Genomic DNA, 144,179 nt, shown 5'->3' on the forward strand with positions numbered 1-144,179 from the left:
ATATTTGTAGACACATGTTGATTTTGGTGATGAACATATAAATTGAAATGTTATAGAGTGTGTATAAATATAAAAAAGAATGATTTCTACATTAATATCATAGATGCATTCGTGTCTTTGTTTTTAATTTTTAGTCTCTTGTCTCTTGATATGTATATGAAAATACCAATCAAATCTTGTTTTATGACTCACACATTTGCCACTCCTGATGACGAACAGTCAAACTGTCCGAAATGTCATGCCTCTCTCTCTCTCTCTTTCTCAGCATTCATTACATGGTTCACCAGTCTTTTTCAGGACTCCTCTCATTTTCTCTTCCCCTCTCACACTACATTATCAAATGGTTCTTTATGGAAAGTAACCAAAAGAACGCTTCTCTCTCCCATTCTCTTTTCTTTTGAATCCCCTTTCAAGCCCAAATGCCCTTTTCAGGACTACCCAAAACTGCAAACTCGATTCTTATACACACCACCATGCAAAACCCAACCTTTAAAGATCATCAAACATCACCTTTGATTTGTCATTTACTTTTAATTGTATCCAGATGCAATAAATGACAACATCATAACTGAGACGTTAAAAACGGCAATAACTTATATTATGACCAATGTCTGAACAAATTTCCCAACCCACAATGAAAGATAATGAAACTGATTATCATACTCTCTGGCTGCTTGATATATCCCATCACACAAACACATGTGCTATCCTCATAAAATAAACAAACTATGTATATGATATACAAGGAAAGGTCACTATCGAGGCAAAAAAATATGTAAGTTAGGCAATAAAATGGCAGACGCCAAATTAAATGAAGCTTTTGTTCTAGATATGGAGGCTCACACATTCTATCAAACTGGATTGTACTTTAAATTAAACAACTAAATGAACTATGTGGATGCAAGTAGTAACTCTGTTCTAACTAGCTCTTTGTACATGATTCATAAATATATTCATATAATAATTAGATACGACAGAAGCAACACAAATCTATACAAGGTTCCTCTGTGACTGTAGGTGTTACATGAGGTTATGTCCATACCTAAACTATAAAAACACTAGAACACGAGACACTGTCTTAAAAATTCATTCTAACACATTTTGAATTAGCATCGTTCCTCATCTTGATAGTTAAACAAAACGCAAAGAAATAAACCAATATTTGTGATGACAGCTAGTCTGTGAGGATACATTTGTACAAAAACATATCACATGAATATCGTTAGCACCATTTTTGTCATTGTCTTACAAAAAATACACACTTCATATGCAGCAGGTATGAAACTTTGCATAGTTCACAATATTCATACATGTATTTGAACCTGTGGTTGGCAAGAAGACATGATCTACAAGACATAATACAATTTGTGTCAGTGATTTTTTTTATGTTTCCTTTACAGTTGATAATGCATGATTTCATTTGATTTGACAATACATACTAGTAACTATGGCAATACACAGGCAAGATTGAGCATCAAAATTCACTGGTCTTCTCTTGACTAAATGTTTTTTGCAATGCCCCACCCTTTTAAGTCTGAAATATTTTTATCATACAGGTCTTGTCATAGAGGTTAAAAATTCTTGCCACGGTTCGAGTAAGAGCTTATCAGAATAAATACACCCATTGGAACGTATCCTGCCCTCACGAGCAGTAAAAGATCTACAACTAACACACAATTTTATCTTCCATAATAGTCAGCCAATAATGCATGATATAAAAAAACAAGCAAGAAAAAGAAGGCACAGATATTTTATAAAAGGGATGGCAATCTTGTTATAACAATGTACATTAATTACATGTATAATTCACAAGCTAATAGCACACACTACAAACTCAGAGAAGATGATTTTATGAGAAAATAGAAGTGATGTTTCAAAACAATTAAAAACGAAGTTACTCCTATCTACAGATGGAATTGCTATATTCAAATGTGAGGGAAGAGTGAGAGTATATACATACCAATATGTAAGATTCATTCCAATGGTGAAATGCTACAAAAGTATGATGTTGAAAAGACTGACTGGGTGTACAATATTAAGTACCCTTTAAATAAAATGTTCAACATGGACTATCTATGGTATCAGTATGATGTATAGCACTAGAATAAAACCCCAAGTTCACTTTCAAAATAAAAAATGGCAGTATTTCCTTGTAAAAAACTTGACCCTTATTTTCCCAATTTAAGAGCAGAATTCAGTAATTTTATCTGAATCCAATGTCAATAACAGACAATCCTTTGTTAAGAATCTAAAATCTTATTCTAATCATTTGAACATACAGATTTATCAATTTAGTCCTGCCTAAATTAACAACAATAACTAAAAAGTACATGTAGCATCTCAATCTTGCATATGTGAGTATAAATCCAATTTTGTGACATTAAAAGAAATGAAAAAATTACATCCTATGTTGTGATGAATTCACAATGTACAGCTCTAAATGATGTCCATGAAGGTCTTATGCTATGACTCCTGATTAACGATGCAACGCTTTTCTTTCTTTCGGCGTGGGTAAGCTTGGATTAGACAAATGTTGCGGACATCTTCCTTGCAACACCTCAGTGTTAGGGTGGTAACTCTTTCTCCAGGTCTTGCCAACATTCAGAATGGTCATGTACACATCCTTATGCTTCCATCATCTTCCTCCACTCAAGAGGGGTCTGAAAGCATTGTATTTTACCTTTTTTTTAATACTAAATGGTGTTCCATTGACTGCAACCCTTCGTCTAAACCTAAAATATTTTGTTGCTGAACATTTTAACCAAGAACCCAATTGACTATCAATCAGACCGACTCTGCAGCTCTGCTTCCATCTATTACATCCATGTAACAGGGGTCCCAAAGCATTTACTTTCGCTTGTTTAGATTGAATGGTGTTCCTCTGCTGTCAACCCTCTGTCTAAACTTATATAAGTTGTTTCTGAATCTCTATTCCATGAACCTTGTTTAGTTTAACTGAATTGGTGAAGAATGGGGCTTAGTTTAGTTGACTTTTTGACACACTCTGCAGCGGCTGACCACCGACTGTAGCTGTCCTGATTTGATAGTGCGTTTCCTGGGAATGGCAAACTGGTCTTCCTCGTCGATGACTGTTAACCAGAAGCTGTATTCGTTTGAGAAGAAGTGACAGTTACCTCTGCCATTGCACTCGATGAAAGGCGTGGCACGGAAGTTCTCCAGGCAGGAGCCGACGGATTCAAGGCCTTGGCCACCGCCTTCAGAAGCTGCTGTGTACTGTTGACAGAGAAGAGAAATAAATGTTACATCATCACTGCCAGGAGACCTTGTTTACTGTACCTCTTCCAACTGCACGTTTCAAGCTCAAGGCTGCCAAAGCAGGGGGTTTATGTTTAGGGTTAGGGTAGGCCTAAGGTATAATGTCGAGCTCAGGTTTGAAATTAGGAATTCAGTTAGAGTAAGTAATTGACCACAGAGCAAATATTGCAGGAGGATGTGTTATAGAACATGGCGACTTCTTCAAAAAAGTACCAAAGACAGATACCTTCAGTTTTTAGAACTAACTATTAAAATTAAGATGTAAAATGAGTATTGATTAAACACTGCAATACAATACTATTTTCTTTCACTTTTTGATTTTGTTTACGTGTTAATTTGACCAGTAGAGTTTTACTAATATACGCATCAACTTGAGACCAAGCACCACGAGCATCCAAGCTGGGGGATAACGGTGCTACATCATGTACAGGTAGAGAGGACGTTGTTATTGTGGCTTACCATAGTGAAACTGTACCCTGTCCATAGACTCCTCCACCCTCCTGGACACTGTGGAATCTCCTGTGACTGGCTGTGAATCGCAAGGGATTGAGTGGGAGCCTCACACACAGTGCAACGACTGATGTAAGGGTCAATCTGTTGGTTCATCAGGGGCATCATGGGAAGGGGCTCGTTGGTGGTCAGCCAGTAGGAGCGGTCATTGCGGCTGGCGTAGTTGCAGACGTTGTTGAAGTTGCAGAAGAGGAAGGGCATGGTGCTGAAACGTTGCAAGCAAGAGCCAGCATCACCTGTAAAGATTTTGAATTTTTTAAAGTATATCAATATCATACAACAGTTATCATCATTGTATAATCGCACCTGTGCAACACAATCAAAAGGAACAACAAGTAGCATTTGCTCTGGATTGAAGGAAATTGGACTTACCAACTTATCCTAGAAGGAAATTTACACATACCGGTACACGTATATGGATATAACATTTCTCATCAAAGGATGAAAAGTGGTTACTCCATCATAGTTGCTTTATGCAGTGGTCAATCAGGTTTATTTTCTTGCCATATTCCTGTTTTCCTACACCACATTGGAAAACCACAGAAAAATGCAAAAAGCTACGTTACCCAGAGAGATTACTAATACAGGTAAATCAATGAATTTCTGCACTTCCCTAGATCTTGATCTTGATCATGGCCCCTGCTGATGGAGAAGAGAATACTGAATACAAGGACAAAACTTTCATCATGATTTATAATTCTACATGTTTTATCAAATTCTTGATGGCTATACATTGTACAAGACATATAAGATACCTACCTAGATCTTGATGGTGATCATGACCATTACCAATTGAGAAGAGAATACTGAATACAAGAACATCATCTACATCATAAGTCATAATTATACATGTTCTCTCAAACTCTTGATGGCGCTTGTACAAGACATATTAGATACGTACCTAGATCTTGATGGTGAGCATGGCCATTGCCCATGGAGAAGAGAACACTGAATCCACGCCACAGTTCCACGGTGCCTGCGGGACAGGAGGGTACATTCCTGGACTGGCTGTGACGGGTGATGAAGTGCCCTCGGTTGGGCCGGATACCGGTGTTTCCTCCCATTCCCTTAGGACCAGGTGATCCAGGTCGTCCTGTTAAAAAGACCATTAGGGACATCATTAAGAGGACAAGGCAATGGTTAGATTTAATCAGTTGAAGATATGAAGATAGTACACAAATACTGAATTGTTTGAGGAGCAATAGGTTTAACTATTTTGCAAAGCTGATCTTCTACACCATTTACCCTATTAAGTCCTGGAACATAGCTCATTATTGATATCAGTAATATGAAAAAAAATTATTTCTACCATGACAAGGAGCAGAAGCGTTTCATACTTACTCAATAGTCATATCGATTATTGCATGCCTGCCCTATGAATATACTGACTCTAAGTTGAGGGGAAATGGTACTACCGGTATTTCCCTAAAACGATCTAAAACGATATGTGTTAAACTATGTTTTTTTTTGTAACTTGCATATTCATTACTTTGCCTTGATTGAAAACTTTGGATACATGTACATCATAAGTTCATATATCATCATTATTATATTATAAAAAGTAATCAGAGTACGGCTGTTTATACATGAACCCTTGGGTATACAGATTTGAAACAGAAACAATATCTACAGAAAAATGTCGTCTTTAACTAGAGGTTGGAACTATAAGGACAGATTAAATACCTCCATATCCAGACTCTCCACTGTCTCCCGGGAAACCTGGCATTCCTGGCTCTCCATTGCGCCCTGGTAGACCAGATGGACCAAAGTCTCCAAATAGACCATCTCTTCCTTTGGGTCCTGCACAAGAAAGAAAACAGCCCAAATACATACAATATTATTTCAAAATCCATTCAAATTGAAGTTCTAACATATCAATGGGTACATAAGAGTCACACCGTTTTTTGTTTAAATGGAAGCGAAACATTTTTTCAAATGCATGCAATATTATTATCCAAAATAAAATACACATTGTGGAAACAGTTTTCTACATGAATATACCAAGTACTACGATATCAAGAACAATCACATATGATATGTGATAGCTGCCAACAAGTAAGTACATTAAATGCATACAAGCATTAACATTGTCCAAATCTGACATACCATATAATCAGGAATCAGATTGCTCATATAGTAACCCATTACTTATTAGCAAAAAGACAGAGATTATGTTTGAAATGAGAGAGAGGTATATATTAAAAGAATTATGGTAAAAAGTCAGATATTCCCAAAACATGCAATGCCCACTGGTATTGATCTGTGTAAGTTTATTTACCTGGAGGTCCCAGCGGTCCATCGATGCCTGGTAAACCAATCCTTCCTGGGAACCCAGCAAATCCTTGTTCTCCTTGTTCTCCCTTCAGTCCTTTCTGGGCAAGACCAGGATCTCCTCCATCTCCTTTCACTCCATTGAATCCAGGCTGACCTGTAATGTTAATAATAATAATAGTGATAATAGTGGTGTAAGGATTAAGTTATAAGAAGCCAAATTTAGTTTTTTGTTTTGAGGATACCGTAGATGGACTGGGATCGTTGTACAAACGTAGGTAGGCTTGTCACACGGATTCAAGGAAGGAAAACTTTGTTTTACCTACTAAACTACTACTACTATTGCTACTTTGTACATTCCGGTGTATGGAATTGATTGCAGTTCAGTTGAGTGTTAATAAACAAAGAACCATGAAATTACCGCATTGTCTCAAGGACCATATGTAGATATCTCTACAAGTGGGCTCTTGTTTGGTGCTCATGTCTGTAGCGGACTTGACACTCACAGTGCTCCCCAATTATTACCCTGGATCTTAGCATGGCGGCCATCATGATGCTCCAGCATTTCAAAGAATTAATCCTTACCAGGTACCCACTTTAATATCTAGGCGCGATAGCTCAGTTGGTAGAGCAGTGGTCTCGTATTCCGCAAATCCGGGTTCGAAACCAAGGCGATGCGCTTGTGCCCTTTGGTAAAGCACTAATCCTCATTACCAGGTCTCTCGGAGAGGACCTAAAGCCGTTGGTCCTCTGGTTGCTTACTAACAAGCATTTACCGTAAGCTTTCTTAGCAGTCAGGTAAAATAACGACCACTACTACTGGGTCAAGTGTGGCAAATGTAGATTAATGTCTTGCCAAAGGACATTAGAGCCTCGGCGGGACTCAAACCACTAACCATGTGATCCATAATGAAATAGAGTTTAATTGAGTTGAGCAGAATTTGAATTGAATTGAATAACCATGAAATGAAGTTTAATTTCTTTCACACAATTGAATTTAGACTGATCGACCTGTCAATTTTAATAAAATAAAATAAAATTGAAATCAACAGATTTTGATCATTCCTCAAAATGGTAATAGCTGGCTGCTATTTAATATTGAGTGACAAAATCCTTTCTTTGAAAATAGTGAAAGCCAATCATTGTTACACAAAGAGACAAAATATTGCTTAGGTGCATTACTGTGCGATCAATTTCCTACACTAACCAAATTCATAAAATAAAACTTGGACAAAATGTACCTAACCTTAAACCAAAATTGAAACCTGAACCATAACCCTAACCCTATAAAGTATATGTAAGTGTATTTGATTTAGTCGACCAAAATGTTAGAGCGCCATCTTCGGCGACAGACTTTTATAGACAGAGTTTCAAAGTCAAACAATGATCAATGAAGAACAATGAGAAATCGATGATTAATTGCAACATATTCTTAGCTTTCTTTGCAGACAAGTTAATTGACTAAAAGGAGGCAAGAAGGTCGGTACTTTAACTTGCAGTGTTTCAGTTGTGGGAAATATGTGTATAGTTATGATATTTATGCCATAACTTTGAGGCAGGTGCCCATGTATAAGAATTTATGTTGATGAATCTGTGTATAAGAACTTAAGTTGTATTAATTTAAAGAAGTGTGAAGACTATTCAGGAAACACAAAGAAATAGTAAGGTTAAGTAAATGGCAAGGTTTGGTATAATGCCTATGGGTCACGCCCAAATTTGTATTAAGAAACCTGTAATTATTACATGGATAAGGAACCTGTAATTATTATTGCATTTTAATTAATGCCCATTTTTTGTTGTTTGTTTTCTCACAGTTTTCACGGAGTGAAAAGAACAGAGTTAAAAGAAAGGAGTCAAAGAAATGAAGCTACGCTCCTACCAAAGAATAAAAGAACACTCCCGTAAAAACCTTGTTAACTTGTCGTTATTGATTGGCTGCAGTTACAGTGAAAACTTCTGGCTCTAAGATTGGTTACTGTTCACTGTCGACAAGATGCCAGAGGAAGAAGAGGCTAAGCGAACGAGACCCGACCCGAAGCCAACCGAACTTGGACTCCAGCACCAAAACGACCAACGTGAACTGGAGTTTCGTTATTCATTAAGAGGTTGGCGTCAAGCGGCCAATAAGTTGAGAGCTGCTTTAAGTGATGAAGAACTCGTATTGGTTATCAAGCAACAGAGAGATGAAGTCCAAGCTGCTATGGACAAGGCAACGGTAGTTCAGGATTCTCTCAGCAAGATTAAGGTGTCCTTAAAATTGCATGATGACAGCTTCGACAAGATTGAAGAGGTGGAGGAGCAGCATGCAGAGCTGATGAAACAAACCCACGAAAGAGTGAAGGTTCTACAAGGAGGCTCTGTAACCCAATCAACGTCATCCAGACACTCCTCTAAACCTTCTCCAAAACGACAGAATGATTGTGAAGAGTGGGTCAACGCCGAACCAAAAGATGACCCACCTACGATGGAGAAGATTAACCCAAGAGCTCAGGACATTGAAACGGGAAACTCGTTAGCAGCGAGTTTAGTGGACCAGATGAGGATAAGTCACCTGCCCCCTCCAGAGCCCACTCAGTTCGATGGAAGTCCCCTCCAATATCCAACTTGGAAAAGAAGTTACGACCTCCTAATAGAAAGAAGAGAGATAAACGCAGCAGATAAGTTCTATTATCTTCTGAAGTACATAAAGGGCCAACCCTTGCAACTGGTACAAGGATACGCATTGCTAGGTGATACCAACTCTTATGCTGCAGCGAAGATGGCCCTAGAAAGGAGGTACGGAGATCCCTTTGTCCTATCTAGCGCCTACAGGGATAAATTGGACTCTTGGCCCAGAATCAGCAACAGAGATGGCCAAGGTCTTCGAATGCTGTCTGACTTTGTGAAACAGTGCTGTACAGCAATGACAACCATCGGAAATCTGGCTCAATTGAATGATGAGAGGGAAAATAGGAAGATCTTGGCTAAACTCCCAGACCACCTGATTGTGAGTTGGGGTAGGAAAGTTGCTCATTGGAAGAAAACTCATGGAAATTTCCCATCATTTCATGAGTTCAGTGACTTCATTGAGGAGGAGGCCAATATCGCATGCGACCCAATTACCTCTTTGTATAGTGTAAAGGAGCTGAAGGTAGACAAGCAGCGGACGATTCCGGGCGCAACATCCATGTATGCCTCGACAGATCAACGCCCTCAGCATCCAAGAAAGGGAAAGAAGCAGGAGTATGTATGTGTGCTCTGTAAGGAAAACCACCAACTAGGAGTTTGTAAAAGGTTCCTTTCAATGACTTTGAAGGAGCGAAAGACCTACGTACGAGACAATGGACTGTGTTATGGTTGTCTCATAAGAGGACACACATCAAGAGAATGCAGAAGGAGAGACACATGCAGTGTCTGCAAACGGCGACATCCCACTTCTCTTCATGAAGACTGGAATCGGAGTAATCAAGTACAAGAGAGAGATGATGTGAGAATGGAGATCCAATCGTCTGATCATGAGAGTTCTAACGCAACAGAAGAACTCCGGTCATCGAGTTCTCACACAACAGTAAACCACATGACCTTGAAGAAACAGGCTGTAAAGTGTTCAGCAGTTGTTCCAGTCTGGATATCACAGAAGGGCAGATTTGATGAAAGGCTGATATATGCATTATTGGATACTCAGTCGGACACCACATTCTTGCTGGAATCTACCAAGGAAGCCATGAATCTACAAGGTTCAAAGGTGAATCTTCTTCTTTCAACTATGTCCAAGAAGGATGAGAGGATCCCTAGTGAGAAAATTCAAGGACTCACGGTTCGTGCTCACAACAGTATGAAGACGATTGATCTCCCTGCAGTCTATACACGAGACATCATGCCCGCAAATAGGGAGTATATTCCAGTGCCTGAAGTGGCTATGTCCTTTCCTCACCTGACTGAAATTGCAGAGGAACTGCTACCACTACAAGACTGTGAGGTAGGATTGCTGATCGGATATGATTGTGCACGTGCTCTAATTCCTCGCAGCATAATTCTTTCTCCTGATGATGATGATGGACCCTTTGGGATGAAGACAGATCTAGGTTGGTGTGTTATGGGTATATCAAGTCAGAAGGAGTTTGCTGTCAGCCCCGACGACAGAATAGGGTTCAGTCATCGATTGATCACCTGTGAGATACTCCCTGAGCTGACTGAAAGCAAAACTGCAACCAAGGAAAAGGTGATGTTCTCACACAACGTCACCATCAAGGAAGAGATAAGTCCTTCATCGGTGCTGAGGATAATGGAAGCAGACTTCTCGGACCTAAGAGACAACAGCGAACCTTCCTCACATAATGATGTTAGATTCATGAACATCATGAAGAATAATGTTCGCTTAACAGAAGACGGACATTACGAAACTCCACTTCCCTTCAAGGAAAAGGAACCAGATCTGCCAAACAACAGGTATATGGCAGACAAGAGACTACAACATCTCAAACGAAAGTTTGAAAGAGATTCAAACTACCACCGTAGATACACAGAGAAGATGGAAGCACTCTTAGATAAAGGGTATGCAGAGTTAGCACCAGAAATCAAGACAGCTGATAGTCCAGTCTGGTATATTCCCCACCACGGTGTTATACAGCCCAACAAACTTCGGGTCGTATACGACTGCAGTGCTCAGTACAAGGGGGAATCCCTTAACGATTATCTTCTCACTGGACCAGACCTGACAAATGCTCTCGTAGGCGTACTCTGCAGATTCAGGAGAGACGAGATTGCATTCAGTTGCGACATAAAGGAAATGTTTCACCAATTCAAGGTGAGAGAAGACCACCGTGACTACTTGAGATATTTGGGGTGGAAAGACGGAGATATTCTTCGAGAACCCATTGAGCTGCGTATGACTGTCCATTTGTTTGGCGCATCTTCCTCCCCAGGCTGCTCCAATTTTTGCTTGAAGCAGACAGCTACTGATCACGCAGACGAATTTGGAAATGATGTGAAGGACTTCATTCATCGGGATTTCTATGTGGACGATGGATTGAAATCCGTTCCTTCTACAAAGGACGCTATCGACCTAGTTTCGAGAACAAGACAACTGTGTAAGAAAAGTGGACTGCATCTACACAAGTTCATATCTAACAGCAGAGAAGTAATGGAATCTGTTCCGGAGCCTGATAGAGCGAAGGGAGTCTCCAAGACGGATCTTATGGGAGTTGATTCACCCATGGAAAAGGCTCTGGGAGTTCTATGGTGTGTTGAGTCCGACACACTTAAGTTCAGGCTCACTCTACATGACAAACCCCTGACGAGAAGAGGAGTCTTAACCACAGTTATGTCAATCTACGATCCATTGGGTCTGCTGGCGCCAGTTGTACTGCGAGGAAAACAGATCTTGCAAGAACTATGCAGGAAAGCAGTAGACTGGGATGATCAACTGCCTGATGAACAGAGAAGCAGCTGGGAGAAATGGAGAGCTGATTTGCATAATCTGGACTCAATCTCCATACAAAGATGCTACAAGCCTGCGCATTTCGGAGAAGTAAAGACAACGCAGCTTCATCATTTTTCTGATGCCAGTACTACTGGTTATGGCGAGTGCACATATCTAAGGCTGACTAATGATGAAGGAAAGGTGCATTGTACACTCCTGATGGGGAAGGCCAGAGTTGTACCTCTCAAACCAATCACTGTACCACGCCTGGAGCTGACAGCTGCAGTTGTTTCAGTTAGAGTCAGTGCATTTCTTCAGAGAGAGTTTGTACCCTCAGACACTGAAGAGTTCTATTGGACGGACAGCAATGTAGTAATGGGCTACGTTAGTAACGACTCTAAGCGCTTTCATGTCTTTGTTGCCAACCGTGTGCATCAGATTAGACAACACTCTTCCCCCTCACAATGGAGACATGTGGGTACACAGGATAACCCAGCTGATATTGCTTCTCGAGGAGCTACAGTCAACCAACTCCTGTCTTCCTTTTGGTTTACTGGCCCAAAGTTCCTGTGGGAAAGCAACGCAGAGAAGTTCATTCAAGGTGATAAGTTTGACATGAAGTTGGATGATCCAGAAGTGAAGAAAGCTCATGCAAACGTTGTACATGGTCACTCTAAGCCTTGTACCTTTGAGATCGATCGTTTGGACAGATTTTCCTCTTGGCACAGAGCTAAAAGGGCAGTAGCAAACTGCATGAGACTGAAGGCGCATTTGAGAAGGCGATGTCGAGAGCGAGGTCTGAGCAAGTCATCCACCACTGGAAAGACTTCATTCCATGGTGAGCTACAGAAGCTTACTACAAAGGAACTCAACAAAGCACAATGTGAAATCCTGAAGACCGTACAGAGAGATGCATTCAGTAATGAACTGACAGCTATACAGAACCAGTCTGGTAAAGGTAGTGAGATGAATGCAAACAAGAGACACAGGCGTAAGCAGCAAGGGTATAGTCGCTTTCATCGTCTTGACCCTTTCATCGACGCTGATGGGATACTGAGAGTAGGTGGACGCCTAAGTTGTGCTGAAGGTTCCTATGAAAGTAAGCATCCAGCTATTCTACCTCAGGACCACCATATTACAGAGTTGATAATACGACATTGTCACATTCAGACAGCTCACCAGGGACGAGGTATGACCATCAACCAACTGAGGTCCAGCGGCTTCTGGGTCTTATCTGGGAGCTCAACAGTCTCCAGACTCATAAGGAAGTGTGTCACATGTCGTAGGCTACGTGGCGAATCTCAATGGCAGAAGATGTCAAACCTGCCTAAGGACAGAGTTGAGCCTACACCACCCTTCACATACAGCTGTATGGACGTGTTTGGTCCATGGGTAATCAAAGAAGGCCGAAAGGAACTGAAAAGGTACGGCCTCCTCTTCAGTTGTATGGCTTCTAGGGCTGTGCACATTGAGACACTAAATTCGATGACAACCGACTCTTTCATCAACGCTCTTCGACGATTCCTATCCATTAGAGGTCCTGTGCGCCAGCTTCGTTCAGATAGAGGCACTAACTTCATCGGGGCTGAAGCTGAGCTTGGAGAAGGTATTAATACACACCAGGACAAGATTCAGGAATTTCTTCTGAGGAAAGACTGTGATTATATTCACTTCAAATTCAATGTCCCTTCGGCTAGTCACATGGGAGGTGTATGGGAAAGACAAATACGCAGTATACGTCGTGTGCTAGAAACATTGCTGTATGAAGCTGGACAGCAGCTTGATGACGAGTCCCTGCGCACCCTCATGAACGAAGCAGCAGCTATCGTAAATAGCAGACCTCTGACTGTCGACAATTTGAATGACCCTACACATCCTGAGCCCCTGACACCGAATCATCTTCTGACGATGAAAACCAACGTGCTGTTGCCGCCTCCAGGACACTTCCAACGAGAGGACTTGTACTCTAGGAAAAGATGGAGGAGAGTTCAGCATCTCGCGAACGAATTCTGGAAGCGTTGGAAGCGAGAGTTTCTCCAGAGTCTCCAATCACGTCAGAAATGGACTTGCCCACAGCGTGAAACCCGTATAGGTGATGTCGTAATAATGAAAGACGACAATCCAAGAAACCAATGGACGCTAGCCAGAGTAGTTGATGTTTACCCATCCTCGGACAATCATGTGCGTAAGGTTAAATTGGTGATGGGTGACCCCAAGATAAACAGTCGCGGGAAGCGAATCTTCCAACAACGTTATTTCGAACGACCAATACATAAGCTAATCTTGTTAGTCGCGCATGAAGACCAGGGGAAATTCCCTGACAAGGAGCCACAAGGCTAGGGGGTTGAACTTGGTTGACAAGGAGCCACAAGGCTAGGGGGTTGAACTTGGTTGACAAGGAGCCACAAGGCTAAGAGGTTGAACTTGGTTGACAAGGAGCCACAAGGCTAAGAGGTTGAATTTAATTAACCGAAAGTAATAATTGTTATGTCCAAAACGCCATGTCTAGAGATTGAGCCTGGCATTGGATAACAAGGAGCCAAGGGTCTGAATTAAGACTAATTTATGTTATCATTTGATATTGTTCATTGTGTCCGAAATTGAAACTAATTTGAATTTTCGCAGACATTGTGTTTGATAAATGTGATTTCAACCAAAATTCTAAAGTCTGAAAGGGAGAATACCTTCAATTTTCTAAATGCCGCTTTGTTTTATGTATATGTATACTGGTTTGATCATAATGCTAGAGTCTGGATGTAAGACTAAATTGAAATGTTTAAGGTTAAACATGCTTTATTTTCTGAAAAGGTCAACTTGGAATATAAAACTATTCCCTCGTTAGTAAAGGTATATCTGTGTCTGAGATGAAAACTACATCTAAGAGTCAAGTGAGACTATATTTACGATTATTCATTTCAGTGTAAACTTACTAGGGTCTGAAGTCAGACTTGTAACTTTGTGACATTACATTTGTTTGCAAAACGAATTGTAGACATAAGGTTGATGCTTATTAAATCATATCTATGTGTCTGATGCAAGACTAAGGAGTTAATGTTATTTAACAAAAATTATACATGCATAAAATAATTTTTAAGATTAAGGGCTAAGACTAATTTGAAACAAAATTTGAAGTCATGTATTACTATACATGGATGGTGTTTTGGTTACAGAGTCAAATTTTTGCATTAGTTTAGATTCTTGATCTCTGAACATCTGTTATAGAAGGATTAGAATTGAACATTATAAGTTGTAAAACCAGTTAAACTTATAGATTGAAGCTAGTGAGTACAGCTAGATGCATTACATTTACTTCTAGATGTGCTTTGTATACATACAAAGTTAGAAATGTTAGTTCTGTAGAACACGTAAGAATTATCGCAGGTATGTCAAATAGTTTATTATGGTAAATTAGTTGTACTAATTTAAAGGAGCCATGTAAGTGTATTTGATTTAGTCGACCAAAATGTTAGAGCGCCATCTTCGGCGACAGACTTTTATAGACAGAGTTTCAAAGTCAAACAATGATCAATGAAGAACAATGAGAAATCGATGATTAATTGCAACATATTCTTAGCTGCAGACAAGTTAATTGACTAAAAGGAGGCAAGAAGGTCGGTACTTTAACTTGCAGTGTTTCAGTTGTGGGAAATATGTGTATAGTTATGATATTTATGCCATAACTTTGAGGCAGGTGCCCATGTATAAGAATTTATGTTGATGAATCTGTGTATAAGAACTTAAGTTGTATTAATTTAAAGAAGTGTGAAGACTATTCAGGAAACACAAAGAAATAGTAAGGTTAAGTAAATGGCAAGGTTTGGTATAATGCCTATGGGTCACGCCCAAATTTGTATTAAGAAACCTGTAATTATTACATGGATAAGGAACCTGTAATTATTATTGCATTTTAATTAATGCCCATTTTTTGTTGTTTGTTTTCTCACAGTTTTCACGGAGTGAAAAGAACAGAGTTAAAAGAAAGGAGTCAAAGAAATGAAGCTACGCTCCTACCAAAGAATAAAAGAACACTCCCGTAAAAACCTTGTTAACTTGTCGTTATTGATTGGCTGCAGTTACAGTATATCTTTGACATAATACAGCCCAGAGCAATCATTGCCAGAGCAAATGTCCGAGGAACCTAGTACTTACCTGGAGGTCCTGGGGCACCCTTGAGTCCAAAGATTCCTGGCCTTCCCTTTGTTCCTTTTTCTCCAATTACTCCTATTACTCCAAAGTCTCCAACAAATCCCTTGTAACCTGGCAAGAGATATCAATCAAACATTCAAATTATCGGGTTAACTGGACCAAACATCAACAAAATTGTTACTTGTTATCTAAATATGTTATTTTGCCATTGAAAAAAAAAATGTCCATTTATGAATTTTGCTTTTCACTGATAAGTGTTTACAAATAATGAATTTAAAAATAATCTAATCACATAAGATTTTACAGCCATTGCTCAAATATTTGCGGCATAATATTGAATGATAATTAAGTTGGTAAGATACACTGATATCTTTCAAAGAAGACAAGCTTGAGGTGTAACAGATGGAGTGAGAGAGAATTAAAAGTCATGAGCTATGTAGATATGATTTAATTACAAACATTTACAAAATCGCAAGTTTGCTTTTTATCAAATCAGTCTTTACCTCTCAAGCCTGGTATTCCTGGAACTCCTTGCATTCCTTGTGGGCCTGGTCCAAGGTCTGGTGGTAAGGGACCTGGTTGTCCTTGCTCACCAAGATCTCCCTTCATTCCCTGTAGACCTTTAGGACCTTCAAATCCAGGCCTACCTAGATAACCTGTAGAGAGACAGACAGAGAGACAGACAAACAGAGAGACAAAGAAGTAGAGATAGGAAGAGAGAGAGAGAGAGTACAGGAGAGACAGAGACAGAGAGATGGAGAGAGAGGGAAACAGAGAGACAGATACACACAGACACAAACAGACAGAGAGAAAGATGGACAGAGATAGAAAGAGACAGAGAGAAAACGACAGACATAGAGAGACAGACAGTAATATATGGGAGAGAGAGAGAGAGAGAGAGAGATTAGTGATAATTCAACTCTTTGCCCACTTTGTTCAACTAAAGGAACAACACAGTGAAGTGTAATGACTACTAGCTTTCAAATGGGGGTGGGGCATAAGTTCTGAATATGCCTCGCTTCTGCGAAGCAGGCAAGACAAAAAATACAACGAAGGGAACCATTTTGATGCTATTTTCTTCCGCTGGAATTCAAACAAGATGATGTGTGGGCTAGACTCACCTCTTTCTCCTGGCCCTCCTGGTGTTCCTGGTGTTCCTGGTTCTCCTCTGCTTCCTATTGGAGCTGTTATTCCACGGTCTCCTTTAAGACCAGGGTAACCTTTCGCCCCGCGAGGACCTAGACCAAACAAATCAAATCAAATCAAATCAAATCAAATCAAATCAAGTCATATCAGATCACATCCAATCCAATCCAATCCAGCCAATCCGGTTAAATCCAATCCAATCCAATTTTGAAAATAAAATTGAGAACTTTGGATTATCAGCAATATACAATTTAGTACAAAATCGAAACAGGTTACGAATGAACAGTCAAAATTGAATGTCCAATCATCAGTGAGAAAAAAATTCAATCAAGCATGGCATATGATCTATTGCTATTCATTTTGTAATGGATGGATTTTTTCTCAAATATAATTTTAGTGTAAGGTTTACTAGCCACAAAAGGTCCAAATATACAACAAGAATATTTTACATATCCAGTCAAACCTGCCTATAGCAACCACCCAAGGTAAACACAAATAGTGGTCGTTGGCGGCCATTTTGATTTTTGAATACCGGTAATTGATTGAGGGCAGTGCACTCGCAATGCCTTTCGCAGACCCGCCAGTGCGCAAAAAAAGGGCTCAGTTGGGCGAAAAACGAGGCAGAGAGCCGATCAATAAATCCAACAATGCAAGTTTTGAGTAACATCATTACCTTGGGATCCTATCTCTCCCGCTCCGCCTGGTTCACCAGGGAATCCTGGGAAGCCTCCTCGTCCAGAGTTACCCTTCTGACCACGGATGCCGTTGTATCCTGGGAAGCCCTTCAATCCGGATTCACCTGAAAAAGACAAGCAGAAATTAAAAGGTTACATTCATCATTAATTACCATCATAATCATCGTCATCATTGTCATGACCATCATCATCATAAACTTAATCACCATCACCATCATCATCATCATCATCATCATCACCACCACCACCACCACCACCACCACCACCACCACCATCATCATCATCATCATTGTCATGACCATCATCATCATTAACATAATCACCATCATCATCATCATCATCATCATCATCATCATCATCATCATCATTGTCATGACCATCATCATCATCATCATAATTGTCTTCCCATACTGTGGTTTGTACCAGTCTGACCACGGATACAGTTGTCTCCAGGCAATCCAGAGCAAGTGGCCATTGTGCATACTTGTACACACTTCACCAAGATATTGCAATGGCACATGAAATATTGGTTTGTGACACTAAAACAATTTTGATACAATTTTGGAAAGGATACTAAATATCTACAAGGAATGCACATGCAATGTGTCTTAAAAGCAAATATTTTTGGATTGAGTAGGTTCGATCCCACCGCTGCCACCTAGTAAAGTTATGATAGGAAACACTCATAATGTAACAGGATATTTGATATATTTCAGAGACAAGTCAGTATATGCAATTATACATTTACTAAGTAAGTATATCTTCAGAGCCCACAAGCATATGCGGGTACATCACCTCATAGCATCTTCGTAATCATACACATGAAATATATCAAATTATTACCTGTATCAGACATCTGAGCAGTGGTTTCACAAACTCATATTACACTTGTTGTAATCCTAAAAGAGATAATCAGTAAATATGAGACCATATTACCCTCTCATGAAAAGCCAATGAACTTTACTTATTAAAAAAGCAGGAACTAAAGTCTCATATCCATCGCGCCGCATTTTGTCATTTTCATTGCGCATCCATTATGCGTACGAGAACCTGCGCACTTCGCGCGCACTCTATTGTGACGTATTAATCACACCAAAGGTACACACTGTTTGCAGTGTACCCAAAATCTTGTCAAGCACTAGACGCACAGTGCTAGCTTGTTTGACAAAGTTTTTTCAATTCTTTGAGATTGTTATGTATGTATTTGCTCTAGATGTCTGATTCGGCTAATAATAATAACAGAATTGACTGGCTTAACTTTCGGGAGATACCACATATATTTCCCTCGCAAGACCCATATTGTCCTCGTTTTTGACTCGAGGCAACATGAGTCTAGTTTGGGAAATATTATGTGGTATCTCCCTCAACGCCAGTCCATATATAATTACACACAGCCTACCTGTCTCTCCATTAGGACCTGGTCCTCCTTTGGGTCCATCTTCACCAATTGGTCCTCGGAATCCAACTAGACCTGAGACCAGAAACAATAATCAAAGATAAAACGATGAAATTCTTCATGATATTAACTTAGTCAGGAGAGGAAAGGTATGGAAATGCCCTTTACTTTAAATGTTCTGCGACTCCTTGATGGCCCAACAGTGTAGAGATGCAATTATCACAAACTCCTTTTTGGCCCATCTGACAATTGGATCCCCTGGTCCGTTCAAGCACAATTCGCAAAAAACAGATGACAATATGTTGATGGACACCTGACATTTGCACTAGTGACATTTATACCAGGGTTATTTCAAAACAAATACAAAAGGTTAGGTTTATCTTGCAATTGGGTTCAAGGTTAAATTTGGGATTTGGGTTAGGATCAGTCGAAGGTTTAATCCGGGGTTGTAATCCAGAATTTGGCAGATGGAAAATTGCAATTGTTGCTGGTGCGCATTGCATGTAAACAGTAAACATAAGCAGTAACATTCAGAGGCCAACTAAGTAATTTTAAACAATTATTGGCCTTTCATGGCCCACCTGAAATTTGACTAGGTACCCCTGGGCCCATCTCATAAAGGGTTGTGATTGTGTAAAATGTTACAATTGATATCCATCACCAGTTAAGTCGCAATGGATTTGTTTCCATCGCAAATCTTTACAAGATAGGTAGTCGCAATCTGGAATGAAGATGAAAATATTTTACCTGGTAGTCCTGGTTCTCCCTCAGGTCCTGGTGGACCCTCTATACCGGGTATTCCTCTACGACCGGGGAAACCATTTCCTCCTTGGGGACCTACATCTCCGACTATCCCTGCAATGAAAAAATGTAATTCATTCGGTGAAAATTTATTCCTAAACCATTTTATGTCACTGAGCTGTATAAGTTTTAATCCAAGTCCCTGCAACAACAACAAAAAGAAAAAGAAATACCAGTCATATTTTAAATCTTGTTTTTAAATTAATTTTTGTCAATGAGCTACATTATGTTAAGCCCAAGTACCTTTAATGATAATTAAAGAATAACAATCTTTTAGTGAAATTTGTTTCTCCACTAATTCATTTTAAAAAGCTGTAAAAGTCAAAAGTCCCAGCAATAATTTTATTGTATTTGTATACATGACTTATTGTAAAAGAAAGTGTAAGAATTATATTAAAGAAAAATGCCAGGTGATCACTTAATACTGTAACCACTTTGGTCAAGAACATTGTAACTGGTAAAGCACTTTATAAGAAACAGTTATTATCATGATCATTAATCTTTAAAGAATTCTGGCCTGAATAGGACAAGACTTCACAACCTTTGTGACCAACACACACACTTTCATCTGAAAGAATCTTCAGGAGTGAAGGAGGCAGATTATGAAGAAGAAGAAGAAGAGATGGATGAGAATGGCTTACCTCCTAGTCCTGTTGGTCCTGGATCTCCTGGGGCTCCTGCTTCACCTCTATTGACCTCTGTGGGGATTCTGATTTCAGGATCATCTCCCTTTTCTCCTCTGGCTCCACGCAGACCTGGGAAACCGTTTCGTCCTGGGTTGCCTGGATATCCTTTGATTCCAAGAGGTCCGGTCTCACCTGAGTAATTGAAGCATATCAATGTGGGTCAAGAACTATCCCAATTATTTATGGTACCAGGTGTTTACTGTAAAAAGTGGAATGGTACCGACTATCTACTGTCATTTATCTATCATGGTACCAGCTATTCCGTGAAAGAATTGGTAAGGGTACCAACTGTTGCTTCTGTATCCACAGATTACAGGAGGTCTAGACTCACATGAATGATTACTGATAATCAACAAGAGTCATGAAACCATCCAAGCTTCATGTATCTATGGTACTAGCTGTCTCCTGTGATATTCTCTTGGGGTACCATATCCACGGTGATTATCACTTATGGTACCAGCTATATGTTACCAGCTGTCTTTTGTTTTAATTGTCTTCAGTAACGGTAGACCCAAATTCACCTACCTGATGGACCATCTGGACCAGTTTCTCCTCGTCTGCCCGGCAGTCCAACTAGACCTGAGTTTCCCTGCAAAATGAAGCATCAATGAATGAGCTTGGAATTATGCTAACTCCATTTACACTACTTTGTTGATCAAAACCATTATGATCACACACATATGCATATTCATAGGTACTGTTATATACTATTCAAACATAAACAAGTATTTGGTCTCTGTAAAGGTATACCTGAAGTAAACTGCACATGTAGTGGAATTTATGAAAACCTAGTCTGTTCTCAATCTACTACATAATCCAGGGCAAACAAAATTTCAAGACAAAAAACATCAATCTAAATGGAGTGACCTATATAGACGGTGCCTCTACAGTTGTCTCTCCCTGCCTATTTACATTCACAAGGAAAGATCTTATGCTATATGTGCTGATATGGATGAAGCTAAAATAGTAACTACCAGGCACATCAGAAACATTTTATGTATTTCATTAATAATAGGCTTACAGGAAACCTTTCATGCATTACTAAGTCACTTGGAACAGACATTCAAAGATATAAAGGAGGACCGTAGAATGCAGTCCAGAAACAAAATGCTGTTCCACTTACTGGTATGCCTGGAGTTCCAAAGTCTCCTCTAGGTCCTGGTTCTCCCCCAGGTCCAGGGGGTCCTACGTCTCCTATACCACCCATCGGGCCCCTTTCACCATCTGCTCCGGCTAGACCTGGACCTCCAGGGAAACCATCTGCTCCCGGGATACCAGGTTCTCCAACTCGACCACTTGGACCTGGACATTATCAATGATTCTATCTTTAATCCTCAAGTATATTGTGTGCAAATGGATAATAGGGACTGGTATATTACAGAGAGATGGGACAATGTGCACTCATTCTATGTTGGCAAGCCTGAATCTAATCAGAGGGATAATGATGCATCAATAAATTGCTTGAAGATGAAAAAGTAATGTAACAAGTACATGGAAAAGGAAATGGTTCTACACAAATCCTGATTGCTATCATGATCATAACTACATGACAATTTACAATGTACGGAACATTTTGGTATTGAAAGTAGGTGCATTATTTATTAATTCATCTGGAATCATGGAAATCTTTTAAAGAAAAACGTCAGTTATGTCAGTTTTACAGCCAGAATAGATGAAGTGAGAGTTTTGATCTCCAGTAAAAATAGCTCGGCTAACTTTTGAATGATATTGATCATCATAAATTGAAGTTAATGAATGGTACAAATGTTCTACACTGGAGACTGAAGACTATCGCCACCTCAACGTCAGAACAACAATAACAACAACAACTATCTTCAGCACTGATAGGGTTTAAAGAAGCTTACCAGGGTTTCCAATGTTTCCCTCCGGTCCTGGATTTCCATCAAATCCTCGGCTGCCTTCCATTCCTTGAAATCCAGGATAACCTGCATCACCAGGGCCTCCAGAAAGTCCCCTTGGTCCTCGGTTTCCAAACATTCCTGGTATGATCAAGGTAAATATAAGGAATTATTCTTCCTACAGAGGATTTTTCAGGCACAATATAAGTGATTTATTCTTGAGACAATTCTAGAAACTTGACCCACTTGTCAAATATTTTGCCATGTCTTGTCTAATACATCCTTGTATTGGCCTCACAGCCAGCAAACCAGCAAAAGCACAAAGCAGTCTAGATGTATCTTGTCAATTTCCAAGCAGCTAATAATACGATCAAAATGCATATGAAGCTTTTTGGGGTTTGGGTTTTCTATTTTATTCTTAAGATTTGTAATATTCTGATGAGGCCATGAAAACATTTCTTGTGATTTTTTTTTCTTTGAAGCTACTCTTCCAAAATGTTCTCTGAATTTACAAATAGTTGACTGGTAAATCATTTGCAAATATAACTAACTTAATTTGTTGGTTTGACAAATTTTCAATAATAAATCATAGCAAATATTAGATAGCAATCTTAAGGGCACATCTTAATGCAGGTAATAACAACTGATAAAGGTATGGAAATGTAGCATTAACCGGAGGTTACAAATTAGAGATAATAATAATAATAATATTTAATTTTTATATAGCGCTTATGACAGTTGTAACAAATTGGACAAAACAGGTTCCTGGTCTTACCATTTTGTCCTGGTCTTCCTTGGAATCCTGGGAAACCACTTGGTCCTAGATCTCCTAAATCTCCTGGTACTCCCCTCACTCCAATGATACCTGGTGGTCCGGGTGGTCCGTTCACTCCACCTGGTCCTGGATCTCCAATTTCACCTACAAGTATGAATTAGAAAGATGGTATAATTGATCTTAAGTTCTGGTAGTAAAACCTGCATCATGTGGAAATATTTCCATAGGACACAGTTATCTTGAAACTTCAAGACAACAGGTAATGGATACATACAGTAGGATCTGGCAATAAGTAAGTAAATTAAAACATATTTCCATAACAACAACTCTATAGCACGCATGTCCTTCATGTGCTTCTTGCATTCTAATGTTACCAGTCATTTCAATGGCACAGGTTCATATCTTACTGCTGCCACCATGTCAGTACTGAAAGGGCCACCAGTCATATCAATGGCATGGGTTCATATCCCACCGCTGCTACCATGTCAGTAATGAAAGAGTCACCAGTCATTTCAATGGCATGGGTTCATATCCCACCACTGCCACCATGTCAGCACTGAAAACGTCACCAGTCATTTCAATGGCATGGGTTCATATAACACTGCTGCCATCATGTCAGTTATGAAAGAGTCACCAGTCATTTCAATGGCATGGGTTCATATCCCACTGCTGTTCCCATGTAAGTAATGAAAGAGTCACCAGTCTTTTCGATGGCATGGGTTCATATCCCACTGCTGCCATGATGTCAGTACTGAAAGGGTCACCAGTCTTTTCAATGGCATGGGTTCATATCTGGCTGCTGTCAGCATGTCAGTAATGAAAGAGTCACCAGTCTTTTCAATGGCATGGGTTCATATCCCACCGCTGCCATCATGTCAGTAATGAAAGAGTCACCAGTCATTTCAATGGCATTGGCTCATATCCCACTGCCATCATGTCAGTAATGAAAGGGTCACCAGTCTTTTCAATGGCATGGGTTCATATCTGGCTGCTGTCAGCATGTCAGTAATGAAAGAGTCACCAGTCATTTCAATGGCATGGGTTCATATCCCACTGCTGCCATCATGTCAGTTATGAAAGAGTCACCAGTCATTTCTATGGCATGGGTTCATATCCCACTGCTGCCATCATGTCAGTTATGAAAGAGTCACCAGTCATTTCTATGGCATGGGTTCATATCCCACTGCTGCCATCATGTCAGTTATGAAAGAGTCACCAGTCATTTCAAAGGCATGGGTTCATATCCCACCGCTGCCATCATGTCAGTAATGAAAGAGTCACCAGTCATTTCAATGGCATTGGCTCATATGTCACTGCTGGCATGTTAGTAATGATAGTCACCAGGCATTCCAGTGGCCTTGGTTAATATCCCACTGCTGCTATCGTGCCAAGTAATATTTCAAAGAATCCACATTAGAAATGTATCATTGATCGAAAAGTGGCCTTTCTCGGATGTCCAGCATAGAATATTTACTAGGAAAATGCAAGGTGGGAGAACAAATCAGCTGTTAGGACCCACAAGGGCATGAAATCTGTGTTGAAAGTATTTAAGTAAATGTGCTTGCGGCTCCACACAAACCTTTGCACCTGAAGTAAAAGAACTCCTGTCATCTTAAAGACTACTTACCACGAGGCCCTAGGGAGCCTGGAGAACCTCCCCTTCCTGGTCTGCCATTGTAACCATTGAATCCTTTCCTGCCGGGTACTCCTGGGACTCCTGGGTCTCCTGGTTCTCCACGAAGGCCAAACTCTCCTGTGAAACCTCGCTCACCCTTAGCACCTAATGATCCAGGCTGACCTGAAATAATGCAATTTAAACAGTAATGATATTAATTCATTCATTCATTCATTGTCTTTAATTGTAATCAATCCATAGCCCATTGCCTATAGACATTCAGTGGTCCCTGAATACAAAATATTGGAAAGACAATATCAAGTAGTCAAAGGATTAAATTTACTACTACTATTACTACTACTTCTACAACAACTAAAAAAACTTCTACCACTAGTACTCTAAAAAAAAATCTTATAATACTAGTTATATCATTTGGGGGATAATCCAATAACATGAATTAGATTCTTTCAGAAGGCGTATCTTAGTTACACATAACAATCATTTCGCTATTCGATACTTGCCAGACAAGAAGATGGAGAATGCATATAGATTGAAGTTTCACATCTGACATGAAAAATTCGTGCAAAAATGATTGGAAATTGCATGCAAAGTAAGTTCAACACTTCACAACAGAAACAAATGCTGTAAAAACCAGAAAGGTCCAGGGATCATAATTGATAGCATCTTTGTTAGGCTCTTCTTGATGTATGATTTGGAGGGCTCACAAGTTTCTTTCTCTCTCATAGGATTGATTAAGAGGTGTTTCAAAGTTAATTTGGGAAGTGTGACATTACCTTTGCGACCTGGTCTGCCATCAGGTCCCTGAGGACCAGGAAGACCAGGGGGCCCTTGGGTGTTCTCTCCTCTTAGACCAGGTCCACCTGGAAATCCGTCTGGTCCATAATCGCCTCGATCACCTCGCTGACCTTCAAAACCAGGGAAACCAGAGATACCTGCAAAAAGAATGAAAACATGACTGCAAACACACATCTACAGAAGACATGCATGCTACAAATGTAAAGGAATTGTTTTATTATGATGTGTTCAGCGCTACTTGTGTTTGGTAAAGGTCAAATGAACTCAATCACTATAACCCTCATGTCTCTTCTCACGGTATAACTGATTGGGATATACACTATCTGGTTAAAGAGGAAGCTAACAATTCAGAAGTGAAACAACATTTATTTGAGGAAAAGTTAACCGGAACTTGCTACATAGAAACGTTAATTATGTAACAATTGTTTTTGAATGTAACACAGTAAGACACCCTAAATTAACCTATTTGAGTACTCTTCCAATTTCTTGTCCCTGTTTATTGACCCAAAACATATACCTATCCTGAAACTCCGTAACCCAAACCCAAAACATAGCTCTTTGACAAAACAAAGCTTGGAGTAGATGTTGCCAGAGCAAATGTTGGATCAATGAAAACGTGCAGTACCTGGTGTTCCTCCGAGACCCTTCTCTCCCTTTATTCCGGCATCTCCAGGAGTCCCAGGAAGTCCTTGAGGACCAGAAGTTCCAGGAAACCCGTCTGGACCAGCTTCTCCAGGAGCACCCTTCAATCCATATAGCCCAACAGGTCCAGGTCCACCCTGTGGGCCATTCTCTCCGGTCCGGCCAAAACGCCCTTCCACACCTTTGTCTCCTCGTATACCAGGGAATCCTGAAAAGACACACACACACAAAACAAACAAAGAAATTAACAAACAAGAGTACATTGTAATATTAACGACAAAGATATCGTACTAGTACCAATAAAGCTTTTTTGTTTATTGTAAGTCTAAATCCAGAAACATGGACATGCAGATGGTTTGGAAGGACCAGATCAAGTTTGTAGGTTGAATTATGCCTTGACATATTAATCATACTTGTCGAAACCCTTGGTGTTCTCTATACGAAGTCCCGCAGGCTTGGTATAGACACTTAAGTCTTTAATGCACTGATGGGAATCCTTACTACACGGTAGTAGCTAAGAAAGATAAGCTGAAAGACCTTGATCTAACAGTCAATATTGAAATGTCCAAACAAATTTTTTGTTCCGCATTAACTCGTAACATGATGCCGAAAAACAGTGGATTTTTGTTATTGTGATGAGGTTAAGTGTTATACACTACACATTTCTGTATCTTATAACACAGCTAGTGCTCAGTGAGTACATGCAACTTCGTTTTTCGCACATAGTTGTCATTTGCATGTAAAAAAGAACTCAGTGGACTTTTTACATTAGTTTAATGCTGTGCCATATCTGAACAAGCCTTTATTCATGTATGCTTTTTTACTATTATTTTTAAATAGATTATACATGACATCATTTGAACAGCATCAAGCCAATCTGATTGGCCAATTTTGAACTATTCTTAGAGGGAATGCTGGTATGACCACTTGGCAACAATTATCTGTTGATGCTCAGTGTGACTTTTTTTCACAAAAGCACAATTTACACCCTAAAACATACTTTGAAATTTGATTACAGGCATAACCTGGTAATACGCAAACTACATGTACCTTTAGGTCCAAAGGTTGAACGTCCTGCAGGACCAGTGTCTCCTATACCTCCTGGAAAGCCGGCAAATCCAGGGTCTCCACGAGGACCAGGCTCTCCATCAAAGCCTGGCAGGCCAGGACGGCCAATTGGCCCACGTGGTCCTGGTTCTCCGTAAAGTCCTGGTTGGAATCCTTTAGGTTCATCTGGACGTATCGCTATTTACCAGAATGAAGAGGAAAATGAATGTGTAAAACAAAGGAAGTACAGTTTTTTTTTACAAATAAACCTACCGAATAAGAAACCCAAAGAAATCAGAAAAATCAGAGAAGTAAAAATGAGAAAGTTATATTTTTTTTGATGGGAAAAAGCCTCTGTGAGGTAATGGCGGTCAGCTTTCCAATTTGTTCAAACACGCAAAATGACTAAAATTCCAATTTTCCAACAATGTATTACTCAGGAGGGCAAGTATGGTCAAGATGTGCAACGTGTATCCACAGCACTGAAAGGTATCAACGGAATCATCAGGTATCCTTACCAGGTGGTCCTGCACGTCCCTTGGGTCCTTCTTCACCAGGTGGTCCAGGATCTCCTGGTCTACCCCTTTCACCATTTGGACCAAATGAACGACTACCTTCTTCTCCTTGGAACCCTTGTTGTCCTTGGGGTCCGTCACGGCCGTCTGGACCCCGTGGACCTTGATCTCCTGTTTCACCCTAGGTTACATAAGACAGGGTATACAAATCAAGTCAATAGACTAATGATTAAGAAAGTTAACATCCTACCCCGTACCTACTTAAACACCTGGGTTGAGAGCAGAAATGCAGATGAAATGTCTGATTTATCCTAGGTTACAGTTGTATGGTCGCGTTACAAGATCTTTCGTAAAACAAAAACAGAAGATCATGCAACCTTTCGTACATTTGCTGTAGGTTTTCACACAGACCATTAGTAGATGAGGTGTTTACTTCATGAACATTACCCCTGATATTTCGTGAATAAGGGGGCATATGTTTACAAAAGGTAGGTTAACACGACCACCCGACCTGACGCGATGATCCAATGCTTCGGGATACAGAAATGGGGTAAAACCAATAGACACATCCAGAAAATGTCATGATAGATAGTGACGTTGGTGAATAGGTTTTTACTTCTCATACCTGTAATGAAGTTTGAGTAAAAGAAAACCTAATCAAGTTCATTCATTTACCAGGTCCGTACCCTAACTATATAGTTTTACCTCTATGTAATAATAAGAGTTAGAATTCCACAATTATGATTTGACATTCTGAACCTGTCTTTCATGCATGCACTACATTTCACTTCACTGCCTTTATTAACAGCACCTAACCAATATTATCATCTAATCCACATCAACTCTCCTTGAACACTTTCATGCATATACTTCAATGATCCTTATTAACACACTTTTTCAAAATCATTCCTTATTCGACATTCCAACAACATTTTTAGACATTACCCTCTGGAGCCTACGACCAAGTAACTACAAGCTAACCGAAGTGATCTATACACTTTCTGTACTAATGGTTATTAAAAATACCTATGTATTATCATTATCACTATATTTTTTGCAATGAAGCTGAAATTATGTAACATGAAACGTGAAAATGAAAATAAATTGAACTGAAACTGAAAACCGAAGCTTACAGTCAGATTAATCCCCACGGGCACTTTAAGATTGACGGTTCCCATGACACCAGGTACTCCTGTAGCTCCTTTCGGTCCTGCATATCCTTTGGGACCCTGCTGACCTGATAGTAATAAAATTACAAAAAAGATACAAGTTTCATTGTGTGTTAACGTGCCCCTCCCCTTTGTTCCATAGATGCAGGCTATGTTTAGTGGAAAAAACTCTGTCCCTCGGATAGGACGTTAGATGGAGGCCCCGTGTAGCGGAGAGTCACCACCTTTGCATGTTAAGAACCCACTGCACTATTTGTATAAGAGTAGGGGGAAACCCTGGTGTAGGGGTTCACCTGCACACCCCTGTATATACATCTGCAAGAATCTTCAGTATTGAAGGAGGCAGATTATCTATACGAAGAAGAAGAAGATAACCTAATACACCACTTCAAGGATAGCACATGCATATTAAATGACCCCCAAACATTCACAGATCTTTTAAACATGGAGACGTGCCATTTTGTGCATTTTTACTAATCACTGCCAAAGTGATTGAGGTGTTTCATGAATTCCTTGTCTTTGTCCTTCTGAAAAGAATACTTCCACCTGTGTATCATGGAATGTACCTTTGGTGCAAAAATAAATAATAATTACCGTTACCTAACTTTCATGAACATGTATGTTCATCATGGATTTTTTTTACTTCTGCACAAACTTCATCTGGCCATACGCAGATAGCTAGTATCCCCAAACTGGCTCATTCAATTCCAATCAAATTTTTCAATGGACATTCGCTTTACTTACAATTTATATATAACTTAACAAACATATAAGGGTAATGGTATGATACTTTTCATTATGTTCAGTAGAGTATGTACGTGGAGTAACTGCATTTCCAAGGTGCAAATTGTCATCTGTCAGCTGTAAGAGCTATATATCGTCAATGGCACTTACGGCCATCTTGGAGGCAGCCAACTAAATGCATCTCTTTCATGTGTATTACTGTGTATCTATACAAATTTCCAAATTGCAGCGGGTCCAAAATACATGTGCATGACTAATTTGCAGCCTCCCAAATTCTCTTGAATAACCCCACTTCTAAAGAAACTGCACTGGTTGCCAATTCGCCAGAGAATTACATTTAAAATATTAATGATAGTCTACAAAGCTCTTAATGGTCAAACTCCTAGTACGTTACTGAATTGTTGCATATCAAGTCTTAAACTCATGGTCGTAACCTCCGTAGTACACAAGACACATTTATGTTGCAAATACCCCCATATAAAACCAAAGTAACCCTCGGGGACCAGTCATTTCTCTGTGCTGCCCCTAGATTATGGAATAGATTACCACTAGAAATAAGGAAAGCCCCATCACTAGATAATTTTAAATCAAAACTGAAAACTCACATGTTCATATAGTATGTATAGCACAGCATTTACGAGCTCTTGCAGCGCAGTAGAATATATCCACATAGTTATTGCGCTTTACAAATGAATATTATTATTATTATTATTATTATTATAAACATGTAGTAATAAAACTTCATCTATAAACATAGTTATATATACCTCTTCTGTATGGTCCTGGCTGTCCTGGTTCTCCATTCAAACCTGGACTACCATCGGGTCCGGGTTGACCAGGTGGACCCTGTATAACATGAAATCCAGAATGTCACATCAATTTCGATTTCACGGATAGATTATTGGAATGAAGTAAAAACATGCCATTGAAAACCTTCTAAACTCTATTTTTAAATAAGACACACATTTTACGAAAATGTTCCAGAAAATACAATGATTCCTATGAAAAAATATCAACAACAAAAATGGATGTTGTATGTGTAGAAATTGTTGTTCTTCCTACTCATGTATCTGGTGCAAGTTTTAGGGTTTTTAATAAAAAATGTATTATCTGTTAAATTCAATAGTGGCTAATGGTCCAGTGAAGGTATATAACTACCTTAACTACCGAATCAGGCACCTGTTACGCGTTAAGTTCAAACTACAGCTGCGTCCTTTCTCATTTTTGTAGAATCACCGAAAAACGGCGATCACGATCACCGATCGTAAACTCACAAAAAGGTGCGTTTACAATTTGTAAACGCGTTTAAATGGGGTCAACGCACTGACCTCTAGTGGGTCTACGCATGGACCATGGGCTACGTAGCATGCGCAGTGCAGGTTTGCGAATCCAGCTGCAAGGCCGATTAAGGCCACCCAGGGAGAATTGCCTGGAGGAGCCAGAGAAGTGAGCATAAACAGTACACCGTGGAACTGCGATTACGATGAGCGTTTACGATGAGCGTTACAAATCGCTCATTCTGCCTCCAAATTTAAGCTTAAACGCACCCAAATACAGCCCAATGATGTAGCAACTTACCTGGTTTCCATTGTTTCCATCCAAGCCAATGAATCCTACTTCTCCTGGGTTTCCTTTGGATCCCTCGACTCCTGGAGCGCCATCCTGTCCAGGGGAACCTGGATCCCCAGGGTAGCCTCGGTCTCCAGGGTAGCCTTTGATTCCTGGCGGACAGAAGGGGCAGATACCTCCAAGCTCACCTACAAAGAGAAAGCATAAAACCATAATGTAAACAATCAATAATAATAATAATAATAAAAAGAATTTCCGTTTCGGTTTAATAAAATTTGGAGTGGACTATTAGGCTATTATTATTATTATTATTATTATAATAATAATACTCAGATTTTATATAGCACTTATTAGAATCACTAAGCGCTTCCAAATTTGGAGATTATTACCCCGGCTTTAGCTGTGCTGCTATTGCGGCGCTCTAGCATTTCAAAGAATTAATCCTGCCAGGTACCCATTTACATCACCTGGGTTGAGTGTGGCAAATGTAGATCAATGTCTTGCCAAAGGACATTAGTGCCGCGGCGGGTCTTGAATAGTTATCATCATCATTAATAGATCATAGTTTTCTCTTTAGATATTTCCAGTAAGAAACACGGCTCCTTACAGGTGTTAAAAAGAATTGTCATGCTATTCAAGATGGGAAATGGGTTATATCGGAAAATCTTGATGTTCCAGAAAGCAATCGTTGTCTTAAATCCGGCTTACTATTTAGAGCTGCTTGGCACATGGGTGACTGTTCTAATCGGCACTTGTGGCAAACAAAAGGTTAAGAAAAAACAGCCGTTGCTAAATGCATGACTTTGCTCATTGAACAGCACCATCTTCATCCTGGCTTGCACTACCAGCACTCACTCTGCAGGTACCAATACAATATCTTGGGATATATGAAGACTGTGCCTTTTAATACATTGCCATTCGGTTGTGGTACTCTCCCACTCCTCTCTTCATGAGATTTACAATCTAGAAAACTTCAAATCATGCCTCAAAATTTGCCTATATTGCCAAATGTAAAAGAAATGGACTTCAATGAAGGTAATTGCACCTTTGAATGTAATTTGCAAACAGAAAAGTGGGACCATAAAATGCTGTGAATCATCATTATAATCATCATTATCATTATCTTCATAGCGCCTAGAGACTTCGGTGGTAAGCTCTTTATAAGTAACGTTTTTATTATTATTATTATTATTATTATTATTATTATAATCATCCAATAACAGCAAGCAGGATGCTTCTACTCACCCTTGCTTCCTGGACGTCCATCCCTTCCTGGAGCTCCTTGAATACCCCTCATTCCTTTCAATCCTGTATTACCTGTGTCTCCTGGAAATCCTTGGAAACTCTGATTACCAGACCTAGCTGGTCCAGCAGGTCCTGAAAGTAAGATGTCATCAAATAAATAAATTTTATACTGATTCATGCCAAAGTAATGATTACCGGTAATTTAATATCTATTATTATTTGGTCTTTTTTACCCAGTATAGCCATATAAGTTGTATTCACGATCTTTCTCCAAGCCCTGCCATTATTATAACTAAAGTTTTGCCAGGTACCAATTAAAACCACCTGGGTCCAGAGGAACAATGTGGGCAATACAACTTGTCCAAAGGTGTAAGCTGACGTGAGCAAGGATTGAACCTGGGACCTCTCGTTTAAGTCACTCACCAATATACCACTGTCCTCCCACTAATACAAATATAATAGACCTATTTACTAATGTATTAGAAAATGTGAGATGTGAGTTGGTCTAGCTGCACGTTCACTCTGTAGACTCTCTGTCTTCGCCTACAAACTGGCTTAGGAGACCCAGGTTCAAAGTCACGTCTTTGGATGGTGACGTTAAAGGTCCGTCCCCAGACGTAAATAATCAGATCTGATGAGGTTTTAATTTGCTTTTGTGCGATATTGAAAGGGCAAGTCCTTTTTTTTCTTTTTATTTGTATTCTACATTCCTTCAGCTTTCCATTTATATCAAGTTGTATTTTTCATCGGATAGGGTCTTTAATCAATCAATTTAGTAACTCTTCAACAACCGATACCATAGGGTTAGGGGTCTATTAAAAAAAAGGGATGTTATTCTGCAGAAAGAAGGTACCTACCGGCTCTTCCGGGAGGTCCACGTCCTCCTTTCTGACCCATGAAACCTTGACGTCCTCTTGATCCATCCATACCAGGGGGTCCTGGTCTAGACTCCCCCATGTTACCCTTCTCTCCTCGCTCTCCAAAGTTTCCATCGTTTCCCCGTTCACCAGTCTCTCCTTGGAAGCCAGGTATACCTGAGACACACAGAAAACATAAATATTAGTCACACTTAAATCCCATCTGTACTAGTTTGGCTAGGAGGGATTAGACCACCCAGGCAGGTCACTGACAGGTGGGTATCTCATCAATTCAGCTCTCAATTAACATAAGAAAAAGAGGATCATGGGGGACCAATGGTCACCGATTAGGCATTATTTTCTGTATAGAGGGAGCAAGTATATAGCTACCAGTAGTACAGTGGAACTTTAAGAAGAAATTTTACCCTAACATTTCTGTTTCCTGTTCATACTGTCTTCTTATAACATGATAAGTACCATCATTGGTATCTATGTACTCTGTCAATAATTTCAATATAAAATTTCCTTGATGTTGATACTGTATCTACCCAACGATATCCTGGGCTGAGTGGACACACATGTACCATTCAATCCCGAAACATTGAAGATGTCTTCAAAAAGATATTTTCAAAATTCATACAACTGTGCTGGATAACAGAGTTTGTGGTGCATAGGAACGATGCACTGTTAGTTTGCACATTATTGAACTTCATTAGATAAAAACATGAATAAGATGTATATTATGGATAGAGCACTTAAATCAGGTAAGATCTACAGAATCGAATCAACTCAAAACTACCCAGTGATCCTTGTTCTTGTTCTTCTATCCCCCTCATGGTGCTCTAGTAGAGCCTCGTGGCCCAAGACCTCACATGGGTACAGGACCCATGAGAGGTCCTCTTAGGGCCTACGGTAACAAAGCTGTCCTTGATTAAATCAGATCTAATCAAATCAAAATTACCTGGACGTCCTGATTCTCCCTTCTCTCCATCTCTTCCTTCTCCTTGTGATCCAGTTGGGCCTCGTGGCCCTGGACCTCCCATGGGTCCAGGGTAACCAGGCTGTCCTTGATCACCAAAAAGTCCAATAGCTCCTGAGAAGCCTCTAGGACCTGGGTTACCGGGTGGTCCTTCATCGCCAGGAGGGCCAACTCCTACCACCTACCAAGAAACAGTTCAAAAACTTGGTTGAAACTCTCTCTACATATATCATTATAAATGTGCTGCTTAAAGGGAAATTCAGACTTAAACCACCTAGCGAGGAATAGCTAAAAGAAACCAAAAATAAATTAAAAACTTTTCTTGATTCATTATCATACCTTCTTTTATTGAGAAATTCTAGATCTTTTCTCTCTTTTGCCCCAAAATTTGCTCATACATTATGATTATATATACAATCCTCATTTTCTGATTTTGACATTTCATACCCATGTCGGACTACCATACATTTCTTTTAAGTTTCATGCAAAAATTTAATATAGGTACATGCAAAGCCTAATGAAATATATCTGCTTGTGAAATCTGCTTGAGAAATTCTAGCATATTTATTTGGCACAACAGTTAAACTATAAAAAAAATTATTTTAGGTTATCCACATATGACATTGAAAACCACAGCAATTTTTTGTTTAATGATGTGGTAAGCACAATGCACTTCGCATTTCTGTTATCATATAAAATACATCTCATTGAGAGCACTGAGGACCTTTGTTCTTCATCCTCACTTGCCATTCATCTACACACCAATAGTTATATGTGAACGAGCCTTTTACCAGTGTGATTATTCGTCAAAACTTACGATTTCCTCGATGTCAGGGGCTGGTCCGGGATCTCCATCCATTCCATAGTCTCCAGAAGGTCCCTGTAAAGCAAAAACAACAACATATGATTCAGTCTTGACTTGTACGACCATGTAATCATGATCGTTGGGATAACGAAGACGCTGGCCTACATCATCATTATTATTGTTAGCGGCTATTTTTCCATCGCTTTGGACGTTTCATTTCCCCTATATGACCCTTCTCCAAACCTTTGTGAGGCCAGATGCTCTCTTGTCTTCTCTTAGCATCTCCTTCCAGGTTTTGCAAGGTCTACCAAGGGGTTTTAAGCCTGCAACCTTGACCTTCATTGCCCTCTGAGGCCAATGGCTGCCAATGGCTTTTTCCCTCCTCACCACATGCCCATACCACCTCAGTCTACACATTATCATCTCCAGTGAGATTTTAGTCAGCCCGAATGATCTTCATCTTTTTTTCTGTCTTGTAGGGAGGTCATGCACATCCATCTTATTATCCTCTTCCTCCTACAATTCTTCTATTATTCCAGCATTCTCCAAGCTTCTCAACAGTACTGACAGAATTCAAGGCGTTATTTCCTACATGGTGCCCATTTACTACCGATTGAGAATGGCAAATGTGGCAATGGTCCTGCTGCTGCATTGGAATCAAACCATTTGATCTCATGCCTGGTAACTCATCCACAATACTGAGACACTTTTGAAGTAAACATACGTAGCAATGTCACAAAAGAATAGAGTGTAGTCATGATCATTTTTTAAATTAACCAACTTCTTCAAAGAACGTGCCATTTGCTTGAATTCTAAGATTTCTGTATGCAGCATGAACAACGAGAGAATTACTAAGCCATCCTCACCATCATCACCATCATCATTACCACCACCACCACCATCATCATTACCACCACCATCACCATCTTCATCATCATCTTGATCATCACCATCATCATCATCATCATCATCATCATCATCATCACCATTATCATCATCATCATCATTATCACCATCATCATCATCATTATCATCCACATCATCATCACCATCATCATTACCATTGTCATCATCATCATCATCATCATCATTACCACCATCATCATCATCATCATCATTATAATCCACATCATCATCACCATCATTACCATTGTTATCATCATCATAATCATCATTATCTTTATCATAAAAGAGAAGATTTCTTACCTTGTAGCCATCATATCCTGGTCTTCCTTGAGGGCCATCTCTTCCTTTTTCTCCATTCATGCCTAGAAGGCCAGGAATACCAGGATTACCAGGAAAACCCTGCAAAGATAGGCAAAAATATGTATTGTTATCATCATTGTTATTATTGTCGCTACAGTTGTCATTGTCAATATCATCCTCATATCACTTTGAATTTTAACTGTGAATTTACATTTCTAATACATCATCACCGTTATCGTAAAAACCTCTTTCATCACCATTATCCTCAACATCAGTATCACAACCATCAAACTTATCAAAATCTGTGACATGTATTATCATCATCATCTTCAATAGCATCATCAGTATCATTATCATTATCATCATTATCACCATCATCACCACCACCATTATCATTATCTTTATCATTGTCATCATCACCATTATCATCATCACTATCATTATCTTTATTCTGATCATTATCACCATCATCATCACCAACATCATCATCATCATCATCATCATCATCATCATCATCATCATCATCATCATCATCATCATCATCATCATCATCATCCTCATCATAGGTGTTGTGGAAGCCCTGTAGATAAACTCACTCTTTCTCCACTGTAACCTGGCAATCCCTTTTCTCCATAGTCACCATATGATCCTAAATCACCCTGCAAATCAAATGAAAGAGAAATACATAATATCACAATGTTTGATCTGCAATTCTAGTCACCTTTATGTTTCTGAATGGCTCCATGTTAGATCCCAGTCATACACACATTGGGGAATTAGAGACACCCATGTATCCCAGAGAATAGCTTCAAGCTTCAAAGACTTATCCCTACAAGAATATATCTTGTACCCAAAGAAGGTGTTATTATAATATTATTTTCAGTTTTACCTGTTTGATGGTAAACCTAGGGAATTAAGGTGAAAATATTGGGGAATAGTTGTGTTTTCTTAAAGTATACAAATCATCACAATTAATCACCATCTTTATCATTTTGCTACGGGAGGTGATTGCATGGTGTTCTTCCAGTTTCAAAGACACTGGTCTCATCGGCTTTACTTACCACTTCTCCTGTAGCACCCTTCATTCCATCCATTCCTCTTGGTCCATATTCACCCTGTCAAGAAAAACAACAATCCAAATAATTGTACCACCACTGAATAAAGAGTAACGATGATGATACAGTCAAACCTGCTTTAGTGACCATCTGTCTACAAAGACCACATTTTTGGTTTCCCTTGAAAATAGTTTCTCATTGAAACATGTACTAAAGGAACCTGCCTACAAAGACCCCTTTTTGTGTTTCCCTTGAGCAGTCGCTATAGACAGGTTTGACTGTAGTAACATTCCATTCTTGTTCACTATATATTTAATTATGATATGTCATATGCAATTCTGCAGAACATTGGATAATCACTTCCTGCAATGTCATGGGTAGCAGATCCAACCTAAGAGCACAGCTAGATGTTCTCTTGTAGTTTTGGCTTCAATAAATCCATTCTTTTTTCTTTCTCAAACAGAGCCAGGTACAAACATTGTGAAACTTGTATCCATTGAAACAACAAGAATATCTAGGAAATTTGATACTGAAACAAAGTTTTATAACTCAAATGTGACTATGACAATGTCTTTTTAGCATGGGAGAGCCTCAATTAACATCCTAACAGAGAGACAGGGTGTTTTCCACTGTAACCTTGCAAGCTTCAATGCTACCTTACGATGCTGGCTTCAGTCATCTGCCTGAGCTGGATTGAAACTCACGATCTCTCCTGAGACCAGAAGAAACAATTCCAACTGAGCAAGCTCCCCTTCCAGTATATCTTGGACCAATTATTTGCCATAAACTTTTAAAAGTTGAAAAATGTGATACAAATAGGTAATGTACACTTTCAAGGGGCTCTACTTATTTCAATTAACCCAATAGCAACTAAACCGCTCCTCCTTTTACTCACTGAACCGCCAAAAACCGCCTGTCTGTTTCAGGGTCTTTAGGGTCTATACATGCGTAATCCTTACGATGTCCACAGTAGGATTTTGCATAGAAAAATAGCGCATGTTTCATATTGTTCAGAAAAATGTCAAAATGAGAGCAATATTGCAACATCTTCCAGTGAGTAATAGGCCATTTTAAAAAAACACTCTAGTTGCTAATGGGTTAACATGCCATTACTACGGTCTGTACCTTGTATCCTTTTGCTCCTTTTGCTCCATCTAGGGTGTTATCATCTGGAGTTTTGTCCACATATCTTGGACCAGCTGGGCCTGGGTCTCCTTGATCTCCCTGGGGAAATAGAATTAGAAAGAATGATTTTTCTTCTAAAGAACTCTTCTCTTTCTTTCTTTATTTCTCTCTCTCTCTCTCTCTCTCTCTCTGTCTTGCTCACTCACTCACTCTTTCAATCTCTTCATCTCAATCTCTCTTGCTTTCTCTTTCATTCTGTATATATATATATATATATATATATATATATATATATATATATATCTCTCTCTCTCCCTCCCTCCTCCTCCCTCCCCCTCTCTCCCCCTCTCTCTCTTTATCCACCTCTTTCTTTTGCTCCTTTCAATCAGTCAAGAGTGTTATCATCCTAGAGTTTGCCTAAGTATATACTTAATGTTGGATAGTTTCTGCGCTCTATAAATGTATTATGATTATTATTATTATTATTATTATCCACCACCAGTAGAACTTTAGTCTCCTTGTTAAAATTAACAAGATAGAATGAAGAATGGACTTTCTTTTGTCCAACCTCTCTCTCTCTCTATTAAAATGCATGTTATACCAACATTAATCATTAAACATTAATTCCGAAATGGAATTGCTTAAATAAAACATTCTTTCAACATTTCTGGTCCATTGTTTTATTAAATATTTTCCTTTCATTCATTTAGACTGAAAGTTGAAGTTTGTTGTTCCATCTTGATCCGTCAGAATGACAGTTAAATGTATGGATATTTGCAGACAAAGTTGTTTTACAGACAAACATAGGTAATCTCTAACCCTACCACACAGGGGGGTGTTTCACAAAGCCTTTTTTCAATGAAAAATGACAAAAAATCAGTGACAAATCTGCTGATAACCAATCAGAAGCAAGGATTTCAGTAGCTTATAACAAAAACTGTCATTTGTCACTGATGACAAATTTTGTGAAACACCCCCCAGATGTACAGCAGCCATGCAGACGTACCTTTTCTCCCCTAGGTAGAACAGTGGGTCGTTCAGCAGGTGTTCCTGATTCTCCTGGATCTCCACCCATACCCTAGAAATGATAACAAAATAATATATTGTTTGAATATGGGATGCTCTTCAAATGAAGGAGAGCTGCAAAATATATTTTCCTTAAGAATAGGTATAGATATTTGTTCTCCCTGAAATATTTAAAAAAATAGCTTGATTGGGAAGTTAAGTCTTGTGGGAGATATCCCTAGTCAAAATAAAATGGTCAAAAAATAGCTGAAAAAACCTCACAGAAAATATGTTGTTTACTATTTTCAAATCTGATTGTATTATTCCAAATCCCTAGCCTAAAAATATGTTTTTGTCTCTTTTCTATTTGTTTCCATAGTCAAATGAAAGAAAAATAGTCTTATCTAGGAAATACCATAAAAAATGGAGAAAATAGCAAAAAGGTATTTTAGCATATGAAAAACTACCATGGAGATCATAACCAATTCAGCAATGATTAAACTACTTTAATCCACTGATAAAGGGAAATGAGAGATTCCTTTATCCATTAATCCTATGGGAATGGGTGAACTCAGAAGTCTACAGGTTGTTCAGTCAAAATCCATTTTTGAAAGATCATTTATGATGATTAATGTACGTTGTTCAAAAATTTGGTGACAATGAAGTTGCAAAGAAAGTTTGAAAGTACTTACCTGTCGTCCTTTAGGTCCTCTATCTCCTTTGGATCCCCCGTTCCCTATGAAGCCATCAAAGCCCTGTGATCGATCAGAAGAGAGAACAAATTGGTGATTATTATTATTATCAATCCTATGAAAGGGAGACTTTGTTAAAGATAAAGACCACTTATGGTCATTCGATTGCATTGTGAAAGAAACGTTGAAGAATCGATCAGAAAAGGTTGATCATCTAGCATATAAGTATTGGTGTGTACTGCAAGGTTCTGGAATCATCAAAATGATAAGAAATTTGGCCCAGACTTCGTAAAGTTACAAGCACTGTACACAGAAAGATGTATATGGGACTATGCACATATCTGCACAAAGGTGCGTTTATCTCTCACAGGCCAATAGATAAACTAATTTACCAAATATATCAATTAGTAGGCGGTTTCCCGGCAAAATTTGTATCATCATGTATTAGTCAAAACATATTCTTTCACTTGATTGGTAATAAGAGCTTCCATTTAACTTTTTGAAATTGGAGCATTTCCAATACTGGTCTTTACCTTTAACACTCAATGGAGAAAAGAATACATATTATAGGTGAGTTTAATATGCCATAAACATAGATGATAATAAAGTAACATTTTTTCAGTGCTTAGTAATAATCTTTCTTTTATTGCCCCAACTAAATTATGATATGCTTAAATTTTTTGTATGCTTAGGGCTAGGCTTTATATTTTGTATCCTAAAATGCAAATAAGTTTCATTTTTTATGTCATATTTCAAATGTTATCAGGTGGGCTGTATAACGTACAGACCACCTTATAATTTCGTTAGAATTGCCTTTATTTATTTATTATTTATTATTTATTATTTATATATTTTTCTTATTTCTAACCACTTTTTTGTTGGCAAGATAACTTGGAAATGGCTCAATCAAATAATTTGAAATTTGGCACACATATGTATAGGCATATGTACAAAGCACAATAACGTTTTCAACATTGACCTTCACTGATGACGTCATCTAGGCGCCATTTTGTAAAATTTTACGAAAATCAACTCATGACCATATCTTCATAACCAAAGGTTATTTCATATTCATATTTATCATGATCAAGGTCAATATCCGTCCGGTCAATTGCAGGTCAAAAAACGCGCGCGTGCGCGTACCTCCGCGCGTCAATACGCGCGCAAAATATTAAAATGCTCAAAATCGTCTCAAAATCATTTTGCATACGTTTTAGGCCATTCTAAGCATTTTTTTAAAAATCGCGCACACGCGCATGCGCGCGCGTTTTCGCGCGTAAAACTATTAGACACCATAGAATCGCCATTTTTTTTCTTTCATAATATTCCACATATTCTTACAAACAAATTGATACCATGTTTGTCTCTTTATGACTATAAATAATTGAATAATCGACCGTTTAACATAAATTTCAATGCGCGCGAGCTCTTGTAATACATAGCATATATGGGCAAAAACATGCCTATGCAAAATCCATTATAGCTCTTTAGGATGCAAGGTGACCCCAATTTTTTTTTCATATTTTGAGCGAGTATGAATCAGAGATATGATTTCATGTCTCATTTGACCCTCAATTAACTCATGACGTCATCATAATGGCCTCCGAACTCAAAATTTCAATTTGCCTATTATGACGTCAGCATTTTTTTGGAAAATTGATTGTATCTTTCTAAAAATTGATTAATTTTCTTTAAAATTTTGATATGTTCTAGCTGAGACAATTCTCTACAAATCCAGTTGTCACAATTTTTCATTTTGCCAAAGGCATCATGGCGTATTTTTGCGATTAAAGGAGGCAAGCTAATTTTTTCACATTTTGCGTGTATTCTCTATGGGACATGACTTTTTCTCAAAACTTGATTCTACATTCCCGTCTTTCGCGAGCAATATCTACGTCGTTTTAGCTTCATTTACGCTGAACTCCGAATATGTTGTAGCTGAGACAAAAAGCTATTTCAAATGTACCCTTTATTTTGTCTCAATTTTTTGTTGGATCAGCCCACCTATACTTGTTCCAAACAAGTATTACAAATCTAGTTGTATATTCATTCTATACTAGCATTTTCATGTTTTGATTGAGTTGTGAAAATTAAATTATTTTAATTGATTGAATTGAATACTGGAATGGTCTCGAAGTGTCATAGTGGTGACAGTGCATGTAGACTAGGCATCATCTGACCCGACACAAGAGGGCTGCCTTCTGGGAGCTTTGTCAGCATGCATTCAGGCATTCAGGCATTCAGGACCACAGCAGAAGCGTACAGTACTCCTGACTTTCAGTCCCAGGGCCACTATCACTAACTAAATAATCCATCACTGCTTATCTCAACTGCCAGACCATCTACCTTTCCAACTTTCTCAAACAAAGCATTATCTTATCTGATGGTTCTGTCTGCTGTAGATAAGTAGATCACTCCCATTCCCATGTCTGCAATACTAAGAAGGGTTATGTAATGTCGGTTTTGCATACATCACATGTCTGGAAAACTTTCTGTATCAGTGTTTACGCAACTGCACCTCATTACGCTCTCTAACATGAACATTTTTTACAATTAAAGGGGAAGTCTACCACGAGCTGAACAATTACCATAAGCAATGGTCTAAATTTACTTTGTTTTTACTGAATACAATAAAATTTAAATTTCACATACATTTTTACACGGATATAAACAAACCAATGAGAGTTTGTGATATATACAACAAAGGACCAAAAAGTTACAAAGTTGTGAAGTCATCATAAATAAAAAGGGAGTGTTCACACTTACAGGTCGACCGTCTTGTCCGGGTACCCCATCTTCACCAACTTCACCTCTAGGTGATGGTGTGAACAGACCCGGGGTGCCAGGTCGTCCTTTGAAACCATCGGGACCCTGAAAATCAACGAAACAGAATTATTAATAGTTAATTTTCTTTTATAAAGTACCTTGCTCGGTACAAGGTAACTAACAGATCAAAGTGCTAGACCTACACATATCTTTGGTTTCTACATGTATTATGATTCTAGCTGCACTTGGAGGTACATGTACTCTCCCCTCCCTTGGAAACAGACATGAGCACTATTACATAACTAAATATGATGTGAATATCATAATCATCTTCTATTTATACAGAATTAAACAAACTTTGAGAAAGACATCAGATTCGGTGGCAGGGAAATAATGATTTACCTGTTCAACTGATAAAAGTGATTTGAGTGATGAAAACATTCCAACGGCTCTTCAAATAGCATAATAAAATAACTATAATTTTCATTTACTATATTAATGATCCCTTTAGAATTTGCCACCATATATCTAATCAAATTCTGAGATACATATGTACATGGCCATATTCAAAGGACGTTGCATATCCCATATGTTTATATTTGCAGATTGGTTTACAACCAAGGAAACATTGCATAAATATATGGAAGAGCTCCCCCTGTAGTTATGGCAAGGAGATGCTGCCCAATTGGCTTATAGTAATATGCCCGGGAAAAGTCATTCACAGATCTAAATCAAATCAAAGAAAATTAGGACAGCCACAAAGACAACAAATATTAAAAGAGTTGACAAATATCATATTTGATATATCTATCACTTCCTACCTCTGAAATATCTCTAAGACTTAATTAGGTCCAGACAGCTAGGACCTGGTCTACTTACTTTATCTCCTGGGGGTCCAATTAGTCCTGGACCTTGTGGACCTGGTACTCCCTAAATAAAGAGAAATGAAGGGAAAAAAGTAAAATACATGTATGTGAATAATTGAAATACAAGAGCAGAACAAGTGTGAGCTATAAAGCTTTGAAGTAACAATGCGAGGGGAAATGTGTAATAAATATGCGAACTAAAATGTGTACTTATAAACGAAGTTCAAATATACATATATATCCTATGAACTCCTATATTATTACAATTTGTCTCCCAAGAAACAGATACATGATTTCAATTTATTTGTTTACTTGAAGCAAAATTTCTCTGATAGTATAGTTGGCATACTTTTATAGGTACACAGACTTACATATGTATATAGTTTTTCATTAACGAGAGTGCACATTTGTATCATCTAGGGTACATATCATAATACATAACAAATGACTTCACTGTGTAAAAATATCGTACAATAAAATGGAACAGATTTGACGAATAACTTCAATCTATTGGTTTACATGTAGATCTACTAGGAGTATATCTCTACACTGGCTTCTGCCTAAATGTAATTGAGAAGCTAAACATCGAGTGTACAGATGTATGTAGAGGTACATATCACAGTATAGATAACAAATGCCTTCATTGATGTAGATTACAGGTGGAGCTATGTCATCAGGGATAGACTAACCATGCGCTGGGAAGATTGATTGTATTACCCCGGTGTGCATGCTTTGAAGTTAAAGGTAATGGAGACACCCCGTTTGAATTATGTCTACTTTTTTTCCTTAATTATTACAGCAGTAGGTCCATGATTACAGTGAAGGGTATGTTTTGGATTTAAAGGGAAGGGTATCGCCCCCTTTGAACTATATCAACCTTTTTTTTTTTTGGTGTTACAGCAAAGGGTATGCTTTGGATTTAAAGGGAAGGGTATCGCTCCCTTTGAACTATATCAACCTTTTTTTTTGTATTACAGTGAAGGGTATGCTTTGGATTTAAAGGGAAGGGTGTCGCCCCCTTTGAACTATATCAACCTTTTTTTTGTATTACAGTGAAGGGTATGCTTTGGATTAAAAGGGAAGGGTATCGCCCCCTTTGAACTATATCAACCTTCTTTTTTTTTGGTGTTACAGTAAAGGGTATGCTTTGGATTTAAAGGGAAGGGTGTCGCCCCCTTTGAACTATATCAACCTTTTTTTTGTGTGTTACAGTAAAGGGTATGCTTTGGATTTAAAGGTAAGGGTGTCGCTCCCTTTGAACTATATCAACTTTTTTTTTTGCATTACAGTGAAGGGTATGCTTCAATTAAAAAAAAGGGTGCCGCCCCCTTTGAACGATATCATCCTTTACTTTTTATTTTTTTAGTATTACAGTGAAGGGTATGCTTCGATTAAAAGTAATATTGCCGCCCCCTTTGAACAATATTAGCCTTTTTTGTGGTGTTACAGTAAAGGGTATGCTTTGGTTTCTAAGGGGTAATATTGATGCCCCTTTGAACTATAAAACCTTTTTTTTTGGGGGGGGGGGTATAACAGTGAAGGGTATGCTGTGGATTTAAAGGTAAGGGCGCCTTCCCTTTTGATTCTTAGTCTAGACCTAACAAAATTGAATTTTTTGCTTAGGGCTACTACATACAGACGGGAAAACATTCAATCTGGTTCTCCTTCCCAAAACAGTTAGAGTAGAGCCCTGTTTAACATAATGCAGTTTAAATAAGAATGATATGGCAGTTACAGCCTCTGTTTTTTAATCTATAAAAACGAAGGCTAAGGATGAAAGTACATTAGTCCCGTAACATTAATGACACAGCTACAGAACATGACTTGGGATAGACACAAGAGGTTACTGCCCTTGCTTTAAAAGTCATAGTACATAGCATGTATCCTTGTGGCATTACAAGGCCTGCAAAATATGCCCCTGACTGTATGTCTATATAAATACAGCGCGGTTGACTGGGGGAAGGGGCCCAATTAGATAGCATGCCTGGAGTATGAGGTCATCCTATCAACATGTAATTAATGAGTGTCATATGTTTTTTACGCTGTAAACTTTGTTGTTGCATTTGTGCAGTCAACTTCACATTGGTGTGAGGACCAAACGATTGTAGGAAGTTGGGGGAGGGGCATGGGGTGGTGGGGGTCCAGCCATTGGATGGGGGGGGGGGGGCAACTTGGATTGCATGCTTGTGGGATGTAAATTCACAGGGCCACTAAATAAGTAAAGGGTGCAAGAGGGGGTCATATTTTCTTCTTTTCACATTCACATCTCATGTCCCCTCCCCTCTCCTTTAATGTTTTTGTTTTTTGAGGGCACTTGACCCTCCCCCCCCCCCCCCCTCCCCCCTGCTTAACTATTGGTGTTTGGGTAGAAGGTGAAAATGAAATAACCTAATTAGCATAGACGTGCCATCACTGACTAGCACATGTGTATCATCTTGTTTTACGGGGAGGTGGGAATGAGACTAGGAAGTCTGGTTAAAAATGTGATAATTAGGAATTCACTCTTGCTTTAATTTTGAGCACATGCTAATAATGTGATTCACCTGTAACCATCTGTAGGATGTTTCATGCACTTCAATTTCCTTTGACATTTACGTTTTATCGATCAAACTTTATTGATCAATAAAGCTGTGAGAAAATATGAACTGTATCTGTCGGGATTGAGTCTTTTTTGTCAGGATCATCTCATGGGGAGGGGTTGCCATTTGTGGCTATTGTCATTTTGACATTTGCACTCAATTATCTTTTTTCACTTTAATTTTTAACTTTGTTATCATTTGTTTTAAAAAATTAAGAATGTTCCTACTTAATTTTTAATTTGAAAGTTGAAGAAAGAGAAATTACGTAATGGCTGACTAAAATCCTTTATCCTAATTTAAGAGCAATCATTAAAAAAAAACAAGGGAAACGCTCTCGGCTGTCTCGCCTGCATAACGCAATTCAATATGATAAACCAGAACGTCAATGACGTAGCGCTTATCCGCATCTCGCTACAACAAATATCGTAAATTTTTATGTGGTACACTTTTGAACTGGTCAAAAAATAAAAATTTGATGCCCTGGAAGGGACATAATTTCATTTCATTTGCATAAAGTACCATAAATAATCAATGGAGCAAAATCTCAAAATTTTGTGTAGAAGTTTAGTGTTCCAAATTTCCCTCTACCAGATAAGGCAAACCAAATCAAAATCGGTCAAGAAATGAGGGAGAAGAAGCAATTTTTGTAATGAATTTGCATAAATTACCATAATTAATCAATGGAGCAAAATCTTAAAATTCTGTGTAGAAGTTTAGTGTTCCAAATTTAGCTCTACCAGATAAGGCAAACCAAATCAAAATCGGTCAAGAAATGAGGGAGAAGAAGCAATTTTTGTTATTATTGGAATAAATTTGCATAAATTACCATAATTAACTAATGGAGAACAATTTCAAAATTCTGTGTAGATGTTTAGTGTACGAAAGTTAGCTCTACCAGATAAAGCAAACCCAATCAAAATCGGTCAAGAAATGAAGGAGAAGAAGCATTTTTTGGGATTTCGAATAAATTTTCATAAATTAGCATAGATAATGAATTTCACGATTCTGTGTAGAAGTTTTAAATCCCCCTCCTATCCCTATCATATGAAACAATCAGAATCAAAATCGGTTGAAAAATAACGAAGAAGAAGCATTTTGAAAATCTTGATGTTGCTGCCACAACAAAGTCTCAGTTTGTTGACCTTAAATGACCTTTGACCTTAACTTAGTGACCTGAAATTCCTGAAATTCTACTCACATGATTGGGGAGACTTAATAACCCTTTAGTCCAAGTTTTATTGACTAAGAACTTATACTTTCAAAATTATATCAAAAATTCAAAAACTTAACCTCAGGTTAAGTTTTCGATGATGATGCTACAACATAGTCCAAGTCTGTTCACCTGAAATGACCTTTGACCTTGACTTTGTGATCTGAAATTCTACTCACATGATTGGGGAAACTTGATTTAAAAATTATATCAAAAATTCAAAAACTTAACCTTAGGTTAAGTTTTTGATGTTGACGCCGTCGCCGTCACCGGAAATGCGGCGCCTATGTCTCGCTTTTTGCTACGCAGGCGAGACAAAAATAAAAGTAGACCTACATGTATGTTATGTAATGTAATGGGTGTTACAGTTGATTGGTGATTGAATGCCACCTCATGAAGATTTAAAGAGTGCAGGTGAAACATATAGAGCTTGCATGAAAGATACATATCAGCTATTGTTCTGCTAGCACCTGTTGAAAAGAAAATTGCAACCCTTTACTATCCCACCCCCCCTCTTTTTTGATAGTGTGGATAAGAGTTAATGAAGGTTTACAGGGCCAAACTTTTGACCTTTATGCAAAGTAATATATAAGCAGACATGTCTCATTTAGATGACCAACAAAGTCAAAGGGAAATAGAGAGGCACTTTCCTGATGAGTATTGCATAATCATTTGGGGGGGAATCACCAGAAAGGAAAGAGGAAAAGGAAATAGGATACGGTAATTAGGGCAAGTCGTTATATAACCCCAATTAATACCTTGTTACTCTTTCTCATCTTACTGACTTGATCTGGTTTAGAATTGAACTCTGAATCAGATAACAATTACTTGTATCTTTGCAACAACTTGTAAAGATCGAGGCCCTTTTTTTGAAAACCAACAGTAAAGAGCTTACACATTATATTAATTACATTAATCTTCCAAAAATACATTGTCATGAGGCCATATCATTTATCAACAAATTACCTTTTTTATGGTAGATCTTTTATCTACAAAGTAAAAGACATGAGTTAAAGCCCATTAGTATCCCATATCCCATCCTTTCCCTCCCATATCAAACTACATTTAAAAAAATGCCAACAATGAAATAAGATGGGCTACATGAACATCTCATTAGTTTTTATACAAAGTCATACAGGTTTCTACACATAGGGGCTGAAGCACCTAAACTGGCAAACATCCATTTCTGCTACTCCCTATTGAACTGAAACCGTATATATAGCTTCTGAACTTCAAACCAATGAAAATATGAGGTCTAGCGCCATCTATATGGACATGTGAGGCATTCCCATTCTATAATACTGAAAATATTGTGTAACTGGAAAAGAGTCTTCTATGTAATTGTCAGAGATCAAGATTATCAAGGACTGACATTAAACGGTATATTTGTAAAGCGCTTAGAGACATTTGTATTAAGCACTATATAAAAATTAAATAATATTATTATAATTATTATTATTATTATATACTGTTTTTAGATAGCGTAGCGCTTTGACGTAAATGATGTTTTAGTTGGATTCTATTTGGTCAAAAGGACAAGGACGACCCTTACCTGACTCCCGTTGCATCCTGGGATACCTGGAGTACCTTGAACACCGTGCGGGCCTGGCACACCAGTGTATCCTTTATGGCCTGAAAAACCTGGTATACCTGATCGACCCTGAAGTCAAGAAGAAAATAAAATGTTTGGTTCAGTTACTTCGGTTCTTTGTCAGACACTTATATGAAAGAAACAGGAACATCAAAAGATAAAACAATAATATATTTACAGAAAGAAAACTTTAACAATAAATTTATAATATTAGAAGATTAAGGAGAAAACAATATGAGTCATATCGAATTCTAACTTTCATCTGGGTAGTGTTTGATTCACGTATCTGTAAACAAATAATTTAAAGAAGGATGAGAAAGAAAGAGAGAGAGAGAGAGAGCACATGGAAGTACATGTAGAACATACATAATTTACTCAAATTGCCCCAAAATTGATAAGTTTTTACTTCTATGTTACCTCGATCACTGGATTCACAGAAAATCATTATACAGAATATCATTATACATATGGTATTTAAAACAAATTTGCAATTAAAAACTTTATTCTCTAGTCTTGTCTAAAAGGTGTGGAAGATCATACCTTCACACATATTCATGTCACAAAATCAAAAACATCACAAGGCTTTAGATTTGTGTCACTCCCATGCTAATTTTAAAGGAAATTATTTATGTAACTCTGTTTACAGGCTTAATAACTTGCGTAACAAATTACGATCTAGGGACTCTTTCAGTTAATTGAATTAACAAAAGAAGAACAATGGATTTCTGGAATCGTAAAGTATTTCACTTTCACTGTGCCTTTTGAATGTGAATACAGTTTAGTTTAGGACTGATAAAAATGATGTAGAATTAAAATAAAATAATCCTGAAATATAACTCAATAACTGCTATCTAATGAAGATGTAAGCATTTGTGTCTAAAATATTTGAAGCAATAAAGTTATTTCTTAGCTTCATCTTTCAATATTATTCATGAGCAAAAAAAATGAGAATGATTTCAGATGAAAGATATGAAATCAAAACCAATTTGTCCCCCTCCCCCTTCCCCCCTCCCCCCCCCCCAAAAAAAAAAATATATATATATATATATGATATCATATGATAGATTATAGCTTAATTTGTAGATCACGATATGATGCTAACATTTGTAATGATCTCCTTCTACATACTGCACGTGCACAGAGATTTATTCAGTCCAATATCAAAATCTAAGATAATAGGTACCAGGCCAGTCCCATTACGGAGCTGGGAGCTATGTTGTTTTGAGGCATTTAAATTCGGAAAAGAAAAACACAAAATATTTAGATCCAAAACAATCTCAGTGGAAAGAATTAACAGATTTCATGTCTTTCCTGTGTATGCTATGCTTGATATCATCTGCTCTAGAGTTAGAAGGGCATTAACTCATATAACATAATACAGAGTTAACACCCTTCTGGCTCTCAAAAGACGACATCCTCTTTGGTCTGAGTTGACTGTACTTACCAGATCTCCTTTGGGTCCCCTAGAACCTGATTCCCCAGGGAAGCCTCCATCTCCCTTTAGACCTGGAACTCCTTGTTCCCCGTCCGCACCTGGTGGGCCTGGTGTTCCCTTGTTCCCGACGAAGCCTGGTGGGCCCTGGATGAGAGAAAGATCAAAATAATCACGTTTAGTTAGCTTGTGGGAGAGGGATGATCTTTTTTTTTTAATGTACCATTCTCTGCTGAGAGCCAAAAGGACATCATCTTATAATGCCTTGCGCCCTCTATATAACAACCAAAGCCTAATCGGTGACCATTGGTCCCCCATGATCCTCTTTTTCTTATGTTAACTGAGAGCTGAGTTGATGAGATAACCACCTGTCCAGTGACCTTGCAGAGCACTCTAATCCCTCCTGTAAACTATGGCAGATAAGCTCTGAACAGACACAAAAAATGTTGATCCTGGGGGGGTGTTTCACAAAGACTAAGATCAACTTTAAGTTGGACTTAACTATAGCAGGCTATTCATGCCACTGGTTGCTCTCACAATGACGATCTTTAGATTATATTTTTTCGTTCGATAATGAATTATCAAAAAATGTAAACCTGTAGATTTGAGACCATCATGATTTGTACATTCCTTGAGAGACCAATGCCAATAAATGGTGAGAGCAAACAGTGGCATGAACAGCCTGCCATAGTTAAATTTAACTTTAAGTCAATTTTAATCTCTTTGTGAAACAATCCTCTGGTGCTGTATATGAAAGTTTAACCTTCCAAAAGAACAGCCAGGAGCAAAAACATGTCAAATTATGGTTAACCAATAATTGTCATTTTAAAGGAAAATGTATTCATGTGTTGTAAAATTTGATGACCTGGCAAGGGTAAGAAGGGGATATTAATTTCTTTTGAAAAATAGATTTGATAAGACAAGACTTATTGATTACAATAAATTGCAGCAATGAGCCTATAAACATTGATTATTGATGTTTATTGATGGAATCCTGAACTCCTTTACCAGTACTTTTGAAATCTAAACTCTTTAAAGAGTTTATTGATGATGACTGGAGATTATTATACTTCAGGGTATACTGAGTTCCTTCCTCATGATTTACTTTAATGGTTGACCAAAGAGATTACCAACACCACATATCTTTTAAAGGTACAATGTCCCGTTTGCAGGCCCAAAAAATGAAAAAGTTAAATTCAAACTGCATTTGCAAAATAATATTAATTTAGAACTTCCCTAAAAAAGGTGGGGCTTGAAAATGTCTTCAAGTGGGAAAACAACGACTATTAGTTGTCAAATCGACTTTAGGGCTATAGAGCCCAAAACTAATAGCCTTGATTTTCAGACAATTGTACCGAATGGTCATACGTTTTATGCTGCGCAAAGATACGATCAGTTTAATCTTGGCCATCACAAGAAGTGGGTTATTGATGTAGACAAATGCTCATGTACCCTTTACAACTCTTTTCATGTATGTTATTACCAAAGAAGAAAAAAGCCAGTCAGTCACTCAATAGTGTCTGACAGTGAGGTCTAAGCAAGTAAATGGCTTTCCTTGCATAATTTGAATATGAGGACACTGCTAACGTTTAAATTTCACAGAAAGGATATACATGACATATTCATAATTCCTGCAAAGTTCTACAGAATTTGAGGTTGGCTGCAAAAGGGACATAGTACCTTTAAGGAAGCAGGAAGTTTAACCAGATAACCACAATTATACAATGGTAAGCCCAATGTATACAATAAACCTGGCTATTATATCATATCCTGTTTAGCACTGTTATAAGATTCATGTGATAGAGAATTTGTATGAGTGCTATGGGACTAATGAGACTTGTGATAAGTTTCATGTAAACTATTGAACGTTGACAAAAATGCTCTCTATTTCGAAAGTTTGCTAACATCGTAAATATTTTAAGCCTTTCTCATACTAATCTGTTTTGAATCTATATAACACTAGTTCAGCCAATTCATTGAAGTTTTATAGGAAATTTGAACAATACAAAACATATTTTCTTATACACAAGTAAGTGTTATGCAAGGATTTTGATATATTGAAGAACATAAATGTAAGCACCATAAATGCTGAGAGTCTCAGACACATGTATTTTTAAAATCCTTTTTTATGACCCACATTAACAATACATCAAGAACAAGCAGAGTAAGCTGGATTGTTGTTCATGGGTTAGACTAATATTACCAAGGACCTTAAACTATTTATGCTGCTCTGGTCTATAATCACAACAAAAAATACATCTGAAGGTCTCAAACAAATTCTCAAAGTACCACATGCTCTAGACATATCTCTCTTGGAAGCCAGAAGGGCATTAACCCTGCGTTCAGCCTATCAGCATTCATCGTTTTACTATAGGATAAGTAATCAAAACTTTCCTGGTCTTATTGTCTATAAAGAAACGTTGTATAACAAAACGTCGTAAAGCGAAATTCCTGTTTGAGTATCACTCAAATTGAATGAAAACTTTAAAAAAAATCTGGTTCCCGCTCTTGTTTGAACATCGCTCTTGTTTGAACATCATGTTATACAAAAAATCATAAAACTAGGCAGGGCTTATCATAAACTTGCACTAATGATGGCAAGGACAATATATATATATATATATATTTTTTTTTTTTTTGGGGGGGGGGGGGGGCTTCTGTTGAGCTCGCTTGCATGAAAATAACATTCTTTACTTTGTTTTCATAGAACTCTATGCAACATTTTGGTGGTTCTTTTATGACTTTCAGGGGCTATTTCGTCCCCAGCCCTGTGTATTTTTTCTCCTGAATAATGGTCAACTGTCGTTTCAACTGTCCCTGTCAAAATTACCTTCTTTTCTAGTCTGAGCGTTCCTTTCGTTATACGATGTTTCCTTTTACGAGTACTGTATACATTTTCAAGAGTCTGAACAGTATAAATGAGTTAACACACTTCTGCTCCTAATAGACAAAAAAAGATGATACCATACATCTATCAATGGCTGCATTTAGCAAGCGATGGGAGAGGTAATGTAGTTTGAGTATTTGTATGTTTTGTCCCCTCTGGCTTTGTATCTCATCTCTCATCAATAGTTACAATTCAAACAGTTATCTCTCTCTCTCTCTCTCTTTCTACTTCTCTTTCTGGATATATTCTCTCTGGATATATTCTCTCTTCGTTACATTAATGAACATTATCTCTCTCCCTCTCTCGATCACTCTCAGTCATTCTCTCTCACTATGGAGACAGCAGTCAATAGGCCCTGTACAGTCCACAATCTGGCTAATTTGTATTTCATTTTTCTCTCCAATAACATAATTTGGGAATCTTGCAGCATCTACATGTAGGCCCATGGATAGATCATGTAATTAAGATACTCAGGCAGATTCTGGACTGGGTCCTTTACTGTAAGTGCTATAATTAGGCTACACCCAAGGCCCTGTGAAACTGTCAAACCTCAACCCCCGGAACATATAAAGAAGCCTTCACCGAAATCCTATCACTGACCACACCAAGGATAGAAAGGAGGGCGGTGAGATTGAACTAGACGAAAAACCAATACCAACATTTTGTTTTGCCCTTTTTTTTTTTTGATAACAGGAGTAGAAGGTTGTTGGATGACGGATCTGTACAATCGTTTTGGGTTTGAATCCTTCCTCTTGTGTCAATAGAGATGAACTAGACAGGTGAAATAACAGAATGGCTGTATCCTGTCGAAAATGGCATTAGGAAGAGCTGACATAGCTGAAAAATCACGGTGTCGTAGTTGCCGTTGGCAAATTAAACAACAAAAGCAACCAAAAGGGCTCATGAGACCTATCAGAATATTCATAAATAATCCTAAATAGCTATTGAACAAAAAAGTGCTCATTATGGATATTCCATACATGAATCAAACAACAGTTAAGTAATGTAAATTTAAAATGTTTTTGATATTTTTCTACATACCGACAAACCTAGAAATACTCATATTCCTTCATATCTGTATAATTTTGAATGGAGCAAAAAGGATTTCGAAATATCTGCATATTAATGCAGAAATAGCATTTAATAGGAAGAGCTTACTTCGATGAAAAATCATAGCACTCACTAAAATGTAAAAATTGCATAAAAATGTAAATAGAACAATATAAATTGTATTGTTCTTTTAAACCTTGTATACACCTATAAGAATAACCATGGCAATAACAAATAATCAACTGCCCCATGATTTCCCTCTTGAAAATGCACTATTTGGGTAGGCATTAACAATGTTGATAGCTTTTACATACTTTAAAAGTACAGGTAGGTTTAAAAAAGTTCAAGTAGGGTAACACAATTGTTTAACTTTATGAAACCTGAATAAACTTGATGATAGACGAAAGTATTTCTGATTTTTTTATTTTATTTGGGGAGGGGCGGGGGCATTTACTGAACTACACATCAAAACATTTGCTTCATCTACCACACAAAGTAAGCCCTACCCAAAGAAACATGGTAAATTAAAATGAAACACAAGCTATATCCCACAATAGACCCCTCCACCTACTCTAAAAGTATAACTGCCTTCTAGAAATCTATTTTGTCGGACAGTACTAACGTTATGTTGCTTTGTAGTTTCTATGATTTGTTTTCGTATTGAAATGAAAATAAATTTGTTACAATCTTGAAGAACAAAATATTAAGACAGGTGCGTGAAAATAAACGGACCTTGAACCTATAGGCCTAGGCCTACTCCAGATCTTAAAGGAAATCCTACTGATCATGGTCCAGTAGCTATATGAGGCATGCAATTTATCAATCTCCAATTCTACTTTTGAACTTTTAGTTGGGTATATTCAATAAATACACATTTTGAGTGTCCTACTGAAAAATCTTGTCAGTGTCTGTACAGTAAGCAAAACTTTAGAGTTTGCCTCAAAAATCAATTGAAGTTTGCACATTGTATTATGAATTTATGCATAAAATATAAAATACTAATACTTGAATGCGTTTTTTTCCTGTCTATTTTACAAATCAACATCAAGAAAGGGTCATTTTTATATTACTGATTCTCAACTAAAACACAATAATCCAAAGGTGGATGAGTGGGGGAAATGGATGGAGGGCTCTGTGCCCCTCCCCCTCACCCACACTTTTTTTTCCTGGCAATTAAAGGTAAAGACCAGTTCTGGTCATGCGAGTGCATTGTGAAAGAAACGTTGTGGAATCGATCAGAAAAGGTTGATCATCTAGCATCTAGCATCTTCAAGGTTCTGGAATCATCAAAATGATAAGAAATTTGGCCCATTCTTCATAAAGTTACAAGCACTATACACAGAAAGATGTATATGGGACTACCCTATATCTCTCACAGACCATGAGTGAAAAAAATTTACCAAATATATGAATTAGTAGGCGGTTTCCCGGCAAATTTTTTATCATCATGTATTAGTCAAAACATATTCTTTCACATGATTGGTAATGAGAGCTTCCATTTCATTTTTTGAAATTGGGGCGTTTCCAATACTGGTCTTTACCTTTTAGAGCCAATCTGCCATACCCAAAAGTGGTAATGGCTATATCAAACAAAAATGAAAACTTTATTTCAGTTCTATTTTGTAATTATCATTTTCTTTTCTTTTCTTCTTGTGCACCTCTACTGAAATCTAAAAATCTACCCCTGATATTGGACCTGACATCCACAGCAAAATAAATGGAATGAAATTCAGAGATGGCATAATTGGCAAGGTTATTGACCTATTGGCTTCCACTGCGCTTGTTATAATAATTAGTTACCAACCATAGAGTCTAGGCAGGTGGTCTTTAACCTCCCCCTACCCTATTTCCCATCCCTCCAGCGATTAGAAGGTTGTCCATAAAGTTTATGCAGGTATATACAAACATAACTGTTTGTGCCTGGTGTGTACCACAGGTTTTGTTTTGTTTAGCTCTGATTTATTTTTGTTATGACAATATCAATCATTTTCTCTGCCCCCCCCCCACCCCCCCCCCCTTACATGCATGTATTTTGACATTATCTACATTTCTAAATACCTTTTTCTTTTTACCACGGAAATTTACAGAAATGTTTTTGTGATGTTTCCTAATTGACCATAGAAGAGAGAGGGAGTCTGATAGCAAATCATAAAGATTTGAAATGAAATCGTGATTGATACTAATGGAATAGTATTCTGAATGACATAGTATTTCAAATGACCAAACCTTGATTTTCATTCTCTTCAAATTTGCACAGATATAAATTTCCAAAGTTTCTTTGACCCCGCTCTGCTTTTTTTCCTTCTAAATAGAAAGGCAATAGGATTATATGCTCAGAGATTTATGATTGCAATTGCTAAACCAGTCATAAAGAGTTGAGGTCACAGTGTTTTTTGTGGTGACAGGTGTACTATTTCAACTGGACAGCCCTACCCAGTGGCGGATCTAGTAGGGGAGGAGGGAAAGGGTACACCCCCACTTTTCCAGACCATAATTCTGAGACACGCCCATGGCTGAATAAGAGATATAAACTACATGTTAAAGGCTATACAAAGTTTTGGTATGGGGTCATGAATGTGGTTCAAATGAACATATTGGAAGCATTTGCGATCCTACAATATTCAGTGATCGCTGTCGCGGTTGAAATCGAGTCTAAAGTTATGAAATTGTAAATAATACACTCTTTATGTTGTATAGCTCCCTCTCAAGGTCAAGATATTAATTAAGCTATGAAACAATGTTTCTTGACTATAATCGACCTATTAGCTATTCCTGTTTGGATATTATATATTACAACTACATATTCTGAGATTTTCATGGTCGCAGCTACCATTGTACGGCCGTAGGCGCTATTTGAAATTTATCAAAATTTACTGGGAGCACCGGTAAATTTTTATATCCAATTATTTAAATATTTTAGGGGCTAAATTTTCTAGTGCTTATAATACATCCACAGGGGCATCCAAATATATCAAAATTGTAAAGAGTTACCATCCAAATAAATTTCAAAATTCCCCAAAACTTTGTATTACCTTTAATATCAAATGTGGAAAAAATGCACAATGATAAAAGGGCAAGGTTTCTATAGATTGCAAATCCAATAGCCATGTTCACATAACATATTCCATTGTTTCTAGAACATACTAAAAAGTTCTGTGACGGTTCACTTTTCCATTAAGTTTTGTCTGACTTAGCTGTGATGCAAGTAAAGGGCTTGCCCCATTTGAAAAATAATAATGATAATAATAACTTTCACTACCTAACATTCATAGTCTCTTGAAATTTAATATGAAAAAATGGTGTTAATATGAAAGAAATTGATGTTGCAGTTCTAAGCACAAAATTAAATTTCTTGGATCGTTGGTTTCCAACATCTATTACATTTTCCATTAAGAGACTGATAATTACTACTAGTTATGCTTATCTTTCTCATTACTGGTCAAATAGTACTGGTCCTCAACCCACTTTGTGACCTGTTAAAGATTATCTTTGGCATAACAGTACAATAGCTAATCATTTCAATTTTTCTCCATTCATGCAATTGGTATAGCCCTGGAAAAGCCATAGAAAGGTTATAGGAAGTTTGTATCTCATTGAAACTAAAGAGAAAAACCATTCAATGTATGAGTGGACATGCAAGTAATGCACTGGTATGTTGAGGGAGGGCAAATTCGACCCATCCCCCCCCCCCCCCCCCCCCAATTGGGGCTGATAATGTTTTTCTTTCCTTTTCTTTTTTTTCCTCTAAAATTTCTTTGCTAGCTTGTTGGAAACTTTTAGTAATATTGTGACCCCTTTTGGACAAAATCCTGGATCTGCCCCTGACATAGAATTTAGAAACAATGGTAATAAGGGGTCATCAACCTTATTAATATTACTTAAACAACTATGGATCCATAGTACTGTGATGTAAGCTCTAGGAGTACTTCTTAATGAAATCATTAAAAAGGAGTATATCTGCTATATCTCGTTTTGTGATTATTTTGCATATAATTATAAAGACATTTCAATTTCGAAGAAATGTGTGCCTTAGATCCTTACTCAGAAAGTCTTGCTTGTTATAAAACAGGAAATTTATTGTTAAACAATTTTTTTTCGTTATCAAAGTATGTTTTTAAAACAGCGATCTACATGTAAATATTTAAAAACTTCTTAGACAAAAACAAATAATGTGCATAAAGTCATTTTTCTTGATAAAGGAAGTTTTCCAAGCCTGGGTTTTACAAATTTCTCACCCATTCATCACACCATAAGCTAAATATTGAGAACCTGGTTAAAAAGACAGACATTCAGGAACATCTGATGTGTTTTGTAAAATATTATAAACTAGAGCTGTTGACATTTTGTGATACTTCATTTTATGTACATTCTTCCAAAACTCTCCAATCCCCCACTCAATTATCGTTTCATATTCATCTCAATGTTCTTTCGAAAGTTGTGATTACATATCAAAAACACGTCTGCCACTTTTTTCTAAAAAGCTCCTAATTGCAGGGCCTGCGTGACGGCCAGTGACTGCCATTCCGGGACATTTCCTAAAGTTGAGACATAACATCATGTTCATACTGATCAGTCTTTATGTAGCCAAACAATGACTCATACTTTCTAAGTCTGAAAAATGATGAAAATGTCTGGGAATGACAAACATGTGCTGTTTTCTCCACCCACACATCTCATTTACATGGTATTTTTTAAAGAAAAGGTCGAGTTCAATGAAAGTGAAATTTCATTTGAGAGCTTTTTAACTCTTTTTTTAAAAATATAATCACAAAAGAATACCATAGAAAGAATGTCCCCTGGAAAGGATGACTTTTCAAATTCCCTCTACCGGTTATTCAAAATATGAGAAGAAATATCTGAAGTGTCTAGACCACACTTTCATATCACTTGTTCGTGTAGACCCATATATATATATTTCTGTGTACAGTGACGTTACATGTGACTTTCAGCAAGACTGAATTATCACTTTCTGATTCTTCTGATTATTCCCAAACCTCACAGTACACACCAATACTTTTTCTACTACATACTGTATATCAACCGTTTCCAACCTTTTCCAGTCTCCCAAATGGTTTCATTTACAGTGCAATCACACGACCAGAACTGGTCTTTATCTTTAAATTATATGGGGCATTGGGTGTGCCACAGGAATGGGCCAGTGGGAGACCAAAACAAAGCGGGGTTGGTTTCATTGCGTGCTGTCAGTGTCATGCCACTCCCAACCTGCCCTGTGTGACAACTATCTATAGTCTTCATCGATAGATTCCTTGTGAAAGAGATACTCCTACTCCTACTTCTATTTTTACTCCATATTTACTGAATGGTATTTAGATTTGCTTATCATAAATAGAATGTTGCCCCTAAAGTTGGAATAACTTTTCTTACTTCTTTTCATGAAATGATTGTGACAATATGCCAATATGGCTTCTTCTTGATGGAGATAGTTTACATCTTCTGAAAACGTTATTGATCAAGTTCTATGATGTTTAGATTGATCAACAAATGTTATTAGAAGAGGTTACCTTTATCTATCAAGAGTAAACCATATTCTCACAATCATTTCCTGAAAAGAGGCAAGAAAAACAATGTGAACCTCATAGTTTAATATGGTTAATAGTCAAATGTACATGCAGATTGTATTGCTGCCACATTAACTAGAATAGAGGATAATTATCTGTATTTGTAGTAAGATAGTTTACACTTTTTCAGAACATTTAATGGGATGTACAACAGATAATAATTATTATTATGCTTTACTTGGGAAATGGCCTAATCCAAAATTGAACTTTTGAATTTAGTAATTAACCCTGGACCTTTAAATTGTAAAATGTGAATAAAGGGAGGGGCCCACTTGTGGATTTGGCAAACATTTCACGCATGCAAAATTTTCTGGTGTTGCAGTAAAGAAAGACAGTGAATGTACCTACATGTATACATAAAACATTCTGCAGATTGTTCATTAAACTAAAAATGACAAGAGGTCTAAAGAGTCTGATCCATATAGACTAGCACTGGCAGAGCTGTTTCTATTCTGGGCAAATGACTACAGAAAAAAGTACACTCACTGGTTTCAGACAAGTCAAGTTCGCAACAAAAATCTGTTTTCCTTTTCCAAACTCAGTTCCTCTTGTGCACTGATCTGATTTGGCTTTTCTTCATGTTTTGAAAGATCATAACTTGTCTTCACATAAACTACTTCATAACATTACATAGAGCCCCAAGTTGTGTCTTTTTTGTGAGAGAGTGGGTGTGTGTGGGGTGTTTTTCCTGTTGGTCTTTTTTTTTTTAAATCTCTGATCATTTTTATTTTGGGGTGACATTTTTATTTTGGCTCTGCAAAAGTGCATGGATGCATGTATTCAACAACTTGTGGACACTGAAACTTTGCACAGGAATAACCAGATTCTACTCACATTTGAAGACAAATCTAATCATGGGCAAACAGAATGCTTTCAAAACAAACAATATCTGAATCAGTGAATGGTCCCTCTTTAAACACATGCAACCTATATGTAGCCTACACATGTAATGCGGCATCAAAAACTTCTGAACAATAGAGTAATTCACATGGAACCGAACTTATTCTAGCAATCTAGCCCTACATATTTCACCTCTGACTCCGAGAGAGGGTCAGTCCGTGTCGGTATGCTGGTGAAATTCATGAAGGTCTGACTGTTCTAGTAACATGAATGAATTCATGACAGTTCTACCTGCCATTCTCCCTGTGGGGGTCTACTTTGATTAGACTTTGGGCCCTTTTATAGACAGCAAGAATTGGGATAAAGAAACATCTCGTATAGAATTACATAGACGATTATATAGCAAAAAGAGAGGAAAAAACAGAACACAAATAAATATACATCATGAATTGAGTTCACCCAGGGAGAAGCAGGATTGTGAGATCAAGAGGGTGTATTCTGTTTTAAGAGGACCTATAAAAATATGCTGTCCGTCATGTATTTTTAGTACTGCCCCAATGGAGAATGCACTTAGAAAAAAACGGAAATTAATGATATTTTTGTAAACGACAAACAGAAGAGTTATTTGCGACTACATCAGAATCTAAAGCCCAAACTGCCAACTTAAGATTCACATAGACTTTGTGATATCATATTTCAATCATTCATAACTTTCTTATTATTAGTCCGATTTATTTCAAACTTTCGCCATTCTGTTTTTGTTGTTATTCTGCTTTCCAACATGAACTTATTACTTGGGTCGTATAGCCCTTTATAAATTTAAATCAAGTTTCTTTCACAAGTCACAACCCTTGATAAGTTTAGACAGTACCTTTAACCCAAAGCTCATGAGAGCGGCAATCTACACAAGCTTGAAAATGATATCTCAGGGATTTCCTCAATTGGGGGTTCTCTGTCATCATTGTCCATTTGGTATCCAATCCACAGGGAGGCTATCATCTCTACTACCACAGAGAGTGGGCAGTATCGACAGCACCGGTGGGCAGGAGTCATTGTGGGGAGGCGGGAGTCTTGCTTCCGTCATGGACCTACTATAATCACAGTAGGTCCATGCATAATAAAGGCATAATAAATGCATAATAAAGGCATTTGTATTGCGCCATTTATCTAGAACTTCTATTGAGGCATACAAGGAAAACTATATACAAAATAAGAGTCTGAATATGTGCCATATTCTCGTAAACCTTGAACCTTATCGGTCAATGTGACTGTGAACGCTTGCTTTGGGATTGACATTATCGATACAATATGAAATGTAACATTTTAAGTAGCTGAATGTCCGATTTTGTTGAATTTATGAGTAAGAAATATTCAATACTAAATACCTGAGAATGTATGTACTGACATGTGGGTGCATGTGCATGGGTGTGCAGCACATTTGATAAATGTCCTATGATCTTGCATTCTAGGCCATATACAGTTTTCAGTAGTACCATTTTCTGACTCCTCGTATAGCTGATGGAGTCTTTTTCTCATGAATTATGAAATAGAATCAAATGATTGATTGTGTTTTCACCAAAGACAGAAGATGCTTTCTCTTTGCATCTAAAAAGAAATGGATCTTAAAAAGAGATAGATAACATGGATCACATTATTCCGTGTAAATGTCATATGTCATTTGTATTCAATGCATGTCTTTGGTTTACTCCTGGAGAAAGAGCAAGGTCTGGTCATGACTTATGGAGCCAGCTTAGGATAGACAAAAAAACAAGACACAAGGATGAAGTGATGTTGAAATGGCTTGTGGTTTACTCTACTCTCAATTTACTACCGATGTCAAAGGTCAATCTAAACAAGCTGATGCTCACCTCCCATGGGGTAAACATGAGACTGGGGGACCTCGCTGCACCCTCTTCTCTCTGCTGTCTCTTCAAAATAACATCAATGTCATGCAGGACTGAAACTGGACTATAAAAGCCTACAAAGACCTCAAGCCAGAAACGCTGAAAGACTTCCCATCTGTTGCAGGGTTTTCACCCTTTCAAAAACCACTGGCCAAGGAACTCCTTGCAAGTTGCAACTATACCAAATGAGTGAGATATGAAAGATACATATCAAGTATTCAATCATCAATAGTTTTATTAGTACAGTGTACATCAACTGTAAAATAATGATTTTCAAGAAAGAGAATATTTGATATGAAGGAGTTTTCCTCTCTCACACAAGGAATCGTAGCTTGGTACAGTGGCAGCCAATAGTGAATGTTTACCAGGGTCCCTCTTTTTTAACTAGCTATAAATCTCAATGAATTAGAAAAAGTAAATTACACCAATATTTGAAGATATTCATTATTTCTAGAATCATTTCAGGACAGTGGAAGTTAAGTTTGTAAAAGGTTAGATTAATCTAATGAATGCCTTCTGATTATCCCTGGGTCGATGACACCTATAAGTCTTGCCAAAAATATTATCATCTACCACAAAATTCAATAGGAAATTAAGACTCACTAATTAAAAATGAGAGATTGAATTACATAACAAAATGACGTTCTCCTAGTAACCTTATTCTGGCAAACTCAATAAAGGTGGCAATTTCTTTATTACACCATTTTATCTGCTGGAAAGCAGTTACAGAGGAAATAAATCAATTTGGTTTGAATTAGTATGCCATTAGCAAGGCTATGTACAAAACTACAGCAGAACATCTGGTACATGAATTTTGGTGATCCAATATTTCACTTCCATCTGATAATTTTTTGTTCAGTGCTGTCGGCTATTAACACTAATTTCCATAAACTCTTAAAGGTAAGACCAGTATCGGAAACGCCCCAATTTCAAAAAATGAAATGGAAGCTCTTATTACTAATCATGTGAAAGACTATGTTTTGAAGAATACATGATGATAACAATTTTGCCGGGAAACCGCCTACTAATTGATATATTTGGTAAATTAGTTTTAGTTTATCTATTGGCTTGTGAGAGATAAAAAACGCATGTGTCACGCACATGTGCGTAGTCCTATATACATCTTTCTGTGTACAGTGCTTGTAACTTTATGAAGACTGGGTCAAATTTCTTATCATTTTGATGATTCCAGAACCTTGCAGTACATCTATGCTAGATGATTAACCTTCTCTGACCGATTTCACAACGTTTCTTTCACGATGCAATCGCATGACCAATTGACCATAACTGGTCTTTATCTTTAACAAACCTTGCTGGTCATTTCGCTGTAATGTAAAATCCTGTAACCTAGAGATAAACAGGTAGGGAGATTTTCTTTTTTTTTTAAGTGATAAACTTAAAGGGATCCGGTAACTTTGTCTCAGATTCTGAAACAAAATTCTGGATTTAGCTCATGATGCAATGATAATTATAAACCTTTAGGTCAGTCAGGTACCCCATGACTTTTACAAGCCGATCGCCTGTCTGATTATCAAGATATTTATGATTGGAATTACAAATTTTGAAAACCGTTCGCCTGACGGTTTTCATAACACTACAATCTATTGGGGAAAACGAGTATGGTAAAACCGGTCACTCAAAGATTTTTACTTTTTTGAGGCACTTCTTGACCATTTTGAAGCGCAATTTTTTTAGGGCTTCAATATTACACCATATTAAAGACACTGATAACACGTAGGGCCGTGTATCTCAGATTTAACATTGTTAAACGATCCCTTTAAAAATTACAAGTACAAAATATTTTGACCTAAACCATCCAAGATGCCTATCTCTGATTCTTCCCCAAATTACTGCTATAATATTTTTAACAATAGTGACATCATCTGTTTAGTGACATCATCTGATTGGAGACAGAAGGGCATTAAATCATATACTTCAACACAGAATCAACACCCTTCTGGCTTTGAACAGAAGATATGGAGATTCTTGTATTAAAATTCAGGAGCAAAATAATAAAGTCAACTGTCTGGCTTGAGATGTTAGTGCCTGGCTGGGATTCAAACCCTCAACCCAACTATTTAGAGTCAAGTGAATGAACCACCACACCACGGCACCTCCTCAAAGACTAAGGTCCCTTTAAGGATAATATGTCAGACAATAGCTGACCATATGGCCCGGCAGGTGTGTGTTTACAAAATGGTTTAGAGATCATAAACGGACTTGGTTTCTGTTTTTGACAGAATGGGGTCTAGTTCACACAACCCGATACCAAACTCTCTGGTCCTGGGTCAAATAATCTGACATCTTTTGAATCAGATAGTGGCTGAATCATCAGAAAACTTCATCACCTACAATCAGAAAATAAAAGAAAATCTATTGCTAAAGCAAGTGTTAAAGCCTTGAGATAATACTGGAGTATGGCAATGTAAAATTTAACATTACCCACAGAATAGATATAAGAGAATCACCCCTCAAACAAAGCAAAGAAAACATATTTATCCCTCAAGAAATTAGAACTCTTCAAAGCACTATGTTATCTATCTACTAAATAGCGCTTAACATTGAGAAATAGGGGGAAGAGGGTAAAATATATATAACAATACATTACAGATTATGATATGACTTTCAGAAATTCAGAGGCTTGAAATCAATACCAAGGTCATTAGAAATAGGTAGGCTAGAAACTGGAGGGAGTTTGAAATAACTGGGAACTAACCTAGGTTTTTTTAAATTTTAATAGTACACTGTTAGGGATCCGAACCACTTTATTGTATATTGTCCTTGCAAATTGTTTAGTAAAGGTTGAATAAAGATTTGAATTAAATTGAAGAAAAAAAGTATGCATATGTAGACTAGAAACTGGAGGGGATTGTTGACAATAAGCCGTCAAGTGGAATTTTTAGGTATAACTTAGTGCTTTCTTTTGTCCAGTGTGACATAGCCTCTCCTCAAGTGGTGATTGGCCCCTCGGTACATATTATGAAACTGCAAGTTCAAATCCTGATCTGATTTGATTCCTATAGCAGACCGGACCAACAGAGTTCTATTTGTCTCTCTTCTGTACCAAATGGATTTTTTTTCTTCAAAACAACAATTTAACACCTGTTCTGTTTTTCTGATCATAATATGAAGAGATGACTGAGACGAATGATTTCTCTACCAGATGTGACGCTTACATGCGATTGGGTTGGTGGTCAATCTCTGCTTCTGCATAGGACCTATCAGATGATGGCAATAGTCTGATTTGGTGAGGAACTACTGTAGGCTACATTACAGACTGCTACAAAAAGAATGTGGCACTTGCAGACTAGACAACTAGCCTAATAATCATCTCTTGCCCAATTTTCGGGGGGGGGGGGGGGGGGTTGGGGAGGGACATTTTCTGTGCTACCAAAAGTACGTGATTGAAGATTTAAAATGTACCAGTGATTAGAGAGTGCTTTGCCACTCTCTCGTGGGCAGAGTGATATATTATCTTCCTTTGGATGGTCACTAGCGCAATAATTGGTTAGCTCTTTAGAATAGGGTTGACATAACTTGCAGCAATTCTATCTCAGCATTTACAAAGTCATATCTGCCTAAGATGTGACCTACTGCACGGGGTATACCAAAGGATTGCCTGTCTACTCTATAGAGCACAATATGTATCTGTTGAAAAGTGAATGGTGGCAGCGGTGGGATCGATTGTATCAACTTGTAATGAGGCGGTAGTTGCGAGATTGACAGCATCAAAACTTTGATGTGGTGGTAATGGTAGGATTGATTGTATCAAAATTGTAATATGGTGGCAGCGGCAGGATCAAGAAATCCATGGCAGAACTTCAAGGAGGTTTGCAGTACATGGCATCTCCTGTCAGTCCTGTGCAGGCATGACCTAGGTGCTCTGTAAGCAATACAAACTTCACATCTTCACAAGACAGCCAGTAAGTGTTCTACCTGCCTGTCCCTTAAATCTCAATGAGAAATATAATTAATTTGAATAAAAAGAAATATATGTACAAGGACCATAATCTTTTAAGATTGTACTCACAGTACTATAGTTACGCATGCCCTTACAATTAACACCTTTTAAGTTTGAACTTGAGGGATACCTTCACCCACCTGTTATATAAAGAGTACATTGACCGTTTCTCATATGTGATACATATTAATTCACATGTAGCTTATACTACGTTTCTTTGTACGTTTTGGAGGGTCCTTTCCTCTCAAATCAAAGAGAAGCCCTGCATATATAGCTAGGTTATATGAAAGGGACACGTTAGGGTTCATATGTCTTGGGTGCAACATTATCTGACCGAAACCATCAAACCCCCAAAATGTGCATATGGAAGAACAAGAAACACATCTCCTCCCAATTCACTAGTCTAAGGTAAGGAGTAGCAAGGAGTCCAGAGAGGGCACAGCTGGCCAGGGTCAGGGTCCAGCAGGGCCAGGTGACCACCTGATTACACTCCCACAGTGACCATAACCTATGGTACCAGCTGCAACCTCGTCGCCAGCCACCGCTGCTGCTGGTCCCAGCCGCTACTAGCCAGTCTGCTTCTTTTCCTCACCTCTCTCTTCCTGGCGAGACCGCACAACCGCAAAATCACAGTTCAGATGTGGGACAATTGAAAATACATGTGATGTAATGTTTTCCTTTTTGTTTGAAAACATTCTTTGACTCACGCAACCACAGCAATCTTTTATTTCATAACGTTGTCATTTCATCCACATTTTAACATAGGCCTATAAAATACTACGTGAAATGGTGAATGTACGGGTTTGTGAGTATTTCTTTCACTTTCAATGACTTAATAATCAGCATGGCTTTGTCCTTGTCCAAGTGTCTGCATCAATCAAAAAGCCGCAAATTGAGAAAGTATGCAGACCACTTCAAAAACAATCAACGCTCTAGAGAGTTGGCTTGAAGCCATCCCCATATGGGGGTAACGGTCAAAGTTGAAACTGACACCCTTTTACCACTCAACTGCCTCCACCCACCCAAATATCTTGAGTTAGAGTGGTATCTAAAAATTGGATGTCTGCCCAGTTCCTTGAATGAACTTGATCAGTGGACTTGAAGTCATGAATGAAAAGTAATCGATTTTGGCAACGGTCTTCGCTTCAGGGGCAGGTTTTCGCTATCCAGTACTGGCAGTAGTGAGCAACAAGCATTCCAGAGGTTTTGGAGCCAGAAAGACATTATCTCATATACTTAACACCTAAATGATGTTCTTCTGTCTCAGAACAAAGGATGTCATATTTGGGACAGATATTCATAACCCATACCCATCGTTTTTATGACACAGGCCAACATTTGAATCAAGTTAACCATAAACGTTGTTGTACGTTTATGAGTTAACCAAACATTTTCTCATCTTGTGCTGGTATTCATCCCCTTAATTCTCTTTCCACCTCTTTTTTGTCTCCCTTTCTCTCTCTGTTTACTTTATACCTCCTTATAACTCCTATTACTGCCTTTCTTAACCTGACAACAAATGTATGTTCATAAATGACCATTTCAATATTACTAAAATCAACAGATTTGAAAAAGCCTTTCCACTCCTAGTCCTAGCTCCCCCCCCCCCCCCCCAATAAAAAAGGGCATCAAGTTTATTCAAAGTTTTAAACCTCACTGACTTACCCTTCCTCCTTTTCTGCCTTTACAGTTGCATTTTCTGCATGTATCATCACACCGTCTCTGTAGAGATAAATAAAAGAATAACAAAGAATTCAAAGTTAGAACTTACTTAACAACAACACAAATCAATTATTGAATCTAAAGCACAAAGCTGTAAAATTCTATACTATAAGAAGGCTATACCTTTCTGATTATATGGTAAAGCAAAGTTCCTATTACAGAGGTGATACAGTTGATCTTGTAAAATGATAGAAATATGGCCCTGCAAATTAACAAGTACACTGAGTATATCTGATAGGAACAAAGTCATCTTAATTGAAGTTTCAAGCAAGTTTTATGGTTCATTACTTATGGGAGCAAAATTGAAGCTCATTTTCTTTCGACCTAAGCATCATCATGGACCTCTCAAGGAGATTCATTGTATTATAAAGGCATGTTCATACAGTGGTACTTATATGTTTGTACTATTAAATCTTAGGTCAATTTCTTTTTTTGAGATCAGAAGGAGAATGCAGGGGAGGGGTGCTTAATGTTCTTAACTGTTGGTGCTTGCCCGCTGATACTGTGATCGGGCAAATTGGAATTTATGGCTAGAGTGATTGCCTTCATCATTTAAAAAAGGGCCTGTTTGTCCATGGTTTGACCATAGACCTACCACATAGCCAAAGGCGAGAGGTGAACAAGGATATGTGAGGGGGTCTCCTTCCGCTATGGGCCTCCTTCCCCTGTGGGCCTCATTAGCACTTCTTACTTGTTAATTAATATGATATGCCTTTTTACTACAAAATCGTTATCTGGTTATCAAACAAATGGACAGAAAGACTGCCAGGAAATAGACAGCCAGAAAAACTATAGAGCATACCATCGACAGACTTTCAGACGGATAAACATATATAGGTAGTAAGATAGACTGACTAAAACAACTGACGAACAGAAATTCAGTGTTTTGTCACAGAAGCTCAGAATACCAACTCCAAACGGTTCATGGAGATAATACAGTCTCGTTGATGCAGCTTTCCCAATGTAAATTCAATTTTAGAGGAAATCTGGTGGAGGGGGAGGAGATGATGATGATGATATCGAAAGGTTACAGCACTATGCACTTAAAGATAAACTTTAGTACTGGTAATGCGATTGCATTGTGAAAGAAAAGGTGTGGAAAGGATCAGAAACAGTTGATCATGTAGCATGTAAGTATTGGTGTGCACTGCAAGGTTCTGGAGTCATCAAAATCATGATAAATTTGACCGAGTCTTGGTAAAGTAACAAGCACATACACAGAAAGCTATGTATGGGACAACACGCATGGTGTCGGGGTTGGTACTACCTTGATTCCTTGTCTTTCTATGCTCATTACTCAGCCAGTATACATTTTCTTCCAAAATTGTTTGGCACATGTCATTTATTTGTAATCTTGAACATTCAGTGTAAGTTTCGTTTGATTCTGTGAGAAATAATTTTCTTTTTTTTACCATTACTCAACCTTCTCTTTAATCTGCAGACGACTTTCAGGTTTCGAATTCACAGTCATTTATACTAACAGCTACTGTCAGGTCTATGGAATCAAATAAAGGATTCAAAACCATTGGACAGGATAGTGAATTTGTGAAATCCTTTATGGAATTTGTGCAAATCATCAAAGATGTCGTCCGCTTAGAGCCAGAAGGGAATTAACTCTGTGTAAAATGAGTTAACCCCCTTGTGGCTAAAAAAAGATGATAATTCTGAAGGTTCTGTCAGGCGCTACCCGATTATTACCCTGGCTTTAGCAAGTTATTACCAAAGAAAAAAAGAAGTCAGTCAGTCACTCAATAATGTCTGACAGTGAAGTCTAGAAAGTAAACAGGTTCCCTTGCATAATTTGAAAACTAGGACACTGCTACCATTCAAATTTCACAGATAGGACATATGTGGCATATTCATAATTCCTGCAAAGTTCTACAGAATTTGATTTTGGCTGCAAAAGGGATACACTACCTTTAAGATTTGAACAATGTTGTTCTTTGATAAACAAATGGGCATCACTGGATAATAAACACTTATACTCTTTTCACACTGGTTTTGCTTAACCCCGTACTTTGCTTAGCCCCGTACTATCCTTAACCCCGGACTATTTTTTTTGGCTTTTCACACACGCTGTTTTTAGTCCCGTAGTAGCGCCTATTCCGGAATAAGAAAATTCATGCTGTTCTCACTGCAATTCGTTAACCCCGGATATCGTGAATGTTATGACTGGACATACTTCGCATTTGGCCAGCTGCGATACCCTCCATTGCGTAGTACCGGACTATTTTTCGTTTCTGTTCTCATTCATTTGCTTGGGACCGCAATTGCGGTGTTAGCAGGAGTTAGCACCACAATTGCGAAGTTAGCCCTGCTATTTTGCAGGGTTAGTTAACCCCGTACTATAGGTGGGGTTAGCCAACTTTAGCCCACTTTGGTAAAAACCAGTCTGAACAGAAAGTGGAATAGGCTTAACCCCGTCTTATAGGTGGGGATAAGACCCCCCCCCCCCCCTTAACCCCACCTATAGTACGGGGTTAAGCAAAATATTGCCAGTGTGAAAACAGTATAGGTGGGGTTAGCCAACTTTAGCCCACTTTGGTAAAAGCCAGTCTGAACAGAAAATGGAATAGGCTTAACCCGTACTATATAGGTGGGGCTAAGACCTCCCCCCCCCCCCTTAACCCCACCTATAGTACGGGGTTAAGCAAAATATTGCCAGTGTGAAAACAGTATTGGACCATGGGTAAAGAAGGGTCAGATATTATTGACAAAGGGCCTTGAACTTAAGCAAAAAGTCTGATCATCATTTTTTGGTCATGGAATGACAAAGTGGACTCAAACTCCATGATAATCTATGAAAATATGGTCTCCTGTAGAAACCCATAAATATGGCATAACTAATATCCAAAAAGTTATATTGGAAACTTCCTGTTTTAGGCTTAGTTTTGAGCTTGAAACTCCCCAATTCCTCAAGTTTCTCTGCTCAATCTATTGCACACTTGTTATACATCAATCTATGGATCTTGAGGGGTTATATCAAGGGGTTATACGGACTGTCAAGCCAGGCTCAGACACTGGCTTGTGACAGGGGACACGCCCTAATGGAGCTCTTACTGAAGAATGTGACCCCTGACCTCTGCCATGTCAGATTCTATTACCTGGAGGACGAGAGGACAGAGTTCACCATGTGCGGATATGTGGAGATTAGATCAGGCAAAAAACAGGGAGTTAATACTTACTGCACTTTCGCTTGATTTCATGCGATGGGCTATGTTTGAAATGAGAAACTACAAGACTTTTTGCATTTGTGATGTTGCTATGTACAGTATGCTTGACATGAGAAACTGCAGTCCTACATATGTGGTAGCTATTTGAAAATGAGTTGGACATACAAATAAGGGGATATATGAACAATTTTGTATTGAAATAACGATTTTGACTGAAATCATGTTACATCGTTAGAGGTTTGTGTTTCCAGCTAAAGGGAACCCTCATATTTGGGATGATTACTTTAAATTCTGAAGAAAAATAAAAGTTTACTTTCCTTTGAAGTTTGATTGCCCTAACCTTTCATATTTGCAAATCATAACTTGGCTAGGATAAAGCACTATCACAAGGGGAGATCATGGCAGACTATCTTTTCTACAAGATCTCTGTGGTTTTACTGTCTTGCGGTTTGTGGGTGTCTCTCGCTAAATTTCTCTCTGCAGGGGAACTTTTGGTCTTGACATTCATTGTTTTACTAGGGAGGGAGCTATAGCTGGTGGCAGTGGTAATGAAATTGGAGAATATAGTCTCTTCTTTACGGGTCAGGAGCATGAAGCAGAGCGAAGCTACTTTTGAATTGAAATCCAACTGATGATTGAATGTATACAAGAATGTAACCTTATATACTAACCATGGAAACTTATGGATATTTGGGGCTCCTTATTATTTCAGGTCTACGGTTTTTACCTTGGCCCACTACTTTATAATCCCTTCCTTACTGACCAAATAGACCTACATATAGCCTAATATAGGGCTAGATAGAATTCCTGTGTGTGTGTTTTTTTAATAAAGTTTAATTTGATCTGATTGTTGCACAAAGAAAGCAAGGAGTGTAAGGAACAGTTTCCCAAAGTAGCAACTGTTTGGAACTGCCAACCCTCTTTACTTATGTTTATTCATGAGCTATAGCAAATAAGACAAACTGGCTACCAAAGCAGAGGTTCTCATGGATTAGATTTAAGCTGACCAATTAGTGAGTGGTCTGTTAGTCACTTGGTAATTAGCAGGACAGGTGGGAGTCAACTCATAAGTTCCATTCAACAATTACACCCTGTCTTAAAGGTGTCCTACCATGTCCTCTTTGAAAGTTGCAACAATTTGAAAACATGAAATCGTGATGGAATCTTGAAACCGGATCAAAATAATATACCGGGTATTGTTATCATTATGTGTGAAATTGTACTAAGAAGTTTTCATTTAAATTTCATTAAAAATTCTAAACCAGCCATAAAAAGAAAAGCTGAAGGATGTTCTTATTTTACTCCATAGAACTTAGAAGTCGTGTACATATTTTAGGCTTGAAAAAGTTGTATCACATCATAAAACATAACGTTTCCCTTTTAGTAATTAACAAGCAATATCACATTGAAATGAACTGAATTCATTGTTTTATCTGTCTGAATAGAGTAAATTTGCCATCCAATCGCAACAAAACGTTCAACAATAAGCTATGAAACTTTTACATGGATACCACAGTTAAATCCATGCAAGAGTTCAAGGCAGATGTAAGCTTTTTATTAGCTGTGCAGGAAACGCAAAAAAGGAAATTTATCTAGGGCTAGGCTATTCATGTGTCCTATTTACTTTCATGCTATGCTATGCTATGTGCAATCATCCATACTTTTTGCATGAGTAAATGGCATACCGTAAATAGAGGTAGATGAGGTTGCAGAAGTAAGGGAGAATTTTTTTTTGCACATCCATGGAAATTGAGAGGGGAAAAGGACGGTTTAGCTCCTCTAGGACTTTTTCAGCCTCCCCCCCCCCCCCTCCCCAGTCCCTAAACTCACAAAAAATCCTGGATCTGCATCTATTGTACAGGCAACTAAATCCTTAATCCTCCTAAATTAACATTTTGCACAGGTGGATAATTCTGTTTAATTAGGAATTAAACTTCTGACCTCTACATTTGACAGGGTACTGCCAACAAGGCCAAAATCCTGGGGTAGTGACACTTTGCTTTTCAGTTACTTTAAACAGAAAAGTTTTTGTTTTTGTAGACCATTCAAGCATTTCATTCTTGCTGTGTATTGTAATGGCAGCATTACATTGCACTTCCTTGATTTGTTCAATGTTCTGACTCACATTACACAAAATGAGATAGAGAAAAAGAATTTAAAAAAGGAAACTTGCATGTGGCTTTGTGGTAGAGGAAATGGTTGCCAATTAATAGAATCATTCCTAAACTTGAGGTAGAAAGTGGGTTTATTGATCTTTATTCTTTTATTATCATAAATGACACATGACAACATTAAACAAATAATCTTCTGCTTAGGTATTGTTCACATACAAGATTGCAACCCCTCCCCCTCCAAAGAAAAACTGCTGCAGCCATGAGCTAAATAAAACCATTTCAAGCCCCGACACCATGTGTGTTGTCCCATATAGAGCTTTCTGTGTACAGTGCTTATTACGTTACCAAGACTCGGCCAAATTTATTATGATTTTGATGACTCCAGAACCTTGCAGTGCACACCAATACTGTCATGCTACATGATCAACTGTTTCTGATCCATTCCACACATTTTCTTTCACAGTGCAATCGCATTACCAGTACTGGAGTTTATCTTTAATGTGTGTATCAAAGAATTTGTCATTAATTTGCCTGGCTAGCACCTTTTAATGGTAATCTGTCATTTCATTTTATGAGCTGAACCTGGAGCTTGGAATTAGAAGGGAAGTTGTGCTAATGACCGGACTGTTAACGAATGACTAAGAACAAAGGGTCTGATTCACAAGTAGCCACCTCCAGCCAAATACTGCTGGTACTTTAATCCTAATCTTCATTCATGTGTGCCAAGGACAGGACATGAACACTTTGGTGAATAACCTTCTGTTATCAGAAGGACAAGGGGCAGTAACACAGGATCAAATTGGATTTCCTGCACTCATTAAAAATCAACTACTACTTCTTCTTCCTCCTCTTCTTCTTCTTCAAAGTTCAAGTACTGCCTGTGTCTTCTTTTAAGTAATAGAAGTAATGAAGGTCCCACTCCAGTTCTCAAATATACAGGGCATAAAGGCAATTTCACCCCCACATTGCCTCCATAGTGGATTCCATTTTTATTTTTTATTTTCAAAACATGCCACAATCACATCAATAATAATGTGAAGAACATAACACAACCACCACCAACAGTAACAACAACAACAACATTTATAATAGTAATAACAACAATAATAATAATAATAATAATAATTGTTTATCATCATTATTATTATTATTATTATCATCATCATCATTGTCATCATAGTACCAAGGAGTTTATTATTAGACTAATAACTCCTCAAACATATGTACAATATCGATGATTGTGTGAATAGCTTATTTGAACAAAATTAGTTTAGAATTGATTTAACAAAAATAATTGAAGAGAGTTTTTAGGTTTGATGAAGGAGGTCTGGTTTAATGAAGGAAGTCTGCATTAATTCCAGATGTAACAAGTAGGCTGAGGTCTTTCAAAATAGTTTCAATCACAATTTCTTACATTCCTCCTGTAAAATCAATCAATTACAGGATGAAAACGGTTGGCAGAGATATTGCACACAATCCATAGAAAAGCCGTCCCCTTCGCGTGAATCAGCTGGTGTATGGGCGTTACCCAAGCACTCCCTACTGAATAATTCATATCCCTCCCTGGATATAGCTGCCATTTCTGTCCATCCTCTTGACAACGACCTAAATTAACATATTTAATTATTCATTTCCCACATGGAGGCGGGGCTTATAAGCGCCTGTAGTCTAAATTCAGACCACTTTCTGCGTTGTACATAATCTGCACATCTCTCCATCCAAATCGACACACACATGCATTTAGGCACATATTTTCAGGCATTTTTTTTTAAATAAAAAAATAGGATCTTACCTCTTGCGCTTTACTAGATTGAACAATAACTAGGAGAAATATCACCAACACCGACCTGTTGGCGAAAAGAAGTGGAAAAAAAAAGTTTGATGCTTCTCACTTTTCATTCAATTCAATTCAAATGAACATGATGACATTTTATTTTGGTCAATTCACTTGCCATTACCTCAAATTTTTGCAACATTTTTTTGTAATTGTGACTAATTTTTACACCTCCATCTTTTCTATTATTATGATGCCAACCTCCTGAAAGTATGACAGGAATATTCTAGTTTCCCCGTTTCATGTTTTCACCCACCTTCCAGGTCCAGCACTCTAACTATATTGATTTGGAGTCGGCGGAGCTGAGCTGGATCTGGATTGAAATTCTACTCATCTTCAATCATCAGGTTTATAAAGAAGTGGCATCATTATCATTCTGAACATATCTTTCATATCAAATAATAATCATCACTCAACAAATACATATTCTCTGGAATTACGTCGACGTCCACTTAGAGAAAGCAAAGCCGAATTGTTCATTTTTGAACCCCCAACTCGCAGGTCATAACAACAGCAACAAATCCTCCGAACGTTCATGCCAAAACTCACGATTCTGATGATACATATTTCCAACTAATTTTCATGCAAATAAAGAGATAATAATCAAAATCATACAAATCTATTCACGAAATGAAATGATGTACTTACCACCTCCATAGACTCCGTAATGACGAACTAAAATATAACATTTTCACAGGAATATTGCACCCGCTTCGGGCGTCTTCTGCGTCAAATTCGAACAAACTTCCCGGGCAAAGTCCCCGTGCGACAGACGCTCAGCCTCTCGACAACCAAGTCATTGATGACGATGAAAGTTTATAAAAACCGATGTCGGACTGCTTTTACAAAATATATTAGCTATACAAAGATTGTATAATCTATTTTGTGAGTCTATGTGGTATGGCCTGCACGGGCCTAACGAATATTAGCATTCAAACCGAGCGCTACTGGCCGGTTAGCGAGGCATCAGGGCTCTTCAATTGCTGAACAGAATCGCACAGAGAACTTCCTGAGCTACCATACGCCTCACACGTAAAATTTGGCAGGGCAGCGCTGGTGTAATGCAACTTCGCTGGATGTTGAATTCGCGTTTATAAGGTGGGCGTGGCCTAACGCCGATATCGCTGGACTTCTACGACTTGGGAGAATTGAAGCGGTGATCCGTCGTTACATATACCTGCCAAGCTCTCCAATTTATATGTCTGTCTCTTTCCCTGTTCATCTATTATCTGTCTGTAACGATGGCAATTTACATCTTAATAGATATTTAATTTTACCATTTTTTGTAAATAATGCTGTAAAATAAGAAACAAGGTGAGGTTGAAAGAAATGAAGAACTTTAGTACCGCAATCGCTTACACCCTTCATTTCTAGCTCGATTATCATCCATAATTTTAATTTTAATTTTAAAGGATAACTGTGGGAGATGAAATAAATTCATTGTTCATAGCTGCCAACACTTATCTAATATATTATGTAACGTGTTGGAAGATATAAAATCTTCAATAACAAAAAATGAACAGTCCTAGCAAAAGCGCTTTGGTAGGCGGGGGCGCAGGTTGGAGGGGGGGTGGGGGGGGGGGGGTTGAAATGCAGTCTCGTGAGTTGTAGAAGATGATTTTCATGTTTGTCCAGTGCTATATGAAATGATTCGGTTTTGACCAAGGACGCCGGGTGCATCCAAATAATATCGCTCAGTGCCTCGTCCAAACTCTTATGATTTTAATCTTGTAGATATGTGATTTTCGTAACAATATACCCCCACCTCCCCCCCCCCCCAAAAAAAAATAAAATAAATAAAAAATAAATAAATAAATAAAATCTAATGACAATAATCAAATCACATTTAGGCTCATTTGTAAGCTCTATGATTCATGTATAGTTGCAACCGAGTGATACAAAAGGCATATTAACTCAATTTGATAAATATTTCAATTTAGATAATTTCAACAATATAAATTTGCAGTTCTGGCCAAAGTTCTCCCCAAATGGGAATGTTTTAATAGATACTATTTTGCATCGGTGCACACTTAATGGAATTTCTTTGTAAAAAGGGACACCTAAAAGTTTGACTGGAGGTGGATTATGTGGAGTTTTCACTAAATTTAAGATTCTTTGAAATATTAATATTCATACCTACAATTATCCCTGATTCTAGAGCGCTGAACATCGATTTTTTTCAGCGCTTTGAATTGAAATAGACTTTACCCATGTCATACATTGACATATTGTCTGTATAGAGCCAGAAGGCCGTTAACTTTAAAGCCCCACTTTCCTACTTGTAGCTACTTGCTCCCTCTAAATTTAGAAAACTTCCCCAATCGGTGCCTGTTGGTCCTCCATGATCCTCTTTTTCTTATGTTAGTTGAGAGCTGAGTTAATGAGATAGCCACCTGTCAGTGACCTCGCTGTGTGGTCTAATCCCTTCTGGCCTAGTAGTATTGACGATCTTTAATTCTTTTTATACGTAGTGAATGCCCTTATGGCTCTCAACAGACGATTTTTCAATTGCTTTTCCGCACATACATATTACTGTGCACTTTCTCCACTCCATCCAGCTCCCTTCAAAATAGTAAACACGACCTTTCGAAAATTTAACCAAAAGTAGTAATGTCAGTTGCTTTGTTCACCTGTTCAATGTGTGAACATGACAGTGACCTATTATGTAATCTGAATATGATTTATATAGGATATAGGCTTAAAGAAGGCATCGAAATTGCCTTCGAGATGATTTTTCAAAAGTCTTTTCGATCGCGTGTCGTACCTCATCTACCCCCCCCCCCTCTCTCTCTATCTCTCTCTCTCTCTCTCTCTATCTATCTTTCATGTCATTCTCTAGCTCTTTTTCTCTTTCTTCTTGTCCTTTTCCTACATTGGTCCTCCCTTTCTAAACGTCATAATGTTCCCCTGTTTACTTCCATTTCAAATGCATTATTTTTATATTTGCTTCAGTTTTCGCCAATTTTAAGGGGCGGCTGCAGTGGAACCCTACTTTAGGTGTAGCGGAAACCACCCCTACCTCCATTCCAATATCATGATCATCTGCTGATGGACATGACATTATTTACAATGGATATGATCAAAATAATTATTATTAAGAACAAATTTCTAGATTCAAATAATAATTTTCAGCAATAAAAAACGAAAAAAGACAGACAACAAATGTTACCCCTATATTATGCTCGTTGTACAATAAACGTCAACACATACATGTTTCTCACATCGAAGTATAACCCACTTTAGGAGATGAAATTTTAAACAGATTTTTTAAAGAGAAACGTATAGGAAGCGAAAGTCATGTCTGATGGAGTTCCCATCTTGGTCCGTCTCGTGTTACCACCAATCTTTATTTCCCACGATCTATAATACAAGAGACGGGGAGAGGGGGAGGCAGACAGAGAGAGAGCAAGAGAGACAGAGATGAGACTCATAAAAGAGATGATAGAGAGGGAGAGAGAAAGAAAGAGAAGGAGAATGAGAGAGAGAAAGAGAGAGAGAGAATGAGAGAGAGAAAAAGAGTGACATACAAAGGGAGAATGGAGGAGAGAGAAATAGATAGAGAGACAGAGATACGAGACAAATAAGACGAGGTGGGTGGAAAAATACGACAAATGGGGGCAAGGAAATTCAAAGAGCATATTAAGAATTTCTTCATTGTGATACCATGAATATCTCAGGAAAATATAATGGGCTAGACTGTTGCTGACTATCGCAAAAGTTTATTTTTTGTTTGCCAATTTGAAATTTCATTTTTCTTTGCACTTTATGAAAGCATGAGAAAGTGAAATGGTTTAGGTCTAAATTTTAATTGTTTATCTACCCATAAAAACTATTAACTCTATAGCTATGCTTCGAGTTATCTTTTGAAATCTATTTAAGATTATAACATATTTTTTATTCAGAAACGTTCCGATTTCTTTATTTCGCGTTCATGTATCTCTCTCTCTCTCTCTCTCTCTCTCTCTCCTTCCCTCCCTCTCTCTCTCTCTCTCTCTCTCCTCTCTCCCTCTCTCCCTCCCTCCCTCCCCCTCTCTCTCTCTCTTCCTGAATATATACTTTCACAAAGATTTCTACAATGGCCCTTTTCTCTTTTTTATTTTATTTTTTTACTTCATGCATGACATGTAAATATATTTCAGAGTTAAAAATATGCCTCCCGCCACATTATTGCACATGAAATAATCTATTAAAGCGATAGAGACTAATTATGCATTCATTAATTACTTTGTACTTGACAGAAGCTGCCTTCCTGATAACCAGCATTTGTTTGTTGCTTGTTTTGTTTTTGTTTGTTTTCTAACTTCTAGTTTGAAAAATACATCAGCAAATATTTCTCTCATTCTTTTCTCTTGGCAGAATGTGCTTTGCCTTCGTCCCTGCGTTAAATGTGTCATCTTCTCTCTTATAGCACACGACGGAAATGTTCTTTTGTGAGCCTATAAACAACATCTATTTAACCATGGACCCATGATATAGGGTCCATAATTCAACTATTGTCAGGTACATCCTGTTTCACCCCTTCCCTCCTCCTATACCTCTCTCTATTATCCCCATCCCCCTTTTGACATTTCTTAGTTTCCCGGAAGTGTTCCATTTCCGACTCCATTTTTCTTTCTTTTTTCTCGGAGCATTCCCGTGGCGCTTTCTCCCCACCGCCGCTCTGTCAAAAATTCCAATCCTTAAATTTCGGTTATTCTTTCGTCACACAACTGGACGTAGGTAGCACATACACAAAACCAACTGTAATCTGGTTTTGATATTAATAATAATATACACCATGGTCTCCCCTAAAATATGACGAAGCTTGATTGATTTCTTTCAGGTATATTTTTTCCCCCCAATCCATCTGGATAGAATTTAACCAAGTCAAGGGCACGGGACGTGTAACACTTTTGACCTGTTCAAGTATCACCGTGAATGACCTTATGATAAATCGTGTGTGAATGCAGTCTGGTGTCACCTTGCGATCCTGAGGCAGTGGTAGAATATTTTTTATTAAGGGGGGGGGTGGGAGCCTCTCCTGAGAGGTTTTACGAAAGGGATTCAACAAGTGAGCAAGCAAATAAAGGAACAAAATGACATACAAAATAGCAGGCAACACTGCAAAATATTAACGAAGGCGTAAGTCCATGCTTCTACAATCAAGGACGGATTCAGAAGTAGGGGGCAACTTTCATATTTTTAAATACAAATTAAAAATTTCATATGTGTGGGTGTGTGTGTGTGAGAATGTGTGTGTGTATGTGTAGGTGAGACATTGGTCTTTCATGCCTCTATTTCCGCCTACAAATTTGGCTGGGGCAAGAAAAGATCGCATGGGGGTGGACAGACGTACTCCAACAAACCCCAATAGTTACAACATAATTATGCGTCCCCATTTCAATTGTCTCTAAGGAGGTGCGATTTCAATCTTTCTCTCTGTCTATGTCTCTGTCTGTCTGTCTGTCTGTCCCTGTCTAACTCCCCCTACCTCCCGACCCCTCCCTACTCTCTCGTTAACGAAATGGGAGTCGGTTGTCAAGACTTTGAGATCGTAATCAGAATAATGTTCTTGATGCATTCCATCATGATCACTTTTGGCAGAATACGAAAGTCATTTGAACTGAAATAAAAGATTACGTGCTACATTCATGACGTATTCTTTTACAAATAGTGTGCTCCGCCGTCGAGACCATTGCACTCAATGCCTAAGAATGTAGGAGGCACGGGGGCACGTGCCGCCCACCCCCATCGATTGGCAAATAAAGGAAAACCGGAAAAGAATACGGAAAATGGAAAATGGAGTAGCGAAAGGGGTAAGGGATAAGGAAAGGGAACTATATGAAAGAAGACGATGACCCCACTCAAACGATGGTTTTAATGTTACATCTTATCCACCACGTAAACCCGACACCCCGCACCCTCATTGGCTGGATGATGCCTTAATTATGTTTTAGAAACCCGAATAAAAGTTCGAAAGTATTAACTAAGTGTTAAAATAACATTTTGAAACTTTTGATCGAAAACAAGCTTTAAAAATACCCAACCTGAGTACAGAGGGGTGAAGTTTGCAAAGTGTCAGCTCTTCTGGGGTGAGACATTCAGTAAATGTTTCATACAAAATGATCTTTTTACATTTTGGCGAACAGGAATCATAAAGTTTTTTTTAATATTTTTTACTAATTATTCATTCACGTTAAAGTAATACTGATAGTCAAACACTTCTGCCATTCCATCACATTTATACTACTTGGCAATAGATAGAAATATTCAGGGTTAAACAAATTCATTAAATTTATATATTGAATATTGGGACAGTTTGAGGCGCAATCGAACAAACTCAGCATTTATTGCGATGCTGTCATTTGAATTAACCTCGATTTTTTTACTTTACAACTTCCTTTCCTAATTGTTTTGTTTCCTATATATGTCGTTTTTGGCTTGCCTAAACAAAATAATGATCCACCCAATTCTGAAAAGGACTCAACACTTTCTAGTACCTACATGGTAAAACTACATGACTGTTTAAACATGGTACAATTTTGTATATGTAAATTCATAATAATGGAGACACAATCGTGTATCAAGCTTCACTAAGCCTGAACTCCTATGCCTTTTCACATTAGGAGGCTATTTTAGCCTCAATCAATACAATTCTTGCATAACTATAAGAAAGCGACCTGGGCACCATATCACAAAATTTGTCATCAGGGACAAATGACAGTTGTTGTTATAAGCTAGTGCAATCGTTGCTTTTGGTTGGTTATCAGGAGATTTGTCACTGGTTTTGTCATTGAACTTTGAAAAAAGGATTTGTGAAACGGGTCCCTGTTTGTTAGTTTCCAATGACAAGTTTGAAAATGATGACAATTGTTGACGTTCGCTGTTAATTTCACTTTTTTTTTTAATTCATGTGATTTTATGGGCCTCATAAAAAAGGAAAAAAATTGAAGTGAGAAATATGAGCTCATTATTGATCACTTAAGACGATTGTGAATATCAAACATGTTCAGCAATAGCAATAATTTTATAATTATTTAAGAATAAACTTATAAATTTCACTTGTTTTTTTCCTTCATTGTTAGGGTTATGGTAGGGGATGAATATAGGGTTAAGGTTAGGATTATTTGGTTAGGTTTAAGATTAAGATTAGGGTTTGGGTTAGGGTCAGAGTTAGATTTAGGGTTAGGGTTAGGCATAATTATGTAGAGTGTTTAGTCAGGGTTGAAGTCGGGAATTCGGTTTGGGTATAGGATATTGACAGGGAAGCAGATGCCACAGGAACATTTCTTGCAGAACCTGTAAGTTATATCAAGGAGCGAGGTCCCTTTCAAATGTTCTAATTAAATTAATAGAGGAAAGTCAAAGAATTTCTGAAGGTACCAGTGATTAGCAGTTGTTAAGATTGTATTTTATTTCCCTTTTCAACCCCTTGGTTATTGTACTTTGCCTTTTGATATGTCATTTCAGTGTCTGAAATCCCTTCTGAACGAAATTGGTGTGTACCTTTAAAGTGTTGTAACAAAATTAATCGATGAAAGTAAATGAGTGTATAAAGCTAATAATTAACAGGTGTCTGTGAGTCGTATACCAGACGGGAAGCCGAGTTTCCTGTGGAGAGTTTTTCACGTCCAACAATCAACTCAGCTGTTTCCCATCGGCCTATAGACACGTTTTATCGTGGACGGGTCAAGTGAAAATAAACATTCCTTTATCGTCACAAAAAGTCATGATTTTTTTTAGTGAATTCTAATCTAATGAGCAGGGAGTCCATTTCCACGTCTCCGTGTTTAAAGTATCGAAAACTTGAGCCTAATTAGAAATCATTCAGTAGGGCCGACTGTATTTGGAGTTAGAGCGATGATACATTCAACATGTAAAACTAAGACAGCTTCGTTGTCTCTTGATTTAAAACATCCCGATGACTAAATATGTCCAACAATGAACTTGTTGAATAACAAGGGCCTGTTATATAATAAATAATTTGGACGGCGGAAATATTAATGATAAGGAGTCACCAGGAGGGGCCTATATTTGGTTGTAAACTAACAGCATTAATTTCTGATGACTGTAAGCATCTTACACCTTATAGGTCTACTATTCTGTTCATGTGCATTTTACAGATTGTAGGGAATGCGAGACACCCCTTCAAATAATGTCATATCGGATATTATTAAACTTTATGATACAATATAAAGCTACCGGGCGTATCTAGAATCCGATTGGGCATTACTTTGTGCAGTTTAAATTTTGTATTTGTATTCATTTAATATCGGCTATATACCAGCAACCGTGCAGGTGAACATTTGCAGCTTCAGTAAACAAAATATCTTCTTTGTGCTTAATTATTAGGCAAAGTGTGATGAGACCAAGTGACTGCCCATAGTTAAGGTGTTAAAGTTTCACAAACCTGTGCTGCAGCCCCCACCCTCACCCACCCCCCCCTCCACGCCTGTCCCGTACGTCCAACATGTCCAGGGAAGGAAATATTATGTTGTAAAATAGCATTTTAGCACACTGTTGCCCATACAAAAGTTGGAATATTTTGTTCTTACCTCTTTCCATGTATTAAATATGATTTCTTCTTGATAAATATAGTTTATATCTTCTCAAAACTTTATTTCAATATTTATTGATCGAAAAAATTCTGAGAGGATATACAATTTATCAATCAGGAATAAAATTCATAATCAATTGTCACAAACATTTTAATGAACAGAAGTAATACAAATCTATTCCATCTTCCATATGGACAACAGTGTATTATTAAAAGGTATCTAAAAAGAATTGAATGAAGAAATTGATGAGGGAAAGACGGATATTGTTTTTTCTGAATAAATTTCCTTTTCACCCAGAGCCTTGACACCTTACACTGCATTGCACACACAATCAGACATTGTTGATGCTGATTATTATCTTATGTGTAGTATAGGAAATATTAGGTGAGACTAGACTATTAAAGGCCATTCCAAATATATCGAGGCCAGAAGTAAAAATCTTAATGATTGTCGTGTGTTGCCTGCATAGGGTTGAAACGAGGTGGAAATTTCACAGCTTTCATCGAGACTGCCAAGGAAAGTGTCACCAGAGGAATGACATTCCTTTTCAATTAAGGTGGTTAATGAGTGAATTTATAATTGAAAAGGAATGCTTACATTAAGGTCAATCTTTCACTTTTCATTCATTTTCATATTTATATTTCTCAAGAAGAAAAGAGATACTATTGGTATATTAAACAATGAACGGATTTAAAGCTTCAAACCTTGTCAGATGTTGTCTTTTCCGAGTAAATTAGCTACAGCTATACACGGGGCAGGGGGGCGGTGCCCAAATTGAAAGATAGTAAAGAAAAACAAAATTAGAGAGAGAGAGAAAGAGAGAGAGAGAGGAGAGAGAGAGGGAGAGAGAGAGATAGAGGGAGAGAGAGAGAGAGAAAGAGAGAGAGAGAAAGAAAGAGAAACATACAGAGAGAGAAAAAAGGAGAAGCATACAAAGAGAGGGAGACATAAGAGAAAGAGAGACATAAGAGAGAGAGAGAGAGAGAGAGAGAGGGGGGGGGGAGACAGAGACAGAGACATATAGAAAGAGAGAGAGATAGAGAGAGATGAGAGAAGAGGGAAGAAAAAAGAAAGGAGAATGTAAATTCAAATGAAGATGATAATGATTGCACCCCTTTATACCCTCACTCCACTCGTCAGCCTTCTCCTTTCGAATTTCATTCAGCTAGTAAGATCGGTAACTCCACCCCACACCCACCTACACACACACTCACACACCGCTGCTCCCCCAACTACGCCGTGTCGAAACTCCGTCAAATTATGGCTAGTTAGTTTCTGTAGTATTTTTAGGCAGTTATTCAATTTCAATATACAGTCAAATCTGCTTAATATTAGTGACCACCTGTCTACAAAGACGACATTTTTTGTTTCCCTTGAAAATGGTTTCTCATTGAAACATGTACTAAAGGAACCTGCACATAAAGACCATCTGCCTATAAAGACCATTTTTCTTGTCTCTCTTTTGGTGGTCTTTGTAGGCAGGTTTCACTGTAACTCAGTTCGAGAGGGCGAAGCGAGTGAGCAAAGTTTAAGTATTTTGCAGTTACTTGAACATTTTGTATTGGTATCCAAGTTATTGTGTAGGCATAATGTATTAGATTACGGTTCTTTTCTAGTGTTGTTGTATCAAATGTACTTTGAAATAAAAACAAATAAAACAAATATATAGGCCTAGGTCTACCCAACTGGCTAGATATTGTTTGTTCGTTAAACGACAATAATAACGAGACACTAGACAGATTAAGTATAATCTATCAGACCATTATTTTCCTTTTTCTTTTCAAAACAGAAAGAAAGCATTTGTTTAACAATCCCACGCATTTTTTGACAGAAACAACACATTTAGGTAAGTTCGTCTATTTATTTTGATCGCTTTTATTGCAACCCTTGTGGAAAAAATTCAGTTTGAAACGGAAACAACGCACAATGTCGGACTAACTTCCTATTAAAAATTACAACATCACCGCGCTGGGAACGACGAAAATGATGATCGCTCTTTCAATTCTCCCAACAAACCCTCAAAAACTTTTCTCAAATCGTCGTGTCAGATTGCAAAATGTTTGAATATTCATTAGTGTGATTCGACATAGTTAGTCCGCAGATATAATATAATTCTCACATATACGTAAACTATCTCTACTGATTTTAATTGTTATAAGACTTTTAGAAATCAGTTATGTTTCATATATCTAAAGTCAAATAAAAGAGGGTTATTTGTCATCATACGGGGGATTTCTTTGTATTGGTAGATTTCTGAAAATAGTTCCGCCGTCGATACTGCGAGCCGAAAGCATTCATCTATTATCTCTCCACCTACCTCTCCACCTACCGATATCTTTACACACACATTGATGCTACGACTCCGTCAATTTGTGCCAGGGAGATTTGCCCACCAGACGCCCGTACCACGGACAATGGGACAAACGGTGTGTTAGCGGAATTCGCTTGAGTGGATACCCCCACACTGCAGCGCTAGGAGTCTGATAGCGAGCCGAAGCAGAGATTTCGACTTCGGCGGGCAGAGGAGCCTAGCCAGTTTCATTTTATCTACCTTTCTCATCTGAAAGGACTATTTTCTAGATTTGTGTAGATATTCATTTTGAACTATGAAATACAGAGAAGTATTGGAAAGGCACGTTTTCGTGTGCCTCTCTCTACTTATTATTGTCTTCGCTTACTGGGCAGATGCAGCGGTAAGTCAAACGAAGACCAGTTCAACTTTACTAATATTCGAGTTCTTAACCCAACTTTTTAGAAGTTGCATAACAAATTTGCCAAGAAAATACCTAAATCTACGTCATTATCTATTATTTAATGACATGGCTCATGTCTTATTAAGCTGTTATATTGCAAGAAATGGTGTCAATTTGTGAGTTACCGAATGAAACGAACATCGGATGATGTAAAATGCATCTCGCTCAAATTGGTAGCCGAATGTAGGGATGTTGCTATCGTGTAACGCCCGGTGCTATGCTATGGTCGTCTACTTTTGAATATTTTATAAGTAATGTAAATTGCGGAATTTACATATTTCAATTACGTTTAATTCCGAATGTCATCCATAGTTTTTCCTTCCATGCAAACTTTGCTAAAATATGCATTATAATTCTAATGATACCCTCAGTTACATTTTACAGACGATTTTTAAATTTTCTGTTTTGACTTATCAGCTTATGTTGTCTAAAGTCTATATTAAGATATTTGTTTACTTCATAGAAGGTGGCACTTTTATTTGTCATTATTTTGTGTAAAAATAGATCACAGTAATTTTTGATACAATTTTGAAATGGACATTTTCTTGTGGATTGAGTAGAGAAGAGAATTGTTAAGTTTTGTTATAAATTTGAAAAGTTTGTTTTGGTCGATTTATATTTTGCACTTCATCAAACAGAAATTTCCTTTATAATAGGAAACTGAATTATATTCTTTATTATCAAATATAACGATTGTTGCCATAATTATGCTATTTCAAAAAGTCCTCCAAATCCAATTCATTGAAGAATTTACATTTGGTGGAGTTACTTCAATAGGGTCTGCAAGAAGCGACTAGGTGTCATGCATATTATGCAAATGGGGCGGAGTCAGCCGCGCTTAGTTCCCGCCCACTTAGGCCTTTGAACTGTGATGGAGGTCATTTCGCTGCGGATGCTATCAGCTGGCAAACAATCTGTACAGCCTGGCTTCCAAAGTCTCTACGATGAAACAGTATAATTATGCTTGGAGAATTTTCGATTTCAAACCACACAGGAAACTGTTGATTAGGTGAAATTATTATTCGATTGGGTAATGGTTTCTCAGTTTTCTACAGGAATTGATTGACTTGTTTGTCAGAAAGAAACCTTGCTAAAGACATTGCAACAATATTTTTGTTTTGTGTGGAAGGTTTGCATTTAATCTAAGTATAGGGCCTATATAAGGATATTTTAATTTCCTTGATTTGGGTGGAAACGATAGAGTGCAAGATATTAATATACACTGCATTATTACTTGTTGTGAATATTTAATATATCTTGTTATGAATTTTAACATGGTACTATAATTAATAAAATATTTAATAAAAAAGTAAACAATAAACAAATTAAGGTATTTCAAAATTCAAATCTCATATTTTAAATTCAATTACAAAAAGGAAGATGAAATTATGAGAAACAATAATACAGTTATTACACTGATAGGTGATAATGAGGGGAAATTTTGATGAATAATAATTTTGACATAATGCATTTTCATTGTGAAAAAGTATTTGTCTATTTAGATTTTTCTTGGCAAACTCATTTTTTTTAAAAGTGTTTTGTTAGATTATTTATCTTGTTTTGGAAAAAGGAAGACGCTATTTTCAGTGGAGGTCCTAATCTATATACAGCCCCAATAACTTTTGACATACCAAAGTTTTAGGCTTGTATTTGAAAGCGGTCTCCTAGTTAGCTGGGTTCTGGGAACCATGACCAGATGGTCCCGATTTTCCGGGGCTGTGGTAGTTGGTCCCCGTTGTCAGTTCCATCTTGCAAATGGGGTATTTGATGGAACGGAGCCAAGACATATTTTACCCAAAACAGGTTTCTCATTACTCCACATTACAAATCATTATCGAGAGCCCGCCTTCCAAACTTGAACCTCTGGAACCTCGGTCAGGCCGAGGAGTCCCATCTGTTTCTCATTTTCATCCCCATTTCATCTTGTGTTTTCAGTCATCCCTGGTGCCCGTTGTGGGAAGGGAGTTCACCCCAGCCCGGTTAGGCGTCGTCGGTGATACATTGGGGTGTTGGGTTTTGCTAGGGAAATGAATGTTCATGTGTGGCATGCACTTGATACTGGGCTTCAGGGACTACTAAAAGAATATATGTCTCAATTATGTTTTTGATATCACAAATGGGGTCTTTTAAAGATGGTATGTATTTTGTTTTTCGGCAATTGAACACCATTTTCTCTTAAAAGAAAAGTTGGCTTTTATCCTTTATTAAGATTTCAATTTTAAAGTTAGCCCTATGTAGCTGAAAACACATTTTAATTCCTTTTGTTTTTATTCATTTCCTATTTTCTATTCCCATTTTTGCCCCTTCCTCAATGTAGATATCTAACTTGCACTTTTTTGTCTGCCTCTCTCTTTCTCTGGTATTAATCTCGCAGTTTCTCGGCTATTCATAATCTTGATATTTTCTTTTTTTAAAGTAAAATATATCCTAAGAATAGAAAAAAGTACTTTAAAAGCTTGCAGTATCACTTATTTAAACCATAAGCACAGCAAAAGCAATATGTGGAGGGGCCTCAAAATTAACCTGAATTTTGTCAAAATTCTCAGCTAGTCCCCCAGAACCCCCCTTTCAGTTGATACAATAATTGGTGACTTTATGAACCTCCATATTCCCTTTAAAGGCCTTTAGTACTAGTTTAGCCAGGGGGGGGGGGGGGGTTAAACCATGGTGGCTATCTCATCAACTCAGCTCTCAATTAACATAAGAAAAAGAGGATGATGGGGGACCGACGGACACCGCTTGAGCATTCTTTTCTATACAGAAGGAGCAAATAGCTTCAAGTAGGACAGTGGGGCTTTAAGATAGGGGAAATATTAAAAGAGGTTTCTGAGCACCTGGCAAAGTGGTTTTATGGGTCAGGGCAAGGGGCCCATCAGATATATACCAGTAGCTTGGATTCCTTAGGGGGATAGTTTATGAGAGGGGCTCAGGAATGTCTTCTATCACTTATCGAGCAGATGGCATCTTCCCTTTCAAGATCTATATCCAAATATACAGGACTCGTTACCAGCTCACAGTTTAAAATTCCGGGTCTGGACTACAGACTACTCGTGTTTTGGGGGCTTTTTGGATGGGGGAGGGGGGGGGGGGGTCAGCTTTGCTGTGGTGCCTATTTTTGCTGATAGTACATGTATAGTTATGATAATGATAATACAATGTCTTAGGATAAAACATGGTGATGATGATGATGATGAGAATATAATAATAATGATAATGATTTTAATGATAATAATGATAATGAAAGTGATATAAAATAATAATATTAATGATGGTAATGACTATGACAAAAAAATATAATGATTATGATTATAATTAATAATAATAACAACTAGCAACAGTAATAATAATGATTATGTTGGTCGTATTTATGATGATGACTATAAATATGTTGGTCTTATTTGTGATGATGATGACTATAATAATAACACCTATAGTATTAATGATAATCATGAAAATAATTTTAATGCCTTTTCCGTCAGAAAAAGGCTCTTTCCTTTAGTCTAAAGACTCAACCGTGAACGTAAATTGGCATCACTGTAATTTTGATTTGACTTGAATGATTTATTTTGTTTCATTACAGGCCTGTGTAGGATGTCTATCAGCAACATGTATATGCAATGGAACGAAAGGAGAAAGGGTAAGTCGTTTTACAGTAAAGTTTCTGAACATCCATGAAGTGCTTTGTCTCAATGAAATGCCAACAAGAAATAATTGTATGTTATTTGTATATATTATAGGACGTGTATATCTGTTTGTTCATTTGTTTTTTCTCAATCTTACATAAGCCTAATGGCCTAGCAGTAGCTACATACTTGAATATAGTATGAACAATATTTATTCATTTTGTGAATCATATTTATTGAAAATAAAAACATGATCTGCAAAGCTGTTTTATATCATTTCAAATACAACAAATACAAACTTCTAAGATGAACAGATATATGGAGTAGACCAAAGAAAAGACCCAACGTGATGCAATACCACTTGATATTCCTTTTTATTAATAGGCTCAAGAGATCTAAACTAAATTGAATTTATTACCTACGTTGAAGCAAGAAGATTCTAGGCGACGCCTGGCAAGCCCAGGCCCAGAGTCTTCTGAGTTGAAGAGGCACCAAGTAGCTAAAATGTATTGTACTGCCTGGTAGTGTAGGGAAGGCATGGGGAGAGGGCCGCTGGGCTCCAGCAAAGAGGGTATTACAGGAACAGTCAGGGATGCAGAGATTGGGTGTCGGATAGCAAGGAGGAGACCAAATTCAGTTAACACTTTCAGTCTGGGCTTGCTGGTGTAAAAAGCATGGGCGAGTGAAGATTGTGGTGGGGGTTGCGGTTTGGATGATGACGGTAGTGGGATGGTTCCAATTTGAAAGTCTGAAGAGTAATGAGAGATCGAGTGTTGTTGGGGGGGGGGGGGTTACAGAGTAAACTAAAAACATATTCATGTTCTGTTCAAGGCACAGCATCAAGGTCGTATTGTCAAGGTCAATTATTTAGCTTGGCATCCACTTTGGCAGTGTAATAATTCTGGAAATACCGGTAACAACAGTAGGTTTTTCATTGCAATTCTATCCTTTGTGCATTTTGCTTCAGTATTACTCGATCCCCTCACTTTTAATTAGCAAATAGCTTATGTACAGATATTTAGATTTCCCAGATAATGCATAGGAACCTTAGGAAGTAGAAGAACTGTATAATGCTGTATTTTCTAAAGTGAAACTTCCCAATTCGCACATTTTCAAAATTTATCTCCATCAGATGCCAACTGTCACTAAAAAAACAACAACATAACACTGCAACTAAGCACTTCGGTTAGTTTAACTGGCAATTTCTTTTTAGTAATATTGATTTTGGCACCATAGAAATATGACATTTAATGCCTCAAAAATGTCATGATGTTCTTGAAAAATATATTTAAAGGCAATACAAACCTTGGATGATATCTACAACAAGGTCTGTTGTAAGAATTAGCTTTATGTAATTGTGTTTGATGCTACTTGTTTTAGGGTCTTTGCCATTGGTCTATGATGTGGACATACTACACTGGTATCTGCAGTTTTAGTAGAGAAACACCTGTTTGCGTGCTATAGAGGTGATCCTATATACTCTTTTGAGGCCACACCCATCCTGACTTGAGTTGAGACCTAACAAGGCTACAATCTTGACCCAACAGTTGCCTTCTAGAACAGCGGGATGCCACATACCAGATGATTTAAAGAGAAGCGATCATAAATAAGAAAAATCTCTGAATGATCTTTGTTCTTGTATGCATACTTGTTGTAACATTTGTGTGCGTTAACTCAAATGTCAATGACAAGTATTACTTCTGTATAGTGTAGAGAGAAAGTGCATGAAAGTTAAATGGAGGCACCTTCTGGCTAGGAATTCTTAAGACCTGTACATGCTTGCATCTGGTCAGGCTAAATTGCTTTGCAGGTCAATCAGTGGTTATCCTAAATCCTAATCCATATCCTTATAGGTTTGTACACAGACATATTTCAAATGAAGAGTAATAGAAATATCTTATAATATTATATGTTTGTTTGTACATATGATTATAAATGACCAAAAAATTTGGGTAAAAAAAATCTAAATTCTACAGGGTCCATAGCTCGACCCAAATCACTTTGCAGTAGAAATATTATAAATTGAGTTCATGATATCCTCCGCTTGCTAAATGCCTGTTCTCCCTTTAAGGAAACTCTGCTTGAACCTCAACAAAAACAAAGGGAGGCTGCACCTCCAATCTTAGATAAACATTTCTTATAGCTCACTGGAATGCACTGAATGCACTTTATCTTGACATGATGGATAGTAGATTCTTTATATTTAAAACGGGGAAGTTTACCATGATAGTAAAGATAAAACTGTATAAATTGTGAGTAACACATCAGTGAAAGTTTGTAGAAAGTCCAAAAGGCAAAAGGATAAGAAAGTTTTTAATGTTGAAATTGTTAATGCTAAAATGTTCTGTGTTGGTGATGAAAGAATAGATATGTTTTCATAGATAGCAGGGGTATATATCAAATTTTAATATCAAGGGTAGGGCACGAGTATGATTTATATTGAAGGAGATCAAATGAACACAGATTCAACCATTTTAATGTCTACTGCAGATAACCTAACTGCAGATAATTCTCTGCTTGTAAGTTGTAATAACAGTTTAATCTATATGGGATATCATTAGTTGCAATAGATTGGTATGCAGACATCTAGATAAACTCCTGCAACACTGCTTCAGCCTCCATTTTGATGAATAATTAGGTTTGTGTAGGGTTGCAAACTTGAAGTTACGTTTTTTATTTTTTAAGTTTAGGTTTTAGGTACATGTGTTTGGCCCAAGGTTGAAGTTAAGAATTTGGTTACTGTAAAATAATGCAAATATTAAACAGTGAGACCAGAGCAGTTGCTGCCACAACACGTCTTATTACTACCATGACATACCACTTTACTAAATGCCCTCCAAGTCCCTCCATGCATATATACTTTTACATTACATTCATCAGATGATATAAGAAAATACTCCAGTTGGGGGAAAGGTTAACAAAGTAATCAAGATATCCATTTCCTTTCTGTCACAAGATGCAGTATAAGGGGCCTCCATGTGTCTGCAGATAAGACTTTGATAGCAGTTGGTGGGTCACATCTGGTCAGTCAAGTACTTGCGGATTTAGAATGGGGCATGTCCAGCCAATTATTAGCCCCATTTCAGCCCCTTTGCAGCCCTTTGCAGCCCTTTGCAAAGTTTCAACCCATTTGGTATATCTGAAATACACAAACAACAAAATATCCCCAAAAGATTTTTTAAAAGTCTGTTCCCAAAGTCACCTAAAAATGTATAAACTTACTTAATTAGATTTTCGTTTTTCCAGTGTCAGAGAATTTGACACCCAAAATTCTGGATGACTTTGTTTGTGCTAGTAAAAAAAAACCCACTGAATTGTGCCCCTCCCTCTTTTACAGTTTAAAATCCTTAGTCTGACCCTGAGTGTAATTAATGTTTTTCTAATAGGAAGTGATGAATTTACAAAATTGTTCATTGGCAAATAGAAGATTAACCAATTTGAGGGGCACACTTCAGATGTCACATGCTTATGATTCCTGTCAAATTCTTTATTATGAATGTAGGTCTATGTCAGGGAATAGGTTCAAAAATCCAAAGTTCGTCTAAAGTAGAGTATAATGAGCCATGCACATTCTGCTGTGCTCTGATATTCAGTAATGGAAAGAGGCATGATTTGATATGATCATATTTCAAATGGCAAGGGAGTCGTTAATGTGTATTACATCTCTTAAATTATATAAACAAAACTTGTATAAACAGAAAAAAACTTCAAAACAAGTTTGGTTATTATTAGCTTTTTTCTGATTGGATGTGTTCTTGAATTTCACTCACATTATGTGGGGGATATCAATAGTCTCCATACAGCATGTAATGGTAGCGCTAAATATGTCACAGAAATAAATCTTAAGTGATATAGGCGTGTATCACTAATTTGTTAGGGATCATACACATGTACCAATATTATAGTTTTACCAAGCTTGCATTTTAACCTGTTGAAAACTGAACAGTTTCATTTAACATTTAAGCAGGCTTAGTGATGGGACCACCCAGTTCCCTTAAGCCTCGGTCACAAATGCCATTACGAACTGCTACGAATGCCGTACGAACGATTTTCAGACAATGGAAATTCGGGAAGACAATGGAAAAAGAGGGAGATTCCTACAAAATAATCGTTTGTACGAACCTTTGTGACCGTAGCTAAACACCATCTAGTAGTTTCTATGAAATCATATGTTTAGAGCAAGAAGTCTGCTGTAGTATATAAGTTAACTCATAATTTTTAATTTCAAAGAATTAGCTTTGAAAGCAGACATACTGAATTAAACTTATCTATTTAAAGTAAAATACAAATAATTATGAATAGAGAGCCGAAATCATATTCTACATATATAAATTAACTGCCCTCATTACATAACTCAAGTAATTACTCATCCTAGAATAATGCCAGTGATGTACAATCCATCGTAAGTGTACTTTTAATATGACACTTGACTCGTTTACTTTACTGGGTTAAAGTACTATGTATTAGACAAGAAAAATATAGACCCAGCTACCTTTATTTATACGAACCCATAAAGCTGTCTGCGGACAACTCTAGATAGACAAGAAATATGGCTTTTATCAACAAATTCTTCCTGAAAAACAAAGTTCAGCTTGTTTTCCAGTAAAAGCCATGTAGACCTACCTGGGTCGCTAGAGCTATGTAATGCTTTCATCGTTAATATTAAGATGACCTCCCAAACGTCCTTCACATACAATCTAGGCAAGTTTGTAGACAAAAGATAATCAAACAAAGAGAAAGAAGGCAATTTAGAATGTAACCAGGATTCTGAATTTTTTTCATCACTCATTGGCTTGATACCAGAGTGATACTGACAAACCATGACAATCAGATGATTAAATCTTTTAATTTTTTTAATTTTGAGGAGGGGGGAGGTTACCTGAAATAGGTTTGACCTCATAAATCACACTAATTGTCTGAGATATATGGGGTATTTTAAAATGGCTTCTAGTAAAGATAGAAATACAAGTAATGGAAAGGCTTCAGGATTAAAACTGCACATTCCTGCACATTCTCTGTAAATGTATCAAGGCTGCAAGTATGCACAAATTCTATGCAATGGGGCCCTTATTGCCTGTTTTCAACTTTTTACTATCATCAGGCATAATTTTGTAGGGGGGGGGGGGGGGGGGGGGGGGGCTCAACTGAGCTGTACCTCCCCTTGTATACAATCCAAAGTGTGCATGAGTTTAATATGATTACCTTTTTTGTTTGTCAGTTGAGATATTTTAAAACATCTATTTGCTCAAAGGTTCCTTGAAGAGTTGTTAGAACTTTTTCTTTAAAAAAAAAAAAAACTCTTCAGAGATTTGTTTGATATGTGACCCCCTGTGGAAGAGCATCTTGGTTCTGCCCCTTGGTTCTGCCCCTGTATCATCCCCATATTAAGCTTGTCATCTCCTTCCATGTTTTGTAAGCTGTTGGCGGATATATCATAACTGATGGATAACTCTGCTTAGACATGAATGGACCTTGACCAGATGGTGCGGGCTCACTTCGAGAACCGTTGGGGCTGGCCTAGCTGTTAGCTTGGACAGCGTGGGAAAAACAGAAATGGATAATGACCCGTGGCAATGGCTGCCATTATGAAAATAAATGATCGGGCATCATATGTCGTCTCCCATCTTTACCTCTGCCATACCCTAGGCCGGTATTAGAGTTTGTTCGTCCGATAGTTGAGCCTAGGAACACCGTCCAGGGATGCAGCTATAAGATGTAATTAATGCATTCTCATGTCATAAGATATTTAGGTCAGATGTTTGAGACAAGAAGTGAAATCATCAGTAGAACGTTCCAGATAATTATGGGCGGCTGTCATACAAGAATGTTTGCTAAGACAAGTTATGTTTGTGACATATATTTAATTGCTATAGGCTTTTCAAAGATTCAATTTGGGCATTTTGAAGAAAAAAATTAGGGAGGGCACAATAAAAATCTAAAACTCTGACCAGGAACAAAAATTATGGTTATTGTATTTTTCACTTGAAAACAAAATTCTAACAAGCAAACAAAAGAAGAAAAAAATGTTTATCATATTTTCAGTAATTCTCGGGTAACAAAATTATTAAACACATTTGGGGCACGTAAAAAAGGTATGCCGTATGGGGGTTTAAAAGGAGGGGGTGCAGGCTGGTTGTGTCTCTCCTCCAAAATCCACCTCTGTAGATCTGGAAAGAGGCACTTAGGTATAAGGCAATCGGTAACATAATTGTGCATGGTCTTCTGGAAATCTGAAGTTTGTCAATTTCTCAAAAACTGTATTGAAAAGTGATTGATACTTCACTTTGTGAACATTAAAAAAATTCCTACATTTGCAAGCATGACATCACATTTAACTGACACAGTTTCCAAGGAATGTTACATGTATGCATCTGAGGAATATGTGTCCTCAAAGATTTTGAAACGTTACAATTAAAACAAAAAATTTGTTGAACCTATAGGCTGTTATACCTTTACCAAAGTTTCACTGTTCCACTGATGTAGTAGACATTGATATATTAAACAGATCTAGAACATGAAATCGTTTGCACGTATAATTATAATGGGTTTTCATTTCAATACATATATACACCATACATGTATGGAAATGTTCAATTTCTTATTCTGAAACAAAATACCCAAACTCTTGCAAGGCAATAGAAGGCTTTTAGAACTGAAACCTCTCAAACTCAGCAGTCTAGACACATTTAGGAGTCTAGACATTCTGAATGATGAGTTTTCATCTCTCCTATCATCCACCAAGAAGTTTTCCACCACCACTACATAAATGGAAAAGATGTTACGGTAAATTTACAGCATAAGTGGAAAGACTTTTGGGCAACACCCAGTTTGCAACTTAACACTGCTATCCATCTGTTGTCTCCGTTATGTTTCCCAGCGTAGAGAGATTGGTTCCATGATAGGATGAAGTCTTGAGGATGTGGACTAACATCTGCTCTGTCTTTCACTGTCCATGTTTAGTGCTCCGTCAATTGTAGAAATACATGTATGTCAATATTTCTGCCACCATTGTCACACTGATATCACTCACTTTGATTACAGGCATCTTACATGTACCTATTGGTAATATACTTTTTAATTGCCATAGTAACAATTTGGTCAAAGCCATAGGAAAACTGGAGATTTTGTTTTGTTTCTGTTCTCTGTTACAGTAAGATTAAAAACATTTTGTCTGCTTGCCTCTCTTCATCTACACAAATGGACAAGATTGATTTCAATCTCTCTTCAATTGGGAATTAAATATTCCTGCATTCCTGCATTCCTTTCTAAAACAGAACATGAAATGATACCTTGTTTTTACAGTTGAATTGGGTTTATTCTATAAAAGAGATTTTTTTTTCTTTCTCCAGACAAACTATCACAGAATATTAAGAAATATGTTTATCATTATTCAAAATTTTGTTTCCTTCCTGAAAATAGATGAAAAGAAAATGAAGGATGGTTATGTTACGAGAAGGTATTATATGATGCCATCTTTCCTCTAGTCGGTCCAATTATGATATATCTGAATGAGAGCTTTGTGTGAGTGTTTTGCCACTCGTCCTGTGTGAAAAGAACCTGGGCTGGGTAATTCTGGTCAAGAAAATAAACAATGTCTGAAAGAATCCATGAAGGCAAGAGGTCAGGGGAAGTGAGGAAGACATTGGGAAGTTATTTAGAGATATATGTCTGATTGACATTCAGCTGTGACTTCAGTATCGACTTGTATGTTTCAAATGTTTGCCAAAACATAAGCGGGAAGTGATGATAGGTCTATATCAGAATAATTTTTCAAGATTCACTCAAGAATGTAAACCTTAATTTTGTTTATAGGAGCTCTTTTTGAAGTGCTGTCAACACAACCATCATTTCTGCTTTCTGTCATATTTTTTAACCCAAACTCGTTATGAATTGTCAGTACTCTTTGGAACTTTTCAAAGCTAAATTACTCCTCCCATGTTCAAATGTCTGACAATTGCAACATGAAGAGATACAATGGAAAAGCCTAGGTATGTTTTATATAATAGATATAATATACTATAGATATAAAACGTTACATCAGTTTCAGCCTTCTTTTCTACCTCAAATTTATCATTTTTATTTTTAGACTACGGTCTCTTTATTATTAAATAGTACAGAAATTGAAAATACTGCATTCCTTGCAGGTTAATAAGATCATTCATTGACTTTTATATCAAAGGGGCATGGTGTAACCAGTGGATGAATATCAAGTTAAGAAGAATTATCTTCATGACTATTTCACCAACCTTCTCTCATTGATCAAGCGTTCAATCTATTTGGTAGGAAAAAAAGGTCTACTTCGATCTACTTAACCACTTATTATCGAGATTTCAAGATGCAAATTATAGTTATATGTAGAATATCTGTCAACAATCATAATACGCTTTCTTCTTTCTATTCCTGCAGGGTGACAGGGGATATGTAGGATTTCCTGGACCTCCTGGCCCTGGAGGGTTCCCAGGAGTTGAAGGACCACCAGGATACAAAGGACAAAAGGTAGGTGCCATCTTCCTCAATACTTCACAAAATCTGTCCAAGATTGCAGGAACTCACAGTTATAGTAAAAGTGCATTGCTGTAACTACAAGCTCATTGCCAAACTAAAGGTGCAGAAGCCAAATATGGCACATTTAAAAAGCTGGTGATGTATTCCTGATGCCAAAGGTTCATTGCACAAACCAAAGTTGTACATGCCACAGACACATTGAAGAAGCTAAAGATGTAAAAGGTGTATTCATGAAGCCAATAGTTCATTGTGGAAACCACAGGTACAGAAGGCAAAGGCACATTAAAGAATCCAAACCAAAGCTGTATACTGGAAGCCAGTGTGCATTCCAGAAACCAAAGAGGTGCTAGTGTAGTAACCTATATGGTATATTCCCTTTTAAAGATGGTATACCTCCAAGTATAGTAATGTTCTGATTTAGACTAATTGCTTCTAGATTGAAGATTGAATCATTCTTGTATGATCCATACATGGAGTGTCGTGGTTGAGTGGTTTAAGGTGCTCAACTGGAGATGCAAAGGTTGAAGGGTTCGAATCCTGACACAGCACTAATATCCTTTGGCAAGACATTGATCTACATTTGCCACTCTCCACCTTGGCGTTAAATGGGTACCCGGTAGAATGCGAAAGTTAATGTAGTTTGATTAGCAAGTGGCGATTGTAAAATGGCGACTGGCTGGAATGCTCCCCAGGGAATGGAGAATGTGCATACATTGTGTGCGGGTAAGCATGAAATATATATCTGTCAAGCACATTGAGAGGGCCTGCGGTCCTGAAATGCGCTATGTAAGGACGAACTATTAGTATTATTATTCTTGTTTGATCCATACAGGGAAATCTAGGAATTGCAGGATCAGGAGGACCTAAAGGATTCAGAGGAAGCTTGGGTAATCCCGGTATTCCTGGGATCCCTGGAATCCCAGGAGAACCCGGACAAGAAGGACCTCCTGGAGAACCTGGTATTCCTGGCTGCAATGGAACAAAGGTAAGTTAACCCATTTGCTACCGAATTATCTCATTCATATAGACTTAATACAGGGCTTATTTTGGTTCATGAAGGCAATGAGTTAAGCAATCCTGGAAAGCAATTTTTCAAAAATGCTGAATGAATTATTCCCTTCTCCTCAAACTGGCATTGTTTAAAAAAAAATTTTATTGATTACATTGCAGCAAAAAATATCATGTATGTCAAACAAAGCTGTTTTTTAAGTAATATGCAATGCAAGCAAAGACTGTGACTTTTGACCTTCGTGAGTAACTAGTAGATGGCAATGTATACAAATGTTCATGAACTTTATGGCAAACTTTCCTCAAGGTTTTAAATTGTCATTAACATGATCACATCATCACTTTAAACTTAAGAAGTAATGAACGTTGTCAAACCACATTGCATTGCTAATAGAAGTCGTTTTCAGATAATGCAATAAGCCTATATCTTAAACATTCACATAAGAACCTTGCACATTTCAAGGTAAGCTTACCCTTAGTCAAAATAAAATTGCTAATACAAGTTGAAAAAATAGTGAAAAAACAGCACAGAAAAGTATGTTTTTCGACTATTTTCAAATTTTAATATATTTTTCAACTATTTTTTGCTTCAAATCCCTAGCCGAAAAATTATGTTTTTAGTCTATTTTCCAGTCTTTCCACTGGAAAGAAATTTAGAAATAAAATAGTCTAGTTTTCTAGGAAATACCATAAAAATATAGGGAATATATGGAATGAAGCTTATTTCTTTCTTCCTTTCGCTTCTCCAGGGAGAAAGGGGTCCATCTGGACCTACAGGGTTCGGACAACCAGGATCACCAGGACCGAGGGGAGATCCAGGACCACAGGTATGTTATATGGACCATACACGTAGGCCTACACTTAGTCCTACATTTAGTCCTTAATTTGTTCCAAATTTAAGGCATGTGGCATATATTTCTTTCTAGGTCTTTGCTGGGCATCTCTCTTTATACCTTTCGTCAAATCAATCTATTTTGTTTTTCTTGTCATGTTTCTAATCTCCATGTCATTCAGTTTTATTTTCAAGTTCTGTGTTTTATCTTTATCTCTTACACATTTACTGTTAAATCTCGTCTCCCTATTTTATCTCTTTCCTATTCTGTAGTATTATTCTCCTTTTCTTCTTCTATTTTTTCATCTGTAATGTAGTTCTCTTACTTTCTTCCTCATTCCCCTTACTCATTCTTTATTACTCACATTCTCTTTTACTGACTCTTTCTCTCCTTTCATGCATTTGATTTCCATTGATGGTTATCTCACTCTCTTTCTCCTTTTCTTTCATTCTTTTTCTGTTATAAAACTTTCAATTCTTCTCTTTCTCCTGTGTCAGTTCTAATGAGTATGTATTTATCTTGTCTATCTATCTATTTATATGTCTCCCTTGCTCTTTATCTCTTCCCCCCTTGGTGTGGGTGTGGGTGTGTGTTTGAGCTGGAGTGCACTTCATAAAATTGTAAGAACTCTTTATACCATACAAGCTTTTGCTAATGGAGTTATCACAGATATGAATCACCCCCCACAAAATGAGAGACCAGAATGCTGCAGGTCATATGAAAAATCAGTTTTTATCTCTACTCCCTTGGGATAATACTGAACAAAGCCTCGGTTGTGCTCCTAAAGTTTGAGCGCGTCAACCTGTTTCTCTACTCCCAGCCAAAGGTCAGACGGGGGACCTTGATAAACAACCTTGTTTCTATTTCACTCACCCCCTCACAAACCGATCATTGTTGATCCACTCACCACTACTGAAGTGTATGTCATCATGACAGGGAAGGGGTAGCTTGTTGTGGTTTGAATGACATGAAATAATTGGATCACTTAAAGGTAAAATGAAGGTAATGAGGGGAAAGAGGGGTCCCCTTATTTCAAAGACTTTTCCATGAACTTCCAAACTTTAGATTATTGGTAATGAGTAGGCCAGTAGGGCTATAAAGTGGATATGCCCTGTTCATTCTAGCAGAAACATTTGTTATTCTTTAGCAAGGTAAATAATAACATTTCCTTGTGTCAATGGGTGGCTTTTCTTTTTAAAATTCTCTATGAAAATAGATTGAATGAATAACATGATATGAAGTACCAGTGGCGGATCCAGGGGGGGGGGGCCCGGGGGGCCCGGGCCCCCCCCCTTGAGAAAAAAATCATGTAAAATCACGTGATTTTTACGATTTTTGGGGGTTGGGCCCCCCCCCCCTGGCGCTCAAGGGAGGGGTGCAAATTGAAATTTTTTTGAGGATCAAAAAAAAAAAAATGTGCTCACTACCCCCCCCCCCCCCCCCCCCCCCCCCACTGAGCGAATTTTCGGCCGGCGCGTTTTTCAAATTTTCGGGAGCAAAAAAAAAAAAAAAAAAAAAAAAAAAAAATTGTGCTCTGTACCCCCCCCCCCACTGAGCGACTTTTCGGCCGGCGCGAATTTCAAATTTTCGGGAGCAAAAAAAAAGAAAAAAGTTGGGCCCCCTCCCCTAAGAAATCCTGGATCCGCGCCTGTGAAGTACTGATAACAGGGAGATGCACAATGATAAAAACCCTTCTGGAAATTTTTTTTAATTCTACAGAAATTTTGTCCAAAGCATGGGTTTATTATACTCTATATCTTGAAAGAAAATGGTGATGTCTAATCTATGTGTAGTAAAAGTGTACCAAAGTGTAGTAACAAAAATACACACTGCAATTTTTCAGTTGAATAAAAAGAGATGTTCCAAATTCAAAATACACTTATTTTCACCCAGCTGTTCCCATGGAGGGGTCCTTCAAACTAGATTGTGTTGACATTTTGATGTTTGGTTTCAGTCAGGGTTAGCAGTAGTTAACCTACATGATGGATATAAATCTGCTAACAAATTGGATGCGCTCTGAGTTGGAATATGTGGGAACAAACTATTCTCATCTCAGAGAAACTGGGTTCCAGCAGAAGTGCTGAATTCTTCGGGAATGGAAGAAAATCCCACCCATTCCACCTTGTCACTTGCATTATATTTGTTCTGCTTTTCAGAATGGATCTTTTTCATCAAAGAATTGAGTGACATTAATAACTTCTTATCCTCCGATTTTAAATATATAACTGATTGAGGGGGGATTTGACACCATTTTTATATGTCACATCCTTGAATCGAATATGTAGTACAGCTAGGTCAGGTTTAAAAGAGGAAAAGTAACAATCCTGAGTTCATCCTTAATGATATTCATACCTGCACTTTACCTACCACCTGTGGTGATAATACACCATTCAATTGGTTGTCCTCCAATCTGTTTTTATCCTGTCATGCAGGAAACAATTAAACTTGGGATTCAGGAAAGGGCTCAAGATCATTGTGTTTTTATACTTTTTATACTGGAAAAGTGCCATTATTAATGTTGATAGAAGAGTCTGGGTGGTATTAGAGTCCTTTTCTTTATTGCTGTTATGACTGGGAATAAGCTTAAAGGGAAAGTCTATCCTGATAGCCATTTGGTTTTAATAGAAGCAGAAGAATAAGAGAAACAGAGGAGTATTATTCTGAACAAGATCCAATGATAAATAAGGTTTTCTCACTTTTCTGAAAGTTTAAAGAAAAATTTCAATCATGTGTCCACCCTAGATATAATTGAAAGTATGTTTCCATACAACCCCTGTATGAAAAAAATCTATTTCTTTATTAATAACTAAGAAAATCGAAAGTTATGAAAATTTCAGTACAAAGCAAATGAGATCAGACCTTGAAAGTTGGCTGTTTGTGTTTCATTGATTACAATTTCAAAACTTCATAACCTTCCTATTAGCTCAAACTTTCACTAATCTTGTTTCTCTCATTTTCCAGCTGTTATGAAAACCAGCCATATATCAGGATTGACTTCCCCTTTAATAATACTTCTGTCTCGTGATGTGTTGTTTTGTCTGATTTTGTCAGCAAAAGTACTTGATGAGATCACTCATTTAAAAAATGTATTGTTTAAGAGTTTAAACATTAGAAAAGTACACTTTAGTAATATGATTACATGCAGACGTATATGTGTAATGGTACATATGTGCAACTCTAATGAATGAAATATGATTCTTTGAGTTAATGAAAGTGATTATGGTGTTTTTCTTGTATTGTATGTTAGTTATATTCCTTGAAATGGATGAAACTTTTAGTGCATCATCTGTCTTTATGCTCCAATATGATAAATCTTTGTTGTCTGAGTGTCTCAATCATGAACTGATATACCGATATACACCTTTTTTCAGTGAACTTTTATACCAAACCTTAGGTGCTGTTGATTGCGTCTGTAGCAAATGGAGGTCCCCAAAAGCATTTTTGACATTGAATTTTGCTTGGACTGGTGTAAATATATATGCAGAATTACTCACTACCCTTTTTCATAGGGGGTTCCTTATTGCTAGTTGATTGAACGCTAATGTGATTATCTGCTACGGATTGAAATCCTAGTCTGCCATTAGATGTACATCAACATGTGACAAAGTCAACTGTGGTAACCTTTAAGTTAGTCCATCAAAGCAGATAAAGATTTGAGTTTTACAACTCTGTGTTCTAACAATATGTTGTATCAAGTATCTCTTTTTCCTTGCTCCTTCTTGCAGGGGCCACCTGGTGACACTACTTATGGATTGAAAGGAATCAAAGGAGAACCTGGAAGACTCGGCAGAGACGGATACCCTGTAAGTACTCTCTTTTGCTCAAGTTCTTCTAAGCGAGATAAGTTGGAAGAATATTTTGTTGAATGCCCAGCCCTCTTTTTTTCAAGTTTAAGACCTCAGTTGGATGTTTCCGATGGCTGTTCATTCCATCATGTTGCCACCTTGCCAACATCGAGAAACACTAGAGAAATTTAGCCAATGATTTCTAATATCCCCAGTATCAGGGGTTATACAACATATGCTATGGTATCAATCTCTACGAACAACTTCCTTCAAAATATTATCTCCTAACTTTATCACTGGATCAAACACACCTAAGCCTAACCCTACACCTGATCTATTAACCAAGTGGAAACCAGACCCTAGAGCTTTGATAAGGTATGGCTGAAGAAAATGTCTATGTAGCAAATGTATTATCATGTTGAGAAAGCCTCAATCCCACCGCTGCCACCAATTTAGAAAATGTTAAATCTAGAACTTGAAATCAATTTCTACATGCATATAACAAGTCAAACTCATGAGTTTAATATCATATTAGAAAGCAATATTAATTCCATTTTCTTTTAATTTATTTTCTCATATAATATATAATCTGTTTTTGTTATGATTCTGATGTAGGGAACACCTGGAGATTCTGGGCCAACTGGACCTAAAGGAATATCTGGAGATCCAGGTCTATTAGTAAGTATTTTTGTTTCCCTTTGTGAACCACTACCCAGCCAATACATCCACCATTGCTGCTGTAGTAATGATTGAGGGAGAGAAAAATACAATAATTAAGATTGCATCTTATGTGTCATATTTTCAATCACTGATTTGAAAGCAATATAAAGCTCTTTGATTGTTGTGAATATTGTATTTAGATATATGACGGTAAATCTAGATTTGCATATATAAAAGGGATGTGTAATGTAGGTTGTATGTTGAAATAGACAAAGGAAAGAGGAAGAATGATGGGGTAGAAGGATAAGGTAGTGAGAGATGAGGGATGAAAAGGATAGAGAAAAGAAAATAATAGATAAAAAGAGGAAGAGAGACTGAGAGAGGAAGACAGATGGGATGAGACCTTAATATGTTAAGAGAGCTGTAGAGGTAGTACTAGAATAGCAATAAATGGGGAATGAAGAGAAAGATAGATAGATAGATAGAGAGAGAGAGACATAGAGACACGGGACAAAGAAAGAGAGAGGGAGAGAGAGAGAGAGAGAAAGAGAGAAAGAAGAATAGAAAAGCAAGAGGAATATAGAAGAAGACAGACAGGACTAGTATTTGATTAGAGCCGTAGAGAACAAACTATTTGAGCCATGAGATGGGGAATGATAGAGAGAGGAAAGAAGAAATGACAAAGGAGAGGAAGAGAGAGAGAGAGAGAGAGTCGAAGACAGATGGGATGAGAGCTGTGAGAGGTTAAGAGATCTGTGGAGAGAAAACTATTTATGACCTGTCCCTAATTATGTCGGATTCCAAACATTCCTCCAAATTGAATTACCATATGTGCCATATTTATCCATGTAATGTAATTATTGAGGTGAAGAGTCTAGCACATGATGGCTTGCATGATATTACACCATGCACATGTAGAGGCGGTCAGTTAGGAAGGGTCATCCAGGCTTCCTACGTTCTTTACCCTACAGTATCTCTGTATTTATTGTGTTGAGATACTTCTGTATTAGATTTATTTCATTTTATATTATTGCCTTGAGGGATACTCTATCGGGAAATATGGTGTGGAAATATCCTTACTATCATTATTATAGATCTCCATCTTTGTCAGCAGTTTCATTTGTTAGGGTGTTCAGAGAAGAATACTATTTGCTAAAGAGCGAGAAAGGTGTTTACTCTAAATTAAAAAGGGTTTCATCTTTTTGGAGCCAGAAGGACATTAACTCCTATCATGTGACACAGAATGAACACCCTACAGATACCAAAACAAATAATATGAAGTAATGCCCTTCTTGCTCTGAATCGACAGTATGAAATGGAAAGGGGGAATTGCATTAGTTTAAAAAAGTAAATCATTTAAAATTTCTTCAATACCCTACTTGTACTACACACAAAATGTGATCTGGTTGTCTGTATTGAAATTAATTTAATCTTGGTTATGATTATGATGAAATTATTTTTTCCCCTGTAAACTTAGGGTTCCAAAGGAGCAAGAGGTTTAAAAGGAGAACCTGGACAACCTGGAGTTCAGTACCAAGGCGGTAAAGGAGAAAAGGTAAGTCTTTTTGGTACCAGTAAAACCAGTAAAACAATTTGTAATGAAAGAGCAAACAATATATCTATTAAGGCACTTTTAAACAATTACATACTATGCAAATATCATATTTGAATTTACGTGTCATCAAGTAATTGGTACATTGGTGTTATGAAGGGGGAAAATTCTTGGTTTTAAGTAAAATTTAGCACTTTAGATCCTTGTGAAAGCAATTTGATTACATCATTAAAGAAATAACCAGAAGTATAAATTTTAATGTTTCAGACTATTGGTTAAAAGGAGAATAGATTCCCACAAAAAAATCAGTGATTTGTTTTCATCTTATGGAAAGTTTAACAGGTATAAGCACAAGAGACATGTTATTTAAAATCTTAGCTAATATGGGTTGTGTTTACCTATATTTATAGTATAAATATTCTCTAATTATATATAGATACATTTAAGTTATATATTCACTCTTATGTATGAATTATTAGTTATGATTATATGATTAACAAACTTTCATTTTTTCAAGGATCTGAACAGTTGCTTTGTCTTTAAGTGAGTTCAGGTAATGCTGTAACACACAGTGAACTTGGAAGATGATTTATACTTTTTAAAGTATTTGGTGCCATGGTACATTTGGGGTAATAGTCCATCATAAATAAGAGACATCCCTTGCCCTAATCTCACTTTTACCTTGAAGAGGCCTTGTCCCTTTGAAAACTTAAAAAACACAAGGAAAAAACCCAAAATGAGAACTATCCTGCAGCTGCATATTAAGGGTTTCCTGGTAATATAATAAAAGCCTTGTGACCTAGCTTTAGCTTTGTGATTTTCTACCAATTTTATCCAATGTTTAATCAAATTTATAGAGAGAAGAGGTGATTAAATGAACAATTTATTCCACCTTCATTAATGGTCCTACTGATTTTGTGGTGAATACATCCATTTATACATGCATTCTTGTGAGATGTGATTTCTTTGCAGCCGGGTGGATTGTCCACAAATGACACGACTTTGCTTTCCTATGCAGGGTGCTGAAGGAGTAGCTGGCCGCCCTGGTACACCATGTAGTACTAGTACAGGGGGTGGTGAAACTGTCCTTATAGTAGGGGATCCTGGCCCGCGGGGCATCAAGGTACTGCTACCGCTTGCGTAGCTAGATGCCTAGATAGTGTGAGCTTGAAATGAGTGGGCTTGCCCAAAGGATGAATGAGTGAATATGCACCAAAAGAAAACATGCATGTCATTTTGTTGTTGCACAATTTGTTTCTCCGATGATCGCTCTAGGGTAGCGTAGGTACGCAAGGATTGCCGGGTGAGTCTTGTAGGGATCAGGCAGCAACAGGAAACGATACAACCATCGTCCAAGGACGTCCGGGTCCAAAGGGAGACCAGGTAACCCCTCTATACCACCACCACCACCACCACCACCACCACTACCACCTCCACCACCATCATCACCGCCACCATCATCACCTTTCTCCTTTTACCATCTGTGTTCATTCCTGCATGGTCTTTATCCAATCGTCATCTATGATGTGAGGAAGCCTCCAAAACTCTTTTCCTTTTTCAACACCCATCTTGATAACCATACTGCTGTAAGGCCAAGTGTCAAACAGTCTTCCTTCACTCATCCTGTTTCCATGATCTAAGGCATCTGCAATATCTACAGTTTTAGTTTTGGTGATAACTTTTTCATTAGGAAGTGATAAAAATGTCCTATAACAGTAGTTTTTTATCCTAATTCACTTTGTAGTGGGATTTTGTTAATACTTGTTGAGTTTTGCTCAATTAAAATGAAAAGTAATCCTTCACTGTCAAGATTCCAAAGTTTTTGCCAGTTAGAGTTGATAAGAGTCAGCTGCCTAATTTTCTATAATACTTTTTTTCCTATTTCCCCTGCATTGTTTCTTTTGGAGTGGGGTTTCTTTAATATTCAGCTTTAAAAACCTGTAATATAATAAGACATGTCTGATGGTAGTTGATGTTTTGTTAATGTTCTTGTTAGTCTACTTTTATGAAAAAACAATGAGTTTTCACTACATCTAAGGTTGATTTCATATTATGTAGGTGATATCATGAGGAACGTAAATAATGGACAAAACTGAAGGAAATTGATCAGTTCTGAGAATGTACTATTACCTATTACATTTCTCAAGCATATCATTTTTCAATTTAAGTTTGGGTCCATTTCGTGGTTCTCTGTGGTTCAAAATTCATCTTTTTCTTGTTAAATAAGCTAGTAGTAGCTGTTTATATTATGATATATTTTTCATTTTTAAATCATTTTTTAATACAAAAATAGAGTCTATAATTTGATTAGACTTTGTAGTTGGCAAATTACGAATTATCTCTTAATTCTCTTTTAAAATCATCTATTTGTACCATAAAGTAATAACTCGATGCAAATATCTCAATGTAAAAAAACAAAGATTATGGGATATTACAAGAAAATATTTTAGTTGCCTTAGTCTGAAACTGGTAGGACATAGGAAAGTACATTGAACATATGTGTATTTTTTCAGTTTCATATCATAATGTCATAATGTCGTTTTATTATAAATTACATTATTTTTTACCATTCATTTACCATACTTTACATCTCAACTTGTGAATACTTACATGTAGTTGCCATTGTGTTGTGTATATATTTTGTCATAGTGTCATTTTGTCATAATTCGTCGTAACGTCAATCACATGTATAATTGTTCGTGCTGTGTGGTCTTTTGTGTATTTGTGTCATATCGTTTTGTATTTTACATGTTTCATACATATTGATTTCTTACATTATTGTATATGATTTCCAATGAATTTAAAACTTTTGGATTTTGGGCCATAGGATACATGTATCATTGCAGTCAAAATAATCACTTCTTTTGTAGCCATTATTTACATTTGGGCACAATTATCCACAATAAATATAAGAGTGTCTGTTTTTCATTAAGATATCCAGTCAAAACTCGAATCAATAAGTATTGATTAGTGTTTTTCATCAAAATGTGTTCCCTTGATGTCTCACCCTATGTGTTATTTTATAGTCAGACATACTCTCTTGCCAAAGTTAAAAAAACACACTATTTACATACATGTATGATGTTTCAAGCTATATGTAATTGTGAAATCTACATTTACATGGAGTTATAGGCCAGTTAATAAGGTATTTATACGACTCAATACCTCCATCCAGAGAAATACAATTGCTTTGTTTGTCAATCCAGTTGTACAATTTTCTTGTGCTGAATGTATTCACAAAACATGATGTAAGACTATCCTTAATTAGTTACATGCACTGTTATTGGGGAATGTAATAGAATGGAATATATATGATAAAGTGTTAGGATACATGTACAAGTTCTTTCTGTGATATTTATGTTTCGCTAATATGATTTCTTACATTGTTGTTCTCATATCATGTCATTTCTCTCCCTTATATTAATATTCATTTTATATATGTAATATTTTACTTATATATCTTATTATGTTAATTTTTCTCCTCTTTCCGTCCTTTAACAATTATTTTTTGTTTCATTATTTTGTGATTTGTTGCTATTTGTGATTTGCATTGATTCTGTGTTTTCTTGTGCTGTGTTTTAATTCTCATCTATTTTGATTTGATCACATATATTTCTTAAGTAACTCATCCCATTGGATATCTTATTAACAGGGGGCCAGTTTCACAAAACCATCATAAGTTGAAGGTCATGTACATTCAAAGAAACATATATAGAAGAACATGACTTCCAATGAGATATCCACAATTCCACATACGTAGACTCGTGATGGCTTTGTGAGACTAGCCTTTGATCCCTTGGGAGTTGTTATATAACATTTGGTGAACCCTTTTACTTATAATAGTGTACCCTGAAACTTGTATCAAAATTATGTCAATCTGACAAATGATTTTGGTGTAAACTACCCTGTACACTCATGGAAATTCCATATATGCAGTCCAACTACTAGATACATCAAGACGATTATCTAGCTGTTAAGACTATCAAGCAAAAAATGAAACAGTTTAAAAACTTTCAAATCCGTGACTTCAAGCTCTGATGTATGACTTGACATCCAGTCATCATTTTCATGTTAAAATGGATTTGAAATGAAACATCTCCAACGTTTCCATTAAATTCTTAGTGGACTAAGAAATACGGTAAGACAAAGAAAATGATCACACCAAGGTTCCCCAAATGTTATCTATCAACTCCATTCGTTTGTGTGTTTTTTCCCATGGGCTCTAGAGATACAGACTGATATCTTCTGTTGGGAGTCGGCAGATGATATGGTTTTTTTTTTTAATAAAATAAAATCGTTTGGAACTTGAAAAATTCAAAAAAACAGCAAAACATAGCTTACAGTAAGCCCTCCCCTGCTTGTCGTGGCTACTCATATTGTTTGTCAGTACACATTTTTTCTTGAATAATGAGCATTGGTAAGATATTAGTTCAATGGCAATACTAATGTCACATATCTTGCAATATAGTAACTCATTTGTCTGTATCTTTGGAGGTCATGCCCTGTTATCACTATGTCCATTGTACTTGTGTTTCTGCATTGCATGTGTGTGGGTGTGGGTGTGAGTGCCTATTTCACTATTTGTGTGAGAGTTCCATATCATTGTAATAAACATGTGTGCATATATCTACATGTATCTTTCTCTAATAATGCCAGTTTGTCAATTGCAATAATTGATATGAATGTCATATGTCTGAGTTTCCAAAATTATGATCTGATATTCACCCCCCAAAATAAATTTGATACCATGAAATCGGATATTTCAGTTCAAATTCTGTTGCATTTCAGAAAGCTTCAGAGAATTTTACGATTACATCATTATAACTTTTCATAGGTATGAAATCCATGATAAATATGTTAAATTTAATAAATATCATACACTGCAAGAAAGATTCTAGGAGACAATTATAATGATTTTTCTCTTTATACATGAGGTCACCTGAATAAATCGTTTTGGAGTGCAGAAGAATAAAGTTTAGTTCTGATCACTTTTAGCTGACCATTTTTCTCATGGTAACATGATAAAGAAAACAAAAATCTTGAACCCTCCTGGCTTGTAACATTGCTCTTATTGAGTTGCAAGTGTAAACATCAAAATAAAAAACAGACCCCAGCGTGAAAATATTTCATTAAAGTGAAAATAAAATAATATTTTTAGCCACTTGGCTTTCAATAAATCTCATCATTGACTTAATTTTATTTGATTCTTTGTTTTACAGGGAGAATATGGAGACAAAGGAGATAAGGGATTCGTCGGAATGAAAGGAATGAAGGTTGGCCATTTTCTACTTCTTCCCTTTCGTAAATATAATGATAATGATACTACTACTTCTACAACTACTTCTACTACAACAACTACTACTACTACAACAACTACTACTACTATTACTACTACTACCACTACTGCTACTTCTATTTTACATTATCAAACAGGAAAAGAAAGATGATTAAGTAATGGATCTAAAAACGGATCCAATGTAGTTGTTTTCTCCTTATTATGATTACTTTCCAAATGCAATTGATATATGCTTTGCAACTGTCTGTATACTAGAGTTTTTACTGTTTTCGCATTCGAATTTTCATTCATGCAGGATTGCAGGTGCTCGTAATATATATTTACATTCTATTTTTATTTTTTTAATGTAAAAGTGGAAGGAAAATTTACTTGATGCCAGTTTTAGAAGGATAGTTGGTTTATTAGACCTTTTGAAAATTGACAAAATTGTATTATTCAATAGTATATGTACATTTTTTTTCTTCATATGCAGATTTTGCATCAGATCTCAAACAGTGGAAGTTACAATGAATATTATATCTCAAGAAATCTCTCATGTTAAGCTTCCTAACATCTGTAAAGGGTGTGTTTGTAATCGATGTTGTTATTTTTCAAATTTCAGGGCCCAAAGGGACAGTATGGTCTGAAGGGAGAGAAAGGACTATCAGGCCCTCAAGGACCCAGGGTAAGTACAAATCATTTACTACATGTTTAAACACTTTTTCATTTCAAGTATTACCTTAAGATTTTTTTGTGAGGCTGCCATACTAGTCAAGCATCGCTTATGATTCCGGACTCCTGCACTTTTTCAACAGAAAGTTTGGATAATACTTTTAACCTAGAATAATATGTTATAGAAATATTAGGTTTTGTTGTTATATGTACATATGTAAAAAACAAAAACATTTTCACATGAAGTTATTATTGTTTGTATATTTTGTTTTATACCTTACCTTTATATGTTCTTTGTTATTCAGTTATTATATTTGGAAAAATGCAGAAATAAAATGAAATAAAAAAATGTTTGGGTAGTTGACACTTGGTTGGGGGAGGCTTAGCAATAAGATTGATAAATGAAATTATATTTTGACATCTCTTTAGAAACTTGATTCATAAAAGACATTTTTGAAGGCTCTTCAGCTTTGAGTGATTTGATGTTGATAATTTGCTTAATCAAATGATATTTTTTAAAGCCCTTAGGGTGTGGAATCACAGAAGAGTCATGTAGCTGTCACACATATGAGTGTTTCTTTTTTTGTATTCTTCCAGGGTAAAATTGGCAAAGATGGCACTCCAGGCAACCAAGGAATGAAGGGATCACCTGGGATACCAGGCAACCCTGGACCAACAGGATTCAATGGTCAACTGGTCAGTCTGCAACTCTTACTCCATTACCTTACACACTTACAGAATAACACTTCGTTTGCTTTCTTTGCCTCTCTCTCTGGATACAGTTGAATAGTCTGTATGCCTGATGATGAATACAATGTAGCATAGGGAAATTATTTATGAAGCATACAAAGCCTTCATTTACATCGAAGCTATGATCCAATGTGCAAATGTTTTTGTTCATCAATGTATGACCGGTTTGCTTGAAGGTGTTGGATGTCAAATCTAACTTAACTTAGTCCACTGATTGATGGAGACCACATATCAACCCTTTAAGTTTTGTTTGATTTACCAAACCGGTTTTCTTAAAAGCATTGTATGTCAAAACTAACTTAACTTAGTCCACTGATTGATGGAGACCACATATCAACCCCTAAGTTTTGTTTGATTTACCATATTATCAAGTTGCATAATGAATAAACAAAACTGAACCGATCATGAGATAAATGAGAAAGTAATTTCACAATGACAAGTTTATTTGCTTACAAGTAGTTGCAGAATCATCACGGTGAGTACAAATTCAATACTTCAAATTTAGTTTCATAAATATTATTTCATAAATAGACTACATTTATGCACACAGGCAGAGATTAATTCTGTCCTAAATTTAGGTGACTTTCAAGAATACAGGCCTAAGTCTTAATTTGGCATTGAGGTGCACTGAGGAAATGAACATTTTAAATTGTTTACTTTCTTATTTTTAGGGAGACAAGGGAGACAGAGGACCAAAAGGAAGAGTAGGACCTCCTGGACCACCGGTAAGTTCTTTTATGATCCGTACTACTATCCTGACAATTATCCTTTCTATTGTGTTAATTATTATCCTATTATCCTGTCTACTGTCTCTACCACTATCCCTGCTTGCTATCCTGACTATTATCCTTCTATTATCCTAAACATTAGGCTTCCTACTTTCCTTACTACTGTCCCAGCTATTTTCCTTACTTGTTTTCTTACTATTTTTCTCCTTATGTGTACCCTTACTATAATCCCTACAATTATGCGCTATTATCCTTACTTTTATCTTGGAATATTATCCTTACTATTACCCCTTCTGTTATCCTGTCTATTGTCCTTACTATTATGTGCACTACCATCTTTACCATCATCCTTACCATTAACCTTACTATTATCATTACTACTAAAGTACTATCAATTCTTATTATTATTATTCACCTGTTCCAGGGTCCCTCTGTACCCGTTAATGACAAAGGAACTAAAGGACTTCCAGGTCCTTCTGGACGTGATGGGTCTGCAGGACCTAGAGGATATCCAGGAGAGAAGGGAAGAACTGGTAAGTCTTTCACCAAGTCTTAACCCCCTCCACACCTTCCCAATCCTAGTCCAAAATATTAAGTTCCTGTTGAAAACATACATGTACAGTTGCCATCAGCAGTTTGTCATAATTTGCAGATACGTACTGGACTCGTTGGAAATACCATTAATGTGTGTACAAGTCTCGCACACAGCAAATTCGTTGTCCCACCAAGTTGAAGAAGTGAAGGCCACTGTTGGTGGTTGATATTATAGTGTCAAATCTCCAATGAGAACCTGTTAAAAGGGTCATCTTATCATTTTTACTATTATAATTATCATCAGCAGCACCATCAGCAACAGCATCATTATCATCATCATCATCATCATCTTCATCAGCATTACTATGTTAGTTAATTTCTTAATCTTAATTCAGGTTATGATGGTTTGGCTGGGCAGCCTGGACCACCTGGATCTGCAGGAGATAGAGGAGTTCCTGGACCAGTTGGCATCGGAGAGAAAGGAGAGCCAGGCAACCCAGGTGAGTACCCCCGATACATGAACAAGGTTACTTGCTTTGATGCTAAGAGAGAAGGTGTATGATTGTGTGTAAGCAGCCAGGGGAACGACAGCTTTTGAGTCCTCTCTGAGGAACTTGAGGATAAGGATTAATGTCTTACCAAAAGCCACTAGCACATTGACTTAGTTTCAAATCTGGGACCTCCTGGTTATGAGACCATGACTTTACCACCGAGCCACAGTGCCTCCTCCACTGAAAATAACCTTGGACCCCTGCAATGCTGTACCTGTAGGAAGTCCTTGAGTACTTCTAGGCTTTGTGTTTATTAAGCAAGCATCAGTGGATGGTAGATCATACATTCGGAAGGAGGAAATAATTATCTAAATTCATTTTCAATGGCTACACACCTGTGATGCAGAGTATAGTTGAAGACTCCCTGAATCAGGTTAGCTAGGAGATGAAATCCTACTTACCTGTGGATATTACATAGGTGTACTGTCAAATTAACTTGCTCTAGCACGCGCCTGTATACATAGAACACTCGTCTATAAATGCCACATGTTTTGTCTTCCTTAAAGTCTGTATTAAAGGAACCTGTACATAAAGACCACTTTTCTTATGTCCCTTGAACAGTCTTTATATTCAGGTTTCACTGTATTACTATGAAAATACACTTCTATCTTCTTCCTTCATACAGGTATCCCTGGCATGCCTGGACCTAATGGGTTCCAGGGCTTACCAGGCCGAGATGGGCCTAAAGGAGACAAAGGTATGGCAGGACTGACCATTCAAGGTCTTCCTGGAATGGATGGACGTCCAGGACCAGATGGACCTGCTGGACTGCCTGGGCAAGTTGGAGATGCTGGACCTCAAGGTAAGACTTTTGAAGATCTGCCATTTTGTGTGATGACATTCGAAAGCAAATAAAAGCCATGATCTAATAGAATATTGGCCTGTGAATTAAGCCAAAATAACCTCTTTATTTGTTAGGCTACCGGCTTCAAAGGCAAAATAGGCACTCTTCTTCTTCACGAGTCACTACGCAACAACGTTCACTCTTGATTAGTTTGTCCCAATCCAGTGTTGGATGCCTTGCATGGCGCATGGGGTCAGTGCTTTCAGATCTTTGGTGCAACCTAGGGCCTGGTTGATATGATAGCAAATGGGGTTTTGAATATCAGCCATTTTGATGGATTCCAGTTGAAAGAAAAGTAAGCCATATTGGGCCCTGAAACTTTAAACAATCGACTTTTAGTATAATCCTCTGTAAAACTATTGAAACTCCATTATTGGTAGCACAATACCTGAAATGAATTGCATCTCTCTGTATCATAAACTTGATTTAAGGTAATATGAAATCAAAAGATATGATCAACTGAAGGAGATATGTAATTGGTTTTCAGATGATACAGTCAAATAAACTCTTTTTAGGTTTTGGATTAGATTGAGGATTAGGGTTAGAGTAAGTGTTAAACATTTTGTCAGGGTTCTAGTCCCTAGCATCATGGTACAATTGGGTCAAGGTTAGGGTCAGGATTAGCGTTAGGAGTAGGGTTAGGGTTAGAGTTTGGGTAGGGGTAGGTTCAGGGTTATAGGGAGAGTCAGGATTAGAGGTATACTTTAGGTTAAGGATTAAAGTTTGGTTTAACGATTGGGTAGGGTCAGGCTTAGGACTCTTTTTGTCAGAATCAGGGTTAACATTGGATTTCCTGCAGTTCATCTCATAAAAGGCCCTATTGTCATATCACTTTTATTTTTGATTGCAGGTCTCATTGGAGAACCTGGTAATGGTTTGCCTGGAGATCCTGGTCCTAAAGGACAAACTGGACGTGATGGACCTCGTGGTATACCTGGTGATGTAGGATCTTCTGGACAACCAGGATTACCTGGACCACAAGGTAAGACTCAAAAACTCTATTCATATGGCACCTGAATATCTTTATAACACCCTCCATATATTCATACCAGGGCCCCGTTCAAAAGAGTTGCGATAGATCCTAATCAATCGCAAGTCCATTACACCCGTGGACTAATTCTATGCACCAGTCATCAAGTCAGGTGGCTTCAAGAATATGGGCCAAATATACCTAATTCCCAGCCAGCTGAAGAGAATTTGACTTAGTGATAGTTTCCTTTGATAGATGTGTTTAACCAAAGAAGTTTAGACCTAGGTCTAGTCAAGTCTACTGTAGTCTAAGGTTTTTTCATTGTAACATGACATTAGTCTCTGTGTCAGGTTAAACAGGATTAGTAGAATACCAGCTGAAATGTTGTATTATTTTCTGTACCCCCGATCTCTCACTTCTTTTTGTCATTGTCTACTCTTTGTATTATGACCATGTTTTCTCTCTTTGTCATGTAAAGCATTGTCTTGTCCCTTTCTCGTCTCTGTTGGCACCCCCCCCCCTTCCCCTATTTGGTAGTTCTTTCGTAGTTACGGACTTGTTAATTTAATTACTCATTTTTCCTAAGTATCATTTGAGGTGTTCACACTTGTACAAGCATCGATTTTTAGTGGACCCCTCTGTTTCCAACATGTATTTCTATATTTGTTTTAAATGCTTATACTTGATTTGTAATGTTTTACATGAATAAATTGAAATTGAAATTGACCATTTACCGTTGTACCAACAGGCAGCAAAGGAGAAGCCTGCGCTGCTTGCCGCTCTGGTGAGATAGGACCTAAAGGAGATCCAGGACAAAGTGGTGAGATAGGACAACCTGGTCAACCTGGCTACAATGGCAATTCTGGACCAAGTGGACCTAAAGGAGACAGAGGTCTAAGAGGCCTTACAGGAAGAGATGGACAAGATGTAAGTTCTTGATATATCCATGTCTTATCTAGAGAGATAACTGTTAAGGCTTGTCTACATATATATGGCAAGGTAAATTGCAGCAGATTTTTGTTAAAAGGACAGCTAGGGACTGCTGGTGTTACCAGCTGTCAACAATTATCTGTTGATACCTGAACTGGCTATTGTTCGCAATCACACAATGTATACCAAAATAAGGTCATCCATGTTTACTTGGACTTCAGTGACAATGCAATCCCACAAAGGAAATGAGCATATTTCTTTCTTCTCTCCTGCAGGGACCACAAGGGCCACCAGGTAGCACCGGCCGTCCTGGGAACAAGGGACAACTTGGCCTTCAAGGAGAGGTAGGCTTTACTGAACCAGGACCAAGGGGAATTCAAGGGGACCCAGGACTGAAGGGAGACAATGGTCTGAATGGAGAGCCAGGACCACCATGTGAACCAGGTGCCGTCAAAGTCAATGTAAGTTTAGAGTCAGGCTTTTAGGGGCCACGTGCTCAGATTTCCCCTACCTCATCAGGCTCTTGAATGTTATTTTAAATTAAAGGAGGGATCCATAGATAAATCTGTTGTGCAGTATACTTGGGTAACACTGCCAGCAAAATCCCATTATCCTCGGTTTAATACATTTATCTCATCCTTTTTGTCAATTATTTAGTGATAATTTGATTATTATTCAATTTGTACACTTTAAACGTCATTCAAGCCCTGCAAAATAATGCGATCCAATTTTAGACTTATTTAACGGCTTGTAATTATGTTTAGGTTTAGGATCAGGAGCAGTCACTATTATGTTCAGGGTTAGAGTGAGGGTTACTTGTAAAGTTGGGTACTAGTATTCTACAGTAGGTCCAAGCCATGTTTTTTTCTTCTTAACTAGTGCATTAAAGTGAAATTTGCACATGAAGGCCACCTGCATTTGGGAGACTGCCTTTCTTGACTCCCTTGAGCAGCAGCCTTTCCACAACGGTTTCACTAGACATAGACTTTGGTGGCCTTTGAGAGTGTCCTCAACAATATACTTGCAATGCATGTAGATCCTTTCTCTGTCTTTCAGTTTTCAATATCTTCTGTATTGCTTGCTTGGAAAGAGTCCATGGAAAAAATGGCAAAACGATAATGGTACAAAGCTATTGAACGTACAAGATGGTAGGGTGAAGAATCAGAACCTAACACTTCTTTTCCTTTGATGATGTATGATATTAGGGAGAAAAGGGGGCTCTGGGACCACCAGGTCCCCCAGGCCGCGATGGAGTTCCAGGATACCAGGGACAGAAAGGAGACCGTGGACTCCCAGGAGATAGCCTCCGTGGAAGTAATGGAGAAAAGGGAGACCAAGGACCACGAGGAGAGCGTGGAACTTACGGATCCCCGGGTAAATCTAAGGCTTTTAAAGATGCATGGGTCAATGGCTGGTCTGAGCTTGATTTGCATTGATATCATTTGATTTCAGAATCTCTTTATACGTTCATGTTTGTTCCATCAGCTTACAAGAGTCGTGCATAAATTCGTTCCTGTTTTCACAAAGTGACGGTAGTGAGGAAAATCTGCACGCAAATTGTATGCGATTTTCATTCACTACCGTCACTTCGTGAAAATAGGGACGAATTGACTAAGAAATACAGGTATTTCCAGCCATGTTTGTTATTCATATGTAGTACAAATAAAACGTGGAGGAACCTATTTTAAGCTGAGCTTGCTGAGTTAGGTCCGTGTTTAGCTTCGAAAAAAGCATTTGTGGAAAGAACATGAAAAGATGGGGAAAAGGAAAAATAGCTGACTAGAGTCCAGTGCGTGAAAGGGATGATAACAAACATGGCTTACTGATGAAGGAATGAACATAGCTGAGATGTTAATTGTCTATGTGGATTTTTGTTAGTAAATTTTTTAAATAATGTTTATTCTTATCGAGAAATTTTAATTTTGATGTATAATTTGCTCAACCAATTCTCATCACTGATCATTTTTTCTTAATTCGAGTTTTGGTGTCGCCATACAGCTGGGACACCACATTTATCTTTATCTTTTCAAAATCAGTGCACATTTATATTTTTGTTTTTACCTGCCTGCATGTATACTGTATTCTAGACATGATTGTAATTTACATATGTTCTTCCTTTAATGAAACCTTAAATAACTTTATTGTACCATGTGTACAGTGTATTTAATGTTGTCACAGTTCTCATTTAATTGTTATTTTATTTTTCTTATACTCGATGATTAGAATTGTTTCATTTGTGATTTCATCTCCCATTGTCCTTGAACACACATGAATATTATCATTGGTATGTGTATGTTTACATAAAAATAGACCTTTGATTGATTTTAATTTAATTGCTTTATTTCATTGAATATCTGCAGGAGACAAAGGTGAAGTTGTTTACTATGAAACTGGAACACAAGGACCTAAGGGAGAGCCCGGTAATCCTGGTACTGCTGGGCCTCCAGGACCAGCTGGGCCTACTGGTAAGTACAGTACCTTGGTCTTATTTCATGAAACCCTCGTAAGTACTAGTTAGCCAAAATGAAATGCATTTTATTTCTAATCCACACCTTTCTAAATCTGAATCTGTATCAAGCCAATGACACCTGGGCAACTACCAATTTCAAGCCCAGTATGAGGGGTACAACGTTCACTGAATATGTCCATGTGATTGTTGAGGAAATGCTGAAAATGAGTTCTTTCTTTACAATTAGTTGAAGAAATACCTGTTTTAGTGAGTTTTTGCTGGTCGTGTTGCAAGCTTTATCAAAGCTGACCATATCATTGTACTGCCTCTGATCAGTGTTTCTCTAGCCCTGTTTGAGTTTGAGTTTGGCAAAATATGATACTGCTGCTTTGTTGGGCAAGCTAAAAAAAAAAAGAATATACACCATGTTTCGACAAACTGAAACCAAGTTGGCAAAACTCTGTATAGATTGATCTGGTGCTGCACCAGCTATGGTGCAAGAGGCAAACCAAACCAGGTAAATTTTCTATTGATTGTGAAGAAAAAAGTAATTTTCATAGCGTACAAAGTTACTTATAAGTATTAAAGGAGGACTGATTAAAATGCTAAGATTACTGTTAAATTGTGATCTGGTCTACAGGAAATCAGGGACTTCCGGGTGACCAAGGACCGGAAGGATACCAAGGTGAGAAGGGCTCCCAAGGACAATCAGGACCTCCAGGAAACTCCATTCCAGGTTCTCCAGGAGAGAAAGGTGCCCAAGGCATCCCAGGAGACGTAGGACAACCTGGTCAACCTGGACCAACCGGACCACTGGGTAACCCTGGAATCCCTGGAGCTTTCGGCGAGAAGGTGAGTGACTCCACATTGATATCCCACCGCTGCCACCATATAATGTGGGGTTGTTTAAGCTGTATGATTAGTACTGAAATGATGACACATAGAGAATGATCAGAGTTAGGTTTCAATCCAGCATGCCCGGTTATAGTGGGTATAGAAGAGTCCCACACCACAGTGTACATTTACTGTGTGTATGTGTGTGTAGCATTGAGTCAATGTATAAGATCACATATTACAATTAGCATTTTGTATTGACTGGATGGTTAGTTATCTAGATTTAACTCTTTCAGTCAACTTAAAGATATGTGTACTTTGTGGTGATGGTGATTAGCAAAAGTGTTTTTGATATTCATCAACATGTATTACACAAATTATACCTATCATATGTTCTAGTATTTTGATTCTTATAATTATCCACCATACATAACTTAGGAAGCACACAGGACAAGTTGCCTATAAAACTCCTTCCACACTAAAACAAAAATAACACTTGGAGATTGCACTTTCGGTTGTACTGCACCAAAGCTTTGGAATATAAATTTCTCCAGACATATTAGGAAAGGACAATCTTGTAGAGTTTGATGTTTGATCCGTGCTTGACAATGTTGTGGGTCAACCTTGCGTGATGTGACAGGCAATGATGAAAGTGCCTCGATTAATCTCTTGTCTGTCCAGGGAGACTTTGGACCTCAAGGAAACCCAGGTGGACAGGGACTGCGTGGCTTAACAGGACAACCAGGTCAACCAGGTATCGGAGGAGAAAGGGGTAACATTGGTGACCCTGGAACAAGAGGTCGAGATGGTATTCCTGGACAAGCAGGAGGAAAGGGTAAGCAAATAGTTCTTCATCTCTCTCATTTTGTATGATTTTAATATGTAACCAACCCCTCCCCCTGCAAGAAAACATTAAAAATAAAATATATTTAGAAATAATTTGTTGGATTAAAAAATCCAGGAGCTCCTCAATTTAAGATGATTAATGAATAACTGTAATTCTGAAGGCACTTGTGCTATTATTGTTATCTCAATCACTAAATACAGCACGTTACAGGGCATGCACTCCACTCCATGGGGAGCATTCCAGCTAATTTTCTTTTATACGAGCGTGCAAACGCTAATCCAAATACATTCATCTTCACATCCCACGACCTGAGCATTCCCAGTCAAGTGATTAACCCAGTGGACTTCACTATCTCTATGTGTACCTTCCTAGGTGTATCTTTTACTAATGGCCTCACTGATGTAATATATCTGTAACTACTGGAATACCTTCTTGTTTCATTTTACAGGTGAAACTGGACCAGGAGGGCTACCTGGTGGTCCAGGAATCAAAGGAGAACCTGGTCTATCTATCCCTGGTCAGGACGGATCGAGTGGAACCCCAGGGAGAGATGGAGCCCCAGGTTGGGACAAAACTTTCCCATGATTTTCTGATATTCACTTTATTTATTTCACTCTGTTTTAAAGTTTTTAATTTCATTCATTAATAAAATGGGATGAAATTGTAAGGGATCATGAAAGCCATAGACTTTTAGGTTATAGATTTCCAATCAATAAACTGTGCACTGATTATGACTGCTGAAGCTATAGCTACGGTGATGATATCCGACTTCTGTAGTAGTGCTTAGGAGCGTTATATACCATAATGTAATATGTGCATACAAGAACGGTTTAATATTATTATTATCATTATACACAAAGCAAAAACTGAGTCACATAATCATTTTCGAAACATTGTCAAACACATCTTTAGCTATGGATAGGAAGGAAGATAAGTGAACAGAAGTAGAAGAGGGATGAAATAGAGAAGAGCGATTAGGCTTTTTGGTAAATAATACTTAAAGATTTATTTTTCAGTGATTAATTGTTTAATTCTGTATTCTAAAGCATTAATGTAATATGATGAAAAACAATTCCATTTTTTTATTTGACTATGAGCAGGAGGCCCTGGAGAACCTGGACCCTCAGGCCCACGTGGAGAACCTGGCACAGCCGCTCTCAGAGGAGACAAGGGATCACCAGGACTTAATGGTCAGAGCGGACCTCCAGGTCAACCTGGAGACAACGGAGCCCCTGGAAATGACGGAGAACCTGGTCCAGCCGGACAAATTGGTAAGAATGCTGCTTGAGCCAGGAAAAGTGAAAATATGACAACTTTGTCCTATCAAGACATCAATCCATTTGCCTCACGCATCCTAGCACCACATCTTAATTATTAACAGATGTGATTGATTCAAATTAATCGCAACTTGATATCAATTGCAACTCTGGAATAGAGAGATAGGAGTTTCTGAGTTTGCAGTTGATCAGAGAATTTATGATCAACCTGGTTCACAAGGCTCAAGCTAGGGAAGCAAATGGATACTGGGAGGAAGAATTTCCTGGAATTTCTGCAACTTATTAGAGCAGCTTTGCGCGAGCTTTGCTCAAGCTTGGGTAGTTACCTAACACCCTTTGGAAAAGATTAGAGGTATATGATATGCACTATAAAAGAACTCAATATGCTACCACCAATCTGAGAACATTGGTGCTAAAGGTTCATTAGAATTAAGATGGACCTGCAACAGGGATAATCAATTCCTTTTCTTCATCATGACAGCAGATTGATTTGAAATCTGTAGCTACCATTATTGTTCAAAACCGATCAGCCTTATAAGCTCTTCTGTTGAAAGTAGTTTATATTCATATATTCACTATCCGTATTTAATGAAATTGATGACATCCCATCAGTTTTTGTTCTTGGTGTAGTCCCTATACATGTATGCTTGTCTCTCTCAATTGCAGTTTACATTTATGTATTCAGCTTGCGTTCTGAAGGAAATCTAACGATCTTTATCCGATATGTATAGAAAGCCTAGACTGCCATTATGCCATGGGGTATGTTGTATGTTGTACATGCAGAATGTCAGAGTGACAAATGTCAACCGTGGCATTCTGCTGTTTGCTCCATTAGTAGACATAAGCAGGTAAAGAGTTAATCAAATCCAATTTATTTTGTTCTTTGTCCAGGAGTGAAAGGATCGCCGGGACCACTTGGACCTGGAGGATCACAAGGACCACCTGGATCACCTGGACCGATTGGAGCACCTGGAGAAAAGGGTCAGTAGCTTTCTCTTTCTCTTTCTCCACTTCTTTCTCTTCTTTGTCATTCTGGAAGTGTCATTGGACCTCTCTCTTTTCCTTTTCCTTGAATGGGCATTATACAGGTAATCTCTTATTCTTCTTTCTCTCCATTTTTCTTAAAGGGTCATTATACTTACCTTCTTTTCAGCAATCTCTCTCTTCTCTCTTCCCTGTTTTCTAAAAGGTTCTTTACACTTCTGTCCCCCACTCAATATATCTCTCTCTCTCTTTGTCTTTCCCTGTCATCATTCATGCTATACATCCTTCCATTCCCCTAGGGGAGTCGTGGTCAAGTGGGGTGAACATGGGTTTTGGGATGTTAAGGAGAGTTGGATCTCCAGAACAGCCCAAGCATTCCTTTCAAGACATTGACATTTATTTTCCACTCTTAACTTTTTGTTTAGATGGGTGCCTGTATGATTTATACTTTTAAATGCTCTGTGAATTGAGAGTAACTGCCTTAGCTACAACCAAAGTTGGAAGAGTAGGTATAAAAAAGGGAGTTTTAAAGAAGTAGGTTTGCTGAAGGTTGGGACATTAGAAATCCATATCATTTATAATCACTTGATGATTTTGCGTTGCCAATTTGCAGGGGAACGTGGTGGCATGGGAACGCCAGGATCACCAGGGCCCTCTGGTTCGCCAGGAGCTAAAGGAGAGCCAGGTTTGCCAGGACCACTCGGTGAGAAGGGATCCCGTGGACCAGGTGGTGTACCAGGATCCAAAGGAGAATCAGGAATTCCAGGAAGATCAGGTATAGGCCTAGTCATTATGGTGCTCAGACCTAATCTCTGGTGACAATAGGTCTTTATTCGTCAAAAATGCATTGTTATGGTTGTGATTGGGCTTAGGGTTAGGTTTAGAGTTGGGCTTAGGGTTAGGTATAATGTTTGGTCCAGGGTTGACATTTAGAATTCAAGTGTACAAAATTGATGCAGAACACTTGTCGCCAGAGTATTCTACTCCTGTCACGTTGCCTGGCTGACCCCCAACATCACCAATGAAGGCTCGTTCTTATACTTATACTTATACATACAAAGTGTGGTCTACACCTCATTTTGTGTGTGTGTGTGCATGTGTGTCTAGTAATGAATTGCATAGGAAGAAACTTCAAGGTGCTTGAATGCTTGGTAGCTCAGCTAAAGCTGAAGAAATGACATGATATACTTCAAATCAATTGCAGTAGAGTCTGTTTGCAAAGCAGCTGAATTATTTAACTGAATCTACTATTATTATTTTATTACATATCCCACCACTGCCACCAGGTTGTGTTATGGGGCGGGGCCTAACGTCAAATACATAACACACTGTAGATTATGGATACAATAATAAGGGGAATCTTGAGACGATGAATAGACTCACATCTTACTCAGGTAGAGGTTTATTGGCGCGGACCTATAGGCAGAGTTTCAATGATATGCGTTAGCGCATCATGAGTTCCGTTTACAATACATGGTTAAACTATCATAATACAACACGTGGGTCCTGTAGTATAAAGAGTTATCAATTGCAACTTGACATTAATTGCAACTCCTATCTCTTAAGTACACAGTTGGAATTAATTTTGAATTGTAATTGAATTGATTGCAACTCTTTTTAACATAAGGCCCTAGCTGTAGTGCGTAACAGATGTGGGTTTATCTCTAGACTGTGAATCACGTGTTCCTAGATAGATAGATAGAATAGATAGAAATGGTTTTTATTAAAAAGATCATCGCAGCCAATGGCTGAATTGCGATCCATTTCACAAGGTTATATACAATACAATTGCAATTCAAATTGAAATAACACAACATATGACATAAATCAATAATCAATCATATAGACATTTCATAAAAATTCATTGATCAGATTCAAATTTTTGTTAAAAAAAGAAAGAGATAGGGAGAGGTGTAGGAGAGGGAGAGTTGGAGTGATGACAAAGAGAGAGAAGGAGAGAAAGAAAGAGAAGGGGAGGGAGAGAAAGACGGAAAGAGAGAGAGGGTTGAAGAGAGGAAGAGACAGACAAAGGGTACCTTATCATTACAGATGAGGGGAGATGGCAAGAAATATTCAGTATTGCAGAAAATTGAGATAAAAAATATCAAAATTCATTCACATATTTCAATCATGGACTGTGAAATTCTAAAAATATTGGTATTAAATTTCATTCAAAAGATTTATAAAGTAAGGAAGAGAGCTACACTGGAAGCGTTTTGTTTTACATTGGTATTGTTTAAACTTTGATTGAGATCTTAGAGAATAAGTGCTTTGTTGTCTAAGAGGTAAACATTCTTTAAATTGTGGGTGTTTGACAAGTGCATTTGCAAAGTCTATACATAACTGCTTACGTCTTGCTTCTAATGAACATAGATTGCACGTTTCCAATGCTGCTTCATAATTTTCATACTGACGTCCTAAAATGATTTTGCAAGCTCTTTTCTGAATACGTTCTAAAATATATACATGAGTTTTTGTTAAATTACCATTAAAAACCGGTACCCCATAATCTAAAATCGAACGAATGTATCCTTTATATATTAGTAAAAGGTCATCTACAGGCAATCCATACTTCTTAAGGCAACAAAACATAAATAACTTCCTATTACACCTTTTTGTGAGATCGGATACATGACTATCCCACTTTAGGTTTGATTGTAAAATAATTCCGAGGACTTTGGCTTGATGAACATAAATTAATTCTTTGTCGCCAATGAACATTGAAGTTTGTTCATCACAATTTTTCATAAATGTTATAACCATAGAGAAACACTTGGACGGATTCAATGTCATATTATTTTTAGCTGACCATTGGTATAGATCAGTGATTGCATTTTGTAGTTTAGACTGAGATGTTACTTTTCGGCTTTCTACAATCGTTAAGTCGTCAACATATTTATAAATTGGTAAGTTAACATCATTACAGGCATCATTGATCATTACAATAAATAGAATCGGACCAAGTTTGGTACCTTGCGGAACACCAGCATTGATTGTTTTCAAATTAGATAACTGACCAAGATATTTTACCCTTTGTTGAGTCCTGCTGCTGTACGAGTACTTTAGCAAGATATTAATTTACATGTGCCACTCTCCACTCAGGTGTTGTAAATGGGTACCTGGTAGTAATTTATTCCTGGAGTGTTTCCAGTGCCATAGGGCATGCAGCTGGGCTAAAGTCAGGGTTATTAATATAATCATTTGCATATGCCTTGAACATCCCATGGGATGAATATATGTGCACAAAATAAAAGTAGTTATTTACAGGTAATATCATTTCCCATGTTTATATTCATGTGTAATGTCCTTTTCACCCATTGTAGGAGGTATTGGATCTCCTGGCTCCATTGGTCTACCAGGACTGAATGGTGTGAAGGGAGAACCGGGTATACCAGGAAACAGCGGCATTCCAGGAGGAAGAGGACTAAATGGAGAGCCTGGACCCGCCGGATTCAAGGGATTCCAAGGTCTTCTCGGGGTAAAGGGAGATTTCGGTATCAAAGGACAAATGGGTACGTTACGAGGGTTCCGGTGTTTGATAGGCTGTTACCTGACTTGAGGCACCTCTCTGTCTCAAACTTTTAGGCATTCCTGTAAAGAATGTTTAGAGCTTTATTATCCTTGGGGTCCCTTACCAGGCTGAAGTCTCATTAACACATGATATGATAAACCACCTAAAAACAAGAACAAACCTAAGAAAATCTGCTGTGTCACATCAGTGATTATATCGGACTGGAGGTCTAATAATAATAATAATAATAATTTAAAGTCCACTCCAAATTCTATTAAGTTAAACCGAAAATGGAAATTCTTTTTGCCCAATTGATCGTAAGCTCGGCAGCAACTGAGCAGCGCCGGATCGACGTTGCTCTATCCCCTTATTGTTGAACGCCAAACAAGGTAGCAGCAACTCCCCTCTTTTTAATGTCTTTTGGTATGACGTGGCCGGGGTTCAAACCCACGACCTCCTGGTTGTGAGGCGGATGCTCTACTTACCAGATCTATAATGTAGGTCCGCAATTAACAGCACCCCTACCCAGCAAGCCGCAACAGACCAATTTTCAGCTCGCTGGTCAACATCCATCCAGTGCAGCGCAGTAAAACGCTAGCTATAGATCGAAATGACCAAAGCAGTCCAAACTGTAAATTCATTCAATGAGACTGATTGTTCTGTTTTATCAGCTCACACTTTTATGTTGAATTTGGAAGTCTAAACCCACCTATCTTTCATTGTTTGATGTGATGAATAATTCTTGTATTCCTTATTTTAAAAGAACATATGTTAATGAGGAATGCACTGTGTTGTATTGAACACAATCTTATGTTTTTTCCTTCTTTGTGCCTGAATTTGTAGGCTTCCCTGGACCTAAGGGAGACAATGGACCAGATGGAATCCCAGGACAGAATGGAGAGAAAGGTTTCCCCGGAAGGAGTGGTATTCCTGGACCTCAAGGCGCTCCTGGTAGCCCGGGCGAACCTGGAACCGATGTAAAAATTTAAAAGTTTAAAACTCTGAACTTTGAAATCTTACCTGTATTAAGCTCTGAACTTTAAATATAAACGTTAAACTCAGGACGTTAAGGATTTTTAAATTTTGTATTTGAAATCGTGAGTAGACTTTTTACCTTGTAATTTCCCGAAGAGGATATAAGACTTTGATATTTGGCCTTTTTTATGTCTATGGTTCAGGCACCTTCCTTGGACTTAAACTAGCAAACTGAAGCTAGCCATCAGTTTTATGATAGACAGAAGATGCCATTTTGCTGATCATTGCATCATCAATGGAGACAATTGTTATATGCATGCACCCCCATCTTTGTTCATGTTGTTCAATGTCAGGCAGTGAACATTTTGATGGTTGGGTGGCTAACTTTGGTTTACCTGTGCCCATGGGAGCAACATGTATCTGAATGATTGTAAAAAAAAGACGCCTGGCTGGAATGCTCCCCAGGGAGTGGAGAATGTGCATACATTTTATGCGGATAAGCCTGAATCCTATGACCGGGGTAATAATATATATATCTGTAAAGCGCTTTGAGAGGGTCTTTGGTCCTGAAAAGCATTATATAAGAACTAGCTATTATTATTATTAACTGTCCCAGGTGAATACTGTTTTGACGTATCATCGAACTAAATCCTCCATTACCTTTATACTTCTGATTTTGTTGGTAGGGATCGAATGGAGGACCGGGATCGAAGGGAGAAAAGGGACAACCAGGAATCATCAGAGATCTGCCTTGCAGGCTGGAGAAAGGAGTCAAGGGAGATCCTGGACGGACAGGTCCTGAGGGTAGGTATTTCATATAGCAGAAGAGAAAGGGGCAAATATATTAAGACATGGATTGTTTGCGAGATAGACTTTTGAACTCCATACAAAATCAGCTAAAGCCTTCATCAGCTGAATGACCGGTCTGGCTCTTTCTGATGTGTCAGTCAACAAGCGAGCCATAGACGTTCACAAGTTTGTAAACGATGTATATTTGCCATTCTCCACCCAGGTTTAACCCTATCAGGTGCCTAGCTGGAAGGAATTCCTTGGTTGCTTTTAGCACCTTATGGCAGCTTTGCTTAATCCAGGGTAATAAATGTATTACTGTAAAGGCACTTGAGTGTTCCCTGGGATAGATGTGTACTTGAGATAAATACACCAATGATAGCTACTCATAGTTTTATATACTTCATTATATGTTTTGGTAGCAAGAGTACATTTCTTGTATCCACTTGTTTTACACAGGGGCAAAGGGCAATCCTGGTCTTCCAGGGATCCCAGGTGAGTCCGGAGATGCAGGACTCCCAGGATCAGAGGGTAGACCAGGTCAACCAGGAACATCTGGACCACCTGGACCACCAGGACCAAATGGAGAACCTGGTCTTATAGGAAGGACCGGAACACCAGGAGACCCAGGACCAAGGGGTAAGGATTGTTAACCATCGAAGACAATGATAATTGATTTGGATTTTAATCAATATAATTTGAATTTGAAAAATTCAAATTTTGTACTGTTGAAGCAGTTATTGTGGGGGGGGGGGGGGGGAGGTGAGGTACGTGAAGCACTCATCGATTGCGAATTTAACACAAACAAATATTATCAGCAAGTAATGTCAAAATCACTAAAGTAAGCCCCATCGCATAGTGTCTACATACTATAGTACAAACCTCTACTGAGTTATACGGTACAATTTGATAACAAATTGATCGCAATTGGGCATTTTGGTCTCTATTATGTCTCCAAGTTTTGTATAATTGCATGGACATTGACCATTACTGATTTTCTATGTTTTGTGTTTGTTACGTGCAGGAGAACGCGGCTCCTATGGAACCCCAGGAGAAGATGGTATCCCAGGAGTTAAAGGTAATACAATGTATGCAAACGGATTTAAGATTTGATAGTTAATGGATGAACAATATAAAGAGGAAGCTAGATACAAGGAGACTTGAATGAATGAATGATAAAGAAATGCTGACGATTAAAGAACAAATTTCAAGAATTAATTGTGGACTGAGTAACACTTAATGATAACACTTTGTGTTTGGGTATATGTGTGTATGAAATGATAGATATGGTTTGACAATGAGAGGAAAAATAGGAGGAGAAATGAATGGATGATTTGAGAGAAAATAAGCAGTAAATTGAATTGATCAAGCAAAACATCATTAAGGTTTTTTTTAATAAATAAATGTGAATGAATGAATGAGTTTGAAGAATGAATAGAATGGAGGAAAAGCAAATTTAGCAACATTTAAGACCTTAAATTGTACTGCAAGCTCTACTTTATCTTCACAGAGAATTTTTATTCTTTGGTATATCACTTAATCCTTTTTTTAAAACTTGTAGGAGACTCTGGAGATCCTGGCCTCATGGGACTACCAGGAGGACCAGGTCTACCAGGACCAGGCGGACCTCCAGGAGAAAGTGGATTCCCAGGTGTCAGAGGAGAAAAGGGTATTCCTGGAACTCCTGGTTTATCTGCACTTGGCATCAAGGGAGAACCTGGTTTCCCTGGACTTAAGGGAGACTCCGGTAAGAAGTGCTTTGATACTTAATTATTTAACCTTTTTGTTATCTTTGACCAAGTTCTGTAAAAATTCTTGCCCAGCACATCAATTTTTCAAAGATTATATGCAATTTTCAGCTACCAAATAGATTGTAAAGTATTAAATTCATTGCATAAAGGAATGTATTTATTTTTGTGTGTGTGTGTTTTATTAAGTATTAATACAAATTGAGAGCAACTGAGCAAGTACAAAAATTTTCAAAAAATAATGTACTTTAAATGATATCTATTAAAGGTACTATGTCCCTTTTGCAGCCAACCTCAAATTCTGTAGAACTTTGCAGGAATTATGAATATGTCATGTATGTCCTATCTGTGAAATTTAAATTTAATCTTTTCATTTTTTGGGCCTGCAAACGGGACATAGTACCTTTAAGTCGCCCGATACCCCATTAGAACTCTCCTGTTCAATAGCTTTCTGCTACTCACACCTTCTTTAGGTCAACCTGGTCTAAATGGTGGATCTGGATCAATCGGTCTACCTGGCATGAAGGGAACTAAAGGAGAAACAGGCCCTGTTGGTCCTAGGAGCCCACTGCCCCCTGTCATCCCTGGTCCTAAGGGAGAGTCCGGTATTCCCGGAGCAAACGGAGACCGAGGAGAACAGGGAGATAGGGGAGAACCTGGTAGACCAGGATTCCAAGGAAGGCCAGGAGAATCAGGAAGCCCAGGTCTTAACGGCCAAATGGGAGATCCTGGAGCACCTGGGTTCCAGGGACTCAAAGGAAGCAAGGGAGAACCGGGTAAGGCAATCATTATACTCATGCTTCGATTTATCCAGGTGAAGTGAAAAGGCCATCATTACATTGTTGCTTCTCGTTATCCATTTGAAGTGAATAGGCATTTATTCTATTGTTACTTTCTTTAATTCTTGCTTTTCGTTAGCCAGATGAAGTTAATTAGCATTTATGTAGTGCTTCTTGCTGCACTCTACATTGGTGAAGTAAACTGGCAAATTAAAATAAATAAATCTTGTTAATGATAATACAGCCCGGCCCCCTGCATACAGATCCTGAATTTCTCTTAATACCTTGTATATAACCTTGTCTTGATCCCAACTTTCTGTGCATCCCTGATATTTACACTGATGAGTTGAAAGATGTAAAGCTTCAGCATGTAAAAGCTAGTTTAATTGCATTCCCTCTCTTGCAGGTCCAATCCCTAACGTCTTTGAAATGAAGGGTGTGAAAGGAGACCGTGGTGAGCCTGGTCCCGATGGTCCTCAGGGACCACCAGGACGAGACGGACGTCCAGGGTCCCCAGGACCACCAGGTCTGACAGGAGATAAGGGTACGCCTGGAGTACAGGGGAATCCTGGAGTAAGTGGTGTTCCCGGAGAGCCAGGACTCAAGGGAGAACAAGGTATGTTTGGAGAAACTGATCAGTGGTTCTTTTTATTGGGAATTAGTTCTGTGATACATCCAAACGGTATTAACCTGTGATAGTGTCAATGTGTATGGTTCTGACACTTTCCACAGACCTGTGGGGCCAATACTGAAGTTTTTACGATCACCGGAGGTTGTCGCTGTGGCAATCGCCATAAGGCCAAAAAAAAAAAAATTTGGTTGTCCTCGACCGCCCGCTCGTCACTTTCGGGCCGCTCGCATTTTTTTTTTTTTTTTTTTTTTTTTTTTTTTTTTTTAAATTCATTTTTTTTTTTTTAATTCTATTTTTTTTTTTTTTTTTTTTTATTTAATTGTTTTGGGGGAGCAATCTTAAATGCCAAACACACCATTTTATGCATTTGCAAGGATCAAAATGCATCCCGTTGCCAGTTTTGTCTTTTCAGTACGCAATTAGGTATTTATTAAACTTACCATTTTTATTTTTCTATGTCAAAATGCCGTTCATTCAAATCAGGTTCTGAGCATTCTTAAACTCATTTTAAAGCCCATCTGTACTAGTTTACAGGAGGGTTTAGACCACCCTTCAAGGTCACTGGACAGGTGGTTATCTCATCAAATCAGCTCTTAGTTAATATAAGATAAAGAGGATCATGGGGGACCAATGGTCACTGATTAGGCATTGTTTGCTACATAGAGGGCGCAAGTAGCTATAAGTAGTACAATGGAGATTTAAAAGGTGCTGTATTTCAAAGCCCAAAATACTTTCTGTGTTGGTCTTGATATTCATTGTACATTAAACTAGTCTTTTACCATATTAAAGTGTTTTATAGACTGTGTTTGTTTAAATGCTTGACAATCCCAATGATTTTTTTTTTTTATGGAAAAAAAAATATTAAAAAAAAAAAAAAATGGGGAAAAAAAAAAAAAAAAAAAAAAAATCCGCCCGCCCGCCCCTACTCCAGAAAAGCAATCGAGGACAACCAAACAATTTTTTTTTTTTGGCCTTATGTAAATGTCATGCATTCGGTTTCCTGATGAATTAATTGGGACAGCTTATTAAAGATTTCCCCAGCAAAAAACAACAACTACATTATACAGAATTATGAAATACTAGACTAGCCTGGTAGTTATGATTGCTAGACATGGGAATGAGAAGGAGAAGGAGAAATTAACATATTTTAACCCTGTAATCAAAGTGAAGTAACACTGTATTAATAAATAGGTTGGGTGAAATCAGGTTTCATATATTATACCCTATCTTCATATGATATAAGGGTATGTCGTATTTGGTATGGAAATATGTTGTATATTTGTTGACTTGTGAAACATTCTCAACACTGCAGCTTGCATGACATACTGTTGTATTCTAGATCAATACTGGATACCCTTGTATTCCACTAAAGGCCATTCAATATTTCATATGTAATTACATGATGTACCATTATTTGTACCAGGATTCCGTGGGCAGAATGGTCAACCAGGAGACCCCGGTTTCCCAGGAACCAAGGGCGAGGCAGGTATCCCCGGTTCGTCCTCTGGATTCTTCATTACTCGTCACAGTCAGACCACCTCCATCCCGCAGTGTCCCCAGGGAACGGCCAAGATGTGGCACGGGTACAGTTTGCTCTTCGTACAGGGTAATGAGCGAGGCCACGGGCAGGATCTGGGTAAGCATCGAGTTATTCCAGACTTAATATCGGAAAGGATTTGTTATTTCCTATCCTGCCATGAGACTGCAAAATAGGGATTAGCACTGTGGCATTGGGTGCATTGTATGGGGGGCAGCTTAGGAGTTAATCCCTGCCCTAAATAGGATGAAATATAATCTTGAAGGAATTTGTTGAACAGAAGCAAATTATATAGCTGCATTGACATAATCATTTCACAATTGGGAAGAATTTAACCCAAGTATTTTGTCAATAAAATCATTCATGCTTGATATTAGCAACAAGGGTGTTATGCAGTGATGCGAACCCTGGGTTCTGCCATTGTATATCTTAGCAAAATGACACCTACCGGCAGTTGAAATAAAATACAGGTAGTCTAAAACTAGAATAGTAAAAAAATTAGTAAAAAAAAAAAAAAACAGCCCCAAAATATGTTTTTTAACTATTTTCAACACTGAATATATTTTAAGTTCCATTTTCCACTTTTGCATTCTCTTACTTTCCACTTTCATTCTGAAAAGGTAGATCGAATCCATCTTGCTCTCGTTGTGATTAAGTGGTCTAAATGTTTTTTTATTTCATGAGTGATATAGATGAGTTTAGGGTTAAGAGCTGGGACTTAGGTTTAGTTGTAGCCTTTTGTAAGGATTTAAGTCGGCCATTTATCTTGTTTTATAATGACCTGGATCAATTTTCGCAGTATTATCTAAACATGTAAAACAAATGTAAGCTTGATTTAAAAGATGCTGACCCATACTTGATGTCTTCTCTCCATGTAGGCAAACCTGGCAGCTGCTTGAAGCGATTCAGCACCATGCCATTCCTCTTCTGCAACATCAACAACGTTTGTCACGTGGCATCGCGAAACGACTACTCCTACTGGCTGTCGACCACGGAGCCGATGCCAATGAACATGGCTCCGATCAGAGGCGGTCAGCTCCAGCCTTTCATCAGCAGGTGTGTGGTGTGTGAGGCCCCAGCTCAAGTGCTGACCGTGCACAGCCAGACGGTCAATATTCCAGACTGCCCAGACAGGTGGGGGGTCTTGTGGATCGGATACAGTTTTATGATGGTGAGTTCAGGCATCTTGGTGGATGGCGCTTTTATATTATGATTATAGGTGTAGGTCAAATTGATATTAAATTTTTACCATGGCAATAATGGGACCAGACATCATGCCAACCTAGGATATTTGACTGGTGCAAGGTTGAACTTGATCACAATGAAAGAAGTCACTTACTGACCATTTTACATTTAACGTAAAAATAATTTGGATTTGCTAGACTTTTGCAAAACAAGGATTAGGATTATGTTCCAGCAGACAAATATAACTATGAAAGGGGCAGATGACATTCAAATGATCATATGAAATTGAACGTGGAATTTTTTTGATTCAACCTCTAATCGAACGTCAGTTACAAAATTACTCTGTGATTTTGGCATATTTTATTTGTTTCAATGTTGTTATTTTCTACTACAGCACACCGGAGCTGGTGCTGAGGGATCAGGACAGATGTTGTCCTCCCCAGGATCCTGTTTGGAGGACTTCCGCTCCTCGCCTTTCATCGAATGCCATGGCGACGGCAAATGCAACTATTACGCCACCACATACAGCTTCTGGTTGAGCACCATTACAGGCAACGCTCAATTCACCATGCCGGAATCAGAGACACTCAAGGCCGGGTCACTGAGGACACGAGTCAGTAGATGTGCTGTATGCCTCAGAAATCAGTAAACCCTATTCAACCGCTAAACCCTCAAATATATTCTTGGAAGACCGCTAGAGAGGCAACCCATGTCTCTTGACATTAATAACACACACCAGTATGAAGATTGCAACAATAGAAACACATAGTTGTAGGTTAGGTAGAAAGTGAAGCATATTTATGAACTTGTACAGTAGTGTCTTCATAACTGCTTTCATATTCTATGCTTAGATCCACTGTCTTGTCTCCCTCCCTGGCCCATGTTTGTGATACAAGTAAAAGTATTGTACAAATCCACATTCTTAATCTAGTTTTTTTTTGTAATCTAAAAGGCCTGTCTTGCCATTTTGAGCTTCCTTTATACTGAAGTATCAACAAAAAGGTGTGCTTCCAAACCATCAGGTCACCGAGTGTATTATCTGTGTGTGGTCTATAGCGGGCATCTAATTCTTCTCAAGTTTTTTTGTGTAAAATTCATTTATTTATAGGTAAGGGATGAGCATTTTTCTCTTTGTGTTTTGCTAACCTTTGTGCGTATTACTATGGAAACTAAGAACATACTATTTGTATCGGAGAGATAAATTGCACACCTATGCAACTCTGTTCTTGTGGCCTGCATGATTACTTTCACTTGTTTAATGTACTGGTTTTGTTAAATATTGGATATATTCACAAGATAAACTGTAGCAAGAAATTATTTTAGTTTTGTAGGACTCTTTGAAGGATGGCTGCCATTTTTATACATACTAAAATTGTATATTGTACAGTTATCATGTGGTCATTACAATATAGTTTTTGTACAGCTTAAGGTTTGACTTAGAAATCAAATTGTGTGACTCCCTTTGGCAAAAGTAGTTTTATTTTACATTAAAAATACGTCAGGGGATAGTTGTGTGAAGTGCTAAAAACAGTGATATAAACGTAATTGAGGTACAAATGTTGTTTGTACTTTTTTATATCTACATTGTAGTAAGCTTTGGTGATGATATTTAGAAAAGCATCGCAACGTATCATAAATTTGAGAATGTATTTATTTAGACTATTTCTGTAAACACAGTTTTCTTGCTTTGGTGATTTTGTTTCTTTATCAGCATCGATTGTTTAACAGTATCTGCTTCATAGCTAGTGTATTATAATAATTAGTGTCTCTCATATCTATTTCATCACTATATTTACTGAAGAAATCATTTTTTTCATTCAAGTTGTCCGGAGCCATCTATATACAGAGTTTGGCCAATGCAGTTTGCAAATTGGACACAATATGGCGTATGTTGCTTTTGGGGCACATACAACCGAAACCAAGTTGGTCCAACTCTTTGTACAGATGGCTCCGAGGTTGTCCATTCTTGCTAAGCAATCCATGTCATTTACCATTGTGCCTTCTGTGTTCTGAGATAGAATTCACTCAGATTTCACATTCAAATATGCTGCATATTGAAAGGTGCCATCATAACCAGTACCAATTCTCTTGCTACCCAGCTTAGGGGTGCACCAATGCCCCCCGATAGAGATTGTTTTCTGATACCGGCGCATAGCTCTATGATGGTGGGAATTACAGGGAATATAAAGTGATCATGATTTTCAAGTGATATTTATGGAAGCTGCTGTGTTAAATGAGGAACGCATAATAATTATGCTGTGTATGGCTAAATATCAATATTTTCAGTTAGAAAGGTAACAGGTATTAGGGACCACAGATGTTGGAATTTCCTGAGCTGTTTAACTCACGGTGGATGAAGGAATGGGTATTGGTTACACAAAGCTGGCATCAGTGTGTGATGAACTTATCAAGTCAAATTAACAGAAATATACATATGTGTTACTCCATAACGTTTAGATAAATAAGTAAAGTTAGCTCAAATGTATTTATCTTCCCCGCTGCTTCATACTATTTATAAATAATCTTCGTTTGGCAACTTCTAATTCATTTTAGGAGAAAGTTAACACCATGAACTTGTGAATGACAAGGCAGACAGCACTATTTGCGATGTTCATACATGTTTTTGGATGCAAGTAAATGTGGGTTTCATGCATTTTGCTGCCTTAAATTATTCAGTAAATTTCAGGGAATACAAGGCTGCCAATACATGAACTATTACAAAAAGGATTTAATTCCCAACTGTGATACACATGAACAGTAAACTTTTATGTTTTGTAAGGGTTGATTAAATATGCTAATTAATGCTTATAATTATGTGCTCTATCTTAATTATTTCATATTTCTTTCAAAAGCAATTCACCTTTTGATATGACATCTTTGTACTTACATGTAGCAAAATTACTCAAGGATAATTCAATAGGTTTTCAATTCTATTTAAAGAATGTCGAAATGGAAAAAGAGATCACATTTTAATCGCTTGCCTTATTCAAGCCCTATTCAATTCTTGTGTTTCTTGTCATGTACAACAACTACAACAGTATTTTTGATCACTGGAATTCTGTTATGTCTGTGAATGTTATACTGTGCTTATAATGAAAGGACATAGCAGCCTATAAATTACATGAAGTAAGGTTTTAACACATTATTTTTTATTGTAAAAAGTGTATCTCTCAAAATGGTGCTATTAAAGATACAACTCCGAGTAATCCACATTTTGTCCTGCAATCGTCTTTGTAGTGAGAATCTTAGGAACATAGGCTACGCATTATTATACAAATAATACACAGCATATCCCCTCGGGCGAGTTAGATTGTTCCAAAGGTACCTTGTTTGGGTAATTCTTACTTATGCCTGAACAAAATGAAGTGTATTATTTGTTTTATAAGATTATGTTTTATTTGTTTGATAAAATGTTGTTTTATAACATGATTTTACTAATGACCAGTCATTAGCATTTGATAATGACCGGTCATCATCAAAATTACGTGTTAGGCAAAATAAATGCCTGGTCATGTGTATGCTCTCAACCAATCATTTGATTAGGATCCACGTCATCATCTTATAACATAATTTACCACATCAGTAAATAAAATATAAAAACGCACATACACACACACACACACACACAAACAAAATGTTTTGAAACAACTCTCCTTTCATCAGCATCCAATTACTCTGCATCAGTGTAAGATGATAGACAATTTTCCTAATCGGACCAAGTCTACCCTCCTTGAAAATACATACATACAAGATCAATAGAAAATTTCTACTCCAGACGTATTCAATTAAGACATTCATATGTTTAAAAATCAAACGGTAAAAGAGAAAATGATTTCATATCAGGAGGCCCGAATGAACAGAAGTTAATTTAAAAGATGATAATAATAATAATAATAATAATAAAAACGTTACTTATAAAGCACTTACCACCGAAGTCTCTAAGCGCTATACACACAAAATAGACTGATATACAATGATGGCTGATGAGTTGACTGCCTTGCAGTGGTGTGTGTGCGTGTGTGTGTGTGTGTACGCGCGTGCGCGTGGGTTTAGGCGCATGTGTGGGTATGTGTTACTCACTTTTAGCCTATGTAGTATAAGTGCATTGTTGTTAAAGTTTGGTCTGGCGTTTAGTCCAGCGTTGAAGTTTAAAATTCAGTTATACAGCGGTCACACCAACAAGGTCGCCCGAAGACCGAACTGAAAACCTCAGTACCCGCATGGCTGGATTTGGTCGGTTAGATGTCGGGTTTTGCCATAAGACTGGTGTGTTTACTCCTTAGGCCCACCACACACTATACGATCCGACTACAATCGATAAGTCATATCGGCTCCGAAACGTAGCGACTCCAGACCAGATCGTCTATGATATTGAAGCCGACTCGGCTTTTATTTTGTCTGTCAATGCACTAAAATCTCGGTTGTTCGTGCAGCTGTATTCTCAGTCTCATTTGGAACCTTAATTAATAAGATGATGTTCGCTTCGATTTCAATATCTAATATATAATTGTCTTTTCTTCAAAAAACGGATCGCTGGAGAGTCGTATATAGTGGGCGGTGGACTTAAGAAGTCACACCGACAAGACCGACCATATAGACCGACATTAGACTGAAATAAATATTTCATGTCGTCTAATGCAAGAATCTGTCGGTTTAGCGGTGTGACTGACGCATTAGTGTAGAATACTATGTGTCGTCAAATTCTTCGTTTATATAGAGAGCGATCTTGGCCTGTCTTACAAAGAGTTATCGCAAGTCCTCCTATCAATCGCAAGTTGCAGTCTCCTTTTATGTACATAGTTGCGATTGATATCGATCGCAAATAAGGTGCGATTGATATCAACTCTTTGTAAGACAGGGCCCTGACGTTCTGTTACATAAGAAACAAGTTTTGTTAATATTTCATTTGATCTAGTATTTGAATTTTATTACAAAAATACTTTTGCATATATTTGACTTATAAATTCAATTACAGATTTATACAGTTTCTATTTTTGCAAGATACCATAACAGAAGCAGAATTTAGATAAAAATGACATCGATTATTTTTTTTAAATAAAATAGATATCCCTAGATAATAAGAAGATAAAAACAAGTTTGTCAAATGTCAATCGCAAATAAGGTGCGATTGATATCAACTCTTTGTAAGACAGGGCCCTGACGTTTTGTTACATAAAAAACAAGTTTCGTTTATAATATTTCATTTGATCTATTTGAATTTTATTACAAAAATACTTTTGCATATATTTGACTTTTAAATTCAGTTACAGATTTATAAAGTTTTTATTTCTGCAAGATACCATAACAGAAGCAGAATTTAGATAAAAATGACATCGATTATTTGTTTTAATAAAATAGATATCCCTAGATAAGATGAAGATATAAAACAAGTTTTAGAAGGACCTATAACAAATTAAAGGCCCATCCCTGTCCACAAAACAGGGATCTATGTTTTTATCGTCCTTGACAGGACGACATCGGCCGATCAGGATAAACATTATGACGTCATGCTGTATCTGAGAAGCTCACACAACGTACGCAGCAGGGTTAGCCGGAAGCGTTATTTTTTTTCTGCGGCACAGATTGGGGTTAGGTGCGTGTTGAGCCTATGGGAAAGTTTAGGGTTAGGGTTAGGGTTAGGGTTAAATCAAGACCTCTTTTTTCTGTGCCGCAGAAAAAAATGACGCTAGCCAGAATGGTACATTCCCCGCAGTGGACTCTATCGGAAGGACAGGCGCATAGTTTTCTCAACGAAAAATGATTTGACAGACATTAGACAATATTAATAGTATACTAAATACAAAAATACAAACAACAACAACAACCCATAACAAAAAAGAGTTGTATGATACGATTCTTTCAATGAAACATAACAAAACACCTGGGATCGATTGATTGCCAGTAAAATCCAATATTGTGTTTTGGTCAGACATTTTCTGATAGGGCATTGGATTTTTATAATTATTCTATAGAAAAGGGTCACAATGGCAAAGAAACGGAGTAATCACTTAAATTCTAAAGAAAGATGAAGATGTCCTTTTCTCAAAAATTATAGACCAATATCGTTGACATTTATTTGCTAAAACATTTAGGCGACACGTTCAAAAAGCATCTTGGGCTTCTTATTCATTTAGACAAGTCAATAATATTTCATTTTCTTTCACGCTTCACTCGCTCTCAAATGAATCTTTATATCACACACAACTGCGATGTATGGTGCTGAATAAGTAACCTTGACCCAAATAATGTATACATTTTAGAAATTATTACCAAGTGGCAACAAATTGTACTTTTTCGCTTCCAAATAGGTACCCTTTGTATAGGTACCCCCTTTTCTGTTCTCTTTCCAGAAAATGCCCCTTTTTTGCTCCCCCCCCCCCCCCATTTGAAAGACGCTCCGATGGCCCTGGGTTAGGGTCAGCAACGTGTTACTATACTCTACAAGATGCCAATGACGATGAGGATCAATTACAGACAGGCATAGAGGCAGGTGGCGGGGGAACTGGTCCTTCTACATGGAAAACCAACGCCATTCCCAGCTGAAAAGTGAAAGAGGGATACAAAATACAATAAAATTTGGTTTATCATGGAATTATCATCAGAAAAACAAAATAGTACCTCACATTCACTCAAACTGATTGTGGTGTTTCCAAAAAACAAAGTTGAGGCTCGTTCAGATATCTTATGACGCGGTAAACCGGTAAACAACCAAATAGAACATAACAAAACAAAACAAAACAACCGCAGCTGTTTTTTTTTTTTTGGGGGGGGGGGGGGGGGGTCAAGGGGTCCGTTTCATAAAACTGTTGACATAGCTAGGACAGTAACAAATTTGATATCTATAACAAATCTAATTACGACAATGGCAATAAATAAATATAAATCGCAAGAACTCGCAACTATAAACAAGAGGTAAAGGGTACTGCAAACTTGCAATTGGTGGGATCGAGGACTTGTGATCAATCGCTAGTTACTGTTTTATGCTTCTTAAATAGTTGCATTTGATTGGTTGAGGGCAAATTGGATTACGTGAAAGTTGTTATTGATAAATAGTTTTGGGGTCCAGGATGACACTTTTTTTAAAGGCCTTTGGCATATGACTCGAGCTTTATTGATTTGGAATACCACTTGCCGAGAGCCAGAAAGGCTTAAAAAGAAGGCTGAGATTGAATGGTCACGTTGTTAAGAGAGGGGATAGCCATTGTTTAAAAGAGCAATGAACTACAGTTTAACCTGGGGCCTGTTTCATAAAACTTGTTATCTATAACAAATGCTAAATTTCTATGACAAATTTGCTCTCAGCCAATCAGATGCCATGATTTCAGTAGCTTATAACAGTAGCTTGTAACATGTTATTGATATCTAGTTTTATGAAACAGGGCCCTGCTTTAGTGACCACCTGTATCGAAAGACCACCTATCTACAAAGACCACCATTTATGTTTCCCTTGAAAATGGTTTCTCATTTAGAAACATTTACTAAAGGAACCTGTAGATAAAGACCACCTGCCTATAAAGACCACTTTTTTGTCTCCCTTGGGTGGTCATTATAGACAGGTGAATTCACTGTTATCAGGTTGCCGGTTCAAAACCGTAGCAGACCTCACAAGATCTGGAAGGGGACATTAGACGAAGGCATCTCGCACCAGGCCGGACGAAGGCGTGGAGAAACGCCATATAAGGGAGTTAAAATGTCTAATCCCACAGCATATATGGAAAACCTGACGCTGACACTAAACGACAATGATGCCGACTTACCGCGAAGTGGGTGTCGAAGTGGCAATGCATCAGCCACCAGCCAGGATTATCAGCTCTGAACCTTGCTATCATATACCCTCCAACTGGTATCATGATGGTGTCTTTCCTCGGAGGGTTCTTCAGGTTACGGGAGATTTTTCCTGTAAACAGGCATAGTTTAGATAGAGAACATAATTATATAATGTAGGTCTAGTGGATACGTCACCGGACGGTGGATCACATTGTTCGCGGTTCGAGGCCCGCCGCGGCACTAACGTCCTTTGACAAGACATTGATCTGCATTTGCCACACTTGACCCATACGGGTAAGGTAAAGTGGTTCCGGACAAGAAATAATTCCTTTAAATGATAGATATGCTAAGGCCGGGGTATAACAATATTATGGAGGGCCAGGAGTGGCAAGTCTGACAGACATGGACGCTATACAAGAACACACTATTATCATTATTATTATTATTATTCAAATTATCATTATCATTATACACAAATGCCTTGATCTAGCTGCAGTGTGTAAAACACTTTTAACACTTTCTCATAATTATTTCAAACTTTAATTTCACAGTATTATCTGATGCTATCGCAGAGCCAAGCTGAGCTATGCCATGTTTGTTTGAAAGTATCAACAAAGTAAATAAATTAATAACTTACTCAGTATGAACTATGAATTATTGGTTCATAATCATAATGACAATAAAGTTAATGTAGCCTTGTGATTCATCCTCGGTCACGGGATTCAATGACCCTTTTTCACTTTACAGTGCACACTCTCAATACCAGACAGAGTGCATTCCAGTTATAGTCACCATCTTAC

The 144,179-nt window shown here is 37.6% G+C and overlaps 3 protein-coding genes and 2 long non-coding RNA genes across 6 annotated transcripts in view; 3 read left to right on the forward strand and 2 right to left on the reverse strand.

Annotated features, from left to right (window-relative positions):
• Window positions 1-2,417: 2,417 nt before the first annotated feature.
• On the reverse strand, window positions 2,418-76,579 carry COLP4alpha (alpha2(IV)-like collagen). Its single transcript, NM_214511.1, is given in 41 exon segments — window positions 2,418-3,234; window positions 3,736-4,022; window positions 4,688-4,879; window positions 5,470-5,586; window positions 6,065-6,214; window positions 15,608-15,715; window positions 16,108-16,260; window positions 16,726-16,842; window positions 17,424-17,549; window positions 18,845-18,916; window positions 19,589-19,696; window positions 20,284-20,460; window positions 20,854-20,917; window positions 21,452-21,630; window positions 22,194-22,328; window positions 22,963-23,106; window positions 24,590-24,760; window positions 25,372-25,530; window positions 26,019-26,243; window positions 27,086-27,280; window positions 27,601-27,778; window positions 28,731-28,834; window positions 30,278-30,356; window positions 31,089-31,267; window positions 32,325-32,456; window positions 33,182-33,358; window positions 34,143-34,341; window positions 34,978-35,040; window positions 36,172-36,270; window positions 36,768-36,830; window positions 37,233-37,286; window positions 38,352-38,450; window positions 39,358-39,429; window positions 40,049-40,111; window positions 42,815-42,919; window positions 43,694-43,744; window positions 49,022-49,129; window positions 50,505-50,639; window positions 68,379-68,435; window positions 75,515-75,569; window positions 76,205-76,579. Coding segments are annotated over 41 exon segments (5,244 nt in total). The 5' UTR covers window positions 76,246-76,579; the 3' UTR covers window positions 2,418-2,982.
• LOC115922683 lies at window positions 7,502-7,965 on the forward strand. The gene is made up of 2 exons (XR_004063555.1): window positions 7,502-7,536; window positions 7,872-7,965. It is a non-coding gene; the product is annotated as an uncharacterized LOC115922683 (long non-coding RNA).
• Window positions 14,923-15,498, forward strand: LOC115922682. The gene is made up of 2 exons (XR_004063554.1): window positions 14,923-15,069; window positions 15,405-15,498. It is a non-coding gene; the product is annotated as an uncharacterized LOC115922682 (long non-coding RNA).
• Window positions 76,580-85,954: 9,375 nt separating the features above from the next.
• COLP3alpha (3 alpha procollagen) lies at window positions 85,955-136,261 on the forward strand. Its single transcript, NM_214466.1, is given in 47 exon segments — window positions 85,955-86,786; window positions 90,427-90,483; window positions 98,876-98,965; window positions 99,807-99,959; window positions 100,732-100,809; window positions 104,541-104,618; window positions 105,216-105,278; window positions 106,738-106,815; window positions 108,088-108,195; window positions 112,032-112,085; window positions 112,710-112,772; window positions 113,357-113,455; window positions 114,181-114,234; window positions 114,662-114,770; window positions 115,167-115,271; window positions 115,948-116,124; window positions 117,017-117,148; window positions 117,885-118,063; window positions 118,342-118,527; window positions 119,272-119,440; window positions 120,427-120,531; window positions 121,156-121,367; window positions 122,031-122,184; window positions 122,645-122,758; window positions 123,297-123,341; window positions 123,343-123,368; window positions 123,370-123,377; window positions 123,379-123,467; window positions 124,365-124,454; window positions 125,071-125,232; window positions 127,781-127,969; window positions 128,812-128,839; window positions 128,841-128,846; window positions 128,849-128,945; window positions 129,630-129,693; window positions 129,695-129,705; window positions 129,708-129,747; window positions 130,192-130,371; window positions 130,757-130,810; window positions 131,294-131,479; window positions 131,954-132,256; window positions 132,666-132,768; window positions 132,770-132,775; window positions 132,778-132,875; window positions 134,314-134,526; window positions 135,306-135,598; window positions 136,007-136,261. Coding segments are annotated over 47 exon segments (5,250 nt in total). The 5' UTR covers window positions 85,955-86,699.
• Window positions 136,262-140,462: 4,201 nt separating this feature from the next.
• The window catches only part of LOC763460 (laccase), a 19,401-nt gene continuing 15,684 nt past the window's right edge, over window positions 140,463-144,179 (reverse strand). For both annotated transcript variants that reach the window (XM_030982044.1, XM_030982043.1), the window contains exons 10-11: window positions 143,370-143,509; window positions 140,463-142,151 (exon numbers count right to left, since the gene is read on the reverse strand). In XM_030982044.1, the coding sequence (XP_030837904.1) occupies window positions 142,077-142,151; window positions 143,370-143,509 (215 nt within the window). In that variant the 3' untranslated portion in view covers window positions 140,463-142,076. The remainder of the gene's footprint in view (window positions 142,152-143,369; window positions 143,510-144,179) is intronic.

The sequence above is a fragment of the Strongylocentrotus purpuratus genome, unplaced genomic scaffold, assembly GCF_000002235.5.
Source record: "Strongylocentrotus purpuratus isolate Spur 01 unplaced genomic scaffold, Spur_5.0 spur5_scaffold_12, whole genome shotgun sequence".
In the NCBI taxonomy this organism is placed as follows: domain Eukaryota; kingdom Metazoa; phylum Echinodermata; class Echinoidea; order Camarodonta; family Strongylocentrotidae; genus Strongylocentrotus; species Strongylocentrotus purpuratus.